General features: G+C 42.1%; 3 protein-coding genes across 7 annotated transcripts in view; 1 reads left to right on the top strand and 2 right to left on the bottom strand.

The window, feature by feature from the left end:
* The window catches only part of URI1 (URI1 prefoldin like chaperone), an 89,418-nt gene extending 58,081 nt beyond the window's left edge, over window positions 1-31,337 (bottom strand). The window contains exons 1-3 of one of the 2 annotated variants that reach the window (XM_065567114.1): window positions 30,874-31,337; window positions 15,239-15,306; window positions 8,658-8,780 (exon numbers count right to left, since the gene is read on the bottom strand). In XM_065567114.1, the coding sequence (XP_065423186.1) occupies window positions 8,658-8,702 (45 nt within the window). In that variant the 5' untranslated portion in view covers window positions 8,703-8,780; window positions 15,239-15,306; window positions 30,874-31,337. Of the gene's footprint in view, window positions 1-8,657; window positions 8,786-15,238; window positions 15,307-30,873 lie in introns of both variants that reach the window. The other variant, XM_065567113.1, reaches the window with a different exon arrangement.
* Window positions 31,338-75,568: 44,231 nt separating this feature from the next.
* CCNE1 (cyclin E1) lies at window positions 75,569-90,128 on the bottom strand. The gene is made up of 12 exons (XM_005289870.4): window positions 89,988-90,128; window positions 89,640-89,690; window positions 89,420-89,510; window positions 89,026-89,094; window positions 81,677-81,819; window positions 81,456-81,591; window positions 79,873-80,019; window positions 78,452-78,547; window positions 77,950-78,084; window positions 77,753-77,864; window positions 77,514-77,671; window positions 75,569-76,234 (listed from the first exon to the last, which is right to left on the bottom strand). Exons 2-12 carry the CDS (start codon window positions 89,651-89,653, stop codon window positions 76,112-76,114), a joined length of 1,224 nt encoding a protein of 407 aa, XP_005289927.2. The 5' UTR covers window positions 89,654-89,690; window positions 89,988-90,128; the 3' UTR covers window positions 75,569-76,111.
* Window positions 90,129-90,301: 173 nt separating this feature from the next.
* Window positions 90,302-136,102, top strand: LOC101940532 (uncharacterized protein F13E9.13, mitochondrial). Of its 4 annotated transcripts, XM_065567109.1 has the most exons (9): window positions 90,399-90,496; window positions 90,812-90,887; window positions 92,606-92,688; window positions 97,305-97,380; window positions 105,969-106,149; window positions 120,606-120,756; window positions 122,986-123,113; window positions 131,370-131,543; window positions 136,015-136,102. In XM_065567109.1, exons 3-9 carry the CDS (start codon window positions 92,657-92,659, stop codon window positions 136,095-136,097), a joined length of 825 nt encoding a protein of 274 aa, XP_065423181.1. In that variant the 5' UTR covers window positions 90,399-90,496; window positions 90,812-90,887; window positions 92,606-92,656; the 3' UTR covers window positions 136,098-136,102. The 4 variants fall into 4 exon arrangements, with proteins under 4 accessions (XP_065423179.1, XP_065423178.1, XP_065423180.1 ...); XM_065567107.1 differs by lacking the exon at window positions 97,305-97,380 and having other exon boundaries at window positions 90,302-90,433; XM_065567106.1 differs by lacking the exon at window positions 97,305-97,380 and having other exon boundaries at window positions 90,366-90,496.
* Window positions 136,103-144,179: the final 8,077 nt, after the last annotated feature.

The raw sequence follows: 144,179 nt of genomic DNA, 5'->3' as shown, positions 1-144,179 counted from the left end.
TCTTAACCTGGGGCTTGCAATCACCTTCTCTCTTTTTTTTTTTTTTTTTTTTTTAATGTCTAGATGAGAGGAGGGTCCAAAACTTGTTTTTGTTGTTACATTCGGTACGGAAAAGGTTGAGAACCAATGTAGTAGGAACATTCCAAACACAGAGGAAGACACAGTTCCTGCCCAAAGAACATACAATTTAAAAACAGATTATTCCTAAGAATATGGATCAACATTTTCCTGTTCTAGATATGCAGAATTTAAAATAATTATTCAGGAGGAAGACCTCAATTTTTATCCAGGAAGACCTCAATTTATTTTTTGGCCTCCAGTATTCCAAGTGCAATCAGATAGTTAGAATTCTAAAAGGGTTGAGCTCACAATATTGAAGGCCCCTTGAAATTTAGGCTGGAACCTACATATATTTTAGCAGCTATGGATGGATTCTTGGAGCCCCTTGAATGACCATGATGCTTACATACATATTCTTCAGAAAGCAGCTCACTAGCAAAAGGATCTGTCCTTTCTAGTTTTAAATACTTTATGTAAATCTTGTATCCTTTCTAAATGCTCATACTAAATAGCTTCCTTTTAATCTGCTTAGTACCTCTCTTGAACTTTATTAGAAATATTCCAATTAAGTAATCAACATTCTCATCAGAGGCTCACTGATACACAACACAAAAAAACTATGGATATGGACAATTTTTAAATTCCTAAGAAAGATCCCTTTTTATTTCACAACTTAAGGCAAACCAGAGCATTAAAACATTTTTAAAATATAACGTTTCAATCTTTCTTCAGTCATAATAGAGAACAAAAGCAGCATGAAGTAAGCAGAGGAGCCACAGAATGGGAAATGTATGTCACCAAACACCATTTTACATCTGTTAAATACAGTGAAAAAGCATGCAAACAGCTCCATGTGTGCCAATTATGCAGACTTTTTACTAGTAGGTGTGCCATTAATCCATTGTTTAGAGTCCTCAAAATGTATTGCATTGAATGGTTTTGGCAACTGGGCCAATTAAAAGGGCATGTCACTTGTCAGAGTAGTAACGACATAGATTCTATTGTATTAACTGAAATGTGGGATGCTTTGCTGGACCCTTTTGCATTTCATATGCCAAAGAAAAATGTTTTAATAGTGACAAACAGATGGTATGCATCATTTGCCAAAGAGGAACAAGAAACATGTCTCTGGGCCAAACTCTGTGTGGATTTATAAGCTGTGCAAAACCACTGTCATCAGTGGGACTGCATGGGGTATAATATAAGCACTCTAATTGCAGAATCTCTGTTACTGATGACTCCGGTCAAGTCTTTTGGTGGTTGCCTTCACTGCATTGTTAGCGCAAGCAATAACTCATGTGTTGCTCCAAACCCAACTCCCGTCCACACACCAAAATGTCTATCTCGAGTTAAGTGGTGATTTAGACTCAATCTAGCCGGTCCATTTATGGGGTAGGTTAAAGTTTGAATGCTGCTGGTGCTAACGCCAGTAATGCACTTGGAATGTAGCAAGTTACAAACACTCATCAACTGCTAAACCAATCCCTCTGTGTTACTAATCCAGGCATTGTGTAACTGGAGTGCTGTTCCACATCAAATTGAAATGAATATGTCTGAACATTGTGCTGCAAGATCCCAAACACAAGAGCTTACATGCTCACAATGGCTTCTATCAAATTAAGCAAGAGATTTCTACATGCCTCTCTTCACACAATTAGGCCCCAATCTCACAAAGATTTATGTGTATGATCAATTTTACATGCTATGAGCAGTGTGAGTCGTACTCAGTAAAGTTAATATAGAATATAGAAGTCAGAATAATGCTGTTCCTTAGGTCCAGCTCTGAATTCTGCAAAAGTGCCTTCTGATTCATGTTTCTTTAAACATTACCACTGCCACATATTCCATTTCTATCTAGGTAAGAGATATTATGTTGCTGACTGCAGTAGCCTAACTTTGCACTGATTTTAAGTGGAATGAAGAACCAGCACCTAAAGGATTACAGCTGTCTCACGATTGAGATTGGTCATCAGACTCACTCTGACCCAGCATCTTAATCGTATTCTGGTGTTAGCTCTTCTAATGAGGCCTCTTTTTGACCTCTTAAGGAGATTCTCTTGGTGGTTTTACTACTTAAAAAAAAAATCTTCCTAGTTGCTGTTACATGCTAGAAGAGTCAGTGAACTGGTAAACTTTGTAAAAATAACTGCCTTAGCTTTGCTAACAGATGCAGGATTTCTCCCCAGCCCTCTCAGTTTCATTTTGAAAAATATGATTCTCTCTTCTTTCTGTCCTTCTGAGAATCCTAAGGGTCTCAAATGACACAACTTGGATGTGAGATCAATCTTAAAGGGCCACCATGAAGTTTGTTAATTCTAAAAATTTGGCCTACCTTGGGAGTGGCCATATAGTGAATGTTCCTACTATTAGGATTCCAGGAATGTGCTTTCTCTATTCCACTTCCACCAGGACTACTTATGTGTGTGAAGTTACTCATGCATGCTTGAGTGTTTTCAGGATTGGGGCCTAGATTTGTATCTCCTTCAACCTTTTCTTATTATAGCTGTCAATATTTTTGCCATGTTTGTGGGATGAGACATAGAACAGTGGGACTACTCGGGAAACTTCCATTGACCAGGAGTCTCTAGGCTACAAATGATCAAGTGGAAGAAAAGGGAACTGAAGCATCAAGACATAATGCTGTCATTGGCATGTTCAGTGCTGCCCTTTAAAGCCCCTTGTGCTCCTTCTCTCCCACGTCTCTGTCACTAAAGGAAGATATGAGACTTCAGAGGCAACACCAACACGCTGATTCTTCTTCAGTTTAAACACCATAATTACTATTGAAATGTTCAGTTATAGAGAGTGACAAGTTATTTGCTCAGTGTTACCTTATCTATCTGTCCCACGTTTGTTACCATGATATCTAAGCACCATCAAAATGATCAATCCTTAGGATCAGTGCTTTAGTATGAACACTTATTAAGATAATTCCGTTTTTATTTGTTTCTCTCAAGCAGGGGAAACAATGGGCCTGATTCTCACTTAAACTACGGCTCCTTTTCGCAGCTCTGGCAATGTAAAGGGGCCTTAAAGTGGATGTAAGTGTAATTTGTGGCCCATTTGCACCCACCAGGATGGTGTAAAAGAGTTTGAATCTGACTGAGAATCAGGCTCGCAGTCAGGCTATGGGAGAAAACAGAAAAATTAAAAACTAATTTTTTGACCAGCTATTTAAAAAGAATTGGCTAGATTACACGCTTTTCTAGGGAAAGGCACCTCTAAGATTTCTATATTCTTTTCCAACAAGCATCTGTAGAAGAATATCTGAAAGTGAAGCTAGCCCACTGTTAATATATATTATATTTTAATCGTATTATACGTTTCCTAATAATACATTAATATAATTTATTTTTATGGCACTGGTATATGATAATGCTCTAGGAACCTCACAAAAAACATAGTTGCCTATATCTTAGTTCTTACACTATGTATGCTGTCCTGCTTGGTTTAGTACATGAAATCTGGATGGTTTATTTGTATGCTTTGTAGGTTCTTCTGCCACCTTTGATTTGTGTCGCCTGGAAATGCCAGATTTTCTGCATGTAGTCACACCCAAGAGGAAAGCCTGATTCAAAAAAGATTAGCTTCCCTTTGCTTTTTTCCTTATCTTTTCTCTGTAAAGGAGGAGAACTTTCTGATCATGTCAGTAGATTAGCAAAGATAGTCCAGATAGCTGAATATCTTAAGGGCCTGAATCTCCTCTCACTTCTTCCAACTTTAATGCTGGTATAACTTCATTGACTTCAGTGGTGATTTATACCTGTATAAGCGAGAGAAGAATCAGACCTAAGGCTTTTACTAGGGATAATACTATGTTTGTGCTACTTTTTAGCACCTGACTCACTCTAATATGTTTCCATTAAAGTCAAGAAAGTTACATCAGGGATGAATTTGGCCCACATAGTTACTGTATTCATTTGCTGAGGTAATTATGAAGACGCCTGTGATAGTGTTAATGGTGAAATTATACAGACACATGGCACTAGTTTTTTAAGAGTCCTCTAAAACTTCTCTTGCAATTTTGCAAATGAACTTTTTAACATTAGCACACACAAGCTGCTTGTGTGCACGCAGCCTAAGTAGACATCTAACCATCTAATTTAATCTAAACATAAAGGCAGTTTCCATGTTCAAATCAAAGTACTGGTGGATGTAAAACGTGTGTGAAAAACTGCATTTTGAATTTTACAAGCCCAATTGAGGCCCTTTGGGAGTTTGACCCATTAGGTATATGGAATCATGTAGTTAGGGTGTCATATTTAGTAACCTCTGTTGCTTCAGTGAAGTTGAAGTGCTCAGCTCTCTGATGATAGACTTATAGCCAGAAAGGGCTCTGAGTTGAAAGTGGAATTGTTGGGTGCTCAGTAACTTGGAAAATGTTTCTGCTAATTATTGACCAAGTGTAGGTTTGCTTTGTGTTATTTTTGCTATACCTGAGCCAGGTTGACACTGTTAGGCTTGTACAAAACTCCCCCTTTGTTTTTCACTTTAAATGCTCCTTCGCTTAATGGCCATTAAGGAGGCGAGCCTGCTACTTTGTATTTCACATGCTCTTGTTTCAAAATTATAAAAGTGACGTGTTTTGCATAAGTAGTACCATTCTCTTCATACATTATGATGATCCAATCCTCTGAATCACCTTAATCTACCATAGCCTTAAATGTACTTACCTGAGTTTCTGGAGCTGATATTTCCCTCGGTGTTTAATTCACCAAGATTGGTGGGCTTTTAGCACTTCAATATTAATTTCAAAAACTCTTCCTATTCTTTTACTTGCAAATTTTCCATCTCTTCAGACAATTAAGTAAACCTATTGTATACACATTTATTGTTTCACTTTACTAATACATTAATCTGAAAACTGCATGTTTTTCCTGCTAAAATTATGCATATTTCCCTATCTACCACTTCTTTTCGTTCATTCACCTTTTTTCATTTCTTGCCATTTATTCTGCTCTAACATACTCTACTCTGTTGCCCAAGGCATTGTCTATTTACCAACTCCCTACCAGTTTTGTTTAATTCCTCTCAGTCAAATTCCAAATACTATGGAGTGTTACATTAATCTTTATTAAAAGGAAAAACTGTGGTAAGGCTATGGAAAAAAAAAAACAACCCCTGAGAGAAGCCAGAAAATGTGTCCTTAATTTGTGCTACTGCAGAAACAAAGCCAATGTTAGGGCTCAATCCTGCAGACCCTAACTCAGACAAGTAATCCTGTTTATGTGAAGAGTCCTATTGATTGATGTCAGTGGAATGATTAAGGACTTCTCATGCAAGTAAAGATTGCAAGATTGGGCTGTAGATAAAAGTATCATCTCTTGGGGAACTAGCTGACTTAGGAGAGTTGGAGCAAGATGCACTTTAAGTCACCAGTTCAAATCTGGCCAGGTCAATAAAGACAGATCATCTGAGTCCTAATCAGTGGCGTATGTAAAAGGGGTTGAGTGGTCTCAGTATAATTTTTGATGATGAAGACTCCATCTCAGGTAAACCAGCATCACAGTTGACACTTAGAATGAATGTCTCCAGTCCCAGAATGTAAATCCAGAAACCTCCACTGATATTAAATTCACCGAAACTTTAAAAAAAAAAAATCTAATCCACCAACAGAATATCATAACTTTATATTTTGTGGGTGTGGTGGATTTGTGTTAAACCTTATCATTATTTAAACATAAAATTGAATTTTATAAAAACAAATAATTTTCATGGAATGTTATAAAATATGCATAATTCAGCAAAGATGACTCAAGGCATTTAGCTAGGCTTCCATTGGACCCAAGAGATTAGAATGGCTCCAAAGATGCCATTTTGATCCCACGGGCAAACATATAAAAAATAGATTTTTATAAAATAAATCAGTTCTGCTTAGACTATTTCCAGGCAGAAGTATAAGAAGGTATTTTTACATGTTTTAACATGTTAAGCATTATTGATCTAGAGCTCTGGTCAAGTGAAAAAATTCTTTTAGTTTGGAAGACATTCTAATCATTCTTATCAATCTGCCTTGAGGACTTAATCAGTTTACAGAATAGATCATTAAAGTGTAAACACAGACATATTTATTGGCTTACAGTGCAAAAAACATACTGCCTGCACATGTTGTTAAGTAGGCCACTTTTATTTTTACAGTAGTATGAAGGCCTAGTCCATATTGCCACAGCTGTGATCAGCAGAGGTGCTTGAACTGGAGTCCCCATGGCATAAAACCTGTCTGTAGATCATTAACTACAAGGGACCCTAAACTTTGGAATTGACATCACTATTCCTTGATCCAAAATAGCCTGAAAGTATTGACCATCAGGACAAGCCCATCTATTAAACCACATCTGGGGGAAGGAAAAGACAGAATAAGGCACCACTGTTTGTGTTTAAGGGGATGCTGATTAATATAGTTTAGGAATTATATTAATGTGATTGGTTGATTTTCCGCATTGGGGGTGAGAAGCAGATGCTGCTTTTTTTATTTGATTATATTTTGAAGTTTTGGTAAAAACATCTTGAGTTTAGGATATATATATGAATCAAAATAAATAAATATGACAGAGTGAGGACTTGAACATCTTCAGTATTAAATATCTGACCATTTTAAGTCATAGGAGCACACACAAGAAAGTATAAGGCCTCAATCCAGATACGCTTAACTTTAAAACCCACTGATATCATACTTTACTGATCAGAGCACAATAATGGTAAGTTTCTAGGGCTAAAACCTGAATTGAATTCTACAAATGCAGATGTCTTCAAAAGGGAACAATGTGTGTATGTAGAAAGCATGCCTCCAGACATGCATCCCTGATAACTTGTATTCATGTTCACAAACTCAGTCAAGGCATGAATATTGGTTACTGCACAAAACAGAAATATGGTCTCTGCCTGAAAGAACTTGCAATCTATTTTTAGACAAGACGTGATGATTGGGGGAAAACAAGTGGGGAAGGTATTGGGTAGGGAAGGCTGAGAATTGCAGTAATAAGCTCTCAGTTAATGTAGACTTGTGCACTTTGTGGTTAAAAGTTAACTTTTACCTCAATTAAAAGTTCTAAGTTTAGAAAAGTACTTTTTGTGGCAATAATCATCATCACAAAGAGAACAAGAATCCTAATGGGCAACACTCCACAAACCACACTGAAGAGCTCCAGTGAATTCCCGGCCCCACTGAAGCCAATGTTTTCCTATTGACTTCAGTGGGGCCAAGATTTCACGGTGAGCTTCTCCATTCCCACCTGTGTGTCCCAGAAAGAGAGTAGACGTGAACGTTCTTTCTTTGGACCCTGTATTGACATTTATACATTTGCACCATGAGTGTAAACATCCAATCAGAATTCTCCACACACACTGGCCAGTGTAAATGACTACTCAGCATGCAAGGCAGTTAGGCCCCTGTTTTGCCTGTGGTCTGTGTGCTCTCTCTAACGCTTTTCCCCTGCTTAGTTTCTAAGGGTACGTCTATACTTACCTCCGGGTCCGGTGGTAAGCAATCGATCTTCTGGGATCGATCCCGGAAGTGCTCGCCGTCAACGCCGGTACTCCTGCTCGGCGAGAGGAGTACGCGGAGTCGACGGGGGAGCCTGCCTGCTGCGTGTGGACCCGCGGTAAGTTCGAACTAAGATAGTTCGACTTCAGCTACGTGAATAACGTAGCTGAAGTTGCATATCTTAGTTCGAAGTGGGGGGTTAGTGTGGACCAGCCCTAAGAAGCCCATTTACCCATGCTAAAATCTGGAAGCAGAGCAAGGGACGGTGCTACAAAGAATAGCTCCTTCCCTTCTTCACTGTCCCCAAAATCTGTAGCAATCTCTCTAGGCAGAACCCAAACAGAAGGGCATCCATGCAAAGCCAGCATGTGGAAATGTTGCCATGGAGGTGGCACTCTTCCTCCATGCAGAAAATAGAGAACTGTCTCTTGGCAGACAGCCCTCTCTGCAAACAAACCAATGGGAATCAATGTAAACTATTGTGACCAACTCTCACTGACCATCTTCCTCTCCAGAAAGAATTCATTGTGTGTGCTCCTGCCTCTCAATAATGAGAAGAAACGTGTTTGAAAACTGTGGGGTAGTGGCTCTGATCTGAAACAGCAAAGAGCAAGCTTTGAGGAAGTCAGGGTCTGATTATTCTTTCTGGATAAACGACCAGTGAAATACATCATGGAACAAAGGATGAGATGCAGCAGTCTTTCAAAGAAGCCCTGATTCTCTTACGCAATCTGCGACTGTGACCCAGCACTGTGCTGAGTATTCTGCAGCATTGGGTGAGGACTTTAATTCCTTCTTTAATAACAAAATTCAGAAGATTTGAGCTTGTTTGTTCCTCTGGTACTTTGGAGCTGCTCCAGGGAAAACTGGAATAATGCAATAGTGAACTGTCTGTTGATGCACTAGATATTGATAGAGCAATAGATAAGATTACACTATGTTCATGTTTCTGTAATACCGTGGATCTTGTGCTCTCCATAAATATGCAGGATTCCCACCACCATCAATTTGCACGGATAGCAGAATGTCTGAAAGCAGGATAATGGAGTCAAGATCTATCATGCGAATCTGAACATAGGATGTTCCTCTAAACTGCAGAAATTTAACAACTTACTGCAAAGTGATAGCAGATAAGGATAAACCCCCTTCCAATCTCCATCCCTTATGACCACCTGAAGCTGTAGTTGAAGATGGAGTAAGGCATTGGTGAATGAGCCTTATGGTGTCCACGTATTATCTACTCTGTCAAAAAAAATTACAGAAAGATTATTCCAACAGTTAAATATTAGTAGTGCTGGACAGATCATCATTTTCAAATACATGGTTGACTCAGACTCCATAGTTCATCCCACACCGCGGTCCCCAAAGAGTATATTAGAAACCCCCTGCCTACCAAGAAGGAAGATGTTAAACCTCGAAAAGGTGCATGATGGTTTTAATTTAGGCTCTGATCCTGCATTGAGCTCCAAGTGGGCAAGCCCCTGTGACCAACACAGAACCCCATTGACTTCCCACGTAGAGCTCAGTGCAGGAGCTTGACCTTATTTTCATTACCATCTCCAGGTTATTTCGATACAGAGTTTTTATTTAAATTTATTTAAAAGTGTTGATATTCTGCTGAAATCCTGTGATCAACTCAAATCCAGTGTATGTATGTTTGCCACTGGAGTTGAGCCTGCTCTGAAGAATATAACCAGAAGGTGAAAGCACAGCTCACCCACATCAGCACCATGTGGATTTCATAGAATAGTACAGGAGCTCTTCATTTTCAATAGCCTTGCAGTGGACTCTGACCTAGCCTCTGCTGATAAACTTGAATTAGTTGGCCATGACCCACATTATTTCTAGTACAACCCTATAGCAAACTTGGATTAAATTTGTTTTTCTCAAAGGGTTACTGTGTATGTAGGATCTGATTTGTTCACTGTTAGTGATGGTCAGATTTAAAAAAAATTTAGGCATACAACTGTGCCTGCAAAACCTGAATGCCGTTGTGTGCTTAATTTGCCATACTCTTATTATTAATTTTAAAATGCAGCCAGAAGCATTAAGTTCCTCTTGGAATGAGCTCTATGCCATATGAAAAAGAAGTATGGGCCAGTTTTCAAAGGGCACTCAACCTCTTCAATCTCTTTTTGTGGTCACAAATAATAGAATTTATTATTAATTACCTGATTATGTTCTGCATCTGCAGATCAAATAGATGTCTCAATGTGATCATTTGTTTCCTCAGATGATGGTGGGCACATAATAACTTCAAACACAAAATATGAGGCTGTATTTATATGCTTAGTATGCTTCAGGTACATTGAAATTAGTGCTAGTTCTTGATAGGGCAGTTCTTCTTTCAAAGGTACTTCCCTTTCCAAGAGCAAGATCATGGTTGGTACTTATGCAGGCAGGAAAGAGCATTTGGAAAGTCTCTTGCCACTTGCACATTAGAGCTTGTCATAGTCCTTGTGCTCATGGGATCATAGGGACTGCTTCCTCCTAGTACCCCCAAGAGTGCATGGACAATGCCCTTGAATGAGTTATCTGTGGGGGCTGAACCTGGGAATCTCTAGATTAAAAAAAAAAATCAGACTCATCGCTTGAGCTAGAAGACCAGGTCCATTTGCTTGCAGACAGAAGCAGACTCAAAGCTGTGGTCTATCTGAGCCGCTAGCCTCACTGAGTTAGCATGGACACACACTCCCCTGTGGCTAGGGAATCTTGTCCCGAGTGTCAGCAGTCCACAGCAGTTCAAACCCTGTACAGGCCACTAGCTGCAGTGACATCCCTGACATGGCTTCTGCAGGAACTGACCTCTGTGTCTAAAAACCTAAACCTCTTCTGTTTGAGCTAAAGAACCAGCCCAGTTGGACTGGAGGCAATAGTGCACTCTTAAACCTCTACACATGGTCTTGCATCTAGAGAGGGACAGATAACTGTCAATAGAAGGCCATCCACAATATCAATACATAATTGAACCTGTTTTGGTTTCCATCAAGTTCAGCTTAAAGTTAATCACATGCTTAAGTCTTTACAGGATCAGGGCCAATATAAATTTGTACATGCAAATACCCAGCTTGTGCATACAATCATGATAATCACTTGCACAAATTAGGCATGCAATTCTATATTCATTTTTGCATTCCCATATTTGAAAGCCAGGGCCTATCTACCTTTCTATCCTACTAATTATGTGCCCATCACCATAAAATCTGTGCACTGTTTATATGTTCAGATATCAGGAATGCCAATTCTAATACGATGGGACAAGTTCCTTTGTCTTCTAGCATAGCTCATTTTCTCTGAAATGACTTGTCTTAGATTTTCAGATTAAAAATAACGAGTATATAATTCATAAATACCACATAAATTTTATATTAAAATTTTAAAAACCATACCTACAGTATTTTAGTACCTGACTTGTATATTTATGTGACTATTGTTAGAAGTGACTAATTGGGTTTGATTAGCTTCATCATTAATATTCTGTCCATAATTTAACATGCTTCAATAAAATACCCTAAAGCAGTATAATGATTAGATTTCAGGAATATGTGTTTTGCAATTAAGTTGCTCTTGATTTTGATATGCAGATTAAGAAATGGTGGTCTCATTTAAAAAAAAAGCTGCCCTTATTAACTCAGCAGTATACTCTGAAGATTAGGTAAGAAATCCAAGATTTTTTCTTTGTATATGCTAGTTAAAATGTATTTCAATCAAGCATATGTGGGCAAATCAGATTTGATTAGTTTAAGTTCACAGTCATTCTATCTAAATGAATAATGTGTCACCTAACATTGCAGAAATTTGATTAATAGTTTATCAGTTAATTAAAAATGGGGTTTAATTTTTCTTTTTTTAGGAAAATGCAAGGTAGATGTTCCTTGTATTCATCATAAATGCAAATTATTTCAGCTTGAATCTATTGTTCCTTGTTCGCTTCTTAGCCAACTGGCAAGAAAATAAAGCTTTTAGAATGATCTCTTTTAGAAAGAAGTAGTAAAACTTTGCTTGCTTACACATATGGCTGCCAGTTGTCTAACTTCACGTGGGAGAGCTGAGGATTTTTATTTTCTGCATGCATCCCACAAAGCCTCTAATTCTCCCCCACCTTCTGTATATGGACTTTTTTGAAAAGGCCTCTAACCATTACATTATTCTATTTCACACCTCTACAGAGATAACAACCCTGTGTTAACCAGAACATACTTTACTAGTAAAAGCTAGAAATTAGTCCATGGATGGCCTGCTAGGGAACTAATGAGGTATATATATAGAAGGACTTGTGGCTATTTCCATAGATTAAACAAAACACAGGACAGAAAAGGATCTGCAGTCATGGCCAATCCTTTGTTTGCTGAGCAAAACAGCCGTGTATGATATTTGTAACCCCCAGTCTTTTAACTCAGGATTTAGCTAAGGTCTGAAGTATTCTCTCTCTCTCTCTCTCTCTCTCTCATATAAATTATAGGCTATGTAGGTTGCAACACCTATAGTTAAGACTGCCAGGCACTTTCCATTATGAGACCCTATTTTCAGTTGCTTATAACTTTCCCAACTTTAACCATTTAGTCTGAAATTTTCCATGCTGGTTGTCTGCTCAGGTTGATTTTTTTTTAATTTTTTTTTTATTTCAGTAAAAACAGCTCAGCTGTTTCTCAATGAGAAAGAGGTTGTTTTGCTCATGTTAATTTAAAAAAAAAACATTTTGTGGAGAAGCTCTAGAAGTCGCATGCTTTGGAGCAGGAACTTGAAATTTGGCGGGGGGATCAGGCTGGTGTTAAGGATGTGTCTTTTGTTGTCCTTATGAAAAATCTGCCCAAATTTGACCAAGATATGAGCCTCTGAAAATCTCAGTTTGTACACCTTCAATAGAGATTTGTTAGACTTTGGCATACTTCAAAGATTCCATTTGTACTGAACACACGGAGGTTGAGAAGGACTTTCCCTGCAATTGCTCCTCCTGGCGGTCACTGGCCACTGTGGTACCAGGCACCAGAACTGACAGCAGGAAGACTGTCTTTCCTGTACTCTCAATGCTTCCCACTTCTGGTGCCCTGTCAGCAAGGAGAAGGAGGTGGAAACAGCCTGACTAACATATAGAGGGGTGAGGAACTGAGCCTGGGGGCTGATGAAGGAGGAGACTGAGATAGTGGGTCAAATGGTGGGGGATGGGGATAAGGAGCCAATAGGGGGATTGGAACTGGGGACTAGGATGAGGAGACAAGTTATGTTCCAGGTGAGGGATTGGGAAGTGGAGCAGAGGGGTGGGGACTAGAGCATAGAGCTGATGGAAGGGAAAGGGACGCTGGGATGAGGAGCTAAGGGAGGATTAGGGAGGAGAGTGGGACAAGGCCAGATTGGAGGGCCCAAAAGCAGAAAAGATCAGATGGGCAGAAGTGTCTGTAACCACAAGAGGACACGCCACTCAAAACCTCAGGAATGATTCCTAACTCTCAATATTCCTCTGCTGTCAGCAAACAGCTGTGAAACCCTCTTGCACGTGCGCCTCATTTCCCTCATGACCCACACAGAGGATGACAACCTACTTCTGCTGTCAGCTACTCTGTCAGCTCAAGTGGCTGAGATCTTTGCAGTGGATCTATAGGTTCTAACTCTGCTGAGTCAATATGGTTCTACAAGATGGAATTTCTGTTTTTGCAGTTTCCTTTTTTAGTAATTTACGGAATTATACACCAGAAACTCTATTAAAGGAACATGAAGGTTGCAAAGTCAAGCACTCAGATTTAGAAATTGAGGTTGCCTGTGCTACCTTAGTTCAGCCCCCTTGTGTGTGTGCATTATGATATAGTCTTTAATTGCATTATCACACTAGTTTTTCTACAAGAGCCCTGCTTCAGTCAGTGCACAAGATGAACAGTGCTCACTGAATGAGCAGCTATTCAATATTTACATATATAAATGCATGCAATTTAAGAATTGTGAAACTTGATGAAGATGCTTTCTTTAAAGATGCCTTGACTGACCATCATTCGATATTCAGGGTTATCTGATAGCCTATGAAAAATGAATTGGTGGTTTTAGCATGGTACCTGTGGACCGATGTTCACATAATAGAAAATACCCCCACAAATGGTGCTCCTGTTGGCATTCTCAGAGTCGGTCAAATGTTGAATGAGCATGGAGAGTGACCTATTCTCTCACCCCTAGGTATGGTCCATTCAGTGGAAGTCTGGATGGGACTTCAGGGATGATAGGGTGGAGGTTTCTACTGCCACAGCTCATGCTGTTCTGTAGCTATTTGGAGGACTTCAGTTTCCCTTGTCCAGACAATATCTCTGAGTTACTTTGTCTGTTTTGTACATGTTCATTATAATAGTTTAAAAAATAATCCCAAATGCACAGTAATCTATTCCTTTTGTAATATGTACAGGCTGGTATTAGTGATATGCTCATGATGGTTCCCCCTCTCCACTTTTCCCATTCTCTGTCACTATAGACATCACACCATTCACCTTGGTGCTCAGGCCTGTAATGTGGGCTCCTTAATCTCAAATGCATATCCAGGCTGTGCCCACATTTCTAAGAGCTGTCATTCAGCATATCTATTCTGCAATTAGACATGCGCAGCTGGCCCATGCCAGCTGACTCAGGTTCGGGGGGCTCAGGCTAAGGGGCTGTTTAATTGCCTTGTAGACATTTGGATTTGGGGTTCCACCTTGAAGGGGCCTAGACCGCGGGCTCCAGACCCCACCTGAATTTCTACACTGCAATTAAACAGCCCCTTAGCTCCAGTCCTCTGAGCCCAAAACAGCTGGCACGGGCCAGCCACAGGTTTTTAATTGCAATGTAGACATACCCATTTTGTCTCCATCCACAAATTCAAAACTCTCATCCAGGCCTTCCTCATCTACCATTTTGTCAATTTCTTACACAAATCTCTCCACACTTCCTTCTGTGTTATCCCTTGTGTACGGATCACCCTCCCTGAACTGATCTGGAAGGCCACTACCCTCTCTGTGCCTTCAAATCTTTCCTCAGAAAGACCCACTATTGCCACAATGTCTGCCAGAAATCAGTTGGTTAATGACAGCTTGTGGGGCAGATAGGGATAGCTGGCACTTAACCTATTTATAATAATCATTTAAAAATTGCAAATGTATATATGTCTGTAAATACATGTGTTTAGTTATACCCCTCTCTCCTCCCACTTTGAATGTCACTTTTTTTATGGCCTGATTTTTCAGAAGTGCTAAGCACGCACAGTTCCAGCCAAAGTAAATGGGAACAAGAGGGCACTTAGTATCTCTGAAAATCAGGCTGTTGGATTGTAAATTCTTTGCATGTGTTTGTACAACACCTGCCACCTACCAAATCCTGACATCAGCCTTTGGGCACAACAACAATATAGATATTAATAGTAATAATAGCAAAGCTATAAATATATTGGGCTAAATTCTGTTCTTAGTTGATTTCAATAGGGCTGTGGACATATGACAAATTTCTCCCATGCAATTTTATTTCTGTGCTAGTCTCCCATATTTTAACTAATAATCTGGTGGTGGGGGTGGGAGCAGAGGAAAGAGGAAAATAGACCATATTTGCATGTGAAAACCATTGCATATAACATATCTTGATTTTTGCATAATACTACCACTTGCAAGAAATATAGAAATAACATATAAATATTAATGAAAAGCTGCAAAAGTTGGACATGCAGAGACACAGGGAATCCTGAAATACCATGCTTTCCTGACATCAGTGGTTCCTTTTGGCTTTATAGACCATCCTATGGTTGCTTGATTGGGGAACTGAAAAGAGAAATAAAAGTATTATTTAATTATTCATTGGATAAGAATAAAAAGCAGCTAGTAATTAAACATAAAACATCCAAGTACATAGTAGAAATATACAATTATAGTTACATGCTCAAAGATTATATTACAGAGAGAGCTACGGATAACCCTGAATAATGGATCCATCAGAAAATACTATTGGCTTCAACTGGAGCTGAGAGTACTCAGATTTCTAATGACTAAAACCTAGCTAGTAGTATCCCTAAGATAGAAACTAATTGTTCATGGATAATAATGTACCATACTTGCTCTCCAATATTAATACATAACTATATTAATATATCATAGCATGGTAACATGGTATGACTAAGATCTATGTCAAATGATTATGTCAGTGGCCCATTAAGCAAATAGTATATTAAACCAGAAGACCAGCATATCATATTTGCTCCATATAACAGTAGGTTTAGATCTTAACTAGACTCTCCAGTGAATAGAACTATACACTAGCTGCAGATTAGCAACAAACTTGTGTTATTTAATTGATTTCTACGTAGAAGCAGACATGGTGATTGTTGCTATCTCAAGGTTTTTAAGGGAGCCTACTAATATAAAATATTCATTCTATAACAAACTATACAAAAGCATTCCAATCTTTCACCTCAAGCAGGAACGTTCTATTAATATTACTGTGAAAACTGGTCAATATTTTTTCATCAGAATATTTTCTCAACAACAAATAGCTTTTCAACTAATAATAATAATAAAATACAAAATCTTTGCAGAAAAATTCAGTTTGTTTGAAATGTTGTGGTTTTTCATTGAAAAAACATTTTGGGGGTGGAAAGTTTTCACTTTCCAGTTAAAAAATATAGGTTTTGGTCAAAAGGTTTAGTTTAGATTTTTGAGAACCAAAAGTTTGTGCTGAAAACCAAAATTTTTACCAAAAACATTTTCAGAAACGTATGTTCCTGTTTTTAGCTTCCGTTTTTCACAGAAAAAAAATATTTTCATGGAAAATTCTGAATTTATTATCTTAAAATTGGCATATGTCAACCAGATCTAATGACTATTAACTAGAAAGTGAGCACAGATTTGCTTGAATTTTGTCCTAGTACAGATATTAATTCTGCTCTCAAACATGAGTATTGCCTCTAATAACTGTATATTCAAACTGTTGGAATGGGAGACTTCTGACTGATGATCAAATTATGTTTTGCTTTATTAGAAATGGATCTTTCCTTCCGGCATGGTCTATGTGAAACTAATGTCATGACAAAATCAGTTACAATATTGGCATGGAAACAAGAGTTGACAGAGAACCATCACATGACACAGATAATTGAGACAATTCCAAAATGGTTGATACCCTACATAAAGGTGCTTCATCCATAATCATTGTTATTATTTTGATAGCACTTAAAGAGCCCAGCTGAGACGTTAGCTAATTTATCAAATGAAGATATCAAACCTCTTGCTAAAGTTGATCAACATATTGTGACCCAGGGATATCTTGGTGCCAACGGGCAGAGAATACAAGGGGGGTACATAAAGTTTTACAGGGATCCCTTGGGTCAGATACCTGCATAATAATTCACTAAAGGATGGTGAGTAAGGTCTCTACCGAGAGCCACTAGCCCACTGGTCATCATAATCATGGATAATATTTAAGGACTTATGTGTCTATACTAAAAAATTATGTTCTTAAGGCAGATAACCAGGAAGTAACATGTCGCAGACAGGTTGCTTTCAAGAAGGAGGTAACCAATGCCTCTCTCTCTGCCTAGTAATGTGTGTATTTGGCACTGTATGTTTCACAATGGATGCCTGTTTGTGTACTGAGCCATATGCTAATTAAGAGATTGTGAAATCTTCAAGAGAAGAAATTTACATGAAGAAATAAACAGAAGAAGGAAATCCTGTTTACAAGTAAAGACAATGGATTGTTGGGGTATATGTGGGGGTGCAGAATACCCTAAGTTTTTACTGAGGAAGCAAGCTGACAGCATGACTTGTCTCATAAATGGAAGATCACAGCCAAGCCTGGATGTATAACACTGGTGAGGAATACTTTATGTATGAGAGTATCTTGTTACTTAAGTCTAGGCTCTAGAATATATGTTAGGATTTTATTTTACAGGTCACCATTTGTTTCCAATATTTTCTATTTGCTATCACTTGAATCTCTATAAACCTATCAAAGGGCTTGTCTACACTTACAGTGCTGCAGCGGCACCACTGTAGCACTTAGTAAAGACTCGTCAGTGTAAGTGCCCCACCTCAATGGGAGAAGCCCTCCTGTCAACATAGCGCTGTCTACACTGGGAGTTCAGTCAATATAACTCCGTCGCTTAGGAGTGTGGATTTTCCACACCCCTCAGGGAAAAAGTTATAGTGACATACGTTCGTACTGTAGACGAGGCACTGTCAAGGGCATCACCACAGGGAGAGAACATGGGCAATACTAAAACATGGACAAGCTGCTGCTGTTCAGCTTCTCATTTGTACTAAAAAAGTACATACAAATCACTTCTATCCACATATATGTCCACTAGTTCCCAATTCACTTATGTAAAGGTTCACTAAAAGATTGTCCTCCTTGTTTTCAAAACTATTCATGAACTTGCTCCAAACTACATCACAGACCTGGGGCCTGATTCTCCACTTCATGTAGTCATTTCATCTCTGCAAAGTGGGTGTAAAATGCTATTATCCTGATTTAGTAGTGTTTCACATACTCTTTGCATTGACTTTGCCCAGGTGTAAATTACTAAACAAGATGCAAGGTAGTGAAAAATAAGCTCCAGGTCTTTTCCCCTCATTCATGTCTGCCAATATCTTTTAAAAAAATACAAAATAGAAAATTTTGCATAAATTTAGGCAAAAACATCAGAAGCCTGTACCTAACTAATTTAGCAAAATCCCTGTGAGGGTAGCTAATTGCATTTATGGGATGGCTAAAGACTATATACTACACTATATATATATTCCATGCAATTAGTTATGCACAGAAATACCATAAACATAATAATAAATAAGTTATCTTGCATATCAATATTATTTTACTTCATGGCAACAAGTTCTAAGGAGAGGGTGGGGAGAGGGAATGAAAGCCAAGCCATTTACAGCACCTCTGTACTGATGTATTTAGAAGAATTAGTAACACTTTCATATTTTTACATCAAAAAATAAGGCTCCAAAAACATATTTCCATTTTTATACAAAAGTGTTAATTCCTTTACCTCAGGGAACAACCTATAAGTTTTCTAAGTAACCCTGAGAATATCTGATAGCAAATTTTAAACCCAAACAGTAATAAGTGAGAATTCTGGCAAATGTGTGTATTAAAAAAATAGAGAAAGGTAGAAATATTTGCTTAGAAGTTTATCTTGTGAAAGAGTCTGAGGTAGCTCGATTTGTATAATCTAGAGTATGAGAGAAATCAAGGAAACAGAAGATGACTTTGAAACATTTTAGTGCAAGTTATATGTTAACAGCACAAATCACTCTGATTTCATATGAAACCCTCCTGTACACAGCACTGAGCCAATCACCAGAAAAAACAGCAGATTGTTCAAGTTTCCCTACAGACCTATAGAAAAGCAGTGGGAAAACAGTAAGACTTGTCAAGTCTACTCACTGACTCCATCTCTTTTCAAATCTCATCTTAAAAGACACATCTTTTCTCCCTTGCGTCTGCCTATAAATGTCCTTCTGCTCTCTGTTATTAGCCTTAAGAATTAATATCTTAATTTGCCATACAATAGTCCAGATTCAACCTGATGTAAATGGTGTATGCCACTGACTTTGACAGAGTTGTATTTGTTTAGACAAGATCTGAATTTGGCCCAAAATCTTTATATCACAGTTTTCTGTAATAATAACCCCACTACTACCACCTTGCACTTATATAATGCACTCCATTTGAAGACCACAGGGTCAAAAAGAGGCTTAAAAACACTAATGACAGCCTCAGAGAACCCCTCAGGGGGAAATTTTCAAAAGTGGTTTCTGATTTTGGGTGCTCAGTTTATGAGTGCCTACCTGAGACACCTACAGTCCTATTTTCAGAGATGCTGAGACCCCACCACTCCAAGATAAAATAATGGAAACTGAGGGGGATCAATACCTCAGAAAACTAGGACACAGCTGTCTAATGTTGGGCCTTAAAAACGGAAGCACCCAGAATTAGAGGTTACTTTTGCAAATTTGGCCTCTGTTGCTAAAGTCACACAAGAAGTTTTTGGATTTCCTGGCTCCCAATTCTGTGCCTCAACAAGAAATCTATTCTCTTTACCCTACCACATAACTTTTGGCTACTCTAAGCCACCAGACTTGTGTTTGGAGCAACCCCAAACTTCCTTATAGCAATGGCTGGTGCATTGAGGACAGGAAGATGTTGGCAGCACAATTCCAGAGAAAGCCATGAGGGCAGGTGACACGAGGAGGCTTGGAAAGTAATACAGGTGGGACACCCCTCTTATCCCCTCTGCACTTTCCTTAGTCCCTTGGAACTCAGAACATCTGTGGGGATAGAGGGTTGTACCCACACCATAGTGAGCCCCTCACATCTCCCTCTAGCTGCTTGATACCATAGAAATTCTGAGCAGAAATGTGATTTTTCTGAGTATCTTTAGCTCTGCTGTGGGTTCTTCTGCCAGAGGACATGCTTGGCCCTTGGCTAGCTACAATACCTTTAAATTGCAGCATTTGCCCACAGACAACTAATTACCAAGCAGTAAACTTTGACAACTAGTAAATTTTAAAAGGAGAGAAATATATTGCTGCTTAGAGACTTAAAAACAAAAATACAAGAATAAAAAGGAACAAAGTAAAATAAATAACCACTTTTCTGCAATGTCTGTAAAAGATATAAATAGCATTGAGAGAATGAAGTCAGCAGTTGGCCAGAATATAAATAACAGAAACTACCACAAATAGAATAGGTCATAAAAAAGTTATAGATAAACTAAAGAGGAGCAGTACACTAGAAAAATATGATTTCAAATCAAGTTCATAGAAGCTTCTTTCTAATGTTCTATAACTCAGAGCTTAGAATATTTTTCCCACTGTAAGAATTTATACAAAAGTGACAAAGAGGGAAAAATATATAAAAAGCCAAGAAATAATGACTTTTTAATCTTTGATGATATCTACTCAAAGGGTAACTATCTGGGAGGACTGCAAAATTTAACCTATCATTTTCATAGTGACAACAGAATTTATAGTTTAAAGATTTATAGATTTTAAACATTTGGAACTGAACCATCTGGCTCTGAGATAGCCAGTCCCAGCCTCAGTGCTTCAATAGCTAGATCTTTTCTAAGTGAACAAAAGCCAAACCTCAAGTCATCAGCAGCATCTGGCTCCGATAAAGCCTTTATCCAACATACAGTATTCAGAAATATACTACTAAATTAGCAGGATGTGTCTGAGAAATAGAGCTACATAAATGAACAGACGGAACCTCACTGTGTTTCCTTTGAGAAAGTTTGAACAAGGTATTGAATCTGTGTGTCTCTCTCTAGATCATGAAGTGACTGATTAAAACTGGATACATGTAAATTAAATGTTTAAAAATCTTTTCAAATAACATTAAAGGGTCAATTCCAACCCTGACTGGTGTTGTGAAGGGAAACACTGAGAGTTGTGTCCTATTGGCCAGGAAAAGATTTCCAGAAGTGGCCTGAGGGATAGGTGGTGCAATGTCCTTTGCTGCTGCTCTAAACGGGAGCAGCATGTGCCCCCACCTAGTATAGGGAGGGAGGCCTGACTGTCATGGGTCTTTTACAGGAGTGGGTGGGTGAGGTTCTGTGGCCTGCAATGTGCAGGTCAGACTAGATGATCATGATGGTCCCTTCTGGCCTTATAGTCTATGAGATGGTAGTGTGCCATTGAACAGGCTGGAAATGGTTTCTGCCCATCAGAATACACCCATGCCTTCCCTTCCAGCATTAGGGAGAGATCCTGCCCTGCTGCCCTTGCAGGTGAGGAAGAGGCACCCGACACTCAGCGAACTGGAGCCGACGAGGGAAGGTTCTAGCACTATGGGACAAATCACCTACATCTCCTAGACGGGAATTCAAGATTCCAAAAGCAGTGGAACCACTGTGGTTCTGCTATGTGAGGAACCAGTAGGAGGCTGTAGATAAACCACGCTGCAGCATGGTGGGAGAGAGACACTGGGTGGTCAGCAGAAGCACAAGCTATGAGGATCTACTAGCCAAGACCTCTGAATATGACGCATGCCACAGGTTGCCATCAACTGCTGAATCCAAAAAAAAGTCCACTTATCCAGGCTTTGGAAGCAAGAATTTAGCCTTAAGTGTTTAACAAAATCAATCTATTCACCGTACCCCAACTTGCTGTGCCTCAGTATAGTAGGAGTTTCAGAATAGTGGGTGATCTCGCATCTTATAAAAACATAGGCATAATTGGGTGAATTAAGGATGGAGCTATATTTTCAGTTCTGAATGTTCTTGTTTTAGTGAATTTAGGCTTCACCCTTAGGCATGGGCAGCCGGTGACCCGGCCGTTTGGGGAAGCTAGCACCCAGCTCCTCCCTTGTGCCCGAGGCCCCACCCCTCCCCTTCCTTTTCTGCCCCCCACTGCTCCCACAGGAGCCCATAGAACCCCCACCATGGCCCCTGGCCACCAGGTGGCCGGGTAGCACGGTTGCAGCGCCCCCAGCCCTGGTGCACCAGGCAGCCAGGCAGCACAGCACTCCCAGCCTCAGAGCGCCAGGCGGGCAGCGCGGCCCCAGTGCCAGCCACCCTGAGTCCTCACGGCAGGCCGGCCAATCCCAGCCCCAGCCAGCGTGGGCCAGGGCAGAGCGCTAGGACTGCAGCAGGAGGGGACATGAGGGCAGAGCGTGGGCGGGGCCACACCAGGCTGTTTGGGAAGGCACAGACTCCGCCAGTCTATGATACCTGCCGCCCATGCCCTTAGGGCTCAGTCCTTCACCCTAGTACAAAGTGGGCCATGGCCTTAGGTCATGTCCCCAGTGCACTGGAAGGCAGGCTTGAGATAGTTATTTTGGCTATTTTGGAATTGTTTGTTTTTCAATTGCAATATAGAAATAAAACTCTTAAAACAAAGTTTTCCTTGACATATGATAACTGCATTTGCACTGACAAGTGCAGGAGACACATTTATTGACATTGTAACAACTCCTTCAGGACAACACTTTTTTTAAAAAGTGAAAGACTAAAGATAAACCTTCCATAGATATTATAATGAATCTTTCAGTGAAACCATAACAGCTCTGATTAAATTCTTGTATAGGGAACAGCTCATTAAAAAAAAAGGCAGCTGAGTGTGGCCCTGCCTGTGTGTGTGTTATTGGAGGTTTTAAGAGCCTGGCTCAGCAAGACAGGTTAAAGGGGGCCCAGGCTGGCAGAACAGGTAGACTCCGTGGTATCTCAGCACATCAGGTGACTTCCCAAGGGGTCCAACCCGTCACAGGTCTATTGCATGAAAACACCACATAGTCCTTCGTGGTTGGAAGTCTCAGCTCAAATGGGCCAGGATTATACTGACAAGGTTACGATGGAGACATATTGACTGAACTATGTGAGAGCCTTCATAACAATTGTCTGTCCTATGCCTGTGGCTCTAGCCATTGTTTTCATAAGCACCAAATTCACATACAGTATTTTTTTTTTTTAATAAAGAAAGGCATCAGATCTTCAAACCTGTAGACTTAAAGTTCTTTGGAAAAATCAGAAAGATAAAAGCCTAATATTAAGGGGAGAAAAACAGAGAAATATAGGCCTGAAACAACTAATAACGTTTTGTGTCAACCAAGCCATAAGTTGGTAGAGATTTGCTGGGATTTTGTAATAACTGAAGTAGCAAGAGTTTCCTTATAATATGCTCTTAAGGAAAACTCCAGAGTTCAATGTATCTGAACAGCATGCTTTAGGTTCAGTTTACTGAAGTCTTGTGTGCCATTTATGGACCATTTCTGCACGTAAAGCAGGAAATTAGTGCACTAAAAATGACTGATGCACCAAATTAGTCTGTTTTCATACTCACAAAATCCCAAAGCAGCTGTATTTAACTTTGACCCAAGCATTCACCTCAGGGGTGAATTACCTAGAGAAGCTGGAATCAGATGGAAAAGTACTCACAGATCTAGGACGTATATTTTGTATATTCACCAATAACTTTTTTTCTTCCAAAAACATAGGTCCCACATGTCCTGTGTAAGGACCCTATGTGGCCATAACAATCACTAGAGCATTGAATCCCTACAGTACTGATCCACCTCAATACCTGGTCATTTTTATTCTTTCCATCACTGAGGTGTATCTTAGAAATTCATTCCAGCTAGTTCTTTCAGTAAAAAAATTATGCTATTTAAAAAAATATTTTGCTTTGTCCTCCTATCTGGCTTAGTGCATTTCAATCAAATTAAAGCAGTGACCATAATTTTTCTCAAAACCATCCCTATTAATAACCACTACATATCTGTATCTCTGCTTTTACCTTACCTGAAGCATTTGAGTGTTAGGATCCTGGGTGAAGGTACGCAGGACTAGTGGCAGGAGCTTGGGAGCCATGAACTGAAGCCAGGGGTCAGAGCCAGTATCATGCTCGAAGCGTCTGCCAGAAGTTCAAGCTGGAGTCAGAGTCAGGAATGAGGCTGAGGTATCAGGGGCCATGTGGGGATCCCAGGATCAATCAGGAGTCAAAATCCAAGGCAGAAGAAAGGTCAATACCAAGAAATGAGAAGCAGGATAATCATAGTAGCTAACCAAGTCATGCATCCAACAAAGTGGGTATTCACCCATGAAAGCTCCTGCTCCTATATGTCTGTTAGTCTATAAGGTGCCACAGGACTCTTTGCTGCTTTTACAGATCCAGACTAACATGGCTACCCCTTTGATACAGGACCTGCATTGTTTCCTGGACAGTTACTGGTATGCCCCATGGGCTTATATAAGATCAAGGAGCCAATAAGCAATTGCTAAGACCATTGTCTGTTAGATCTCTTGAGGCAGAACTTCCTGTGGCATGCAATCTCTGTGGCTTGTGGGTCACAGGGAGCAGCCAGGTTACAGCTGCTGTGGGGTGATAGTGCAGGAGTGTTGGTTACCTTGCAGGCTGAGTTCAAATCCTGCTGAACCTTAAAACCAATAAAATAGGGTTGAATTGTGTTGAAGTCCCTACTCAAAGATTAGGGGAACCCTTCATGTCCACTAATTGTACAGTTAGGCCTTGTCTACACTATAGGGTTTTATCAACACAAGTTATGCTGACACACAGCCAGCACTGTAATTAAACCGCTATTGCATGTCCACACTATGCTCCTTGTGTTGGTGGAGTGCACCCACAATAGCAGCTCTTGCATCAACAAAGAGAGCAGTGCACTATGCGTATCCCACTGTGCAACTGGCCATAAGGTGCTTTGGGAAGGGTTTGCAATGCCTCCTGGGGGCAGGTACAGCATCACATGATGAAGGTTTCTCATGGGCATCCTACTAGATTGCCAGCCGCTTTTCAACTGCCCTGGTAACCTGCAACCCAGCGATCTCTGGAAGCCTGGATCCCGCACTGCTGTTCAGTATTGTGCCGTGTGTTATGAACATAAGACTATAAGAGGAGCCAAACAAGGGGCTATTCACCTGGGGGAGGCCTTGAAGGAGCATATTAACACTGAGCCACAGTAATGTGTGTTGCTGGAGTGTGCTGAGCCTAGTATTATTTTATTGTTCTGTGCTATGAACCTTGTAATGATTGCTGTGTGTGCCCGAAAAGTAACACATCTTAAATCACTTTTTTAAAGTAGCACTTGGTACAGACATTGCTGCACACTAACAAAAGAAGCCCACAGAAGTAAGTGTGTGTGTGTGTGTGTGTGTGTGTGTGTGTGTGTGTGTGAGTGAGTGAGAGAGAGAGAGGGGGAGGGGTTGCCAACCCTCCAGGATTGGCCTGGAGTCTCCCAGAATCGGCATCGACCTCACGGTGACTACTGAAAGCAATCTGGGAGATTTTAATAGGATATTTTAAGAAAATTACATTATGTCATGTTGGAGGGGAAAATCTCCTGGAATAGCTTCAGTCAGAATTGGCAACCCTAGAGACAGATTGTGTTGGGGGAGAGTGAGTGTGTCGGCATGCTGTCCCTTTAAGTTCAGACAGCAGCTGGAAGCAACCAGTCCTGTGGCAGAAGTTGGTTCACGGACAGCTGGTGTCCCTCAGTCCCTCCACCCAGCTCAGCAGAGACTGGTACACGGGCACAAGGAGGGGGACACCCTGACATCAGCCCCCCACCTCAGTCCCCAGCTCTGCACAACACAGCAGTCTCCCCCACCCCCACCTCAATAGCCCCACCCCCACCCCGCAACAGCAGCCTGCCCTGCCTGCCTGCCTGCTGCTGTGGTCCTAGTGCCGGGAAGAGCAGGATTCCATGTTAATGTTTCAATTCCATGATTCCCTCCCAGTTCTCCCAAAGCCTCCTCTCCCCACAGACCAAGGAGATCCACCCCCTCCCCTGTAGTCCAGGCAGGAGTGCATTCGTCAGCTGGGCAGTAGCTATGTGAGCTCTCCACGCTGAGCAGTTTCAAAATTTCTTGTGGCGTTGAAAGGGGAGGGGCCTGTAGCTGGATGCAGGGAAGCGGAGTTCTAAGCAGTGAACAGAGCAGTCATGATGGGCATTGTGGGATACTTGGAGGCCAATTACGGCAACATAAGGAACGCAGTGTCTACACTGACGCTTTGTCGAACTAACTTTGCTGCAAAAAGTTCTACACCTCTTGTTGAGGTGGTTTTATTCTGTCAGCAAAGCAGGACAGTTTTGTCGTCAGAAGGAGCATCGTAGTGTACACAGCTCCACTGTTTTGTCGACAAAAGCTGTCTTTTGCCGACAAAACTGGGTAGCGTAGACAAGGCCTAAATGTGGGAAAGAAATAGAATCTTGCTTGTTTGCACTGTAGACATTGCTCGGCCTCATTATGGAATCACTTCTTAACTCTCCTAATTACTACACGGCTCTCCTCAACTTTTTTTGTTTATCGAAGTTGGACTCACAGGGCCTGATTCTCCTTTTCACTAAAGCCCTTTGACACTGCTCTAGCAGTGTAATCAATTATATTGACATCTACTTTAAGGCCCATTTACACCTCCAATGCAATGAAAGAGGGCCTTCGTGTAAATAAGAATCACACATTTTTTGTGGAATAAAATATACACCCTGTAATCGTGGAGGAGAAAATACTGGATACTGCCACTCTTACTCTGTTTGTGTCAGTTTCGGGTAAATGGAATTCTTGTAAAAAAAGATTATGTGTTCCCGTGTTTGCTTTATTTTCCTCCAAATGAATCTTTTTTTTAAGTTTAAGATTATTTAGCCCTCTTCCATTCCAAGTCACCAATTTTAATAGTTTAGTCCTAACTGGTGGTAAATTGTATATAGACTGAAGGACGTCCTTCTATGGACTTAAGAAGGACAGACTAAGCATACAAAGATAATAAGCTGGGTGCCATGTACATCACTGCCTAGTCAAAATCCACATCAAGCTCCCAATCCAGTTCTCAGCACAGAAGCCCACAGAGATGAGGATATAGGATCAACGCATCCACTGCACATGGCTATACGGTTCAGTTTTCCAGTCCTTAGTACCAGCTGAAATAGGAACAAATGATGAAAGGGGAAGAACGGGGGGAAGTATTCTGCACCCTGCCATTCCACATTCATAGGCCTGCAAAGGTGACTGAGGTGGGTAAGCTGAAGAGAAGAGAGAAATCACAGTGAAGAACACAAGTCCAAGTTGAGCAGGGTTCTCTTAAAGTTATCAGGGAGTTAGCTGATAGTCAGAGAAGTGTGACTGGCAGAATCTGCCTGCATCAGAGTCACACTGCTATCCTCAACAAAGAAAGACAGGCCTCTAGGAAAGGGGGACAAATCACTGTTCTTTACACAGAAGAAATTCATGAGTCATTTACATTTCTCTAAGTTAAGAGTTTCCCCTTGTAATGGAAACTTTCATATGATATAATGAGGTGCCGCATCTAGCCATAGATGAGGTCCACAAACACAGACTAGTTCCCTTAGGGCAGGTCTACACTTAAAATACTGCATCGTAGCACTTAAGTGAATATGCTCCTATACTGACGGGAGAGCTTCTCCCATTGGCGTAGTTAATCCACCTTCCAGAGAGGCAGTAGCTTTGTCGATGGGAGAAGCTCTCCCATCAACATAGCACTGTCTACACAGGGGGTCATCATAGAATCATAAAAGATTAGGGTTGGAAGAGACCTCAGGAGGTCATCTAGTCCAACCTCCTGCTCAAAGCAGGACCAATCCCCAACTAAATCATCCCAGCCAGGGCTTTGTCAAGCCAGGCCTTAAAAACCTCTAAGGATGGAGATTCCATCACCTCCCTAGGTAACCCATTCCAGTGCTTCACCATCCTCCTAGTGAAAAGTTTTTCCTAATATCTAACCTAAAGTGCCCCCCCACCCACTGCAACTTGAGACCATTACTCCTTGTTCTGTCATCTGCTACCACTGAGAACAGTCTAGAGCCATCCTCTTTGGAACCCCCTTTCAGGTAGTTGAAAGCAGCTATCAAATCCCCCCTCATTTTTCTCTTCTTCAGACTAAACAATCCCAGTTCCTTCAGCCTCTCCTCATAAGTCATGTGCTCCAGCCTCCTAATAATTTTGTTGCCCTCCACTGGACTCTCTCCAATTTGTCCACATCGTTTCTGTAGTGGGGGGCCCAAAACTGGACACAATACTCTAGATGTGGCCTCAGCAGTGCTGAATAGAGGGGAATAATCACTTCCCTCGATCTGCTGGCAATGCTCCTACTAATATTCCGTTAGCCTTCTTGGCATCAAGGACACACTGTTGACTCATATCCAGCTTCTTGTCCACTGTAATCCCCAGGTCCTTATCTGCAGAACTGCTGCTTAGCCAGTCGGTTCCCAGCCTGTAGCAATGCGTGGGATTCTTCCATTCTAAGTGCAGGACCCTGCACTTGTCCTTGTTAAACATCATCAGATTGCTTTTAGCCCAATCCTCCAATTTGTCTAGGTCACTCTGGACCCCATCCCTACCCTCCAGCGTATCTACCTCTCCCCACAGCTTAGTGTCATCAGCGAGCTTGCTAAGGGTGCAATCCATCCCAGGTGATAGGGAACAGCCAGCATGGATTTGTGAAGAACAAATCATGTCAAACCAATCTGATAGCTTTCTTTGATAGAATAACGAGCCTTGTGGATAAGGGTGAAGCGGTGGATGTGGTATACCTAGACTTTAGTAAGGCATTTGATACGGTCTCGCACGATATTCTTATCGATAAACTAGGCAAATACAAATTAGATGGGGCTACTATAAGGTGGGTGCATAACTGGCTGGATAACCGGACTCAGAGAGTTGTTATTAATGGTTCCCAATCCTGCTGGAAAGGCGTAACGAGTGGGGTTCCGCAGGGGTCTGTTTTGGGACCGGCTCTGTTCAATATCTTCATCAACGACTTAGATATTGGCATAGAAAGTACGCTTATTAAGTTTGCGGATGATACCAAACTGGGAGGGATTGCAACTACTTTGGAGGACAGGGTCATAATTCAAAATGATCTGGACAAATTGGAGAAATGGTCTGAGTTAAACAGGATGAAGTTTAACAAAGACAAATGCAAAGTGCTCCACTTAGGAAGGAGAAATCAATTTCACACATACAGAATGGGAAAAGACTGTCTATGAAGGAGTACGGCAGAAAGGGATCTAGGGGTTATAGTGGACCACAAGCTAAATATGAGTCAACAGTGTGATGCTGTTGCAAAAAAAGCAAACATGATTCTGGGATGCATTAACAGGTGTGTTGCGAGCAAGACACGAGAAGTCATTCTTCCGCTCTACTCTGCTCTGGTTAGGCCTCAGCTGGAGTATTGTGTCCAGTTCTGGGCGCCGCATTTTAAAAAAGATGTGGAGAAATTGGAAAGGGTCCAAAGAAGAGCAACAAGAATGATTAAAGGTCTTGAGAACATGACCTATGAAGGAAGGCTGAAAGAACTGGGTTTGTTTAGTTTGGAGAAGAGAAGACTGAGAGGGGACATGATAGCAGTTTACAGGTATCTAAAAGGGTGTCATGAGGAGGAGGGAGAGAACTTGTTCACCTTAGCCTCTAAGGATAGAACCAGAAACAATGGGTTTAAACTGCAGCAAGGGAGGTCTAGGTTGGACATTAGGAAAAAGTTCCTAACTCTCAGGGTGGTTAAACACTGGAATAAATTGCCTAGGGAGGTTGTGGAATCTCCGTCTCTGGAGATATTTAAGAGTAGGTTAGATAAATGTCTATCAGGGATGGTCTAGACAGTATTTGGTCCTGCCATGCGGGCAGGGGACTGGACTCGATGACCTCTCGAGGTCCCTTCCAGTCCTATAATCTATGATTCTATGATTCTATGATTCTATAATCCAGATCATTAATGAAGATGTTGAACAAAACCGGCCCCAGGAATGACCCCTGGGGAACTCTGCTTGATACCGGCTGCAAACTAGACATCAAGCTGATGATCGTTACCCGTTGAGCCCGACGATCTAGCCAGCTTTCGATCCACCTTATAGTCCATTCATCCAATCCATACTTTTTTAATTTGCTGGCAAGAATACTGTGGGAGACTGTATCAAAAGCTTTGCTAAAGTCATGATATATCACATCCACTGCTTTCCCAATACCCACAGAGCCAGTTATCTCATCATACAAGGCAATCAGGTTGGTCAGGCATCACTTGCCCTTGGTGAATCCATGTTGACTGTTCCTGATCATCTTCCTCTCCTCCAAGTGCTTCAAAATGGATTCCTTGAGGACCTGCTGATGATTTTTCCAGGCACTGAGGTGAGGCTGACCGGTCTGTAGTTCCCCAGTTTCTCCTTCTTCTCTTTTTTAGGTTGGTTCTGATAGAGTTAGGTTAATATAACTACGTTACTCGGGGGGTGGATTTTTTACACCCCAGCGTGATGTAGTTATACCAATATAGGTCTGTAGTGTAGACCTGGCCTGAGTCAGATCCTTATACTATCATGCTGACAAGCCAATTTAAGGAATGGAAAAAGAAGAAAAAAAACCCATAATTTGGAGAATAAACCTAATTTTGTTAAACCAAGAATTTTCCAAATCCTTTAAAATTAGATCCACTATAGCACAGTAAAACCTCTAGACATAAGGGAGAGAAGATGTTCTACATTTCTATAAATGGGGCTCCCAGGAAGAGGCCATGCCTCACTGTGAGGCTGCCATGTCATCATAATTCTTTACTGTTTGAATGAACTGAAATATGTAGAGAGCTGGATAAGAAACCCAAGGAATAGAGCACAGGAGTCCCAGTTCCTAATTACTATCCTTTAATGCAAAGTGACCATAATAGGCAAACAGATCAGGCAAATTCTGCTCTCTGTTATACCAAAGGGGGCTTCCATGGGTGAATACCAGACCTTCATTTTTAAAAGCTCAGTTTTTCTTTTACTTATTCACATCGGGGAACAATGAAAGACAGGAGAGATCACTGAGCAGTCTGATTTTTAAAAGATTATACTAAAAGATGAATTTATGTACAATACCATTTGCTTACATTTTAGCAGGTTTTGCAAGTCATTGAGCAGATATCCACAAGCCTGTGTGTCAGAGATGGACCAAAACAGAGTCTTCAGTTGAGCCCCTTTGAATTTCTGGGTCATTTGGAAATGGATCCCTAGATCCTAGATACAATCCAACACTGAACAGGCCTATCTGTCCGGTTTCAGTTTAGAAAGTCAAAATCTCAAGGGAACAGCTTGCAAAAATTTCAGCACCATCAAATCCAGACCTCAAGTTCTATCCCCAGTTCTTCCTCAATACCAAACCATGAATCTAAACTGGAGCCAAATGTCATTTCCTCAGCCCAGCTGTATTTAGCATGAATGAAAATTACAAAATGCGCAGAGAATATTAACATGTCTCTTATATCTCCGAGAAAACGTTCAGTTACTGATCTCTGAAAAGAGCAGAGCTCTCAAAACCCTCCCATTCCTGCCACACAGTGGATCATGTGCCCTCGGCATTAAAGGGGGTAAACACTCCTTAATATGTAGTGAAATCCATCCTCCCCTATTGTCATTAACCGAGTAATAAAATTCACACAGCTAAGTGAGAGATTGGTGTTAATTATTTTATACGGTCATTCCCAGTTCATTCTCTCTTGTGCAACACTGAGGTCGGTTAAGTGCCAAAGCTTGCTCAATACTTCACCCACAAAATCATGCACGTGCAGAGCAGAGAAGGACAGACCGAGAGGTGGATTTCTTCAGGCCACACCAAGCAGGGCACGTTTGCCAATTGATTACTAAACCTAGCAGAGATCAGACAGCTGAGATTGAGGAGAACGAGATATTGTAGCATGCAGCAAGTACTGAGGCTAATTCCAGACCAAAGGGGAAGTAGGATAAGAGGAAATTTATGAGTAAGCTCTTGAAGTAATGAAACGAAAGTAATGTTGATTGGCCTCATTTACAGCAGTTCAAAAGCAGATTGTCACCACTGCAGTAGTGAAGGATCAACTGACAATCATTTATACTACAGAGAAACAGGAGTTACCTTAAACAGGTTGAGAGATAAGCTCTTCTGAGGCCCTCTGGCGACAGCATGTCTAGCAGTGTGAGCACATGACTAGAAGGCATTTAGTCCTGGCTCTGTGACTGGCCCTGGGCACGTCATTTAGCAGAGCTTAGCACACAGAGGCCAAAGTTATGGGTCCCTTACAATGCTAAATAATAACAGTGACACTAATAAGCTCACTGCCTCACTTTCTCCCTCTGTAGTATGAGACGAGTAACAGCCACAGGAGTGGTGAGAGGAATAGCTGGTTAGTATATGGAAAGTTCATCTGAAGATAAAAAGCAGACTATAAGCGCTAAGTGTTGTTATTATCACGGTTATTTAAACTAAGTCAAATGTTTGCGGAGGCAACTATTGTTTCTCCCTTTAGAAATGTAAACAGAGAGATCTGTCACATCACACAAAGTGAATTATTTAAATTAGTGCCTCTCAACTGCATGTGGCCAGCTAGGGCCCAACGCTGCTCCCACTCCCACAGCTGGGCACCCACCACGCAGAACCATGTACACCAACACTAGTGTCCTTCCCCACAAACCCATCCACCCACCACTTAATGGAGATCATGCCTATTCCACCTCTTCTGGGCACCCTCTAAATGCACCCCTTTTCTGGACTCTCAGGGGTCCTCAGGCTTCTGGATCTTTCGTATACCTTCATGACTCCCACCTGAGTATCTCAGCCCCTGGGTCCCCAACCGCCACATTCTGGGTCCCTCAGCCTCCCCATCCCCATTCCCTGCCCCAGATCTCTCAGAATCCCTCTTGGCCCCTTGTGGCCCAATCCCCTCTTTCTGGATCTCTCAGGGGGACCCTCAGTTATCCCTTGTGGGTTCCCCCCCATGTCCCCATCTAACTCTTTCAAGCCCCCACTCCACTCACTCTGTCTCTCTTCTTGAGGTGGCTGCAGGGGGAGAAGTAGAGTTGGGGACCTGGCCTGGAGGGCCTCTCTGATCTGCCTCCCCTGTTCACAGAGCCCCCCAACAGGGCAGGCAGAGACTGCAGCAATTCCTCCTCCTGTCCCCTTCAGCCTGTGCTAGCACCACGGGGGCTGGGACTTGGCAGAAACTTTGGTGGCTGGCGCAGGGGATGGGGCCAGAGAGTGAGGGGGGGAGAAGAGGTGGGAGGAAGTTAGGGGGATGAACAGCATGAGCCACAACTAAAGGGCTGGAGCGCTGCAGGAGGAGAGGAATGGAGGGCTGGCTCTAGGCACCAGCAAACCAAGCACATGCTTGGGGTGGCACAATTTCAGGGGTTGCATTCCGGACACCTTTTTTTTTTTTTTTTTTGCTTCAACAGTTGCTCTCCCGGAGGTTTTTTGTTTTTTGTTTTGGCTTGGGGCGGCAAAAAACCTAGAGTTGGCCCTGCGCATATGACATGTGATGTCTCATGAAAGTGCTCAGACATTGTGGCAAGGGTGGCCCTAGGCTTTTTGCCAGCCAAGGTGGAAAACATTTGTGACCCCCCCCACACACACACACACACAAGAAAAGCCACAAAACCCAGAACAAAGTAAAACCAACAAATAGCTTATCAGCACACAGTGGTATGGCACCTCCCCTGGACACTGGCCCCCACTGTGACTGCCCTGCTCTCCTGCCCCTAGAACTGGTCCTGGTGAAGAGCATGGTATAAGAATCTGAACAGACTGGAATAGGCCTTTATTTGCACTGGCAGCAGGTTGGCCGAGTGGGCACTCGCCTATGAAGCCACCCTTAATATCCACCCAAGCTTCCCTGAAGTCTAGTTAGGCACAAGGATGCACTGTAGACATTGAGAAATGAACATGGCCAATTGACTTTAATGGGAGCAGGACTGGGCCCATAACTTTCAAACCGTCTCAAAGTTGTGAGCTTCACTGAGTCTTAACTCCAACTTCGAGTAACAGACAGATCCTGCAGCTGGTTCATCTTCTCCCAAGCACAGCATACCTGAGCTGCTAACACAAACCTTTTGATGCTGACCTCTGATGCAAGGCTGGTGTTACACTTTAGCAGAATCACATGACCAAGACCACATGATCACAATTCTTCTATTCCAGTCTGAGTAAGAAAGACCATTCTAAATTACAGCAGCTGATAAAACCAACAAATCAAAATAAAACCTAGTGCATCACCTTTATTCTGTCAGTGGTTCTCAAACTTTTGTATTGGTGACCCCTTTTACACAGCAAGCCTCTGAATGTGACCCCCTCCCTTATAAATTAATACATATTTTTTATATTTAATACTATTATAAATGCTGGAGGTGAAGCGGGGTTTGGGGGTGGAGGCTGACAGCTCGCGACCCCCCCATGTAATAACCTCACAACCCCCTGAGGGGTCCCGACCCCCAGTTTGAGAACCCCTGTTCTAGATCCTATTTTTAGAATGTAGAACAATTGTCTCCCAGATACTGTGTAATACTCTAATCCAGAAGCAAGACAGAGAGAAATAATGCCACTAGGTCGAATTGATCACTATTGTAATTCCAGTGAAGCCACCGAATTTGCCCTATTATGTTTATACATTTGAATGTCATTATGTTCAACTATTTGGAAAACATTTGATACTTTTGAGTTTGAACATAGCCATCAAACCGTAGTTTGCCCAGAAACGTCCATAGCCAAATACCAGATAGTACTCAGTTCTGTGAAATCTTTTGTCTCTTTCAGGCTGATGTATCATGTTGTGACTAATTTTGCAGGTTACACTGCATTATGTCCTGAACTGTAATCAAAGTAGCATGCCTGATAAAATCACATAGGATACCATGCAGCACAATACACAAGATCTGAAATTATGGATGGGGAAATGGCAATTTCCACATAAATACTGATTTAATTAAGAATGCAACAAAAATTCACTCTATGTAAACACTTGTTGTTCAAGAATGCAGTATTGTAGCTGAATTCCTACACCTGAAAACGTAGGTTTATTTCTTTAAGGTTTAAATTTTAAAATTAAAAACAGATTTTTTAAATTAATCCTAATCTACACATTATGACACAATCAGTTTATAATAATAATATAGCCAGGCTTAAGGAAATTAGTGATTTCCTGTGTAGATCCCCATCAGTAAGCAAAATGAAGGCTAGAGCTAAGCAATACTTGGCGATTTTACTTTGCTGACCATTGTTTTGTTCAGTTCATGTGGGTTCGTTCCTTTGGTGTTTCACTTTGAGTTTCAGGTTCTAGCAAACCACAAAACTCAAAATGAAATCCAGCTGAAATGACCAAGATTTGCCTGTGCTCATGTCAAAACCATCCCAAGCCAAAAGGAGTCAATCGCCTCAAAGGTGGCTCTCAAAGTTTTGCAGGATTGGACCCTTAGATTGTAAATTCTTTAAGGTAGAAACCGGTCATTTTTATTTGTCTGCAAAGCACCATACACATATATGGTGCCATATATATAATACCTAATAAGAATATTCAGAACACGGATGATGTTCTTCTCCAATCTGTTATATTTGCATAAGTATATACTTATCCACAAGATGGCAGTAGAATCTTTGAAATATCCTAGCTAGGTGATCAATACCTACATGCATTTTTAAATAAATGAAAGTGCAACTGTTTGGTCTCGAATTATAACATTTAATACTGTTAGGTGAAAGTAGATTTATTCTGAAACAAGCACAGTAAAGCTAAACATGTTTGGAATATTCTTTCACCCACTTCTTTTAATGAACAAAGAACAAATCTATAATGTCATGGGCTGGTTATAAATCTCAATCGATTAATCAGAGCTTTTCATTCCCAAATTCCCAAACACTCCCCTCTTGATAATTGTCATCCCACCCAGCACATCCACACATGCTCCCTCTTTCCCTAATGTAGGTTTAGAAACCAGGCACATGGGATTGATACTACATGCAGATCGTTTTTTTTTTTTAAATGAAATAAAAATAATTAAAGAGCAACAGTAAAGCTGTAAAGTGGTCTTCGAATTCCACTGCTCCTGTAGAAGTGTTTGCTAGTTCATTGCATATAACATAATAACTAAATTACCCAGAGATAACGTTCTCTTCTCCTTCACTGTACTGATGCTAGAGACTGGTCCAAATCAAAACCCAGCACCTCCTAACTATAGGAAAGTTTCAAAATTGATCTAGAACTGGGTCTTAGCTTTGTGACTCAGATCCACCTCTGAGGGATGCTAGGACCTTGGGATAGTACTGTTCACTCAATAATACCCTTACCTTATATATTCACACTGAAGGTAAAAGTCCAGAGATTGCCTGTGTAATGAATCTCCCTCAGTGGGATTTTATATTGAAGTAGGATATCCCTTTTTATCATCTCTCTGGAGGGGATTATAGAACGCAATGAAAGCATCTCTAGAAGGTAGCTTAGTTCAGCCTGACTCCCTTGGTTTAGACCTGATAGGCGAGAGACCAGGAGAAAGCAGAATCATTATAACCGCTATCTTTATAACAAAATCCCTTTCTTCACCTTATCAGGCTCTAACAGTCTCGCCATATTAAGTGCAGCTTGTTGTGACTCCAGCTTACAAAGGCTGGAGACTTGAATACTTGAAATGTTGTTACCATAATAAAAGGAGAACCCTTTTTCTTAAATATTTTTACAAAACGGCATAAGCCCCCATCCAATCACAGAGGAAATGCAATAAATCACTTGTAAGCGAGTAATATTCCTGGAGTACCAGGGCACAAAAGTTTTTAGGGACCCTTCCCCATCAAACATGCTAGACATTAGGTTTGGGGAGAAGTTTCTTCCCTCCCCAGGCTTTGGAAAATCATGTCACTTATTAAGGTGCCTAAATATGGACTCAGGGGCCTAACTTTAGAAACCCACTTTTGAAACACTGAATGAGACTTGAGCCCTCCGTGATTTTATAATCAAAAGCTGAGTCAGTCTGGACAGGCCTTGACTTGCAATGAATGGGCCAGGGCTGCTGCTGCCAGCACAACGGGCCGGCCAGGCATGACATGAGGCACTAGACAAGCCAGCCAGTGGTTAGATGTAATCACAAGGCATAATCACTGACCTACTTTCAAATATGATACCATAAAAATTCAACCTAAGGTAAATAAATCTTGGAGGGTTAAGGGGTTTTTCCATCTTAAGGTTGAGAATATTAACACAGAAGCTCTGTTCACACTGTGATTTTTTTCCAGACAGACTAATAGAAGCTGCTCTACATCTCCTCAATTAAGCAGTCAAGACATTCTGAATAATAAATGAGTACAGGAAGGACACAGTGATGCAACTAGAACCCAAATCCCCCGGTTACCCTTGCAAGTGCTCTGCTAGTTGAGTTAGTGGAACAGTTCTGCAAGCTCAAGATAGCAGAAAATACTCCAGCTTTACAGTGCCTTTCGGTACTCACCTCATCTGGGCAAGCGAAACATTTTAGGATGAGGGCTTTTTAGACATCACCATGCGGCCTTTCACTTGCTCTACCCTCCCAGCTACTGCACAGCCCAAATGGGGCTGATGATTAAAGGACGCAGTTCAGTAAGAACTGAGACACGTTCATATAAACATCCAAACCCCCACTCTTGGCTGCCTCTCTTCCTTCTGCTCACAACAGCAGTCAGTTCCTTGCCATCTCTGCAGCTGAGGGAACAGTCTTTAGGATGGCTGGTAGCGTGTGCTTGGGGCGGCACCTGGAGGGGGGCGGCGTGGCGCGGCTCTCCGGCCCGAGAGCGGGGCCGCGACTGGGCTCACCACCCTCCCCCCGGCGCTCTGGCCAGTTGGGGAGAGCGGGCCCGCGGCCGGGCTCGGCGCCCTTCCCAGCCACGCTCCCTGCGGGGTGGCGGCGGGAGGCTTTTTTCCTGGGGTGGCAAAAAAGCCAGAGCCGGCCCTGCCTGGTAGAAAAGCACTGAAAACAGATCCCTGAAAAGTCAGCAAGGACAGTCAGCAAGAATAAGGTGAATGTGGCAAGTTTAATAACCTCCTCCTGTGCTCCCTTTGTAATGTAACAATCCTCTTCATTTTAACAGCGAAATATGGGGGAAGAAATAAAAAAGGAAAGAGAATCAACTTAGAATCATAGAATATCAGGGTTGGAAGGGACCTCAGGAGGTCATCTAGTCCAACCCCCTGCTCAAAGCAGGACCAATTCCCAACTAAATCAACCCAGCCTGGGCTTTGTCAAGCCTGATCTTAAAAACCTCTAGGGAAGGAGATTCCACCACCTCCCTAGGTAACCCAATCCAGTGACTTAGTTAATGCATCTGTAAAGGACAGGGATAGCTCAGTGGTTTGAGCATTGGGCTGCTAAACCCAGGGTTGTGAGCCCAATCCTTGAGGGGGCCACTTAGGGATCTGGGGCAAAATCAGTACTTGGTCCTGCTAGTGAAGGCAGGGGGCTGGACTCGATGACCTTTCAAGGTCCCTTCCAGTTCTAGGAGATAGGATATCTCCATATATTATTATCTTATGTGCCTGCATGCAGCATGTCATCATATGCACCATGTGAACCTGACCAGGGCCTTTGGACACTGCTATACTACTAATTAACTTCCAGCTCGATCTGTGCAAAACAAGCTGTGCTTTTTGCTAGAGAGATTGTCAGAGAACAGCTATCAGAAAGAAAGTCTGTTTAACTTTCATTTTTTATTGAGTAGCAAAAACCAGATAGACTACTGCCTATTGTACATGCACCTTAGGGCAAAGGGTGAGATAACTATGCAGTTTACATATTAACCTTATTAATTAAGCTATAACCTGATACAGCCTATTAGTGTGCATTTGATACATAAATAAGGCTAACGTAAATGTCAGCAAGGACAACCCATGAACATCAAACAAGATCAATTTTTTGTTTACAAGAAATTATGGGTCTCCCCCATTTGGGATGTCTTCTCATCATTTACCCCTGCAAAGTGGATGTAATGGTATAATTTTACACTTGTTTAAAAGACTACACAATGTGCAGCACAGTGGAGACCCAGGCCCAATGACTACATATATTTAGAATAGTGTTATCAAACAGTTCATTGTTTGGGTGGGTAGAGGGACAATAAGCAAATCCAAAACATTGGCTCCCAGGAGCCTGTAGAAGTAGCTAAACCCAGCAGCTAGTCAACTAACTGTTTGATGATAAATGCAAATGTACTTAAAGTAAAACATCACTGTACCTTGGAGGGGGGAAGGAGTTTATGATGATGGAACGCACATTTTGCTATGTGAAACCAATATCAACTTTTGCATTGTTTATACTGAGTGTCCTTCTGAGATAAAAGGTCAAATTTTCTGCCTGTTTAAAACTCCATTGAAGCCAATGGAACTGCCTCACTAAAATATAATTGAACTGCAGTGAATGAGAGGATTATGTAAATTAATACAAAGAACCCTGTTTTTTTATCCCCTTCTCATAGAATAATGGAAGATCTCTGATCACAGGTGTTACACGTCTTTAATGACTTATCCCACTTGCAATGCTAGAAGCTGTATTCTGCACTAGCTGAAGGTCCCAGGTGGGAATACTACAACATGGCTCTCTTACAGCCTGGGGAGTGCAGTGAAACAGGACACAGCAGCTACATGCGCAGAACAGAGGCTGGAACGAAGTAGTAAGTGTTCAAATTAGCCATTCAACCCCACAATGCGTCTACCTGTTGGGAGCCCACTTTCAAAATTCAAGTTTGGTACCTACATTTAATAGTTTCATTTCATTAATTAAGTGCTAAATACAGGTATCTACTCGTGGTGCCTAAATTAAGAATTTTGGTGACTCTGATGTAGGTGCCTAACATTAAGCATCCAAATGTGAAAGTTTCATCTGGGTAATTTAGAAAGAGGAAAGTTTAGAATGTTTGCAAATAATTCTTCTATCCAGTGTGAACTCTGCATGCCACAGGTAGCACAGGGACCATGTGATGTGGGAGCTTCTCATTTTTTGCTTCAGTAGACTCATTTTTTATTGAATAGCAGAGTAAATATTTAAGTAAAACTAGTGTAAACTGTTGGCAGGTATGCCATGCTAAGTAGCAGTCATTTACTTTTAAATAATTAAAAGTCAATATACAAGCACAGCATTCTTGTTTCAGTGCAGAATTCAGCACTGCAGCTCTGTCTACTCTATGTGCTCTTTCAGAGCCTGATTTACGAGCAAAACATTTAGCCCCGTTACAAAAAAGAAGTTTTTAAAATTAGCCTACTTTATGGAATGATTTTAAGTGTTTTGGCTGAATAGACCCATTATTTCTATGTAATGCTAAATTTACGCTACTTGATAAAAAGGGCCCTGATTTCCTCTGCATTATGCATAGTGGAGGTGTCAGGATGACTTTGACGGTATTTAATTAAATATTTGGCAGTGTTTAATTAATTAAATATTTAAACATTAAATACTAAATATGATGTGATATCTGCTTGGTGGACATTATGTCTCAATAGCCATTAGTCATTTAATAGAACTCAAATTGGCCCTACAAGGCTTCCCCCAGCTAAGTGAGGCCTTAAGTATAGGCACTTTTGGATCCTCATTAATAAGTAACTGAGGCTGGATTCACACTAAGTAGCCACATAGATATCCCTATTAACTGAAATGTTAATGTCTCTAGCTGAGAGGAGGCTCTCCAGTCCAGACAGCTGAGGATGTACTGAGAATAAACTAATGAGATACGCTGCTTTTTAACGTGATTTAGACACAGCAAAGTTCCCCCCCCTCCCACTCGCGCTGCATTGTTTAAAATAGTAACACAAATGCTAGTCTACATCACACATTTGTGGCACTCCTTGCTAACCCAGCATCAGCAGGGACCTGCTGGACACCAGATGCACAATGGAAACCATCTGCATGATTCACAAGGAAAAAGGTCCTTGTTACAAGCTCTTCAGTGCCACCTGCTGGCCTCTAGCTGAAAGAGCCATGGTTGGAGGACTCTTGCCCTTCACATGAAAGAGTGGGAGCTCGTGAGCAGAGAACAAAGGTGTAAAGTTGTGTAGATGCCTGTGGTCTCCCAGCACATACAAATAAAATATCCTGCCTATTTTTAGGTTAGCTTCAGGGAATTGTACCCCAGTTACATGGTTTAGAATTCACGTACATTTACCCCCACTACCAGAGCCATGCAAAGTGGCTACTGTATAAATGAGAATCTGGCTCTCTATTCCCACCACCTGCCATATTCTCCATAACCATTCATTATGGCTTTAATTTATCAAAACACTGATGCATGGGCCTAGCTTTAAGCATAGGAGTGGTCCCATAGAAGTCAACAGAACTGCTCAAGTACTTAAAGTTAAGCAGGTGCCCAAACGCCCTGCTGAATCAAGGCATATCAAAAGAGACAGACTCAGGCTTTCAAACTCTTATGATGTTTCCCTGCTAGAAATAATATTTTAAAGGCTTCTGTGGTCTTGCATTTCCTATTCCATTATTGTCTATTCCTAAGACAACCACCTGTGGTGAGGATTTAATATTTTTTCATCCCAGTGATATTTGTGGTACCATGTATTATTTTTTGCCACTAAATCTGCATATTGGGCAACAATATCAAATTATATATTTTCTGTTTCCTTCCTCGTTGCAATTTCATCAACACTGCTTGCGTGGCAATAATTTCATGAACGACTCATCTGGCATGGGGGAATCCCATCTCTATACCACCCCCGCCTTCTGACCGTAGCATAAAGAATGTGTTGGGCCAAGTGTGTAGCCCCTGCCCACTGTGCTCCAGCAATCCCAGGCCAGTATAATGGCCTTTGGGGGATCCACTATAAACTAGTGTAATTTAGAACATCCCAGAGACAGTTCAGAGTTACACTGCCCCCCAAACCTATTCCCAGCAACACCAGGAATTGGGGAGGTGAGAGCACAGAGGTGGCTTAAAGTCACCTTTGCCCCCATCCCCTTCAGCAGCTTTTTAAGGTGTATTCTGGTCCTGTGCCTAGGCCTTATGAAGGTCCTTTGTATAGGAGCAAATTAAACTCTTAAGGAGTGAGCCATATACCAAGAATTTCGCTCTTGGAGGCACTCACCTGTGTTCTAAACTTGGGACCAAATCCATATTGTTGTCTTCCAGTAGGGAATCCTGTCTGGTCTCTGTGTAGCAATTGTCTGATTATAGTCTCCTCTTTGCTGCCAGCATTTAGCATAAGTGTTAATTTCTACATTTTAAAAGGAAATTGATTTGTAGGATCCACAATTATCCCTGGCTTCACCCTCCTTGGAATCAGTGCAATTAACAGTTGCTTGTTGCATGCTTTCCAGGAAACTACTCTTTTCTAAAATTTCAGCAAAGACTCAACTTAATAAGGGCATAAGTTCTTGCCTAAAAGTTGTTAAGAACTTGGCTCCCTAGACGTCCAGCCTTGGGTTTCTCCCAGACTTTGCTGTTTATAGTCCTTTCACTCTCCACCAACATATGTGCTCCTCTAATCTAATTGCATCTTTCTCTCCTAGAACTAGCAGTTTTCATTTGTTTTAAATACTGTTGTGTCTGCTCCTGGGATTTGCACATTGTGATGTACATCAATTTGTATAGAAATCAGATCCAGGTCTTCTATTGCAAAGATCTCCTTGATGGAGTTATTTATGAAAGAAAGGGTATCTCCTCCTCCCTCTCCTGCTGTAAGACTCACAAACCTCAAATTCAATTTTCTTTCTTCAGCCCCTGGCTCCTGGCAATCTCAGTTTGATTTTTACTGATCAAAGCTTGGGCTGCAGACCCTCTGCTGTCCATGCTCCCAGTCTAGTCTCCGTTCCTGAGAGTCTCTCTTGGAATCCTCCTCCAGACTGTGTTTAATATCATTTACTGTTTTCTGCATAGAAATCATTTGGCCAGTAAGGAGAATATAATTCTAGAATATTTTTATTTGTGGCTTCAGGGTTTCCAACACCTGATGTCCTGCCCTAGGTCTGGGTCTAGAGGGTCTGATTCTAGATCAGAGTCAGCTGGTGAATCAGTCATTTTACCTTTGTATTTCATCCCTGCCAGCTTCCTGGGGTTCTTAGACGCTGCCATCTCATTACTTTGGCAGGGGGTAAATCAATCCTGGTGGTAGAACAACCCTTTGCCATCTTGGTGACCTCTAGTTGCATCTATTTACATTTCAAGAAATTGAAACAGTGCCTGGAGCCATTGGGTTAGGCCCTTTAAAGTAATCTAAAGAATATAAACCGTCAAACATTAAGCAGCACATTCACTTTCCAAATTACTAGCTAGCTGAGCAGTGTAGATTTACTTTTCAATTTTAGTGCATCTTGTTTTGCAATGTCAAGCTGTCAGAAGACACAGTCTAAAGAAAACAAATAGAAGTGCCACACTTACTAATCATTCAAGCAACTAGCTCCTCCGTCCCATATTATCTGCACAGCCCACAGTGGGGTGAGTGGGTCTGAATTGCTCACAATCTGGTCTGCGCCCCTGGATTACTGCTATCCCAGTTCTTTCTTGTAGTAGTTTTGTATGCTTGTTGCTTGCTGTTAAAGGGCTTTTCATTTTTTGACAAATTATAAATATGTATTGGAACTGAAGGATGCGGGTGAAACAACTGCTGTTTCTTTTTTAAAAGAAAATTAAACATGCCAAACTTAGTTATTCATGCAAACCATCAGCCTGTTATCTCTGATTATGCAGGTGAATATGAGTGAATGAGTGCATTCATCAAAGTAAACTGTCAGAGGCAGGAACACAGTTTTAACCTACCCTTACCTACTTTCTTTTGTACTTATATTTCATTATCTTCAACCGGCAGTTTAGTTGCCTAATACTGAGAGTACCTATTTCTCTTTATTTTAAGGGGCTTAATCAACCTTGAGAAACTGGTGGAGAAAATCTGCACTTACCTATCTATTGCTTTAAAGCATCACTTCATCAAGCTATTTTAAGCACACAGTCTGGAACATATGGTATTTCAAGAACAGAAGCTGAAAGCACAGTACATATGTATTCCTTCACACATGTATTCCTTCACGCAGAGAGCATTCAGAGAGTTTAAGTATTTTGGTAAGCCTCTATATGTGTACATATATATGTATGTGTGGAAGAAATAAGCAGAAATAAACTTCACACAGAGAAATAAATGACACAGATTTATTTTCATCTCTGCTCCAACCTGCCCCATAGCAACAGTGAAAGCTTGGGATATGTAAACTTGAGAAAACAAGAAATATTTTATCAAATCATCTGAATTTATGGAAAGTGCCAAAGTTTACTCTCATTTTTTAATTAAGAAAATCCATTCCAGCTGGTAGTAAGGCATGGATTTAGCTCAGGATGATGACCTGTTCCAGTTTTTGGCATTAATGCAACTCTCATTTCAACAGGAGGCAGCTATAGGCCATGAGACATGGCGTAGGGCATTTTGGCAGTGGCTTGTCACCCTGAGAAGGAGGAGGAAGCAGACGTTGGTTAGAAGATCTTGCAGGCTTCATGCAGACATGATGGAGAGGATACAGCTAATGCAGGTTTTAATAGCTGCAGAATACCCTGTGCTGATTGGTTCTAGAGCAGGGCCGTAAGCACAGAGTGGTGCGATCATATTGTCCTATAGACCTGGGATGACCAGCAGTGGCTCCAGAACTTCCATATGAAAGACACCTTCACAGAGCTGTGTGAGGAGCTTGCCCTGACCCTTCAGCACCAGTACACACAGATGAGAGGCCATACCCATCCAGAAGTGGGTTGCTATTGCCATCTGGAAGCTGCCTCAGCTCAGTGGCTAATCAATTTGGAGTTGAAAAGTCAACTGTGGGGTTGGAGATTTTTGGGATAATTACTGCTGTAGTTTAGCCACAAATGGTGAAAATTCCTAAGATCCACAAAGTATTAGCTGGCTTTAAGAGAATAGGGTTCCCAATTTGTGCTGGGGCTATGGTTGGCACACATCTGCCCATTGTTTACTCACCTTCAAGATACCCATAAGTATGTCAGAGAAAGGACACTATCTCGTTTGTTATGCAGAGCTTGATTGACCACAGAAGGAGGTTCAGAAACACTAATGTCAGATGCACCTGCAGTGCATGACACTAGCATGGTCAGAGGATCAGGCTTTTAACTTTTTTGGACTAGAAGGGACTTTATTCACTCCTGATAAAATGGATATCAACAGGTGTCTGTGCTCACTGGGGACCATGCCTATCCTCTACTGCCCTGGCTAATGGAGCTGTATCCTGATTTCAGAGCACCTGGGCAGAAGGAGGTTTAATTACACACTGAGTAGTTGCAGCATGGTGATAGAATGTGTATTTGGCTGACTGAAGGCAAGATGGTACTGCCTACAAATTGCTCGGATGCAAGTGTGTATAATGCCATTCATGTTGCTGGTACCTGCTATGGTAAACTACACCAGTGGTTCTCAACCAGAGGTACATGTACCCCTGGGAGTATGCAGAGGTCTTCCAGGGGTTACATCAACTCATCTAGATATTTGCCTACTTTTACAACAGACTACATAAAAAGCACTAGCAAAGTCAGTACAACTTAAAATTTCATAGACAATGATTTGTTTATACTGCTGTATATCCTATACACTGAAATGTAAGTACAATATTTATATTCCAATTGATTTATTTTATAATTTTATGGTAAAAATGAGAAATTCAGCAATTTTTCAGTAATAGTGTGCTGGGACACTTTTGTATTTTTATGTCTGATTTTGTAAGTTTTTAAGTGAGGTGAAACTTGGTGGTACACAAGACAAATCAGACTCTTGAAAGGGATACAGTAGCCTGGAAAGGTTGAGAGCCTCTGAACTACACAACATATGTGACCATAAAGGAGAGAATTTGAACAAGGAAAGGGTGCATGTCTGTCTTGTTTATGGGCCCAGTACAGGTAAGCAGGAAGAGCACCTTTGTTCACTGAAGCTGGATCCAGTAGACTGAGGGAAGAAAAGAATTACTTGTATGCTCACATCCTTGCTTTACAGGGGGCATGCATGGGGAAATGTGGTGATGTGGGATAGTGTCATTCACCCATACTACACATATCAATTTACCTAGTGTTGTTATGAGCTATTAAAAGCTTTGGTTTAATCTTCCTGCCTCTTTATTGTTTCCCAAGCACTCACGCGCCAATGGATTGTGTACCCAAATACTTACATAAAAACAAAACAGGCGGCCTAGCTGCCACTCCACAGACAGTGCAAATGTTAATAGGAGTGGAAATTGCAAAGTAAACCAACAATACATTCGAACAATAAAGCAACATCGCTGGTAATGGAACTGCACATCAACACTGCACTTGTTCTCCTTCCCCCACCGTTGCATGGGAGTCGAGTGAACAGGAAACATCTGCCCACGCACACTGACATACTTCCATTCCAGGAGTGCATGGACTGGCTCATTGCCCACCCACAATTATCCAGTGGCTGCAGGATGTAGTAATGCTGCACCAGAGCAGTGAGGATGCAGAGGCAGGTACTGGAATCTGCTGCCTTCTGGCCATCAGGCTAAGCAGCCTCTCGAACAGTTCCCTCTGCTGTTGTTGGTCCTGCTCCTTCATCATCCTGTCATTTTCAGTGTATTTCACCTCATTCTCTCCTCCCTCTCCAGCATTTCTCTCTGCACTTCTATGTGATACTCTGATCTGTGGCCAAAGTCCTTCTGCATGTCCTGCAGCCAGTCATCCCTGAGCCTTTTCCAAGAGATATTTCACTGCCTGATGACTCATCAGCAAATTACTGGAGAGTAGAACTGGCCAAAACTTGTGATTTTTGGTTCATGAGAAATTTTGTTTTTTGGAATTTGGGTTCATTCCACATCAAAACTAAAGCAAATTTGCCCAAAGTCTCTGAGAATCAAACATTTTGTTTAGGAAACACTGAAACATTGCCTTTCCAAAATGAAATGTGGAACTGACATTCCTGAGTCTGTGGCTTGTTCCCAAAGCTGCCTGACTCTAGTAAAAGCCTGCCTGTGGCTTGATAAAAGTCTTGTCAAATCTGTAATAGATTTGGTGAAACATTTTGCTTCAGTGAATCGCCATTTTCTGATGAAATTCAGAACTTCAACCAGCTCTAGCAGAGATGTCTAGTAAGCTAGATAGGGGGTAATGGAAAGTTTGCCCTGCCTTGTAATCTCAGACTATCTTGATGCTTGAGAGCTTTTTGTAGAAGAGAAATTCATCAACCAGGGATGGACTAAAATTTGGAGGAACAATAAACAGGATGCTGAACTAAGATGCAAACACTTCATTACAACAGATGTGGCTTTTCAAATCACCCTGCATGGAGAGCAGACTGGCAGTTACCAGGAGAATTTAAACTGCTCTGCACTTAAGACAGCTGCAGGTCATACAGTGGGACATACAGTGTAGGCTATTTTAGACAATACTTTAATGCTAGTGTCACTATGAGAATAAACAGATTGCAGTATGTATATGAATATGCATATATGCTTATGCTGCATGTGTCCCTGCATCTGCCGGCATTGCTCAGTTTAAAATCCCAGCTTTACACACATGTAATAGAATAAATCAGTAGTTGCATGTTTACATTTCTTTTCTCTGCTTGGATTCCATCTTGGATCATGTGTCCAGGAGGAAAGGAGAGGAAAGGGGGCCAGGAAATGACCTCATTTCCACCTCAACTGAAGCAAAGGCCATCCCACAGCGTAATATCCTCCGTGGCAATAATTACATTGGTCATAAACCAGCAAACCCCTCCCACTTATGTGGTAATTTCTCCCCACACAATAACAAAGATGGCAGCGGTGACGTAACCAGCTTCAGTTGTGATGGTGCATCCTCCCTGCTCCGTTCCCAAGCCCCTTTCCCAACAGATCATGGACTCCAGGCCATCATCATTCTCCAGTCCCCCGGCACATGGGGGTCTCCAGATCCTCTGCCACTATGGTCTCTTCTGGCCCCTCTGGTCCTCCTGGCCCCTTTCCAAAAATTAGCTCATTCAATGTCCAAAGCTCATCCAGCACAACTGTGGGCTCCATACGCAGCTCAGAGCTGAGCACCCAGTCAAATTCCTTGTAGTCGGGTCAGGTTGAGGGGGACTTTCCTAACTTGCCTTTGGTGTTTTCTTCTTGCTGTATGAAGTCTTCAGGTTTTTTCATAGGGTTACCATTCGTCCGGATTTACCCGGACATGTCCTCCTTTTTGTGCTAAAAATAGCGTCCGGGGGGAATTTGTAAAGCACTCACAATGTCCGGGATTTCCCCCCTCCCCCGGCAGAGCAGAGCGAGCGGCTGGGAGGGCTGCAGGGAAGTCCCGGGCTGGACTCCGGAGCAGCTGTAGAGGAGCCGGATCCGCCCTGCATTCTGAGCAAGTGTATCAGCACAAAGTGCAGCCCTCCCCTTTTGCAACTGGGAGCGGTTTCTGCCATGCAGCGTAGCAAAATGGGAGCGAGAGCACTTTGTGCTGATACAAGAGCAGCTCTCCCCTGCAGCCCGGTCCGGGCCAGGGACCGGGTTTTGTTGTGCTGGGGAGCTCAGCCACGTGTCCGGCTGCACAGAGCCCAACACCCTGTTCTGAGCAGCAGGGTAAGGGGGCCAGGGGGCAGGAAGGTTCTGGAGGTGGCAGTCAAGAAATGGGGGGGGGGCTTTTTGGGGGGAGTGGAGAAAGTTTTGGGCAGTCAGGGTACAGGTAGGGGGTAGGGTCCTGGGGGGCAGTTGGGGGGGGTTAGGAGGGGGCAGTTAGGGGACAAGGAACAGGGAGTCTTAGGCAGGGGGTGGGGTTCTAGAGGGCAGTTAGGAGCAGGGGTCCCAGGAGGGGGCAGTCAGGGGACAAGGAGTGGGGGGGGGGTGTTTGGGAGTTCTGGGGGGGGCTGTCAGGGGGCAGGAGTGGGGAGAGGGATCGGAGCAGTCAGGGGACAGGGAGCAGAGGGGTTTAGATGGGTTGGGAGTTCTGGGGCGGGCTGTCAGGGGGTGGGGAGTGGTTGGATGGGGCGTGGGAGTCCCAGGGGTCTGTCTGGGGGTGGGGTTGTGGATAAGGGTTGGGGCAGTCAGGGGACAAGAGGCAGGGAGGCTTAGATAGGGAGTGGAGTCCTGGGGGGCAGTTAGGGGCAGGGGTCCCAGGAGGGGGCAGTCAGGGGACAAGGAACGGGGGGAGGGTTGGGGGTTCTGGGGGGGCGGGAAGTGGGAGGGGCAGGGGCGGGGCTAGGGCGGGGCTCCTCCCGTACTCTTTTTTGCTTGCTGAAATATGGTAACCCTATTTTTCATCTCTCCCTGCATTGAATTGCCATCCACTTAATCCCTTCCTCTGCCAGCCTCTGGGTGCTTCTATCGCCCCGGTGATGATTTCAGGGTACATCTCCCCAAACTGACCTCACACTAGATATCCCTCAGAACCTTGGTGGGAGCTCTGGCCAGCGAGAAGCGTGTTGGGAGGAGGTCCAAAGGTCCATCTAGCCCAGTATCCTGTCTTCCAACAGCGGCTCATGCCAGGTGCCCCAGAGGGAATGAACAGAACAAGTAATCATCAAGTGATCCATCCCCTGTTGCCCATTCCAAGCTTCTGGCAAACAGAGGCTAGGGACACCATCCCTGCCCATCCTAGCTAATAGCCATTGATGGACCTATCCTCCATGAACCTATCTAGTTTTTTTTTTTAGCCCTGTTATAGTCTTGGCCTTCACAAGACTTGGCTTACCCCCAGTTGGATAAGATAGTCTGGTTTCAAAGGACATATTAATCCAGGTAAAAGGTTTGTTGTGTGCGTGGACAGTACAGGGGAGGAGGGGAGAGCGGTTAAAGCTAAAACACTGGTAAGAGCCTGAGTTAACTCTGAAGTGAAGACACACCCTGTATGGAGGAGGTGCTCTTATCTCAATCTTTGTCCTAGGGGGCATCTGGAAAAGATGATCCCCTCCCCTTTCAGATGTTTTGCAAATACATGCTAGTGACCAGGGCTGGTCCTAGCAGGGGTCTAATTGTCACTGCTCTGCATTTGGAGAGGCCCCAAGCACTGAGAGCCCTCCTGTGAGCTCCTGTCCATGACTTGATGATCTCCTCCCACACAGGAACCCAGGGATCCGAATCCAGAGGGACCCAGGGACCCTCAGACTGTTAAAATTAGAATTGCCCAGCCCATTTTGAGTAACAGCATTTGGAAAGAGGGGTGTTAGTCTGAGCCCAACAGGAGGGGAAAGCAGGAGGCAGAACATAACTAAGTAATATCTGTCACAGTGTCAGGGTAACCTCACCTGCACTCCCCCCCAACCCCATGGTCCATTCCAGGAGTGCCTAGTCAGGTATCCTAGCATCACCTGTCTCTGGGCAGGGACCCTTGTCCCACTCCCTTCTGACCAGGGGTTTTAAGGCTGCACAGCTCCCTGCCTTACACTGTGATATCCCCAGCATCTGTGTTGCTTTCTCTCCAAGGGCAACGAACAATGTTTTGCCCACAGCTACAAGTTACCACACCGCTCTTTCTAAGCAAGCACATTTATTTTAAAGTATACAGAGACATTATTTTTAAATGTTCCTATGCAAATGTTCTCATGCAAAAAGCTTACCAGCCATCACCCATCAGCCTCATGGGGCCATAGTAGGTCAAAGTCTTTCCAATCCTCCTGCAAAGGTTGGGACCCCCTTGGACAGAAGGTCCTGTCCATTTGCTGGATCAAAAAGGTGGCCCTGGATCAGTACAAATGCAGCCTTTTTATACTCAAACCCCTTTCTTTGTTTCCTACTCTCTGGAAACCCAGCTTGAATCAGTATATGCAAACCACTCCAGGAGCTGGTACTTCTCTAGAGTTGTTTAGTCTCAGTGACTCGCCTTAATCATCCTCCACTGTTTTTAGTTCCGGTAGGATCTGTGATAACCCTTCTCCATGAAGTAAAACACTGTCAGTCATTCACAAACCATTCATACATTTAATAAAAAACCATGGGGTTGCCATGTCTGTCACGGTACCCTCCACATTACTTTTCACAGGGCCTTTTGACAGCTGGGACTGACCCTGTTGCAGGGAAAGGGGGATTGATGGCCTAGGTAATGCAGGAGAAAATAGGCCCTATGGGCTACCCTCTTACCCTTGGTCCCTCCAAGTCAGAGTGGAATCAGATTGACTGTGCAGCCTGTGGGGAGGGTATAGTGCTTCTGTCTGTGCCCTACTTTTTCTGTGGAGAGCTCTGAAGAGAATTACAGTCTCCAAGGTCCTGCCCCAGAACCACAGAAAGACAGACAGATTTTCTATTCTTATGCATTAACCTTGTGTCATGTACATTTTATATTTCAGCTCCTTTATAAAAAAAGTCAATCAATCTGCCCCTGAAAGACCTTCGACCTCTCCCTAAACACCCCAAAGTTACACATGTGAGTCAATGAAAACAGATAGCCTGGCCTCCATTTCATTTCTTATTTGTGTTCTATCCATTTTTAACTGAATCCGAGGCTAGCACAGTCACCGTTTTTTATTGTGCATCGCACCCTCTGGCTGGTTTCATCAATGTCCACGTTAAAGGAGACTCAGCACAGGATAGAATTATTTCAAGCACACTTGTTTTCAATAACTGACAAGGCAAAAATAACATTTAGGCAAAAAGTCAATGTACCATAATGCCTAACTGGCAAGAACGTAACTGATTTGCCCAGCAGTTTCTGCCTGAACTGTAACAGCTTGCAACAGAAACCAAGCTAGAGTATATGATCATAATAAGAGGCCTGTACCACCCTGGCTGTGAGCGTGTAACTCCCATTAATGTTTTTTAATACCTTTGTCTTTATCTCAGGGTGCACAGACACACTGGGAAGGGCTGATTACTGTTTAATGTGACACACTTGGATCATCTGTGCAAAATTTGCAAGTTAATTAATTGGTTACAAATCTCTTTTTTTTAAGAACATTAACGTTGTATTGAAAAGTACTTCCTGCTTGGGTAATGTCAGGAGGCTGTCGACGCCTTCCTGCCTCCCACTGTCTCCTGCCTTGCGGGCATCGCTTTCACCATTGATTCAGCTCATTTTGGTGGAAGCGGAAGAGTAGAATTTTAAATCTTCAGTGGCACTCACAGTAAGCCACTGTCCCTGCTGTGCTGTTGAAGGCATGCGATGCATGAGGAGTGTAATTGGCCAGGCACTTTCAGGGTGGAGTGGAAGGAGGACTGTTTGCAATAGAAAAACCTCACTGTAATACAATATGACTTTTTGGCATTGGAAAAAATCCCCATCATTATACCATCCATGATTTACACACTGGCGGAGGCAGTTTGACAGTGAGATTATTTAATGTTACCCTCCTCCCCCATTGTTGCGATGATTTGAACACTGCATATGTATTCACAGTTTCCTCTTTCTGACCTTCTTCTCTGACTCATTTCCAAGGTGCCCGCTGACCTTCATGATAATTTATGATTACTAATAGATAAGGATGATGTGACTTCTGAACTGTACTTTTGTATGCACTGTACTACTTGATTGGCATATTCTGCATTTCTTGACTGGACTGAGATCATTTGAAATTGAAGCAGATCCTGGTAGACAACTTTCAAAGCTTTCAAAGTGCCAATGAGTGTTTAGAATTGCACTTTAAACATGGCAACGTTCTGTGAACGAAGCAGACTGAAAAACACACGTCACCCCTTTTTACCACAGACATATGCTACACGTCTCTTATCAGCTATTATGGTTAGCCTTAATAGTATCACAGTGTACTTAAGCATACTGTTGATACAGTAATTCTTTACATATTGCATTGCATACAAGGACCTCACAGCATTTTACAGACATCCACTAATTAACCCACACAACCCCTGTAGCATATGTTTGTGGTGAAAGGGAGTTCTATTTTGAGCTAGGCCCCAGACTCTCTGGATAGTTTTTGAAAAGTCACTTTAAATCTTTGTGACTCAGTTTACCCATGGTGGGTAACATAAATCTGGTAATCTGAGTCACTAAGAATTAAAATGAGTTTTTAAAAGCTAGCCAGACTCAGGGGCATAATTCAGAATACAACTCAGGAGTTCCAGTCCTCATTCACCTGCTATAACTATCAGAAAATACTACCTCTCCATGATTCAGTAATAATGAACACCATATTACATACACAAATGGATTATTATTGGAATCTCATAGATAAAGCCATTCATCTTGTAAGGCCCTTGGGAATTTGAGTAGTTGACACATATCAAGACACAGAGCGAGAGACAATAGCAAACATCCAACACAAAGACATGGTGAGCAGAGTCATATATAGAAACGTCAAGAGGGAGAGAGGCTAAATGGAGAAGTAACTCTTTACCGGATACACAGTTCTTTATCATTCAGAAGATGTGTGTACCACAACATGTTCTAATCCAGTTTTTCAAATACCTTAAGAACACAGGGTGAGATTTTCAAAAGTACGTTAGCAAGTTAAATAGCTAACTCCCATTAATTTTCAATTGCTTTGGAAAATCCCAACAATAGACAGTGTCCACTTTGGTTATTTGCATGCATAATTATCTGATTTGCATGCACAATGGCAACAATATTATTTGTAAATTAGGCACACAATTGCACAAGGATTTTGGACACACAGTTGCATACCTAAATTATTTGAACATCTGGCCCTATAGTCTTTTGCAATGATTGAAGGGAAGAACAATATTCTTTAGGCCTCGTATCTAGTAAGTACTCTGGTACCATCATGATGGGTACAATATGAGGACCAGATTAGGATATAATAGAAAATCAATAATGAAATAAATAAAGTGGGGTCCCACATCTTACTGTACGCACACTCCTTTTACAAGTGTTCTGTAGTGGGTTGCTGTATGAAGGTTGTGTGAGGCTCACTGCTGGACAGAATACAAAGCACCCTGTGAACTTTCCTCGGGTTATACAGAAATTGGCAACAGGCAGTGGTAGCTGGTTATTCCTTTCATTCTGAACAGATCATTCACTCCACCATCTTATTTAGTCACTGGTTCTTTTCCCAGAGTGACAGATAATATAACTGGCATCAGTCAGGCAATCATTGTACAGACCTTGGCACAATTACAGTTTCCATGTCATTAGATTGGAAAATACCAATAAAAGTGACCAGAGGTTTTTCAAAGTGTAGTTGGAAATACTGACTGCATGTATATGGAGAGTTTAGGTGTTTCCACGCACACACAAAAAGGAGGGGGGGGATGCAGTCGGAACACACGGCCAGCACGCACTCAAAAAAAGTTTCAGAGTATGAATATGCATCTTATTCATAGCAAAATAAGACAATCTTTGGCAGTGATGCCAAACATGCAGATTAATGATAATACTTCTGTGAAAATGGCCTTGCTGAGTCAGAACACGTTATGAGATGCCAGATTTTGTAAGTAAGCAAAAATGTTGAGCTGTCTGTTTGCTTTAAACAATTATGTCAGCTCTGCAAGTAAAATATATTCCCTCAATTGACCTCTCCACAACAGCTAGGTGGAGCAGCCTCTCACTGTCTCTTGGACTATGTCTACACTACAGCTTATGTCGGCAGAATTTATGTTGCTCAGGGGTGTGAATAAACTACTGAGTGACATAAGTTACATTGACTTAAGCGCCGGTGTGGACAGCGCTATGTCAGCGGGAGAGCTTCTCCCACCGACATACTTCTGCCGCTCACAGAGGTGGTTTTATTATGCTGATTGGAGAGCTCTCTCTCATTGACATAGAGCATCTTCACCATTGATGCAGCTGCCCTGCTGCAGTGCTGTATGTGTAGGCAAGCCCTTAGTTTAACACAGATACCCTGGGGCGGCTGGAGATTTCCAGCAGGGAAGGAAGGGAGAGTGCAGCAGTACAGGGGTGTAGGATATGGATCCACCTGGGATGCTACTGGATTATTGCAGTAAAGAAGAAAGCCTACAAGGCATGTTATTCATTTGTATTACACTGGCACCCAAGGTCTCAAGAAAGACCAGGGCCCGTTTGTGTTAGGCACTACACATAACACACAGTAAGAGACACTCTCTGCCCAGAACAGCTTGCACTGAAAGGCCAGATTTTCAGATGTGTTCAGCATTTAGCAGTTCCCATTGTTCCCAATAGAATCTTCAGCACTTTTGAAAATCTGGCATCTTTATAAAGACCCTGATTACAATAGGAAAATTCACATTGGTGTAATTACCTCAGTATAGTTACATGGAAGTTTCTCTGATGTAGACAGGGTCTTTGGAGCCCAAAAGAGAGCTGAGCTATTTTGAAACTGTGGCCACTTACACAGGTGCCTAAATGGGAGCTGAGGTCTTTTGAAAATTTAGTCCTAAATAGACAATACAAAGGTTGGGTGAAAGAAGGTCATTACTATCCACACTTTATAGATAGGGTTCTGAAAGAGATTAAATTAACTATCCACAGTCTAAACGGAAGTTTGTAGCAGAGCTAAAAATTGAACCAACATCCAGAGGGTTGCAGTCCAGTACATTAAGCACAAACCCAACTTTCTACTCCATGGAAGAAAATTAAAAGGTAGGAGAAATAGTCTGAGACATTGAAGCAGACTATCAACATTTGTTAGAACTTGTCAACTTGCATCACCATGCTGCTGTTTAAAGAAATGTCTACTGTCAATCACAGCAGCAAGTTTATATTTATATAAATATATAATATATAAAGTTTATATCGGGAATGGCGTACTGCGGCCACGGGGAACTGCTGGGGGCCGTGCCTGCGGACGGTCAATGTAAACAAAATATCTCACACAGCCTGCCAGCAGATTACCCTGATGGGCTACATGCCGAACGTTGCCGACCCCTGTAAAGTATCTTTTACCTTGAGCTAATTGAATCAATCATTTGTAGTTTACCTCTGTGACGGGTTGGATCACAGAAACCCCCTTGGGAGCTGCCACCCGATGTGCAAAGACTACCCCTGCTTCTGTTTTCCCTGCCAGCTCAGGACTCCAGCACCCTGTCTTGCTGAGCCAGACACTCCTGTTTGGCTCCACACACAGATCCAGGGTCTGAATCTCCTGTCCCAAAGCTGCAAGTTTACCTGAAGACAGCTCGCAGTAGTGCGCTTGTCTTTAGCACTCAGATGCCCAACTCCCAATGGGGTCTAAACCCAAATAAATCCGTTTTACCCTGTATAAAGCTTATGCAGGGCAAACTCATAAATTGTTCGCCCTCTATAACGCTGATAGAGAGATATGCACAGTTGTTTGCTTCCCCAGGTATTAATACATACTCTGAGTAAATTACTAAATAAAAAGTGATTTTATTAAATACAGACAGTAGGATTTAAGTGGTTCAAAGTAGTAACAGACAGAACAAAGTAAGTCACCAAGCAAAATAAAATAAAATGCGCAAATCTATGCCTAATCAAACTAAATACAGATAATCTCACCCTCAGAGATGTTTCAGTAAGTTTTTCCTCAGACTGGACACCTTCCAGGCCTGGGCACAATTCTTTCCCCTGGTACAGCTCTTGTTGCAGCTCAGGTGGTAGCTAGGGGATTCTTCATGATGGCTTCTTCCCTTCTCTGTTCTCTTCCCCCCCCTTATATATCTTTTGCATAAGGCTGGAACTCTTTGTCTCTCTGGGTTTCCACCCCCCCTCACTGGAAAAGCACCAGGTTAAAGATGGATTCCAGTTCAGGTGACAAGATCACATGTCACTGCAAGACTTCATTACTCACTTGCCAGCACACACATATACAGGAAGACTCACAGGTAAATACAGCCATCTGCAGACAATGGGAGTCATCAAGATTCCAAACCATCATTAATGGTCCACACTTTACACAATTACAATAGGCCCTCAGAGTTACATTTTATATTTCTAGTTTTAGATACAAGAGTGGTACATTTATACAAATCAGATGATCACACTCAGTAGATTATAAGCTTTGTAATGATACCTTACAAGAGACCTTTTGCATGAAGCATATCCCAGTTACGTTACATTCACTTATTACCGTATTTTCTCTAAAACCATCTCAGTTACATTATATTGACTTATTATCAAGTTTTTATAAAACCATATAGACTGCACAATGTCACAACCTCTTAGGCTGATCCTTGATCCCTAGGCTAAACCATAACATTTCTAACCTGGGACAAATCTTTGGGGCATGTTCAAACAAGCCTTTAGAAACGTGGTAACTACATTGAGTGAGCTGGTAAAACTAGAGGGAAACTTTAGCATAGACATACCTCAAATATTCCATTGTCATTATGTTCACAGCCATTTAAACAATATGGTTGCATGTGGCAGATCACGCTGGGTGCAAAATGACTAGAATGCCAGAAGCCTCATGCCAAAAGGACTGATTATGGCATAAAACCTTTATGAAAGTAGTGGAGAAAGGTTTCTTCATTTCCATCATACCACAGCATCTGCGAAGTTCTGATGAGGAGGCAAAATTTATGACTAACCTAGGGAGTCAAGGCTGTTTGTATCTGCTGACAGAAATAAGTATTTCTCATTGTGAGTTTTCAAGTTTCTTTGCAGATCTCAGCCTCAGACTAAGCGGTCTACATCATGGTAGTAGAGCCATGTAGGTCGTGTGGAGAAACTAAATATAATGTATTGGACAGGGAAAGTTTAGAGTTTTAGCTTTTTATGACAACACCTTGCAGCACGCTAGTAAAGGTCTTTCTGATGGGGTGCTCTACTTCACCGCTAGAATGGCACCTCCTCTTGGTCACTCTAGGGAATAACTCCTGAGGTTGACACCCCTTCCCACAGTTGCACGCCATCCTCTGCCTCTCTCTCTCAGTCTGCAGTCCCTCTCTTGCTCCAGGCGCTGCTATGGTCTCTTCGTGACACAGCTCTCTGGCCAGGTGGCTCTACATTTTTTCTCATTCTGGGATACCAAAGTCTCCTTCAACAATCCCAGGCAGTCTTCCTGTTCACTGCCTCATAGTGCCACGCTCGCACTGGCTGGCAGCGGAATCCAGGCCCACCCTGTACTCCGGGTTCTGGCTCAGGACCCCTCTAGCAGTCAAGGTCTGTTCCCTTGTAGATCTTACTGCCTTCCCCTGAGCCCTGTCCTACCTTCCTGGCTTCCCTTCCTCCTCCCCGGATTTGCCAGCATAAACACACCTCCCTTCCCTCAGGGAGTGACTGCAGACTTTCCCAGCCACCCTTTCTGTTTTCATTTTCCTGTCATTTATAGAAGCCCTGCCTGTCTCTCACAGGTGAGCTTTTCTCTAACTAGCTGCCTCCAGCCTAAAGCTCCCCTGTTTGCAGTCTAACTAGCTGATTGGACCCATCTGGTCCAACTCAGCTCTTGCAGGGCCATAGTTTATTTTGCAAAAGTACTGAGGTCTTAGTAACTGCACCATTCTGCTAACCATCATAGAATGAGCTTCTCATACTGCAACTGTACATAAAGCCAATAATCATTTAAGTTCAACCCAGAAAAAGAAAATGTGCATACATGGATATACAGGGATTACTTAGAACATTTCCAGTGCTATGTTCAGGTGAAGAGAGAACACCAAGAAAATTACATAACAAACACCAAAATTTTGATAATCCTTTAACTTCTGGTATTTCAACCTCCCAACTATCATCAGGTGAGAGGGAAATATAGTTTGCCATTGCCAATCTTGAGTGAGTAATATAGTTTAGTAGCATCCAAAAATGGTTCATAATCATCGTAGTCCAGGAAATACATCTAATTTGCTCAAAAATAATTTGGCAATTCACTTGGTAGAAAATTGCTATTTCTGCTGCAACATTGAAGAATTCAATTTTTTAATTATTGAAATTTCTACTATGTGCAATAATAATATTCTTCATATTATCTCTCCTTCTTGGTTCAAACATACGATCAGCTTTTTCCTCTGGTGTAATGCATTGAGCAGACATAGGTCACTCTTGTTGCTCAGAGTCAGTCATTCTTAACTTCGGAACCAACTCCTGAGTATGACAGAGGATGAAGGTTTGTATATATTCCAGGACAAGTTGTTACCGAAATCAATAGTAGCAAGAAATTCTCACTCTAAATCTTGTTCTAATGTGCTCATCAACTGGTTATACTGTAATAATTAAAAGATAATTCTCATCTCCAGCATATATGGATCAAGAACATGTTTTAATATGGTTAAATGTAAATTTATATATCTAGGAACAAAGAATGTTGGCCATACTTACAGGAAGGGGGACTCTATCCTGGGAAGCAGTGACTCTGAAAAAGATTTGGGAGTCATGGTGGATAATGAACTGAACATGAGCTCCCAGTGTGACACAGTGGCCAAAAGAGCTAATGCAATCCTGGGAATCTAAAGTAGGAGTAAAGAGGTTATTTTGCCTCTCATATTTGGCAGTAGTGGAATTCTGCTGGAATTCTTTGTCTAGTTCTGGTGCCCTGTTGCGGTGCGCGACTCACCGCTGCGGCGCCTCCTGCTGGTCATCTCAGGGAATTAGCGTTTCCAGCCTCCGGAGTGCCTTCTTCAGGCCGGTGTCCCACTGCCGCTGGCCCCCGTGTCCCTCCCAGGACCCGGTGCCCCTTGTCTCTGGAGTGCTGCCCCCTGGCAATACCCCCGCAGTCTCAGGGTCTCCCCACCCCTTCTCTGCCACAGCCCTCTCCCCGGGCTGTTTTAAGCCTTTTAAGGTAGGAGCAGGTGACCACCCCAGTACACACCACCCACCTCAAGATCCCCTCCACCAGGGGACAGGGGGAATTGTTCCTATCTCCCCAGTTTCCCTCTCAGCTGGGCCTGCAGGAGGTCCCTCTCCTGCTGCAGGTTTTCTATCAAGAGAAGCCACCTGCTTCCCACTTCTGCAGTCTGGGTCCCCATCATAGCCGATCCCATTCCTGCATGGATTCCCCTGTCCATCTGGGTACCCACCGTAGGCCGTCCCGCTCCTGCGTGGGTTCCACTTTTTATCTGGGGCCTTTCTGCCCCAGACGATCCCCTTTCTAGGGCCCTGGTCCTAACCACCCCCTCCTTCAGGGTAGTTCCAGACCCAGCCCGATCCTCCGGCCTCCCCCACCTTCTCTGGGGGCAAGGCCATCTTTCACATCCACCCTTGTGGCACAGGAAGCACAGCTAGTGCCTTCCTTTGGCCACCTCCGGGGTAGACCTGACCCTGTGAGTCCTGTGATGGCACTCCCTCTTCTTGTGTCCCGGCTCCCCACAGGCCCAACAAGTTGGGAGTCCCCCTGTTAACTTCACAGGGGGGCACTCGAATCTCTCCACCATGTCCCAGGTGGGGCCTCTTTGTTCCATCCCCATAGGGGCACTCCCCTTTCAAGTGTCCTTGTCGCCCACAGGCGAAACAGTCTTTAGGCCCCGGCACTGGCCTCCAGCCCAAGGTGCCTGGCCCCCATTGAGGTCCATGTGCCCTCCTCCGCAGCAGCTGAAGCAGCCCTGCTTGCTGCTCGGTGAGCTGGGCCACACAAGCTCTCCAATAATAGTCCCTCATTCCGTCCTGCATCTCCACCTTCAGTTCCTTCACTCAGATCTGGGCAACTGTCCCACAGTCCTTGCCTTGGCCCCTTGGGCTGCACGTGCTCGCATTCTCCACCACGTGTCGCGGTGTGCGACTCACCGCTGCGGCGCCTCCTGCTGGTCATCTCAGGGAATTAGCGTTTCCAGCCTCCGGAGCACCCTCTGCAGGCCGGTGTCCCACTACTGCTGGCCCCCGTGTTCCTCCCAGGAACCTTGTCTTTGGGATGCCCCTTGTCTTTGGGATGCTGCCCCCTGGCAATACCGCCGCAGTCTCAGGGTCTCCCCACCCCAGGGAACCCCCAACCCTCTATCCCCACCTTGCCTCAGTCATGGGCTATTGCCAGTCACCATCTGGCCCCTGCTCACTGGGGCAGACTGCAGTGTAAAAGCCACTCATCATAGGCAAGGGGGGGGGGGTGGACCTGCTGCCTCTGCCTACCTGTGGGCTGCCCCCTGCAACCCCAGTACCTAATTGGCCTTCCACTAGGCCGCAGCCTGGGGGGGTTCCAGGTCGGAGCTCCCCAGCTCCCTTGGCCTTCCCCCAGCCCTGCTCCACTCCAGGTACCTTCTCTCAGCTCCCTGCAGCCAAGTCCCTCCCTCTCAAAGCTAGAAAGGGTCTGTCTCTGGTTTCTGGCCCCAGCCCTCTTATAAGGGCCAGCTGGGCCCTCATTAAGCCAGCCTTGGCTTGATTGGGGCATGGACCCCAGCTGAGGCTGCTTTCCCCAATCAGCCCCGCTTTTCCTTTCCCTGCCACAGCCCTCTCCCCGGGCTGTTTTAAGCCTTTTAAGGCAGGAGCGGGTGATCACCCTGCTACATGCCCACAATTCAAGGATGTTGATATATTGGATGAGGGTTAAGAGAAGAACCACAAGAATAATTACAGGATTAGAAAACATGCCTGATAGTGTTAAGTGAAATAAATTGAGCTCTTTTAGAGTCTAACAAAGAGAAGGTTAAGGTAAGGGGTGACTTGTTTACAGTCTGTAAGTATCTACATGGGGATTAAATATTTAATAATGGGCTCTTTAATCTAGCAGGGAAAGGTACAACATTATCCAATGGTTGGAAGCTGACGCTACACAAATTCAGACTGGTAATAAGGCGTACATTTTTAACAATGAGGGTAATCAAGCATTAGAACAATGTACCAAGGTTCATAATGGATTCATCATCACTGACAATTTTTAAATCAAGATTGGATGTTTTTCTAAAAGATCTGCTCTAGGAATTATTTTCAGAAAGTTCTACAGCCAATATACCACTGGAGCTCAGTTAGACGATCACGTTGGTCCCTTCTGGCCCTGGACTCTGAATGTAGAATTTATTGTGAAAACAAAGCAAATTGAGCATCCAATCCGAAGAAGTGGGCTGTAGTCCACGAAAGCTTATGCTCTAATAAATTTGTTAGTCTCTAAGGTGCCACAAGTACTCCAATTCCACAGAGTCACTAACCTGGCATTCCACTAAAGAGAATGGTATGTGACACAGGTACCGGGGTCCATGCTAGTGAATACGTTTGCAAATTCAGAATCCTAGACAATAATGGAAGAGTGTCTTGACTCATAGATTAGTAAAGCAAAGGCATCCTTATGCAGTGAGTAGAATTCATCAGCTCAGAGCATTGACTCATTTAATAAAGGATAACAAACTACTCTCCAAGGGCAACAATTTGCTATGTCTGGCTCAAATCAGTCCCGGTTAGAAACAGCTGAGAAGCAAATACACACATACTGGTTGGGCGCTACATACCAAGGATTATCAATGCATTTTTTAAAGATATACAAGGATGATAAATTAGCTGCTTTATACAGATTGTCTCCAGAAGTTTAGTGTCTCCTTTTTCAGTTCCTACTGGAATGTAATACCTTCACTGATCTGGATCAATAACCTTAATAGGTAGTTTATAGTTACATGCAAGGTGTATCAACACTGATGAAAACTGGGTGCATAATTCTCCACTGGCGCAGCTCCATCAATGCAAACCAGAGTGGGAGCTGTAATCCAGACAAGGCCCACCCCACCACCTGTGGGCAGAAGGGGGCACTTCGGCTGTCCCAGTGTGGGCAGGAGGGGGAGGATACACTGATTGGTCCTCTGCGCATGTCTGGAAGAGAAAGGACACAGTGGGTTGGCCCACAGCTAATGTGTGTGGGCACAGAGGGCATGTGGGCTAACCACCCGTGTGAGTGTGCGGGGAGCCATGTGCATGTGGGTGAGGGATCTATAAGAATCAGCTGTGTGTGTATGTGTGTGTGGGGTGGAATATGAGGATATGGAAAAGTGATGGACTCCTCTCTCCCAAATATAAATCTCAGAGCCTGCTTTATGGTTTTAAATTCATAGAATAGATTTTCCACTCCTGCAAGAAAAGACCTTATTCATTACATTGGCCCAATACAAAATAAAGCTAATACCTCAAGGAACTATCTTGCAGACACATGGAGACATTCTGAAAACAAGGACAAGTGGCAACCCCACAATGATCTAACTATCTGAAACACTTCATTACTTTATATCGTAACATTATAATCCACAAGAGCAAGCTTCAAGCTAAAGCCCAGCACCCTTCTTCTCTTGAGCAGAGCTTTCTTGGCTTTTAAAATTGTCAGACACATAGAAGAACATAAATTGTTGGACAAAAGTTAACATGGTTTCTGTAAAGGAAAATCGTGTCTTACTAATCTATTAGAGTTCTCTGAAGGGGTCAACAAACATGTGGACAAGGGGGATCCACTGGATAAAGTATACTTAGATTTCCAGAAAGCCTTTGACAAGGTCCCTCACCAAAGGCTCTTATGTAAATTAAGTTGTCATGGGATAAAAGGGAAGGTCCTTTCATGGACTGAGAACTGGTTAAAAGACAGGGAACAAAGGGTAGGAATAAATGGTAAATTCTCAGAATGGAGACGGGTAACTAGTGGTGTTCCCCAAGGGTCAGTCCTAGGACCAATCCTATTCAACTTATTCATAAATGATCTGGAGAAAGGGGTAAAAAGTGAGGTGGCAAAGTTTGCAGACGATACTAAACTGCTCAAGATAGTTAAGACCAAAGCAGACTGTGAAGACTTCAAAAAGATCTCACAAAACTAAGTGATTGGGCAACAAAATGGCAAATGAAATTTAATGTGGATAAATGTAAAGTAATGCACATTGGAAAAAAAAACCAACTATACATACAATATGATGGGGACTAATTTAGCTACGACGAATCAGGAAAAAGATCTTGGAGTCATAGTGGATAGTTCTCTGAAGACGTCCACGCAGTATGCAGAGGCAGTCAAAAAAGCAAACAGGATGTTAGGAATCATTAAAAAGGGGATAGAGAATAAGATGGAGAATATATTATTGCCCTTATATAAATCGATGGTACGCCCACATCTTGAATACTGCGTACAGATGTGGTCTCCTCATCTCAAAAAAGATATACTGGCACTAGAAAAGGTTCAGAGAAGGGCAACTAAAATGATTAGGGGTTTGGAAGGGTCCCATATGAGGAGAGATTAAAGAGACTAGGACTCTTCAGCTTGGAAAAGAGGAGACTAAGGGGAGATATGATAGAGGTATATAAAATCATGAGTGATGTGGAGAAAGTAGATAGGGAAAAGTTATCTACTTATTCCCATAATACAAGAACTAGGGGCCACCAAATGAAATTAATGGGCAGCAGGTTTAAAACAAATACAAGGAAGTTCTTCTTCACACAGAGCACAGTCAACTTGTGGAACTCCTTGCCTGAGGAGGTTGTGAAGGCTAGGACTATAACAGCATTTAAAAGAGAACTGGATAAATTCATGGAGGTTAAGTCCATTAATGGCTATTAGCCAGGATGGGTAAGGAATGGTGTCCCTAGCCTCTGTTTGTCAGATGGTGGAGATGGATGGCAGGAGAGAGATCACTTGATCATTACTTGTTAGGTTCACTCCCTTTGGGGCACCTGGCATTGGCCACTGTCAGTAGACAGGATACTGGGCTAGATGGACCTTTGGTCTGACCCAGTACGGCCGTTCTTATGTTCTAATGCAGACCTTTTCAAACCAATTCCTTCAAGCCCAGACCTTCCTCTCCTTTATTTATGATCCCTGTCTGTCCACATTCAAAACTAGTGCTGCTCTCCCCAGCCAGGATCTTTGCTGCAGTGACAGCCATTCCATCTACTAAAGACCCGCTCTGGCATCTGCTCTGACAATGTTCCACTGATAGTGAATAAAAGATCACATTTAAATCAAACAAAACAATATCCCCCAATTAAGCTCTTTCAATATAAATCACGATTTAAAGCAGCCCCCACATGTGAGCACACTGGAAACCCTTGTTAGCCAGCATTTGAAGCCTCCAGCCTGTCCACATTTCCCTTTGAAGCATGCCTGCTGGCTGCTCACTTGCAATTACAACTCTTTTCAATTTCTCTCTCTCTTTATTTTTTTTTTCATTTAAAAAGATTGAGAGGAATTTAAAAAAAACCCTCATCCATCAGATTTATCAAATACAATTTCAGAGGTAAAGTCAGCTGCAGCTACACACTATGAGACAACACAGACAGCTGCAGCTATGAAAGGAACTGTTGTAATTCACAGCTGAGGTGCTCTGTCCTAAGTTTATACGCTCAATCCTACAATGAAGTCAATGGGGCTGCTCATATGCTTAAACTTAAGCGCAAGCTTAAGTGCTTCGCTGGATCAGAGCCAGAGTACTCGGCACCTCACAGGATCAAACCCTAATTGCACAGGTCTTGATCACTGGATTTGGGGGTGAGTCCGTGCTGGATTTGTTATTTGTGTGTGCATACGTTTCTCACACTTCTTTAAATTAACCTGACATTATCATTGTTATTTATTATTTGTATTATTGTAACAGACTTGTTAACTTTGTGTGAGGCTTGAATCTGACAGATTTTCTGCCCTTCCCCTTGGATAAGTTGGTAACTAAATAGCTAATAATAGAATAATATAAAACAAAAGATTGAAATTATTTTTCCAAGGGAGGGGGGAATCCAGACGGAAAATAATAATAAATAATAATAATGACATTTGTGTGAGAAGCCAATGTGTGTATGAGCAGCATGGGTACATCATTCTTCTGAGATAACAGTCATATGTCATTCAAGTTGTACAAAAGCTAGGATGAGAGAAAAGGACATAGGGTGAAATTCTGGTCCCACTGAAGTCAATGGCAAAACTCCCGTTAACTTCAATAGGATCAAGATTTCATCCACTATGTCAATTTTTCCCCATAGTGAAAATTTCAACTACACAGCAGTTCTCTACTGTGGGTCGGGACCCCATTTTAATGGGGTTGCCAGGGCTGGCTTAGGTTTGCTGGGGCCTGGGGCTGAAGCCCGAACCCCACTGCTCAGGGCCAAAGCCAAAGCTCGAGGGCTTCAGCCCTGGGCAGCGGGGCTCAGGTTACAGGTCCCCTGCCTGGGGATGAAACCCTTGGGCTTCAGCTTTGACACCCACACCTCCCTCCCCCAATCCAGAGCAGCGGGGCTCAGGATTTGGCCCCCCCACCCGGGGCAGTGGGGCTCGGATGAGCTCAGGCTTTGGTCCCCCCCTCCTGGGGTCGTGTAGTAATTTTTGTTATCAGAAAGGGATCATTTATGAATATGTTGAATAGGACTGGTCCCAGTACAGAACCCTGGGGGACACAAATATGTACCTTTCTGTATTCTGAAAAGTGACCATTTATTCCTACTCTTTGTTTCCTATCTTTTAACCTGATACTGATCCATGACAGCTTACTTTGCTTAAGAGCCTTTGGTGAGGGACCTTGTCAAAGGCTTTCAGCTGTGTAAAGCTTTCCATGTTGCTCCCGCCAGGGCACTTCTACTGTGACCTCTAGAGATCATCTTTTGTGAGAGTGGAGCACCTGCCTATTCACTTCTTCCTGCTCAGACCTCCAACAAGAGTGCCAATTGCGATATGGACATGTCTCCACAAGAAACTGAACTGTGTTGACCAACTTGTTTTGTATAGTATCAGAGGGGTAGCTGTGTTAGTCTGGATCTGTAAAAAGTGACAAAGAGTCCTGTGGCACCTTATAGACTAACAGACATATTGGAGCATAAGCTTTTGTGGGTGAATATTTACTTTGTCAGATGCATGTAGTGGAAATTTCCTGAGGCAGGTATAAATATGCAGGCAAGAACCAGTCTAGAGATAATGAGGTTAGTTTAATCAGGGAGGATGAGACCCTCTTCTAGCAGTTGTGGTGTGAACACCAAGGAAGGAGAACTGCTTTTGTAGTTGGCTAGACATTCACAGTCTTTGTTTAATCCTGAGCTGATGGTGTCAAATTTGCAAATGAACTGAAGCTCAGCAGTTTCTCTTTCAAGTCTGGTCCTGAAGTTTTTTTGCTGCAGGATGGCTACCTTTAAATCTGCTATTGTGTGTCCAGGGAGGTTGAAGTGTTCTCCTCAAGGCCGGTTCCAGCATTTCTGCCGCCCCAAGCAAAAAAAAAAAAAAAAAGCTGCGATTGGGGGCAGCAGTTCAGCGGCAGGTCCTTTGCTCCTAGAAGGAGTGAGGGACCTGCCGCCCCCAAATTGCCGCAGATGCCGCCCCTCTCCCTTGGCCGCCCCAAGCACCAGCTTGTTAAGCTGGTGCCTGGAGCCGGCCCTGGTTCTCCTACAGGTTTTTGTATATTGCCATTCCTAATATCTGACTTGTGTCCATTTATCCTTTTACGTAGGAACTGTCCAGTTTGGGCAATGTACATAGTTTTGTTTTGTTTTGTATAAGCTATCAAAGCTCTGTCAAATGGTAAAGATTTCCAGTCATCACTCACCAGAGTGAAGTCCGAAATAGCAAGCTAGAGCCAGAAAATAGTTTAGGCTATTTGACAGTCCCCTGAGACATCCAACACTCTTAATCTGCTGCTTTTGGTATGAACAACCTCTGCAAATACAAAGTGTATTGGAATTAAACAATACTTCCTTATCTTTTGCCTCTCTCTGAAAATTTGTGCAATTCTGAAGAAAATTCAATTGTATTTAAATTCAGATTTATAATTATTTTTCATGCTTTAGCTACCACAAAGAGATCTTATAGGATTTATAGAGATAATAACATACTTAAATAGTCAATTTGCTGAAAATTTAACCATAACAGTGGATTAATGTTCAATCTATTAATATTCAAATATATTACGTTACTTAACATCTGGGTTTTGGACCCTTCATGGTATATTCTCTTCATAATGCATTAACAGAATATACTCTTTAAAGTTGATATTTCCGACATTATCTTATTTGCTTTTCCTTTCATTATAAGCAAAAATGATGTTTGGCCACTGAGCCTTTTCCAGGACAAATGTCATAATTCATGCTTGCAGAGGCAATGAAAAATTAAAGGAAATGATGTTAGATGCCAACATTAAATGTCAAAAAATGATTTTAAGTGATTACTAATATGCTGGTGTGTATGCAGTTTATACAGAAAATCCCTTTTAAGCATATCCATCTGGGAATATTCAACTTTATTATGTAGAACAATATGGCATTAACATGCTAGCTCCTATTTAATGCTTTGGTTCATAGCAACAAAGATACCAATGGGAAATCATTAAACCAATATGTGATTTTTGCAGTATAATAGGTCCATGTTTGGAACTATTGGAAAAACTCACTGAGCTCAAACTGACAGAAAAATTGCAATGATCAGGCAAAGTACAGCAACATTATAACAGATTTCAGAAAGTGATTTTATGTTAATTCAAATGTTAATGTTGTTCACAGCAGTTGAAAGGAATGCAAGTCTGCGAGACGAGATAGATAGTGTAGTCAATAAGAAAGCAAAGGGCACAAAAGGCTAGCTTTTTGGTGCATGATGGTGAGTTTTATTAATTATATTTCCTTTAGAAATGTAACAATAACATGTCAGTAATCTACACAGAATGTATTTAATTGATGTAAATGATTTCACTGTTCCATTGTTTTTGCTGGTGGAATCTCTCCATGCCCACTCCGGCCAAAATTTGGCTAGATGGGTCCTGAAAATCCTTGCCTTTTAACACTCTTCTCTCTTAGGTCCTTATCATGCTCCCAGTTAAGTCACTGAGAATTTTGCCATCAAGCCTATAATACTCATATCATCTCCATACTCCCCTCTTTCATCCAAGTCTTCCCACAGCTATCTCCTCCAACCTGCTTTCTGAATCTGTTAAAATCACTCACTAACCCTTCAGCAGAGGCCACAAAGGATTGATGGGTTTGCCTTTTCTCCCTCTTCTCCAACCCAAAGGACTAAGCACACAGCCCCTGCAGACTTGGGAAGGGAAATAAAGGCAATAATCAAATCTGTCTTCTAGTTTAGAGTGAAAAATGCTACTAAGGCCTCAGGGCAAGCCTGGACTTTATTGTCTGAAATACATATAACAGACTGATGGGTGCAAATGCACACACATACACCTGAACACCAAAATGTTTGCGCTCCAACATCCAAGATTTTTTATGTATAAATCCAAAGTAGGATGAGCTCAGTAAGTATAAAGGGCCAACTCACCCTGTGACAAAAACAAATCTGAAGGCTAGATGGAGGCGTAAGTGCTAGAACTCTGGGAGTGGGGGGTGCTGCAGCACCCCCTGACTTGAAGTGTTTTTCATTATATACAGGATTCAGAGTTTGGTTCAATGGCTCTCAGCATCCCCACTATACAAATTGTTCCAGGACCCCTGGCTTGAAATCCCTTAGAAAATATGACCCTTAGAGTACTTGTCCCTTTAAGCCTTGCCAGTCTCTCCACTCCATTCACAGAACACCAGGAAGTAATACATGTTACTCTGAGTAGTAATACATACTGTATGCACACTCATTTCATATTATCCAGGGTGCAGCCACTCCAACACCTCAAACCCAAGTAACCTGGCTTTAAGAAAATGATCTGTAGGGATGTTATGAGACAAAATCTCATATTTGCAATATGAGGCCTGGACACAGAGCTGTAGCACAACCATATACACGCTATAGTAGCAGCCACTACATCACTTGCATGAGCTCTCAGGACACTGTGTGGCTCTAAACAGCCCTGTGGATGCATGCTCCTATGTAGTTTGACTATTTAGTATGGTCCTAGAGTGCATACAGCTTGTAAAAAGCAACAGAGTCCTGTGGCACCTTAAAGACTAACATGTATTGGAGCATAAGCTTTCGTGGGTGAATGCCCACTTCATCAGACGCATTGCTTCGTATCTGACGAACAGGACTCTTTGTTGCTTTTTACAGATCCAGACTAACACGACTACCCCTCTGATACTTGACACCATACAGCTTGTGGTGCTCACAAGGATAATGTGTTTTAGCTGCATAAACTAGGTGGCTTCTTTCTGTCATTTAACAAATAGATCTTTCATGCCTTCCTAGTGTAATTTGAAACATAGGATAGCAAATGATATGTAGAAAATAAACCTCTTCTTTGGTACCTATCTTGTCTTCTTGTCATAAAGAATTCACGGATAATCCAGTAGGATCCTTTGATGGCCTGAATGTTGTACCATTTCCCTGTAGAACAGAGGTGGCCCAGGCAGCAAAACATTTAATAAATTATTCTGTTGTCGCTGGTGAGGGGAAAATATGTTTAAGTATAACAAAATGAATATTGAGAATTCTCAGGGGTATTTTGTTATGTTAATAACTGTTTCCAACTGTCCGCTTTATGTTAACGGCTTGACTCATGTTCAGTTTGGGTCAGAAGACAATTTGCTTTTACCTTGCAGTCCTTTTGCACTCACCCAAACTACTCATGTGAAAATACTTTAATATGAAAAAAACATTGTCTAGAGCAATTATTAATCTACAGTTTGAAGCACAGAATACTAATAAAACAACTAAGGATAAACCAACCATTTCTCATTCTGCAAGATTTGGACCAAAATTAATACCTGTCTCTCTGATTTGCCACTTCACAAACTATGATTTAAAACAGAAGTTTTTATTTTTCCCTTCACTTTGCTAAAAACTATGTTTCAGTATGTGTGTAACTGGGGTTGTGGGAGATATCCCTAAAAATGTTAAACATTGAAAAAATAGAAAATGCACATTTTGCAGAGCTGGTTGAGAGGACAAAGGGACTTGCCTCCTTTGAGTGGCCTCAAAAGGATGTCTCACAACTGGTCCTTACTGGGAGCTCAAAAATATTACTTAGACAACTGATAAGTACTTGGAAGGTTAATGTTATATGAAAGAACTATTGCCTATTGCCAAATACTAGACAGTATTTGGTCCTGCCATGCGGGCTGGGGACTGGACTCGATGACCTCTCGAGGTCCCTTCCAGTCCTAGAATCTATGAATCTATTAATTGAACTCATCACTCCGAATAATTATTAGCGTACACAAATGTTGACTGGAGGAACGCCCGTTTGCAGCAACTATAGCCTCTACATCTTTGTAAAGTATCCAATTAAAAAAGCAACAGCTGAGTATGAGGGTTATTAAAATACTGTACTGCAGTGGTACTCAACCTTTCCAGATGACTGTACCCCTTTCAGGAGGCTGATTTTTCTTGTGTACCCCAAATTTCACCTCACTAAAAAACTACTTGCTTACAAAATCAGACAATACAAAAGTGTCATAGTACACTGTTACTGAAAAAATGCTTCCTTTCTCATTTTCATCATATAATTATAAAATAAATCAATTGGAATATAAATAGTGTACTTACATTTCATTGTATAGTATATAGTGTGGTATAAACAAGTCACTGTCTGTATGAAATTCTAATTTATACTGACTTCGTTAGTGCTTTTATTGTAGCCTCTTGTAAAACTAGCCAAATATCTAGACAAGTTGATGTACCCCCTGGAAGATCTCTGTATACCCCTGGTTGAGAACCACTGCTGTACTATATTACTCATTTTGCCTTTCTTTTTGATGATGTAACTCTAGGACTCGGGTGAGAAATACTTTTTTCATACTAGTCATTCTAGTTACCTGATCAGTATGTATTAAGTGCACACAAGTGAATCAGACCACAATAATTGTAGACCTGGCAAGGCACAGCTGTTACTGCTTCTCAATTTTATAAATACATGGAAAAAAAGAAAAATACTTCCTGCAGTTTTACTGGTCCTATATGGTCATTGCAGTGGATGCTTAACTTCCAGCCAACTTCCTGTATTTTTGGTTCATTAGTCTCCTTGCATGCACATTAGAAAGTTACTGGCTCAGATTCAGAGGTCAACTGATTTGCTCTAGAAGGGGTTGCAAAAACTTAAACTTGTGCAAGTAACTCATTTATTCCAGCTAATATGTTGCAGTTGCAGATTCGCAATTTCAATTTTTCAGCTTTCATTTCCTTGCACTACCACGGGGAGTCAGTTGGCTAATGAAGGTTCTTACGTGTGAAAGAAGGTAATTTTGTGGGAGGGAAGGGAGACAAGTCTTGGAATATCTAAGTTTTTCTTCTATTTACACAGAAACTAAAAGAATCAGTTTCTAGTATAGAGAAATGCATGAGATGTCCTGCTAGTGAAGGCAGGGGGCTGGACTCGATGACCTTTCAGGGTCCCTTCCAGGTCTATGAGATAATATAATATATGGAGATATACCTATGTTGAATAGTGTGTACATGGTCTTTGCTTTTCGTACTGGGAGTCTAATTTCTGTGATGATGCCACTTTCCTGGAATACTTTCATTTTTTGGGATGAATAAAACATTTCATATGGTTAGGTAAGGGTTTCTTTCTATGTTAGTAAAACAGACTCAAGGCTGCAAGCATAATTTACTTCTTAACCAAGATGTGGCATAGCTTCAGTGTCAAGGTTGTCTTTTTAATCTCAATTTGTACAAATACTCAGGCCATTTTACTATACTTTTGAAGTTCAAGAGACAACTCAGTTTTGGCCCACCATTTAGGTGTTTTATAAAAAGTCTTTTTTTTTTAAGCTAAGATCCCTTGAACTTTGTTTTTTTTAAATTGCAGTGGAAGTTATTTTAAAAATTCAACATTCCCCTACTGTATGTGAAATAACAGGCACCAAAACAAAAGAAGTATTGCGGATTGCAATTACAAACCTCAGTTCTTTTGTGAGCCCTATAGCCACACTTGAACAATCTTACCCAATCAAGCTTGAAATATATGGGAAGGGAAAGTCCTGAGCAAAAGTCATTGTGGATAGTTCTCTGAAAACATCCACTCAATGTGCAGTGGCAGTCAAAACAGCGAACAGAATGCTGGGAATCATTAAGAAAGGGATAGATAATAGGACAGAAAATATCGTGTTGCCTCTCTATAAATCCATGATAGGCCCACATCTTGAATACTCTGTGCAGGTGAGGTCACCCCATCTCAAAAAAGATATATTGGAATTGGAAGAGGTTCAGAAAAGGGCAACAAAAATGATTAGAGCAGGGGTCGGCAACGTTCGGCATGTGGCTCGCCAGGGTAAGCACCCTGGCTGGCCGAGCCAGTTTTATTTACCTGCTGACGCGGCAGGTTTGGCCAATCACGGCCCCCACTGGCCACAGTTCGCTGTCCCGGGCCAATGGGGGCGGCAAGAAGCGGCGCGGGTGAGCGATGTGCTGGCTGCAGCTTCTTGCCGCCCCCATTGGCCCGGGTGAGCGATGTGCTGGCTGCAGCTTCTTGCCGCCCCCATTGGCCCGGGACGGCGAACCGCAGCCAGTGGGGGCCGCAAGCGGCCGAACCTGCCGTGTCAGCAGGTAAATAAAACTGGCCCGGCCCACTAGGGTGCTTACTCTGGCGAGCTGCATGCCGAACGTTGCCGACCCCTGGATTAGAGTATGGAACGGCTTCCGTATGAGGAAAGTTCAATAAGACTGGGACTTTTCAGCTTGGAAAAGAGACCGCTAATGGGAGATATGATCGAGGTCTATAAAATTATGAGTGGTGTAGAGAAAGTGGATAAGGAAATGTTGTTTACTACTACTTATAACAAAAGAACTAGGGGTCACCAAATGAAAATAATAGACAGCATATTTAAACCAAATAAAAGGAAGTATTTCTTCACACAAAGCAGTCAACCTGTGGAATTTCTTGCCAGAGGATGTTGTGAAGGCCAAAACCATAACAGGATTCAAAAAAGAACTAAATAAATTCGTGGAGGATAGGTCCATCAATAGCTATTAGCCAGGATGGGCAGGAATGGTGTCCAAGCTGGGAATGAGCGACAGGGGATGGAACACATGATGATTACCTGTTCATTCCCTCTAGGGCACCTGGCACTAGCCCCTGTCAGGAGACAGGTTACTGGGCTAGATGGACCTTTGGTCTGACCCAGTAGGGCCTTCCTTATGTAACGTTTACTGTTTTGTGCTTGACAAAAAGTTCTTTGAGAATTAAATGGATATTTCAAGAGATTGACAGCTGACATTTAAAAATGGTGCAGGTTCTGTCAGAGACAGATGTTAATTTAAAACCTGAAAGGAGCAATTATATGCAAAGTGAAACAAATATTTAATTCAGACTGTTTGCTGATGAATTCCAGATAGTATGGTGAATGATCTAGTCACCAAAGGTTGAAATTCCACAGGTTGACTGCTTTGTGTAAAGAAATACTTCCTTTTATTTGGTTTAAATATGCTGTCTATTATTTTCATTGATTATGCAAGAACCTAAAAGAGTTAAAGGTTAAAAGTGCGTTTTTATGGGCACTTTACATAGTATAAAAGTTCAACAACTTTTAGAAAACTCAAGTGAAAGGATTCCTCAATCACACTCACTCCATCCAGCCTACTCCTCCCTCCCAGACAATGTTGCACTTTGAAATTTGAAGGAAAAAAATGAAAGATATATTTCCATTTCCTATTCAAGCAATCAATTTCTAGAAATCTACTGTTATTTTAACATGTTATTCAGAGAGCTTTCCATTCTGAGACAATGTAACATAGCTCATTACCACTCACTACACTGACTCCCATCTTCTACCCCTCTCTACATATAATCCATGCCCAAGTCAAATGAATTCAAAACACATTCCAAAAAATTTAAACTCTGCTTTGTTTAACTCATGAAAACAGCTGTGTATTATCGTGGCCTAGGCTGTAGCGGCAGATAATTAGAAGGGTTTGGGGAGAGTTATGATTAAGTGTACTCTGAACACAAGTCTCCTTTCCTCAGAAATAAGGCATTTTAAACTTTTTTCAAAGTTACCATCATTTATAGTTAGAACCTAAAGTAGGATCAGTATATAAGTCAGGCTTCATTTTGGCAAGAGAACTGCTCATAGAAATTGAGTTCCATGAGGTACAACTTACTTCTATCCACGTATCTTTCCACAGGGGTATGGAAAACATGCATTTATTTTCAAACATTAGGATGTCAAACCAGAAAGATCTTTTTTTCTAATTGAAACTGAAAATTAGTGGGCTTGTCACATTTGCTGTGTTTGCTACGGTCTTCAATTTTTCACAATTGGAGAGGACATACTTTTAATTTAGGACCTTAATAGTAACATCCCATTACAAGCAGTCAATGGGGGTTTGGTATGTGGTGCTCATTATTTAATACTGAAACTTTTATAGAAAGCATTAGAAATAATGACAGGAAGGTTTGCATTAAAAACTGATTTCTCATCAATTACAAAGTATGCCTAGACTACTCTTTAATGAAACAATTCTGAAGTACTTTTGCTCAGGTTTTAAATGAGTGTGAGGATATTTAAGAGTAGTACTAAGCTACATGCATTTTCACCACTCTTGAGCATTTCTAACATTCCTTTCAATAGGGTCCATGTCTCACTGTTAAGTCATAGCTGCTGCCAGAAGTAAGAACTTCAAGTTGGTAGTTGCCAACTTGTTCAGCAGACATTTACACTTGTTCCTTTAACGTCCAATTTACAACCTTTCAGAAGAGGATCTTTCAAGAGACTGAACAGCATCACTAAGATAAAAGTGAATTGTTTAACCATTAGCAGCATTATCTAACACTTGATCAAGTTTATGCTTTTTTCAATGTATTGGGGCTTTAGACTTTGTCAGATTTCCCCCCCACTCCATGCACTAAATTACTTCCAAACACTATAGTTACCAGCAAGCTTTAGTTTGAACACCAGAAATTTAATGAAAAACACAAAGCAACTTGTATTCCATTCCTCAGTTTCATGCTGCTAATGCTTAGTTTATGGGAAACTAGCATGAGTAATGCTGAAAGCCTCCCAGAATTTTCAGCATTGCATTTGCAGTAGAAACTGCTCACTGACATTTTGAAAAACATGTGCAACGACAAACTGAAAAGCTGTTTTACATCTCTTCCTCTCTGCAATACGTGGAGGGGGAATATCAGTTTCCAGAAGTAGTCATTCAAAATATTTGGGAAAAAACACAATATGAATAGTCCCTGTTTTCAGTTGCATTAACAGCTTCATTCTCTGGATGTTCACATTTCTGTATCCAAGAAGAGACTTAGTTCGCAGGGAAGCAGTTTGTGGTAACAGAAGATATCCTTACTTTCTTAACTCCCCCACAGCCCCGTGTTTTCTGCTTTGAAACAGCTATCGTTACCACACTGATACAACAAATACACATAAAACCAGCTGTCTGGGACAGCATTTTTATTTAAAAATTGATATACAGAGACATAGCAGCATTTACGTAAAGGGTTTTTAAAAAGTCATCAAGTTGTAAGCCAACAGCTTGTAAAGAGGCTCTAAAATGTAGTCTTCCACAGCATTCTCAAGCCTATTTGCCCCCACAAGGTGAAATGACCCTGGGATATCCAAAGACAGACAGACAGACGCACACACACAGTTGCAGTTTTTAACTTCAAGCCTTTTTTTTGAACAGTTGGTCACATCAAGTATCACCTTCCTTAGCAGCATTTGGAGCACTCTTCGGTGTTCTTTTAAGTGGCTGGTGTACTTGATCCATTTATTTAAAATATCAATAGTTAATAAAAACTTTTTCATATAGAAGATTCTTCTGTCACAAAAAAATGCAAGTTTCCTTTTTAGAATCCATAAAAGCTTATAAACTTCACTGGCAGCATTTCCATAATGGAGCAGGATTCAGAACCAGCAAGAACAGGCACTTCAGCTAAATTGTCTCTGATGTAGACAGTTTGCAGTCATATCAGCTTCAGCCCAGTGGACTGTTTCTTACTACTCTGTGGTGGTGTGAGGACACCACTGGGTAAAGGAGAAGTCCTATTTTGCTCAGCCAACATGGCCTGTTTTGCTTGAGCTTTGTCCTGAACAAGTAAAAAAGGTAATGTATAAGTTAGTGTGTTACAAAATCAACTTTGATATTCCAGCCATGCATATTAATAAAAGATGCAAAAGACTTGAGGTATTACTTAAATGCCCATTATGTTTCCAAAGCTATCATTTACATATTTAAACCTCTCTAGTTTGTTTTCACCAACCTATTATCCCTGACACCATACCACTGAAATTTCTTCAAAGCTAAGACTGCCTCTGAACAACCAGCTGATAGCAGAGTAAGTCTGAAAGTAACGCAGCAGTGCTAATTCTTCAATTTAGGTTATTTTCAAGTGTGCAGCTTTGCCTTAAAAGTATTACCAATGTGAGTCCAGAGTGCAATATCTACATTCTACTTGAATTCTATTTTTGACCTACCAAACAACTTTACTGTAATAAGATGCATGTATTATATCGCTAGTCAGACACTGTAAATCATGATAGATCAAAGTTAGCAGCACTTTGAATTCCCTTCATCAGTATTAGATATAGACCTTACGAGTGTATAAGAAAGCGGAATTTCAGTTGCTACTAAGCTTTAGAGGTGTTTTTATAATCTACTACATTTTAAATCAAAATCATTTTAATATAAAAGAATTAGTGAATAAAAATTAACTCCAGTTTATGATACATGGAGCTGTAATTGCATCAAGCAAATATATTCTGACCCTTAAAACATTATTGCTTATTGATCTTACTGGCCTATAGTGAGAATTTAGTCACTGGCGGAGGAAAAAAGCATTTAAAAATAAACCAAAAGCAGTCACCCAAATTGGGGACACATTTTTTCCCCTAAAATTAGACTACTCTATCTTTCCAAACATAATGAGGAAACTCCATGCTCTATAATCCTTGTGAAGCATCCCAAAGTTGATACCAAGTTAGGGGAAAATCAAGCTTTGACAAGTATCTGCAAGATGGTAGTATGTTTCTGACATAATCTATACAAATAAGTATCAAGTGCTCAGTGTATTATGCCATCACCAAGAGCCCACAATCTAAAGAGTGGCCCTTTTGTGCTAGGCATGGCACAACAGAGGAGTCTCTGCCCAAAAGAACTTGCAACTTAAGCTCTAGTTTGTCATCAGCAGCACTCTTAAGTAGAAGTCCTTAAATATATATTGTGTATCACTTCTTAAAGGAATTTAGTTTCTGAATTTGCTCTATCAGGTCACAAATTTAAAAAAAGCCTTGAAATTCCTACACTCTACAAGAGAATATAGTTTTTGCCTCTAGAGATTACAAAGTGAAGATTTAAAAAAAGCATACCAGCAAATCCAAGCTGTTTATATGTGTTTGTATATTGTGCAAATCTTCAAAAGCTATGCCTCTGAAGTGTTTGAGTTTGGAGCTTCCTGCTTCCCTGATAGCGATAGCAAATGGAACCATCCATTTTACACACTCTTCTATGTCATACCATTCATAACCTGGAAGGTAAAGATACTTTGGTGAGCCTCAGGTTAACCTACTTGTCAGACAAACATTTGCAACTAGAAAGCGTTAATTACCCGAAACCTTCTGCATCAGTTCAGATGAGGAGAAGTGGTACAAAGCAGAAGCGGCAAGTATTCCATATGTATATTCCAAGCAGCCAATATCGAGCACACAGAGATCCAAAAGCTACACAGGGAGAAGACAATCTCATATTACAAATGACAAGTCTTAGCATGAGATGCATGGTGTTTGGGGATGAAATCATCCTTACCTCTGCTATCTGTACAAAGATTTGCTGGGGATATTGTGGCAGCAACACCTCATAAAGCTCATTTAGATATGCAACTTGCATGTAAATATTTAGCCATGATACAACTGTCAGTGGATTTAAGTTCCAATTAAGAGCCTAAAAAAGATACGTATAAAGTTGACAAAAATGTTAACGAAAATGTTAATATATGTAGCTTACTCTTTACATCATTACCTAGTGTTGGTGGGAGACTGCATTCCCATCTATGGTAGCAGTGCAAAGAAAACAATGTTCTTTTTCCTAGTGAAACTGAACTTTCCCCATGTAAAAAACCTAACCAAACCATCTTATTTGTAACATTTGAGAAGTATGCATTTACTCCATCTTATAGGGCACTAGTTTTAACTACAGGAAAATATTACTCTACCAGAATATTACAACACTAATTGTAGCTCTCTGCTGTAGTCCACCACACAACGTTTTCATCCTTACAGAAATGTAAACAATACTATTTTATTACTACCTTCATAATGATCAATTCCATGCTGAGGATTTCATCTTCTGCACAAGCTCCATCTGTAACATAAGCAAACTGGTGCAACTTTGGTGGATAGATTTCCTGAAAGATAAAAGATCAAAAATATAATTCAAGTAGTTATTCCACCACCTCACAAATTCCACGTGTAAAAAAACTGAACATTTCAAGTTGTTTAAAACTAAAATCTCATGGGAGCCCAAGTGTTCGTTGACTCTCATGAATCATGGTAGTGATAAAAAATAGCTTTGCAAATAGCAAATTTCTTGTTCATAGTCTTCATTTTCCATAATCAGTACAAGCGCAAAATAGAATTTGGCTGCAAGGGATACAATACATGCTCTTATAGTTCATAAGAAGATCTTCATGTCAGTTATTCCACCACCTCAAATTCACCTCTGCATACTCCTACTGCATACATGGAGAGATAACACCTGTATATCCCAAAAAATGTTTTATTAAAAGCTGAATATTGTGCCTCCACATTTTCTAGGGGCCAGGTTCCAATCTTAGCCTGGGGGGGGCGGGGGGGTGTCTATTTTTGTGTCACATTACAAGAGGATTAGCCCTCTAAAAGAAATATCATTATTAGGAACAACATGGCCAATGAGCTATTCTAATTTCCGAAATGTAGGATTATAAACCTGGTGTCCAATGCAGATGTGGTATGAGGATGTACCTCTAGAGGTTATAGTATATATCTAACCTAAATCTGGCTTGCTAAAAGAGGCAGTGGGGAGAGGAAGAAACAGACATTAGCCCCAGTTTAGCTCAACAATTTAAATGCTCTTTTAACATACGTTTTTTCAGACAAGTTGGCTTCCCCAACCCTTCCACTCAATTGAGCTTTACCTTACTCGCACTTAAAAAAAAAAAAAAAAAAAAAAAAATCTGATGAGGCCTTATGATTTAGAAACAGAGCAAGGATGTGTGCCAAAGAATACCTTAAAGAATCAAACACATTCCAAAGATTTCTATTCATCTTCACCTTTAAGAGTTAAAACCAGGGAAAGACATTTATTTTAATAGTCGAGTTATTCAAACAATTGAGGGATAACTCCTGAGTTAGGTCATCTAGTTCCAATGTCAGTTATGCTCTTTATTGGTAGAGTACTTAGAAGTGGTCTCTGGAAATAGAGGCCAACCTTAAAATCCAAGGTAACTAACTTGACCTCAGTTTCTGTATTTCCTACGAGTACAAATGAATGGCAGATTCTGATGTAACCTTATATAGAGTAAAATGGGTTAGAGGGGGAATTGTAGCAAGAGTTGAGTCTTCTTTCTTCCCACAAACCCCTCCAAAAATTATTTTCCCCTTAATGACTGCCATAAAGCAAAGATGTGCCCAGCACACAACAGAAGCAAGCATTTCCTTGCCACTCATGTTTAGGCAGAAGCTAAAGACTTACCTCAAGCTTTGCAGCTATGAATAAAGATGAGATGCCAATAAGCTGCAACAGTGTTTTTACAACATTTTGTTGTGTTGCCATAAACCGATCAAAGAAATCTTGTGCCAAGTAAAAAGTCTCTCTGTGAAGTTTGTAGACCTCACAAACCTGCAAGAGATAAACGGTAATGCATATTCATAAGGAAAACACACAGTACATAGAAGTCCTTTTAGGTATCAAAACAATTCATGTACCTGCAATGGGGGTTCTGTCTCAAACAGTGTATAACATTTAATAAGACAAATCTAGGGATATTTTTCATACAGTAGCTTTTAATATATAAAGAGAGCTGAAATCAAATATGGGGTAAGAAGAGTGGTGGCATGTCCACACTACAGCCCTAAGATGACCTATGGTAGGTCAACTTGCAGCCGCCGCAGTGATGTCTTTCCATGGGACATCTGTGACCCTTCAATTCTAGTAATTACTGCAGTGACTGATGCCAACTTAAGAGGAGCAGCATGAGGGGCTTAGAGACAGGGCTCTCAGCTCCACACAGCTCTCTCTGGGAGCCCAGCTGCGCCCCAGGCTTTTGCCTCCCTGCTCCCAGTCAGGAGTGGAGGAGCAGTTACCTGGGCTTTTCAGCTCCCTAAGCAGGGAGCCTCTGGGCAGTAGCCCAACTGGGAGTGGGGAGACAGAGGCAGCTGGGCTCTAACTGCCTGGTTTTCTTGTCAATTTTCACACGTCTGCACAGACGCTGCATTATCCTAACTACACTGACATAAGCCCAATAGAAGTGCTCTTATGGAAGCGGAGTTATGTCAGTGTAGAACGGCACTTACATTAGTGGGACAAGGCTGTAGTGTATAAAACAAAAAACCCACACATGTGGGAAAGTATGTATGTTACAAGACCAGAGCACCAGGTCTTCATTTTCAAAAATATATAGCTTCCCCACAGTTCATAACAGAAAAAAAAATTCTCACAAGTTGGTTGTGACTGAGACAGAACTCTTCAGTCTTCTAAGCCAGTAGGTGGCCAACAGGAAGATACTGTGCAACAAGAATGTTTAAAAATAGCATCTTTTCAATTCTAAGATTATCATGTTAGAAACAGTTGTATATCATGTAGTATACGCTGAAACTATTACAATTATGAAACATTAGGTGTCACATCAGGGTTCCCAACTTCTCTACACACACCGTCACTTCCCCTCCACCATAATTTCATCTTCATTTGTTTTGCTTTAGTCTAGAACACAAAATGCTGCAATAAAACATTTCATGCAAGTTCCAGGCAGAATCTTTCACATTCATAGAGTTCAAGTTTGATAATTTCATATCTAATATAACGATAGTTTATCAATTGCACACTTGAAACTTGGAACCATTAAGTTCTACTTATTTGGTGCCAACACTCTGGTAAAATTTCTTGGATGTGCACTGAGTAAACAAGTTCCACTAATATTCTGGTGCTTTATGCATAATGTAAAGTTCATGAAAATGCAGATCATACTAGGTATTTAGAAAAATCCATGTTATTCAAGACATCTCTATACCTACCTATAGCATGCTTAAAGTGTTAGCAAGAACAGCAAAGCTCACCTCCATTAGCCAGTCTAGAAGAATTGTTCGCATTTTAGGTTGCAAGAGAGGGTGCTTTTGCATATAATGTTGATCTCTCACATATGTCTGTTCTTTGTTTAGCATGTTTTTCCATACATCATCTCTATTTGCCCAGCTAAGGAAAAAATATAAACATGTTAAGTATCAACTGTTAAGTGGTGAATGGGACAGACAAAGAAGGGGGAATGAAATACAATTACCCCAGAATTGGTAGCGGTGAAGTTCTAGCTGGACTAAGTCTGAGGTGTACAAAATGAGAGAAGCCAATATTAACTGGCTCATCTTTATCTGGTGTGGGAATCAGCATATGGGGACTTTTCTGGACATCCTTATTCCAAGATGGCTATTAAAGGAAAGAAAAAAATGTTGCACTATAACTGTTTTTTTTTTTTTAGTTTCTAGGGCTATTAATGCACACAGACTCCACACAAGACACATTACATCAGAGAGGTGATCACTCCTGTAGGCAGCTAAAATTCAGAACAAGTTTAAAGGTGTATTTTCACACTAAGAAAGACTTTCAATTGCTGATATTAAACAAGTCATTTACCTTCCATGTTTTGGGATTGAAGGGTCGCAGATGTCCCATAGAAAGACAAGTATTCTATAAAGAGAGTTCTGTCGCTATGTTTCAGATGGAAGGAGATTTTGCATGAAAGTAGGATTTTTGTCTGGGAGTTGCATCTGCTTATTCCTCACCTGAAGTTCTAATCCCTTGGTTTATGGCATCACAATCCCAGCCAGCGTCCCTGGCCTAGGCCAGGCACTAATGATCCAAAACCAGCGGACCAAATTCAGTGATGAATGCTGGTCACATGCCACATGAGTAGGGTTACCATATTTTGAGCCTCCAAAAAGGAGGACACTCCACAGGGCTCCAGCCCCGCCCCCAGAGTCCCCGCCCCTTCCCCAGAGTCCCCGCCCCAACTCCGCCCTTCCCCTGCTTTCCGCGAATATTTGATTCGCGGGAAGCCTGAAGCAGGTAAGGGGGGTGTGAGGGGAGGAGGCGCGGCCCAGTCTGGCCCCCCCGGCGTCTCCAGCCTGGGTCGGCTCGGGCCCTGGGGTGCCGGCCCCGGGCCCGGCCCCCGGCCGAGCACCCCCAGCCCGCCCAGCACCCCCCGGCCGAGCACCCCCCTGCCCCCCCCCCGGCCGAGCACCCCCGGCCCGCTCAGCGCCCCCCGGGCCCGCTCAGCACCCCCCGGGCCCGCTCAGCCCAGCATGTCCCGATTTTCCCGGACATGTCCGGCTTTTTGGGATTTCCCCCCGGACAGGGATTTGGAGCCCAAAAAGCCGGACATGTCCGGGAAAATCCGGACGTATGGTAACCCTACACATGAGGGATGTTGTACATATGCTAAAAAGACAATCAAGGATTAGGACTCAGGTGAGGAATAGGCAAATGGGATTCCCAGACAAAGAGCCTGCTTTTGTGCAAAATGTCCTTGGTAATAAACAGAGGAGGAATGCTGATTTTGTTTTGTCTTTCAAGATTTAGAGGTTATTGACCGCTCATCTTGTGAAGATGGTTAAGCACAAAGCTAACACTTTGCTATCACTTCAGATATATGAAAATGACTTTGTATACATTTTATTTGCCCAAGGATGTTCCCTCTTAGAAAAGAACGAACAAACTCATAACTAGCCCATTCATACACAGAATAGATACTAACAAATCTGCAAATGTTAGACACCTGGCATTCCAGCTATTATAACTTGTTATTTATGTATTTGGGACAGGACACAGACCTAACGCTACTTCCCTTTAAAGAAGGCTTATCTTGGCAAACTAGAGTTTAAAAAAAGCAAGACATTGGTATAAAGTTATCACCTCAGTTCCTAAAGAAAGACAGAACCCATTTTGCTTAGCCCAATGTTCTGAAAGTTCACAAAGTAATAAAATCCTATCACTATGAATAAGCGCATTTATTTTTAACTAAAACTTGGCATTTGAGCCTAGTACTGGAGGCAGCCATCTTACTAAAAAGGGATGTAATTTCTATCAGTGGCAGGGTCAAAAAGCTTCAGCAAGTCCCCAACCTACTTTAAATAGAATTCACTTGTTTTACAAGTTAAAAATAAAGACTTATGAATCAGTTTCCAAACCTGGGTTTTTCGTCTGCCTTTGTCACAACTGACAACACTTTCCAGCACTAGATTCAGAATGCTCATAACCACATTTTGGTTTATTTATAGTGAAAATTGCTTTGTACTATTTGAGCCACTGCCTGAAAAAGCTAGGCAGTTTTCCTCTTTAAAAAGAGGTCTCAAAATTGTGCATGCAAATCTATCACAGCCATGTGCACAGCTGTGTCCAAGATCCCAATGCTGTTTGTGTTACTATTCAACTGGGGGGGAAGATGTATCATTCTGATTAAGATGACAGTAGATTCCCTATGAACTGAAAGTTTGAAGTGTCACAGTGGCACTTAAGTTAATTTTTGTCCTTCCTCTAAGTTAGATTTTAGTCACACCTTGTTCTCCAATTACATGGCAGGCATGGATGACAGTCCTTTGAGTGCAGTTAATCAAACAGACCGTGTTAGATAAGAGCTGTAAGGAAGGATAATTATATTATTTCTGTATAATGTGGCACATGCTCAGCACCTCAGAAAGACAAGGTCCCTGCCCCAAAGAGCTCATAATCTAAACAATCTAGGCAAAACGAGGGCAAAGGGGAACAACAAAAGGCAATGCAATTAATCAGTGCACTGAAGTAAAGTGGGTGTTTTTAAATAAAAAAAGTAAACAAACCTCAACAGGATTGGAATGAGAGGACATGCTAGGGTTTAAGAGCAAAATGCTGTTTAAGAGTGAAATGACAGGTGAGGGGCTAAGTGTGGTCAGAGCAGCAAGAAAGGTAGATTCTCTTTAGAGGCAGCATTTTAGATAGGCTAAAGAGAAGCAAGATGGCTATCCAGCAAGCTAGTGAGGAGGAAGAGGCTATAGTCATTGAAGTAAGGGATTATTATTGCTTAGATAAGGGTTTTTGCAGGGGAAATGGAGTCGGCTACAGATTTTGTGACAGCACCAATTTCAGATGAGGAAATGTATCAAAAGAGTTGTATTACATCAACTGAGAGGATTGTCAAGTTGCCATTTGTGAAAAAATGGGTAAAGGCTTAGGTGGAAAAACTAGTTCAATTTTTGCCAAGCTTAGTTTAGGTTTGCATAAAGTTAACTAGTCCCCAAATCCTGGAGCTTCAATCAGCTCCTCTGCAGGGACCCGCATATTCAGGATGGCAGGTGCAGCTGAAAATCTTGGTAGCGTAGCAAAGGAAATTCTATGGTTCATGGGCTCCTCCAAAGTCACTCCGCAATGCTGGAGCAGGAGCTGAAGTGGGATGTAAGCCAAGACCATGATTCAGCAAGAAAGGGAAGCCAAAGAATCTAGTGTGGAAGAGGAGCGGTTTTATATGTGAGGTCCATGAAGTTCTTTGGCAAGGCTCAGATACTGCTATGATGGCTGCGGTAAAAAACCTGTATTATATTTATATGCTACCTATATCAAGAGAAAGGAGGAGTTGGAGAATTCAAGAAAGTTAATGGCTTGGCGGTCATAGGACAAAAAAGAAAAAAAAAGCAAAGGCAGAAGGCAGATGAAGAAATCTATCCATGAGTGAACAATCAGCAATGCACAGCTCCAAATAAAGTCTAGACCAGGCTATACGTAGGAGGTTGACTCAGAACTACTGAGGGAAAGAGGAAATAATAAGAAGAAGATTGGATGGACTGTCAGCATGGAAGCTGAAGTTACCAAACATGAAGGTGGGATCAGAAGAGAAAGAGGGATATATACTTAGCCCTTCCCCCCACCAAACCCAGCAAGTGCTAGAAACTAGTGCCTGAAGCCAAGTGTTAGGAATAATGCTGTTCTCCTGCAATTTGCCTACAGAAAGTGACACGTAATGTAATTCTAATTAGTTTCATTCACTGAAGGCACTAGGTTCTCAACCAGCAGGCCCGTTGACCGCTTGCAACCCAATCAGCATACAGCTGCGACCCATGTGACATCCTCAGAGCCATACAGGCAGTAGCTGTGGCCCACAATGATAAGTAGGTTGAGAACCACTGCACTAGAGTCAAGTATTATGGCACAGGAAAGATATACAAGGCAGTTCTACCAGCCAGCTTCAAAAAGTGAAGAGAAATGTTAAAGAAGTCAGACAAGGGAAGGAATCATTGTGATTAACGCTTCAATTCCCAACCCTAAATTTGATAATCCACATAATTTATAAATCAAAGACTACATTGGCTACTAAACTCACCATCCAGGTCTCCCTTTGGTATGTTATGTGAAAAAATAATCCCAGTTTAAAGGTCTTTTGTTTCACAAGACATCCTGCTAATGTATCAACACTCAAGTTAGGTATGACCAAAATTAGACTGAAAATGGTGAACAGTGCCTGTTATCTTACTTCAAAACCAAATACAGAACTTCTGCAGTACTCTGCTTCCATCAGCCGAATAGAACCACCCTTTCATCACATAAAGGGTAACTGCATCCTAATTAAAAGCTCAGGCCTTATGTTCAACAGAAACACTAATGAATTGGGTATTAACATGCCACAAGTGGGATGTGACAGTGCTACTTTATACACGGAGCAAAATGGAGCTTCAACTAGTATACAATAATTTATTTAATGCAAAAAGCCACGTGGTGTATGTTGCACAGGATTTACGGCTACTTGAACATTGAAGTTTGCTATGCTATTATTGTGCACCATCTTGCTTTCTCAGTAGAAAACCTACTAGCTTGCTCTACTCCTGGTGGAACTGCACACAGTATCATTAGTGGCCTATGGCAATTTAGATCAGAGAATAGGTTGTGTCACACCACAGACCTAAGAGCTGCTGCTGGGCAACCAAATGTTAGCTTCATGGATTTGTCAAAGGATAACTTTTATAACAAAGTATCCACAGAATCTTCTCAATGTACAGACTGATACTCAGGTACCTCTTTTATTTATGAACTACAGAGTTGCAGGGCCTTATCAGTGACAAGTGGCTTTACAGTCTTTAATTTACACTTCAGGAATTGGTGCTTTAACTGCATTTCAATATAATAATCATTCATGAAGGAACTATCCCAGAATCTATTAAAAAAAAAAATCTGATTTTCAGGTTAAGACAGGACTGTAATTCCATTTCTAGTTCTGGAATAAGAGTTACAGTAAGAGCATTTTATGCTAAACATTTCAACTTTATTTCTACTGCCATTTTGAGGAGAGGGGATAAATACCTGGGTACATGTTATTAGAGTTTATTTTAGTAAGTAGCTACTGTGTAATATTAAAAAAAAAAAAAACACCTCAAATTGAGGGATGCTTTTTGGGAGGAGGGATAAAAGGAATTGTAATGAAGGACAGACAGCTCCCCCTTGTCAAAAGTGAGAAATTAGTTTAATATACTGCATAAAAGGAAGACAGACGGGAAGGAGAGATCCCCTCATTAAATGCTCACCATTTGAGCCCTGCTTAATATGTTCAGCGATAACTAGTATATGCGGTTGCAACAAGCAGAGACCATTCCAAACAATGATGTCCATCTGTTATGTAGCACTTCAGTCTTCAAATTTGCAGTTGCCACTTCTGGTTAGATGTACCACATTATGCATAAGTAGGACCCTACCAAATTCACGGTCCATTTTGGTCAATTTCACAGTCATAGGATTTTAAAAATAATAAATTTCATGATTTCAGCTATTTAAATCTGAAATTTCATGGTGTTGTAAGTGTAGGGGTCCTGACCCAAAAAGGGGTGTGTGGGGGGGGGGGGGAGGGGAGGGGGGGGCAGCTTGCAAGGTTATTATAAGGAGGATTGCACTACTTCTACCTTTACTTCTGCACTGCTGCTGGAAGCGGTGCTGCCTTCAGAGGTTGGCAGCTGGAGAGAGGCAGTTGCTGGCCTGGAGCCTAGCTCTGAAGGCAGAGCCGCTGCCAGCACTAGCGCAGGAGTAAGGATGGCATGGGATGGTATTGCCACCCTTACTTCTGCACTGCTGCCTGCAGACCTAGGGCCTCATTCAGCAGTCACCGCTGTCCGGCCACCCAGCTCTGAAGGCAGTAGCTCAGAAGTAAATGATGGCATGGTATGGGATTGCCACCCTTACTTCTGTGCTGCTGCTGGCAGGGTGCTGCCTTCAGAGCTGGGTGCACGACTAACAGCCACCGCTCTCCGGCCGCCCTGCTCTGAAAAGCACAGAAGTAAGGGTGGCAATTCCGCAACCCCCCTAAAATAGCCTTGTGACACTCCCCCCAACTCCCTTTTGTGTCGTAACCCCCAATTTGAGAAACGCTGGTTTCCCCAGTGAAATCTGTATAGTATAGGGTAAAAGCACATAAAAGACCAGATTTCTCAGTCTGTGACGTGTTTTTCATGGCCGTGAATTTGGTAGGGCCCTATGCATAAGTAACCCTATTACTGAATGAACAGGGTACTGTATTCCCCACCTATGACTTTTGTAGCTTAAATATCCTCCTACATGTGCATTAATTAGCTGAAGTCCTAACAAGGAAGAGCATGTATGTATATTCTATTTCTTCATGCCTCAGCCAAATTTAATCTGCACATACCTTAAAGGTGTACAGTAAGTGCAACCTCACAAACTCAGTACACATCTCATATTGTGTATGAAAGTATGGGGCAATAACTGATAGCATACCCAAGTTTGTGGAACAAAGGAAGAATAGAAGTGGAATGCAAGAATGGAACAAACAAATGAAGTTTAGAATACTACTGTTTCAAAATCAAAATTAAGTTCTCTTAATATTATCACAGGGAGATTTAGAAAGCTAGCACTGCCTGCTAAGGACATTGTTTCTCCTCCCCATCTCGACTCCTCCTAGGCCAGTTAGTGCAGTCTAGCTGAACAACCCCTAGTGCCTTTATAGCAATGACTATGCCTTACCTAGAAGCTTCAGTCCCAGCAATGCCACTGAAGTGTACATCCCCTAATATAGAACTTAAAATTTCCAAATCCTAACTGTGCACCTTTTGATTTTTTGGCACTCAGACAACATTCAGTGTTACAGCAACAACAAATCATTTATGGGCAGGAGGAGGAATACAGATGTCCTCTTTTCCACATTCATATTTAAAGTAGGGCAACAGCTGCAAGAGGGTCCAAACTGTCAATTATATGAAAGTGGATAGGACATGTGTCCTAGGCTTCAGTCCTGCAGTGTACAACTCTCTAATGAAGTAAATGGGGTTCTGTGCAGCTATCTACTCATGAAAAAGTAAGGCCTTAATACATGAAGCCCATGCAAACCCAGGACATTTAGTCATGCTAGAGTAATACCACAAGAATTCAGACTGACCTCATCTGTTTTACGACGATGTTAAAGATCCCATGTTACCTTGCGTAAATTGAGGGGGGTTCTCTTAGTGTTCCTGGCCAAAAGTCTCCCCTCCCCCCCATTACCATGCAGCAAGCTAGTGGTGATGTAGGTATAGAGTTGGTGAAATGCTCTAAGTTCCAAGAAAACTATACAAATTAAAAATACTACAGTAATATCAGTAACTATGTATCCACAGCCAAATCAATTACCTGGCTTTCATATTGCTTTTTCTTATTCATTTCCATTTTAGCAATTTCTTCATCAGGATCCTGTAAGAACTACAGAGGGGAGAAAAGAAAAGAGAGCCATGTGCTAACAAGAATACAGACTCCAGGCCAAACTCTGCCGCTCTGAGTCACACTGGTGTAAATCCAGTTGTTACTCCAGGCACATAGAATCATAGAATATCAGAACGCCCGTGTGACAGAGCACAGCACTTGACCCAGTTACTGTACACTCAAAATGCCACATGGACATTCACAATCCAGCAAGGGCACAAGAGGCCATGGTCCAAATATTTCAGCAGAGAAAATCCACATTTACACTGGAATGACAGAGCAGGGCTTGGCCCCAGAGGATCAAAGTGAGCCATTTTGTACTTACAGTGGCCACATCAGCTTTCCTCTTTCGGGCTCGCATGGCAAGATCAGCAGCACCCTCACCCTTGGAGGGAACCTTCTCATCCACGTAGTCACTGCCAAGAAACAGAGATACAGGGCCATAAACCCCTCAGGGAGTCTCCTCTGGGATCTGCCTAATGGAGACCGTGGCCTACCCCACTTCTACCCCCACACGCCCTGCAGAGGGCTGGGGAGAGACTCACCTCTCCCTGCGCATGGTGCCGGGATGGGACGGGGTGAGGCTGGCTCCGACCCTAGGAGGAGAGAAAGGCAGAGGGTTAGGGGGGCAGGTCACCGCCTCACAAAGGCGAAGGCGGCAGCAGCTGCAGCTCCCCAGACCCACAAAGGGCTCCAGACGCGCGGGGGGGGGGGGCCTCATCGCCGGGTGGGGGGATCTGAGCGGAGTCCGCCGGGGTCGGATGCGGGGTGTGTTGGGGCCGGGGGCATCGGATGGGGCCGGGACCTCCCCCTCCCCGGGGCACCTCCAGGAAATGGCCGAGGGGGAGCCCCGGGCACAAGCACCCGATCCTCACCGCCCACCCCCGCCTTACCCCGGGGAGAGGGCGCCCGGGACGCGCGAGCCCTGTGCGGCTGCGGACGGGGCGCGGGGCAGGGCAAGGCGGGCGGGGAGTGAGGCGCGGGCGGGCTCCGCTGGGCGCCTCCTGCCTCACAGCGCGGTCGCTCCCGTCCCTGCGCAGAGAGCGGCCCCGGCCGAGCGGGACATTTAAATTAGAGGGCGCGGGGCCTCCTCCCTTGCCCGGCCCGCACACGTGGCCCCGCGCGGGGCACCGCCGGGACCCGGCCGGGGCGGGGTCTGCGCGGGGAGGCGGCGGGGCGCAGGGGGCTGGGCCCGGGGGCAGGAGGAGAGGCGCGGGGTTCAGGCTGCGCGGCCACCCGGCTCGGCGGGCAGCCGGCTCGGGCGGGGCCTGCGGGCGCAGGGGAGGAGCCGGCGGCCCAGACGCGGAAGCGGGAGGAAGCAGCGTGGCTTCCCCTGGATGTAAACAAGGCGGCCGGGCCGAGGGGGTCTCACCGCGGGGCTTCTCCGAGAGGCCCTGCCCTGGTAACGGCGAGCGGCCGGGGGAGGGCTGAGGGCCGGACGCTTCCCGCGTTGGGAGGGGAAGAGCCCGGCGGGAACTGACTGGGGCAGGCGGCCCGGCCGAGCTTCATAGCGCCTGCCTGGGTGGGCTGTTCGCCTGCCCTAGGTCAGCACATCCCGACTTTCCACTTCGGGAAGCTCCTGGGCTTTAACTCGCACCTCTTCCCTTCCCATGGATTGCTGCAGTCACACTGGGCTGTACCTCTCAGTAACGAACCACATGAGTGTTCAGAGCTTGCCCCTCGAGACTGACTGACACCCCTGTCTGTTTTTCCATAGGTCATGACGTTTCTGAAGCTCTTTGGGCGATTAAAATCAGTTGTCATTGGGATGGTGCATGTGGGGGCATTGCCAGGTAAAAATAAAAGAATTTTTATATTGATTGCAGCTCAGATAAACCTGTGTCCAGTGAGTCTGATTTAAGAAATACCTCACTGACCTATGTTTGCTATTTCTCAACATCCAAGAAGGCACAGAAGAGAAGTGGGCCGGAGCTAGCATATCAACATTCTTCCACACTCTCCACCTTGCTGCCTCTTGCCTACCTCCATATGTCTATAATCTAGCAAGGTAGAAATGCACTATGCACCATATGATCACAACATAGCAGGTGCTGTTATGTGTAACCAGAGCCAGTCTTTGCGTAGGAGTGCGCTCCCTGGACTTTACTTAAGTTGCACAAGTTTGTTGGCTGGATTTGCTCTGCTGTCCAGAACGTTAGAGTAGGTGACATTTTATGAGATCCCCATCCGGCCCTGGCCGAGCCGGACTTTTAAGCTGCCACACCCTGAGCCCTAGGGAAGGGAGCCAGAAGAACCGCAGTCCCTGTTGTTGTTGTGTGGGGGTTTTTTGTTTGTTTGTTTTGTTGTTGTTTTTAGGGAATATTGGAAGTTAACCTTGTTGCTGAGCTCACCATTCCCATGGAGGGAAGATGACCGAGAGTGACTGGGGGGAACTGAGAATTTATGGGAGGGAGTGGGAGACAAAAGATCAGGGTTTCTTGTCAGGATACAGTGACCATGACTTAGCTGGAAGCCCAATAGCTGAGATGAGCATGCAAGTTTTTCACTGGGACATTTGCCCTTGACTTCACAATGGAGCATCTGTAATATTAGCTAGTCAGTGTCAGGTAAATTCTTCAGGCCCTGCCCAGAGAGATCTTATGGCTGTGGCAGACAAATTGAAGGTGAGCACTCAGTAGGCTCAGTATTTTTAGAGTGCCTTCTGAGTTTGGTTGCCCAATTTCTGACACCTACAGCCTGATTTTCAGAGATGCCGAATGCCTCTTCTGTTGGAATTGTGAGTGTTCAGCACCTCTGAAAATAAAGCCTAAAGTTAGGCACGAAAATGTCAGAGGACACGTGAAAGTTTTTGGACTCTATCTTACCTTTAAGGAGAACAGACAGAAAAACAACAGACTTCACTGCTTTTTGTCTGTTACTCATCAAAGAGTTATTTTATCTCCGTGTCTTGGCTACAGTCCTGTGTACTGAGAACCTTCCTTTTAGCACTAATGCAGTCTTTACATTTTCTCCTGTGCATAATTCCTGTTTGTGTGCCTCTGGGAAAATTGGCATGCAAGACTTAACCTCCACTTTTCATGAATCATTGGAGAATCCCTACCAAGGATCCCTTCCTGTCAATTCCTTTGGTGGTCTTCGTATTAATTTCCCATCACCGGTGCAGAGTAGTTGTCTGTGACATTGCCACAGATTGAAATACATGCATTGTCACTGGTAAAGAATGAGGTGTGATCACAATTACAGGCAAGAATGACAAGCTAGGTGCTGATCTGCTTCAGTGTAAGGTTACGTTTGATATTCCTGAAGTATAAGGGCTTTTAAACCAGTTTTAGGAACTCAGTAGTAAAAGCATGTCAATCAAGTTCTACTAGGGACAAGATACCATTAAGGTATGAGACATTATGCAATAGCCTACTACTCACATTATTTACTCTGGCAGTTTGTGCCTACTTTGGCATTTCTGTCAATGCTTGCAATAATCTTAATCTAACTCTGACTTTGTTTTGATTTCTGCTTGTATCATGGCGTATAACATTATTGTTCTTTGCAGGGACGCCACGGAGCAGTTTGCCATTGACCCAGATCACTGATAAAGCCTGTCATGAGGCTGAGATTTACAAAGATGCTGGAGTTGTAAGTTTCATTTTTCATCCTTCTATTTTAATTTTTGAATAAAGATATTGCTATGTCAGAATACAACAGATCTTGGTTCTGTGGAGCTAATATTTTCAAGATCACATTTATATTAGAATTCTTGCCAAAACCTGGATCCAGACTGACATGCAGATTGTTAGAAGGTGTTTGAAATTGAATCCTAGATCCACATTTTGCAGATGGCCTCAATTTCTATAATAGTCTAGATCTCAGTATTTCTGAGCTTTGGAAGAATCTGGATCAGCACTTTGCAGCTCAGGGCCAATCACATAAGCATATCTACAATCAACTCCTAGAAGAATCAGACCAGTTAAGGAAGTTAGATTGTCATCTCTTGTTTTGTGTTTGTACAGTGCCTACCACATGGTTTCCTGTTCCACAAATAGGTCTCTTAGGCACTATGATAACACAAATATTAATTAATATGATTAAGAAAAGTTGGTTATTGCCAAAAATCTAGTCAACTCTGTTCTTTGATAAAATTGCTCAACCGGTCTGACAAAGTGGTATATTTGTTTGCCCTACATATTGTATTTTAATATAATTAAAGTGCTCTGTTTTGTGGACTCACTGGAGAATGGAGTATGCCCAGGTAGCAGATCAAGCACCTCCACTTCCCCTCTAAGCAGATTCAACCTGTTCTGGTTGTGCTGGCCCCTTTGTAGTATATATTATGCAGGGTACAAAAAGCACCTGTGTCTGTTTCTGCTAAGTATAACCCTTCCATGACATACCTCTGGCAGCAAGTGCTCTTCTACTTTGCATATCTAGAAGAGAAGATCTGAAAGGCCAGTCTCAGCCAAAGGCAACAAAATGCAGGTTCTAGTGACTGAATTTCTATGGACCTCAGGTGGTGTTGTAATTTCCATAGTTCAGCAGATTTTTAACAGGGTGCATGTCCTTTTAAAAGGTCAGGGTATGTTTTAAACATTTCATTGTGCTCTGTATCCATGTGTTGCTGCACTTTTTGCTTTGACTTGACTGGAGTGCAAGTTTCTAGCATGGCAATGATGCAGGGTCTCAGTGATTGGACTTTAAACAGGGCTTAACTGGATAAATAGTCACTCCGTGAACTACTTTTATTTTCTGCATAATATTTTGAATATGTTTATTTTTATATAGTATCATAAATTCACATGGTACTTTACAGTCAGAGTAAGATTGAATCTAAGAGCATAATCTTAAATTACAGAAAGCTAGAAATGAGATGTAGAACAGCATTTAATGTAAAGAAGAATGTGCAGAGTATTGGATGGGTAAACTAGAAGGAGTCATGGTAAAAGTGGGGAAGGAGAGCAGGGTGCATGAAAGTGAAAGAAAGAGATGAAAGGGAGTATTAAGAAGAAATCTGCGAGAAGTAGAAGACATGTCAGTTGTAAGGGGGCACAAGGTTATGTGTGGCCTTGAAGGCAGAGACCAAAGTAGAATTTGAGATGTTAAAAACTTACGCCCAAACCATGTGAACTGCTCCATGGAGGTAATCTCTGTGCCTACAAAGAGGGCCATTGGCTTCACAGAGTTTACCCATGCAGAGTTTTCTGGACTGATGCCTCAGACTATAAGATAGTTGAGGCGGGATCGATGGGTTTTTGGGGTTTTTTCCATCTTCTGCAGCAAGGGTTCTGAACCTTTTTCTTTCTGAGCCCCCCCCCCCCCCAACATGCTATAAAAACTCCACAGCCCACCTGTATCACAACTGTTTTTCTGTATATCTAGTAGATTCAAAGATGTATTAAATTGATAGTTATACAGTTAAACACACACATATATAATATAAAAAAAGGATAAAATAGGCACAAAAATAAAAAAACTGAACATTATTTTTGTTGTATTTACTTAGAGTAAATCTGGCAGGGTGCGGGCTTCGTCTTGAGGCCCAAGTGGCGGGACGCGGGCTTTGGCTCCTTAGTCTCTGCCCTGCACCCCAGTGAGTCTAGCGCCGGCCCTGAAACTGCTTGCGGACTCCCAGTTGAGATCTGCCATTCTATAGCACAAACCACTCTGAGCACTTACTGAAAATATGACAGGAAATAAGTGACAGAATTAAGGCAACTAGAGTGTTATGTGGTTAGAATGGCAGGAGAGGAAAAAGACTAGCAGTAGGGCTTTGTGTAGAATGGCTGGGGTAGAGAAGCTACAGATTAACATTGTGGTAGAGGGTTTGGGTACAAAAGTAATCTGTAGTTCTCTTAAAGCCGCTGTCACACATTCCATTATTTGACTATACTACTGGAGCTTAAACGAACATTTAGCAGGGAGAATTTTGTTTCCCTTATGTAAGGAGTTATACATTGAAGCCTTTAGGGACAAAACTGAAACAGCATCAAAAATACATTTTAAAAAATCTGATGAAGAAAATATATACACTTAAATATAACTCCCTTCGTTGGCCTCAGTTTTAGAACACCTTCAGCAATTTTAGATAAGTCACTAGTATTAATATATGAGTTTGTTAAAAAAAAATTTTTAGTTTTTGCCTTTCTTTGCTGGATCCTCAATTCCCCTTCTTCAATTAATGTAACAAATCCTGGACTGACTGGGCTGCCATAATTTGCAGTATCAAAATTGCTAAACTCTTCACTTGCAAACTTTAAAACTCGCTCTGTAGATAGATGAAAGGTTAATGCAGTAATTTTTCTGCATATTAAATCTCATATGCACTCCTAAGTAGAAGTAAGAGCACAAACATTCCATGTAGCATTCACAAGTGCAGTAATTCCAAAGTTGAACATTTGAAATAGGCTTTACAGTTGAAACACCTTATTACATTGTGATTGCAACACCAAACACATGAGAACTCTGAAAAACAACGAAAACCACACACCTGCTCTTTTGATAACGAGGGTCAGAAATAGCTGTGACTATCAATAAGGAGGTTGTTATAAAATTGTGCTGAGAACCCTGATAATGCTTTCCTTCTGCTACCCTATATCACTTGCACCATTTTCTTTAGCACTTCGAGTGGTATACTGGTTCTCATGATACTTCAAAGGATTCCTGGTTTCTGGATATTGAGAGAGCACTCAACTCCTCCAAGCTCAGCTTCCTCTGGGGAGGCAAGGAATCTATTGTCTCTCTCCCCCATGGGGACTTGGGGTGAATGGTTAGACTGCCTCTTCACTTCTCTTGAAGGGTCCTGATGGTTCTCCTCTCCCACTAGAAGATGGATATTCTTTAGTGCCTCAGACACTGGGAGTGTTGCTCAAATCTACCCAACTGCTGTCTGGCAACTACCTGTTGATAATTACTTGTTTACATAGGCAAGAGTGCCCTGTGTACCCAAGCCAATCAAGAATTTAGTATCTATGGGATAGAATCAGAAGTCCTGAACAATAGCTATGGGTCTTCATAAAAGGCCTTCCCCCTTTGATCCCCTACATCATTTGCATATAATTATTTCCTCCATGCTAAGAATCATCACAATATTGTAACATTTCTCTGGCTAAGTTAATTGGACATAACTGCTTTTGAGATAGCTGATCTTGAAGCAGCACCATCTATCATAGGCATTCCTAACATGCCCATTACCATGGTAGGAAATTGACAAGATCAGCTGGCAAACTTTACCACTGAAGCGACTCTTCCTCTTTTGGAAGAGGCGCTTACACAGCAACAATGCCAGGCCCAATCAAGCCTACTGCAGAAGTTGGATTTTAAGATTCATACTTTGGTCACCCACTAGGAAACACAGGATGTTACCACTATCGCTTATGAACTCTATCTACAATAGACCTTTTAGCAAGCATTTCTCACTAGGGCTATCACCACTCCCATTGTAGATAAGGCTTTCGTGACTTCAAGGCTGGGAATTGTTAAAATTGCTTAGTGTAGACAAAGCTACAGACAGTTTTAAATTTTCAAAGCATTCTATATACACATCATTGATTAAAAGAAGTCCTGCATCTTTAGAAGGTGACTTGCCCAGTCCATTAGCAGTTTTTTAACATAATAAATATGAAGGATTTATAATGTTGGAGCACAATAATGAAGACAAGTGAGTGCTCAGATAGGAGGCCATCTGTGCTGAAAAATATCAAATACCATGTTCTTGTATTGCCAAATAACCAGGTTGTCTACACAAGATTTTATAAGTGACAGCTTCTGAGACTTTAAGGTCTCTGCAATTTTTCCAGTGTTCTGCTTTCATTTTAAGAAAGTGTTTATAGCAAAAATACAGGGTTCACAATGTAAATCACTGGACTTATGTTAACTCAGCCTCACAGAAAGCTTCAACATTGAAACAACAAAGGTTCAAGTTTTCCTTCTTCACATCATTTACTTTCATTAACAGTTACTTTCATCACCTAGTTGAGACTATTTAAATACTAAAATGAAGTACAGGCAATTTAAAAATACAGCAAAATACTCAGCATGAGGACATTGCTAAAGAAACATTGACTATGTTGTTGTCATGCTTTTTACCCATATAGTTTCCCAAACAAGTCTTTCTTGTCGCACTGGCTCCTTGTAAAGAATTTGGGGTTCTTCCTACCTCCTTTGTACTTGGAAAGTTTTACATCTATATGCCTAATTTGTATTAGTTTTTTGGCAGTGAAAAATGAGCACCTAACCATATTTTTAACTGCTGTTAAAAGCTTCTGCATGGATATGGCAAGGAATGATGGTTGGAGTCTTAGTGGAACCTGCACTTTAGCACGGAGAGAAATCTTTGTGAGTATCCTTTACTCCTGAGGGAATTCTGAGCCCCTGCACACAGAGAATTCATGTCCCTCGCAGATTCCCCTTCCTACCTGGTAGAAAATAGATTTTGCCGGGGAAGTGCTGCAATTACTCCTTTCGCCCACCAGAGACTGCTGTGGCATGAAAAGAAAGGGCAGATGACTCTGGGCCAAGCAACCAGCCATGGAGAGGGAGGCAGCAATGGCTGCCTTCCTCAGAGCACCCTGCCTGCAGGGCCAGGTGAGGAGGCACAGGACATGGGGGGGAGGAAGGAGACAGACTGAGGCACATGGTGCTGCTAGGGGGTCACCTAGACTGGGGTTCAGAAGGGCTAGCGGAGGCCACAGGAGCTATTTGGGTGACACCATTGGGCCAGGGGCTGAACGGGAGTGGAGGTTCAGGGACACATGGAGATGGGGGAGGAGGGGTGGCTGAGTGGGAGTTCGGGGACACATGAGGATGTGGGCAGCCGGGTGGCTGAGTGGGGGTGCAGGGACGTTACCGCTGACACCCCCAAGCCTTTGCACTACTTCTGAGGGCTGTGGGGAATACATTTCTGTATTGTAATTTAAATGAATTATTACTCAGAAGTCTATATTAATATGCCTAGTAAGAAATCTATTTGTCAAAAAACCATTTTCTGAATATTTTTTGTTGTCTGTATTGTTACAGATATACTTGCTGACAGGTATTTTGAAATAAATTGTCAAAATAATTGAAACTGGCATGATTATATTGTGTTATTTTGACAAATAAAATATGCAGAATTTTAAAATATTGTGCACAAAATTTTTAGGCACAGAATTTTTATTTCCCCCAGGAATAATCCTTGCACTGGCCAGTTTCTTAAGTCCCATCCACACTACAGTGTGGTGGAATCTTGCACAATTATTATCTGATATATCTTGATTTAGTTACAGAGTAGTACACAAAAGACCCCTTACTTACCTTAGATAAAGAAGAAATCTTTTTGTTCAAGTAGAGCTTTTGAAGGAAAGCTGGCCTTGTGTTTAGGGTAGATTATTCCTACAAACAGAAAGTAGTTCTTGTAGGACAGTGGTCTCCAACTTTTTTACACACAATCACTTTTTGAATTTAAGTTCAACCCAGGATCTGCCCTACCCCTTCCCCAAGGCCCCGCTCCGCTCACTCCACACCCCCCCCTCGCTCGCTCTCCCCCACCCTCACTCACTTTCACCTGGCTAGGGGCGGAGGTTGGGGTGCGGGCTCTGGACTGGGTCCGAGGGGTTCGGCGTGTGGGAGGGGGTTCCGGGCTGAGTCTGGGGCAGGAAAGTGCTGCAATTACTCCTTTCACCCACTGGGGCAGAGGTTGGGATGCAGGAGGGGTGCAAGTTCTGGGAGGAAGTTTGGGTGGAGGAGGGGGCTCTGGGCTGGGTCAGAGTGCTGGGGTGCAGGAGGGTGTACAGGGTGCTGGCTCTGGGAGGGGGCTCAGGGCTAGGGCAGGGGGTTGGGGTGCAGGAGGGTGTACGGGATGCTGGCTCCATGAGAGGGTTCAGGGCTGGGGATGCGGGAGTGGTGCGGGCTCCCATCGGGCGGCATTTACCTCGGTCGGCTCCCTGTTGGCGGCACAGCAGGGCAAAGGCAGGCTCCCTCCTGCCCCGGCCCCACACCGCTCCCAGAAGCGGCCAGCACGCCCCTGCGGCCCCTGGCGGGGGCACGTAGCTCCACACATTGCCCCTCTTTGCAGGCACCACCCCTGCAGCTCCCGTTGACCTCAGTTCCCCGTTCCTGGCCAGTGGGAGCGGTGCTTGCAGGCAGGAGCAGTGCGCAGAGACTCCGGCCCCCCCCCCAGCGTGCTGGCTGCTTCCGGGAATGGCGTGGGGCCTATCTTAGCCCTGCTGCACCACCAGACTTTTAGTGGCTGGAGATTGTGATCGACTGGCAGAGGCTCCAGGATCAACCAGTTGATCGCGATCTACCGGTTGGTGACCATTGTTGTAGGATAATGTGCCAACTGATTTCCTGTTTATAGGGGAGCGGCTGAGGCAGAGCTAGAGGCATTGATTTGTCCAGAACACACCTGAGTACTGGAAAAGGAGATATAACTGATGATTCCTAAGTGAAAGTTAGTTTTCTTCTAGACTGTTGTTTGTGTAACTATATCAACATTAAGGAAAATGGTAGACTCCCCCTGTAGTCAGAAGGGTATTTTTTTTTTTTTTTTTAAGAACAAATATCCAATAGCTAATTGTAACAAAAGGAGAGCTTTTTGTTGTTGTACTATTTTGCACGTAACAGCTTTTAGACACGCTTACACATCACTCAGTATGAAAGGGATTACAGGCAATATTTTACATGAGAAGGGAGGCAATTGTCTGAATAAGTAAGACATAAATAATTTTTGAGACTAACAGAAGTATTGGGAGCATAAGCTTTCGTGGGTAAGAACCTCACTTCTTCAGATGCAAGCATCTGAAGAAGTGAGGTTCTTACCCACGAAAGCTTATGCTCCCAATACTTCTGTTAGTCTCAAAGGTGCCACAGGACCCTCTGTTGCTTTTTACAGATTCAGACTAACACGGCTACCCCTCTGATACATAAATAATTTTAATATTCAACTAAAAAGAAATGCTAGAGAAATAATTACAAGAGTTTTATCTGTTCCTATCCAAATAAATTCTGTTTTGGAAGATGTAATACAGTAACTGTTGCCATAGATTTCTGCTCTATAAGCTTAAGTTCCAAGAACTTTAATGCAGCATAACTGTTTTCACGCCACCATTTTAATTAGCTGTCTGATAATAATGAAATCTGTTTTATATACATATGAATTCATATAAAAACACAAAAATCTGTGATAAGTATTATAGTTTTGACACAAAAATAAGAAAGAAAGCTTGGAGTTAATGTATCTGTAATTCAGCTCACTGTATTGCAGAACATATGTTCTCTTTTTTTAATTAAACAAAACACGATGTGCAAAAGAACACAGTCCTATCTGATGGTACCCAAACAATAACATGTTATTAAAGTAATACCCAGAGCCTGTGGCATTGCCCAGGGCTTAGGGGCACTCTGGCAGAGGAACAGATCTATTGAAGTGTCTGGCTATAGGTGGGTTAATGGGAAAGGTCAATTTTTGTGCATAACGGCATGTACGCTTTTGATTGGAGCGAATGTGTTTTCGTATCTTGTGGCGGGAACTGTTACAATAATAAAATGCAAAGTCCTACTGATTTTGGTAATGCCTCCATAAATAGTATACACATATGGTCAGGCTCATCAGAACGGTAATAGGAGAGGCTTTCATTTTTAGATTTTAATGAATAAATGGCATACTGTGTATTTTTAATGCTCATAGAAGAAGTTTTCATAAATAATTTTAGCGATGATTTTCTATCTGGACTGTTATCAATATAAAAATATTTGTATTCTCTGGATCACCTACTGTGCTGTATATCTACAAACCACACAATCAAAAATTACCACTTGAGCCATTCAGTGGTTCCCCCCCCCCCCCCCCCATCATGAAGCACAGTGTGGACAGCATTAATTTGAGACCTAGACATAGCCCTCTGTGACTTCCCTCTCAAACTGTGGGTCAGCACATCGTCTGCTTCCTCTCTTCTCAGAAGCTGCTGTGAAATGCCAGCTGTTACACAATCCAGTCCCTCAAGTCTGCTTTCTTCATAGGAACAGCCATAGACACTGTTCTTCCTGATTGTTTTATGGTTCATGAGAATGATCTTTTGGGGTGGATTGAGCTTGGTCAGTGCATACACAAAGCAGTGCATCTTCCCAGGCTGTATGTTGGTGGCGGGTATATTGGTGAGACTGGCTAACAGGGTGGAATTGAGAGAGGGATAGGAAACACTGATGTTGGGCTCATTGAACTAATGCTTCTCTTCTTACTCCATAGCATTGATCAGGACTTGGGAACCCTTCCTACCACAATAGCAATATGAGAGTGCGGGCTTCTCACCCTGGGAGGACAGGAGTTCTAGCCCTTCTCCTGTAACTCTGCAGTGAAGAAGAGACTTTTCTGTAACTCTGGGATGAAGAAGAGCATTCCCATCTCATGAGTTTGAACTATCTATAGTATTTTTTAATTATAAACAAAACCCCCCACAAACAACACAATAAATTATTACTATTACAGTTCTAGGGCTCTACTAGCTTCTACATCCTGTACGACAGTATAAACTCTTAACATAATTGGGGGTTGGTTTTTGCCTTTGAGTTGTAGGGTGTTCTGTATTAGTTATTCTTAAAACTGTGAGGACTTTTGCCCTCTTGCTGCTCAGGCAAATAAAAATCGAATATAGCATAATTTCTCCCTCCATGGTGATCGTTTTTGTTGTGCTCAAGGTTCTGGCAGGTGACTTGAATCTTGCAGTGGGCAGCCACCTCATTGCCTGTGATCCAGGAAAAGGCCTTCTGTGAGATTGGAGGGTTTGGAAACTGCTTGCCCAAGGTGACTGACTGCCTCACCATTTTGGAGGGAGATATGATGCTGCCAGTGGGAGCAAGGAATCCTTCTATAGTCTATCTGTTGGCCACCTTCTGGTTCCTCCTGGTGGCTGTTATCTGCTTGGTGATGGATCAGAGTTTAGTGCAAGGCTGCATTTCATGTTTGCAGATGATGCAGCTCTTGTGGCTCACAGTGCTGATACCCTACATCAGTGCTTCTCAAAGCCGGTCTGCCGCATGTTGAGGGAAAGCCACTGGTGGTCCGGGCTGGTTTGTTTACTTGCCGCATCCGCAGGTTCGGCCGATCACGGCTCCCAGTGGCCGCGGTTCGCTGCTCCAGGCCAACAGGGGCCGTGGGAAGCGGCGGCCAGCACATCCCTCGGCCTGCACTGCTTCCCGCAGCCCCCATTGGCCTGGAGCAGTGAATTGCGGCCAGTGGGAGCCGCAATCGGCTGAACCTGCGGACGCTGCAGGTAAACAAACCGGCCCGGACCGCCAGGGGCTTTCCCTGAACAAGCGGCGGACCGGCTTTGAGAAGCACTGCCTACATCTTATTACTAAGTTCTCTGTTTCATGTAAAATCTTTGGGCTAGCAATAAGCTTGAAGAAGACCTATCATGCACCAAGGGTCTTCAGAACCAATTCCAGATATCACCTTAAATGGTATTCATCTGGATGTTGTTGCTCAATTTTGCTACGTTGGCTCTACTGTTACCAGCAACGTAGATCTTGATGCTGAGCTGACTAGAAAAATCGGCAAAGCAGCCAGGAACTTTGGTCTTTTGCAAGACAGAGCCTGGTACAATAACAAATTCTCAACTAAAGTGAAAATCTGTATTTATGAGATGTGCTTTATTCACTCTTCTATATTGCTCAGAAACATGGACAACTTACGTCAAATATATCAAAGGACTAAACAGCTTTCATATCAGATGCTTGTGTAAAATTCTTCGAATAATATCACAACAGACTGATAAATATGGAAGTGTTAAATTGTGCTGGTATGTTATTCATGGCAATGTTGATTAGTAAAAAAAGACTAAGGTAGTTTGGACATGTCAACCGAATGCCAGATAACAGGATCCCAAAGAGTGTGCTGTACTTTGAAGATTGCAAAGGGTCTAAAAAGAGAGGCAGACTGCTGTATAGATTTCAGGGCGCTTGCCAGGATGATTTAGTATCCTTTGGAATCTCTGTGGATGATTGGGAAATGCTGTTCTGGTTGTCGGAGTCAGCTTGTAGATGGAGTGAGGCATTGTGAGGCGGACTGGATTGAGCTTTGTGATGACCGACATCAGAGGGGGAAAGAATCTGCTGCTCTGATTCAGAGCATTGCTAATGCGTAGATGTGCCCTACCTGAGGATGGGACTGTCACTTTCGCATTGGACTGAGCAGCCATCAAAGAACTCAACAGCATATACACCATGCTAAGCAAAGAGAGACCGTGCCAGTAGCATTTCAGTACAAGAAGTTTTTGTTTTATGCACAAGAACATTTCTGCCATGGGCAGACTATTTAAAAATAAAATAAAATAAAATAAACTGACCCACAGAGCTGGTCAGAAGTTCTCCGATGGAACATTTTCAGTCAGGCAATTGCTAGTCTATCATAATTTTGAAAAACTTTTTACAGAGACTTTGACAAATTTTCAATGGAAATATTTCTGGTTTCCTACCAGCTCATCCACCCGGTTCTGCAGCAGCGCAGGCTCCTAGTTTTTTCAGCAGCCGAGAGCCTGCAAGCATTGGGAGCCCCAGCTCCTAAACTCCCAGGCTCCTGGGTCCTTCCATAGCTTGCCTGGCAGAGTACCATGGAACGGGTCTTCTTAGGGTTTTCAACTCCCAACTTATGAGGTTCCTGGCTCAGCCAGGGTCCCAGAGCTTTCAGGGTCCACAGCTCTGGGGTAACCCACTGAGAGGACTGCCCAGAGTTGGGACTCCAGTCTGTTTTGAAGAGAGTTGTGAAATTTGAATAAAACCAAATTTTGAAATATCTTAAATCCTCTGCAAAATGGAATTGCACAGGTCTACAAATCAGGAACTTTGGGACCAGGAAGAAATTCTGTCTTTTAAAGTAGATTGACATTAGAGTGTGAGTGTGTGTGAGAGAAGGGTGAGGGATTTACCTTTCCTTTGACGTCAGCTGGGTTCAGCAGGCTTTCTTGAATGAGTAGACTAGAGAACATTTGATCAAGTTGGAATTTCTGGAACAATGATTTGCTGCATCCCAGAGATTTTTATGGAATGTTTTTAATTGTGTAATTCTGAGACTCCCATATGTTGATTAATGGTTAGTCAGTCATCTTTATCACAAAGTATGAGCACAGGATGAGAAGTGAAGGTGTTAAACTGTTAAGTGGTGCAGCTGAATTGGACATGATTAAGAACAGATTTGAGGTTTCTTTATCAATACCCGTACTATTTCTCATGGGAGATTAGGTGGTTGGAGGATCCTTGACTTGCAAAGCTGAGTCCTCCCAGTGAAGAAACATCAGACAGTGAATGGCTCCATTAATTGGTTTGAGCTTTAGGACTAGATCCATTGCTGAATAACCATTTGTTAGCCAACTAATAAAACTGACCTGTTGCCTTTAAGGAGATGCGTCTCCTATTTATCTAGGTATTTAACTGTCAGTCACTTCGGGACATCAGCAGTATCCTATTATGTTATTTTATATCATATTTATTTTAGTATGGTTCATGTATTTGGTTTTATCACACTGTTTCAAGAGACTGTTCAAATTTGTTTTCCCATTCCTTCATTTTAGGTGTCTGTTTGTGATGTCAGATGTTTAGTCTTTAACTCAGCCATCACATGCTGGCTGCACATTTATGATATTGTATCTTTTGTTTACAGAAATAGCTTCTGCATTAAAAAATACCGTGAAAATGAAAAAAATGTACAAATATGTTTCCTTAAAATATTTGTCTTTCTTCCTGGTTCTACATTCTTAAGTTACCATTAGTCGCATCATCATTGATTGTTATTTCTCCTGTTATCGTCCCTGTGGTAAAATTCTCTTTGTTGAAATGCTGTCTCTGGTGCCTTCCAAACACGTTTAGTTCAGTTAGGACACCCTTGATAGGCTAAGTCCTCTTGGAACAATCTCCCTTTCCCCTAATTATGGAGTTGTAAAGAAAATAGGAGTTATGTATTTTTTTCAAATTATTTCCTTCTGTACTTTTAGATTTAAGTGAAGATAGGTTAGGAAGTTCCAAAGTCTTTTAAGAATCCTTATGTGAATGCAAAACATTAGATTTGAATTGATCTTTCAAGGATATATTTTTAAACTTACTAGTCCTGGACATAATTATATATGATTTTCAACTATTGACAATTTTCTCATGTATACCACACTGATAATTAAAAAAACAACCAACGTCCCATATAATGTACAAAGATGTTTAATAAATCACACAGGTTGAATCAGCAGAATAGTTTATAGCCACTCCATTGTTTACCAAATATGTGTTTCTACCAAATGAGACATAATAGTAGACAATAAATGGCAACATCTTCTGTTAAGCAATCTTGAATCCAAAATATGAGCAGTGTTGAAGCTTAATAACAAAGTTATAGGCATCTTAAAAATAATGTAGATAGATATTTAACTCCTCCTTTTCTCCCTCAAATTTTAGTATTTGAAAACATTTTCACTGATACAGTTTAAAAAACAACAACCTTTTTTATCCAAAATAAGTGTAGTCTCTTGATATTAATTAATTTGAAAATGTCCTTGATTATCTAAAAATGCAATTGTCCAAACTTACCCAGTATACCCTATTCCATCTGAATAATTGAGGTTTGACTCTACAGTATATATTTTAAATTAGATTTATGATTTAACCTGTTCCTCTATAGCTCGCATTGTAGCACAGATTCAAAGGAAATCTAATTGACAAAATGTGTAATTGAAATCACATTTATTTCATTTTGTGATTACAGATATCATGATGTTGATTAAAGCATTTTTGCAAGTGGGTATTTGCATCAACAATTTACTGTAGATAATCCCTTCTTTGAAGAAAAACCTTTAAATATAGTGTTTCTTTTTAATACAGGTCTTTGTCTAATATCAAAATAGCTATGATTTTTTTTAAATAGCCCTTCTCGGTTTAATCAGATTTCTCTATAATAATCTCCACAGGATGGCTTGATAGTGGAAAATATGCACGACCTTCCTTACACCGTTTATGTTGGGCCAGAAATAACTGCAGCAATGGCAGTCATTAGTGCTGCAGTGAAACACACCTGCCCACGTCTCCCATTGGGCATCCAGATTCTGTGTTCTGCAAATCAACAGGCTGTAGCTGTTGCTCTTGCTGCAGGTAATAGAAATTACTCCTAATGTGGTACTGGTAATTAATGTAATATTTCCTCTCTGAAACTTCTGTGCTAACATAGACACCCTCAAGAAGGAGACAGGAAGGGCACAGATCCTTCAGTACTCTCTCTCGCCTGAAAAGGCAGGAAGAGGGTTGTACAAAAGATGCCAACTTTATATTAAGAGATGATCCCTATTCATTGCTCCAGTGAGAGGCAAATAAAGATGAATTTAATCCACAATGGTTAAACATCTGATTTCAGTTATATCTTAGGATACTCTTGTTAGCTACTGTAACTGTCATTTCATTTTCCGAAATGAATGAAATTAATGTTTTGATGAGGTAATTAATAAGAAGACAATCACTCAAAGAAGACTGCTCATGTCCATTCAACTTAGGTGTGTGTACTCGCCACATGCACTGGTGCCAGAAGTTTTTCCCTCAGCAGTATCTGTAGGGGACCGGCTCTGGCGCCCCCTGGCATGGCGCACATATGCTGCAACATTTAGGGCACCGCCAGTCCCCTCCACCCTCAGTTCCTTCTTGCCGCCAGTGACGTTTCATGGAACTGGTGCTGCTTCAGCTAGAGCTGTTGCTTTTTGTTCATTCGAACTCTTTTGCCTCTTGCAAATATTACTGTATGTAGTTTCCCTCCAGTTTAGCTCAACCTATTTCTTAAGTTAGAGACTTAGTAGGTCCCTAAAGGGACTTCGCCTCGGAATGGGGCATGCCCCAGTCCCCAGGATTTAAACCCTGCGATCGCTGTAAAAGGCCCATGCCCATTAGCACTCCACCTAATAGTTGTTTACGGTGCTTGGGCGAAGGTCACATTAGTGATAAGTGCAAAATCTGCAAATCCTTCAAGCCCAGGACAAAGAAGGAGCGTGACATTTGCTTGAAGGTGCTCCTGATGGAGTCTACCCTTACCCCGATGCTAGAGCAGCACTCCGATTCAGTGCCAAGCACCATGACCTCGATGTGCAGTGCCCCGCCAGTACTGCCTACGAGCCTGCACTGGCCTCCTTCCATGGCTCCAGCCAAGAAGCCCAGGAAGATGGAGCAAGGAAGGTCTCCAGCTTCCCGCAAGGGAAAGGACAAGTCTGGTGTAGACCAAGGCCCTGTCTTGGGTGCCTTTTCACCCCCTTCGGGATCCTGGGCCCCAGCTCAGGTCGAGTGGTGTAGCCCAGCCCGCAGCGGTGGAGGTCCTCGTCCGTTCCAGGTGCCATCCACACCGGAGGCCCTCCAGGCGGTGCAAAACATTATGTCCCTCCCGGTGCCACCTACTCCGGCCTCTGCGAGGTCCCGGGGTAAACCCGTGTTGGGACCACCACAGTCTCCACCTTTCTGGCAGCGCTCACCATTGCGGGAGACATTCTGCCAGCGGTCGCCCTCTCACAGCTGACACACTTTTGACCGTGATAGGCAGAAGCTTCTTAGCCCCATCCAGTCTCTGGACCTAGGACAAGGGCAGAGAGGCTCGAGGTGCAGCTCTCCGTTAACCGGGTGCAGACCTCTGGAGGCACGCGCCTCCCGGCAGGAGTTTCTCGGCGCCCAGAATTTCCGTCGCACTGGTACCACTCCAGGGACAGGTCAAGGGACCAACGGTACCGTTCCCCGGACTGTCGCTGATCCCTCAGGGCAGCGTCACCGCATGCGGCTGCATCTAGTTCCCGATCCCGCTCCACATCCTGGTGCTGCTCTTTAAGTGTGAGGCATAGATCGCCAGCCAGGGGCCACCGCGGATCCACCGAGCACTGCCGGGCGCCAAGGCCCCTATCCAGATGCTCGTCAAGGTCAGCCACATCCAACTTTGGGAGGGGTGACTGGTACCGATCGGGACAGAGCCACCAATCAGCCCCATCTTGGTCGCAGGGGAGCGACCACTCGGGCTTGGGCTCAATATTCCCTAGTCATGGGAGCAAGGTTCCCTAGCGGCGGGACAGGCTCTGGCACCATTCCTGCCGCTAGAGAGATTCAGGGTACTGACGGACCTCATCGTGGAAGTCTCCACATTTCCCCTGACCATGGCCAGGGTTTGCCTCCACATACTAGGTCACATGGCGACGTGTGCATATGTGGTGCACCACACCAGACTCCAGATGCGACTCCTGCAGCAATGGCTAGCGACCGTCTACTCCCAGTCCAGGGACAACCTGGAGAAGGTTGTCAGCATCCCCGCGACAGTGCTTACTTTGCTGCGATGGCAGACTGACCCCGGGAAAATCCCGGAAGAAGTTCTCTTTGTCAGCACTCCTCACTCAATCAAGTTGGTTTCGGACGCCTTGGACCTCAGATGGGGGTGCACCTACACGTAAACATCAAAGAGCTCAGGGCGGTGCGCAGAGCATACACAGTCTTCCTACCTTACCTGTCGGGCAGAGTGGTCAGAGTCCTCACGGACAACATGGCCTCGATGGTCTACATCAACAGGCAAAGGGAAGCGCTATCCTCGGCCCTTTGCCAAGAGACACTCCGTCTCTGGGACTTCTGCATTGATCACGGAATCCATCTAGAAGCTTGCCACCTTCCAGGGGCCGGGAACATGCTAGCAGATCACCTAAGGAGGGACTTCTCCACTCACCACGAGTGGGTGCTTCTCCCGGAGGTAGCCAGCATGATCTTCCAGAGGTGGGGAACTCCCCAAGTGGATTTGTTTGCCACCAGGAGGTGCCACAGGTTTTGCTCCAGATGGGGCCTGGGCAAGGGCTCCCTCTCCGATGCCTTCCTCCTGCCATGGGCAGGAAGCCTGATGTATGCGTTTCCTCCAATTCCGCTCATCAGCAAGGTCCTAGTGAAAATCAAGAGGGACAAGGCGCAGCTTGTCATGATTGCCCTGCCGTGGCCTCACCAGCACTGGTTTGGGACGCTATCAAGCTTGTCAGCAATCCCTCCCTGGCCGATGCTGAACTGACCGGACCTGTTGTCGCAGGATCATGGCCAACTCTTGCACCCCAACCTCACGTCCCTCTGCCTCATGGCATGGATGTTGCATGGCTGAACCCAGATGAACGGGCCTGTTCGGACGGGGTTCAGAAGGTCCTCCTCGAGAGTAGAAAGCCCTGGACTAGGCAGACCTACCTGGCATAGTGGATGAGGTTCTCCCGCTGAGCGGCTGAGCGGGGCATCTCCCTTTCGCATTCTTCGGTGCAGTCGATCTTGGACTACCTGCTTCATTTAAGGAACCAGGGCTTGGCCCACTCCTCTATCAGGGTGCACCTGGTGGCCATTTCGCCCTTTCCTCTGTCAATCTAGGGGCAGACTGTGTTCTCCCATGACATGATGGTCAGGTTCCTTAGAGGCCTTGAGAGGCTCTTTCCTCAAGTCCGGTCCCCGGCCCCGCAGTGGGATCTCAACTTGGTTCTGTCCAGGCTCATGGGCCCGCCCTTTGAGTCTTTGGCCTCATGCTCTCTCTCTCACTTATCATGGAAGGTAGCTTTCCCGGTGGTGGTGATGTCAGGGAGGCGAGTCTCCAAGTTGCGAGCCCTGACCTCAGAACCAGTGTACACGGTCTTCTGTAAGGACAAGGTCCAGTTCCAGCCCCACCCGACTTTCCTTCCCAAAGTGGTGTCTACTCTCTACATGAGCCAGGACATGTTTCTTCTGGTCTTCTGCCCTAAGTCCCATGAGACTTCCTCATGAAGAGGAAGAGAGGCGCCTTCATGCTTTGGACGTAAGAAGGGCTCTGGCTTTCTACTAGATTGGACAAAGCCTTTCTGTAAATCGACTTAGCTTTTCATCTCTACAGCTGATTGGATGAAGGGCCTCCCAGTGTTCACCCAAAGGATCTCTAACTGGATCACCTCTTGCATTTGGACCTGCTACAAGTTAGCAGGAGTCCCTCCGCCACTGATTTTCAGAGCCCACTCGACTAGAGCACAGGCATCCTCAGTGGCCTTCCTGGCACACTTCCCAATCCAGGACATCTGTTGGGCCGCAACATCGTCCTCGGTACACACGCAGCAGGCCAGGGACGATGCTGGGTTCGGCAGAGCTGTATTGCAATCTACATGTCCTTGAACTCCTTACCTGCCTCCATGGCTAGTGCTGGGAGTCACCTAAGATGAATGGACATGAGCAATCACTCGAAGAAGAAAAGACAGTTACCTTTTCCCGTAACCGGTGTTCTTTGAGATGTGTTGCTCATGTCTGTTCCACAACCCGCCCTTCTTCCCCACGATCGGAGTTTCCGGCAAGAAGGAACTGAGGGTGGAGGGGGCTGGCAGTGCCCTATATGCCGTGGCATACGCATGCCACTCTAGGGGGCACCAGAGCCGGTCCTCTACAGATACTGCTAAGGGAAAAACTTCCAGCACCGGTGCATGTGGCAAGCATACCACACCTAAGTTGAATGGACATGAGTAACACATCTTGAAGAACACCAGTTACAGGAAAATGTAACTGTCTTTACTCTTAACCAAAATATTTAACTATTTAAATTGTGCTTAGAAAAGTTAAATATAAATTCAACTTCCCTTGCTACATGAATCGTATAAGAAACAGCAAGGCTAGCAAAGATCGTATTGTCTCCTCCTCCCTGCTGAAAGTTTGGTTAAAACAATTTGTGTTCCCCATGTTTGTTTCTTGGTTTAAAGCTAATGGCTGAATTAACACTGAAAGTTTGCATTTCCTATCATTACCTTTAAGTAGTGACAAACAAATTTCAGGTTATATCGGCATGCTCTTTTCTAGCTTGCAAGTATCTTTTCCACGATCTATTTTATCTTCTTGCATTGTTGTAGTGCCTTTTTCTTCCATGCTTCACAATCCACATTGTTGCAGGTAAGTTCTCAGGCTCCTTTGAACCACTGTAGTCTTTTAGCTACAGAGTCATCGTGAGTGGAGAGCAGATGCATCTTCTTATAATATCATACCATTTAAATGGTTGTTTTTACCAGCTTTTGTTTCTAATGCTTTTGTAATATTTTAGAAACTTTCCCCTAATGATTTGATCCTTTTTGTTGAGAAAACACTTTTCTTTTCTCCCTGTATTTTGAATGGAGTTCATCTGAATATCATTGTTTTAATTTTAATACAAATGACAGTAACTTTGATTACTAAGATTCTTGTCATATCAGAATATTTTTGTTGGTGATTGAGCTTCTCTCTTTTTTTTTTAAGCTCAACTCTGGAAATAATGTCTACTGCTCCAGAGCCAGGCAGGCAGCATGTACCATTCCATGTCAATGAATTTTGTGCATGCAAAAATATGTGCACACACTTTCTTTGATGCATTTAAAATCACAGGACACACATGTAAAGGACCATTTAAACTGCTCAGACTGAGTTTGCATGTGCATTTACCCAGATTGCCCATGCAATAGCAGTATATTCACATATTTTTGCATGTATAGTTCCAAAAACCTGGCACTTTCTTTTGTAAGACCCACAAAATTAAAAGATGTTTATTTTAACTTTGTGTTTTAAAAAAATTAAAAACACCATTCAAAAAATGTAGACTTGTCTATTAGAGTGACAGCTGTAATTTGGTTGAATTTCTCTCTGAAAATCTTAATAGTCTCCTTTTTTAAGGGAGTTTTTATTAATTAATTAATAGTGTTTTTGAACTGTGATTTCTTTTCAACATTTTAAAAAGTGGAAACTGCATTTTTGCTGTTGATCTGGTTGGTAAACTAGCAAGCTTAATCCATTTTCATTGCTGCCCTAAAGCCTATAGAAAAAGCTATGGCTGCAATAAAAAAACTAACAAAATCCCGTTCTCTTTTAATTTTAAGGTACAGTTTCCATGTAAGGATACTTGATGTGCTTAAGTGCTTGCAAAAACATCAATTTATTGTATTTCAAAAAACCTGAACCGAATGCTTTAAGTGAACTAGGGTTCATTTAGGGACATGTTGCAATACCAAAAGGAGAATATATTGAAGGAACAATATATTTCTACGACTTCTTAGTCATTATTAATGAGGGAGAGAATTCCTGAAGGTACTGTTAGAGTTTTGCACATCTCTGCTACTGTTCTGCACTACTTGCTCTGTAACTGGGGGACTGGAGCTCTGAAAGACCTGTGTTTAATGCATTTCATTCAGCTACTGCAAAAATGATTGTCTCAAGCTCAGTGAACAGGAAAGGAAGAAGAAAGAGGGAATCACTGTAATCTGAAGAGCCCCTTTCAACAACTCTTAATTAAAGTGAATGTTGCTTTGTAGATACCACATCTTTGATAAGTATTTCTGTAGATGCAGTAGTGACTTGATTGTGTAATGCTGAAGTTTTAATGGTCAATAGAGGTGACTATTAATAAACAGAGCACTGCACATTTTTAGTCTTTGTTACAAAAATACTTAAAGGTGTGGTACTTGAAAAAGCAGATGCAGCAGTAGCAACATCTCCTGCTATTATGCAGCCATTTCATTCCCTTTGGGGAATGTGTCCGTCTACTCTCTGTCAGTAATAATACCTTTGAAAGAATTGTGCTGGAAACCAGCAATTGGCTTCTTGGTACATACAATGGCATTACTCCCCCCACCCCATCCCAATTTTTTTTTTTTTTTTTTGAGAAAGTGGAGGGAAATCAGAAGAAGTACCAGCACTTTGTCACTCACACAAACATTTTGTATGTAGGTGAGGAATGAAGTGGAGAGATGAACATCTCAATTTCCCCCCAATATTTTAACTCAAAGGAATTCTCAGATAAATCTGACATTGGCAGTCATATGGTGCTACGTTTAAGAAAGTTAAAGGAAGGCACCTTCTCCTCTTTTTTTTTTATTGTGTAAGAGTAATGGTCACGGAAAGGAACATGGACTAAAGGAAAAGAGCCTATCATAAATACACCCACTTGGTGGAACTTGGTTTCTTTACAGACCTATATATTTATTAATTCTACAGCTCTGTAAAAGAGAGATCAAGGTGCATGACAACATGCATTGTTTTCAAGCAACCTCAAGAAAATGCAATGTCGTCTGCTGATTATGCAGAAAACAATAATGGTTAGATAAACAACTGTGGACATCAGACATACCAAACCCATGGAAAAAATGCAGAAATTGGGCTTGGTTTTGGCTTAATTGACTTGTGAGTTGCTTGTTGGCTAGTTTTTGGCTTGTAGCTTGTTGCTTCTTTTTTTTTTTTTATCGGCTTCCGGCAAAGGAGGGCAAGCAGGGACCAGTGGGGGGGTGGGGAATGGGAGCGAGGAAGAGAGTCAGTGATGCACAGTGGGCCCACCACAGTCCCAAACTGTACACCAGGGGGATCTAGTCACATTGTTGGTGTTCTTAGGGATTGGCTTGTTTTGGTCTTGTTTTGAAATGGGATTAGCTTGATTTTGGACTTATTGTGGAAGTCGAGGTGCTTATTTACCATGTGAAAGTTGGCAATTGTGGTTTCAGGCTGAATTGTTTTGGAAAGTTTCAGCAAAAATGATTGAGCTATTTCCAAGAATGAGATTAGAAAAATACATTTTTGCCATATTAACAAATTAGTTTTAAGAGTGTCTTTTTAGATGTTCTAGCATCTATGCTTTGGAGCAGGGACTAACTTGTTAGGAGGGGTCGCCATTGTGTCAGTCCTGTGAAAAACTGTCCTAATTAGACCAAGTTATTAGCCTCTTTTAAAAAAAATCGCAGTTTGCACATGCTCGGTAGAGAGTTGTTAGTTTCACTGCTAAATTCTCCGAAGATTATGTCTGTAGTGAGCATGCTCCAACCCTTCACAAGAGTTTGTGATCAGAGTGCATGTGTGCCATCTAGGGTGACCAGATAGCAAGTGTAAAAAATTGGGATGGGGGTAATAGGTGCCTATTTAAGAAAAAGCCCCAAAATTGGGACTGTCCCTATAAAATTGGGACATCTGGTCACCCTCATGCCATCCTCAGAGAGTGACTAAGCATGGGGCTAGAGGGACTGAAGGATTTTCCCCACATTTGCTCTTCCGGACCACTCTGGCACTGAGCACCAAAACTGAAAGCAAGTAAACTGTCTTTCCTGTGCGCTCAGTGCCTCCCTGCTGGTGCCCAGGAGAAGGATGAAGAGTGAAGAATTAGCTATGGCTTGTAGGAGTTAACAGATGGGGAGAAGCAGAGGGCAGGGACAGTTGCTGGAAAGTAGTGATGGGGAGCACTGAGTGATAGGAGTTGGGGAGAGCAGAAGGGGATAAGGAGGAGTTGGATAAAAGCAGAGTGGTGAAAAGATAGGAGCAGAGGCAGATGCGGTAGAAGGGTCTATGACAGTAGAGAACTCTCTTCCAGAATCTGGAATTGAACTTTGGAGCCCTGAGTCGCTACGTTCCTCTTATCTCAGGAAATAGCTGTGAAATCCACTGGCAACATGTGTGTTTCATCCTCGAGTACCTGATCCAGACCCAGCCTGCTATGTCTATCAGTTATTCTGTTAGCTCAGGTCTTGAGGTCTGTGCTGTGGATCTAAAGGTCCAAACTCTGCTGTTCACCCAACTTGAGGGTCAGTCAGTATGAATCTATGTGATGGAATATCTGAGGATTTTTTTCATTAGGAAATTATATTTTAAAAAAAACTATGTAAAAACATTTTTTCCTGTTTAAAAAAAGTATTCGATCATGTAAATAAAGGCTAACATAATCCATACATATGAGGGGGCCAAATTAAGATTGCTTGTGCAACCTTACTTTTGGCATTTCCTAACTTGATCGCTTGACTTCTTCACTTTGTTTTAACATAGAATTTTTTTAAAATGTAAAATAGTAATATCTGTAAACAAACAACATAGACCATAATACTTGGAGATAATACAATGTTGTGTAGTTCTCCATTCATTTTTTGTTTGGAGGATATCTTTATATCCAATGCATTTTCACATTATTAAAACACAACCATATAAGAGTTGATTTTAATACCCTCTTCAGAACACCATGTCATCTTCATTCTATTCTGTTTTTATTAAACTTAAAATGCTCTTTGTGGAGAAGCAAAGAACTTCTGTGTCTGAATTTGTTTGCTACAGTTAGTTCTCAATTGGTTCATTATTAGCAGGTGAACCATGTATTCTTACCATGTTTTCCTGTTTGTAGATCCTGATTTAATTACCGTATTTTCCGGCGTATAAGACGACTGGGCGTATAAGACGACCCCCAACTTTTCCAGTTAAAATATAGAGTTTGGGATATACTCGCCGTATAAGACTACCCCTTTTCCAACGCACACCAAAAAAAAAATTAAAAAAAATCAGATTTGATTTCAATATGGTAATTTTAATTCAAATGCTTATGACATGCAGGTTCTTAGCAGGAAAACTGTCACTTATAAACATAAGGCTGTTTGTCATCAAACATGTAAACATAAAACAGTGCAAGTGGATTAAACTTTTCCTAATTCACTCTAAAGCTGAAAGGAAAGATAAGACAATAAACCCATGGGAGCTGCCATGCTGTTTGTTTTCTAAGCTGTCAACCAAACTGGAACTGATGATGATAGGAGGAAGATAACAAACAAGAGAGAGAGAGCAAGTGCCGGGCAAGTCCCTGGCGAGTTAGCAACGCCCATCATAACTGCAAGCTACGGTATTTTTACAGGTTTTGCTGGCGTGACAGTTTCCCTTTAAAAGCCTTCAAAATCCTCCTGTTCGTCATCTGATATCATAAGTACATCAATGACATCTTGTGATACATTTGTAAGGCAGTCATCGTATGGATCGAATTCCGTATCAGATGGTGTGGTCTCAGCTTCGGCTTCCTCTTCATCTTGCCACAAGTAGTCGTCCTCCATACCATCTAATGAATTTGATATGCCACACTTCTTGAAAGACTTGATTACTGTTTCTGCATCAATATCATTCCAGGCTTTTATGACAAACTTGCACAAAACATCCAACTGTGGAGCACGCATGTTTCCTCCTTTTGTGAATGACTTTTCGCCGCTAACCGTCCATTCATTCCACTGTTCTTGAATGCGATCTTTAAATGGCTTGTTTAGGCACACATCCAGTGGCTGTACCAACGATGTCAATCCTGCAGGAATAACTGCCGCATCTGTGTTTAGTCTTGCAAGCATTTGCTTGGTGCTGGGAGTTAAATGAGCTCTGAACATATCCCACACCAGTAGACTACATTTTTGAATAAGTCCACCTGGTCGCCTGCTCCATACATTATCAAGCCATAGCTTTACCCCTTCTTCATCCATCCAGCCTTTTTCATTCACATGTACAAAACAACCAACAGGGAACTTGAATTTCGGCATTGTTTTTCTTTTAAAAATAATCATTGGTCTCAGTTTGGCGCCATCAGCTGTGCATCCTAGTACCACTGTAAAACTGGACTTCTCATGTCCTGTTGTTTTAATTAAAATTGTTTTTTCACCTTTTTGATGGACAGTTTTATTTCCAACCATATCAAAATTCATTGGAGTTTCATCCATATTTCCAATACTACTTAACACATAGCCATGTTTAGTGCGCTGTTGTATTACGTATCGATGGAAACTATTTACTTTGCTATCAAGATCTGCAGGTAATTTTGGGGCAATTTTCATCTTTTGCCTCAGTACCATATTATGCCTTCCCATGAATCTAGTACACCAGGATACAGTGGCCTTAAATCTGTTGCTGTGATCTGGGTTAGATTTGGCCCACTGAAGTGCAAACAAATGTATTTTATTTCGTGTCACTACATAACCGTTTTGGCGATGCTCATTCACCATGTCTGCTACATGTTTTTCGAGTTCTGGCCTATGTGGAGTGCCTCTTCTTAATGCACACTTACCCCTTGGCATACTCTTTAATGCTTTTTCATTTGCTTTCCAGTCCCGAACCATCTTTTCTGTTACTCCATATTGTCTTGCAGCAGCGCAGTTATTATGTTCCATGGCAAAGTTTACAACTTTAAGTTTGAAACTGGCTTCATATTTCTTTCTTCTTGCTGGTGGAGCCATGATGGGGTTTTGACTGTTGGACATTTGTATACTGTACTGTATGTACTAGTGCTATACTGTATGAACAGGTACAGATACTGGTGCTGTACTGTATGTGGTACCCAGTATACAACAACCAGCCAATCACGGCAAGCGATGTACCTTACCGGCGATTGGCTGGTTGTTGTATACAAAGCCTGCTTGGATTGGTCAGCTCTCCCTGCCTGCCCAGCCCTCCCTGTCTCCAAGACTATCAGAGCGGTAGCGCAAACACGCCTCTTTCACCCATCTGGCCCGCCCTTGTATCCTATTACCTCCTTCTCTGCCTCTCAGATCTTGCACATGCGCGCCTGCGCCGCTTCACTGCAGTCCTCAGGAGCGAGATCTGAGAGGCAGAGAAGGAGGTACGGTAATAGGATACAAGGGCGTGCCAGACGGGTGAAAGAGGCGTGTTTTTCTGGGCACAGCGCCGCTCTCTCTCTTTTTTCCATACCCCGGGCGTCCCGGACGCCTGCCGCTTGCTCCGCCCTTCACTTACACCTTCCCGGTGAGGCGCCCCCTCACCTCGTCATCGGGCGGGGATGCGGCCGCGGCCGTTTTTGAGCTCCCTCCACCATATGCGGCGACCGCAGATTCTCCAGTCTGGCTCGGAAGTTTCAGCACCCGCCCTATAAGACGACACCCGGCGTATAAGACGACCCCCGACTTTTGAGAAGATTTTCCTGGGTTAAAAAGTAGTCTTATACGCCAGAAAATACAGTAACTACATCTGTTTGAGGCTTACATAGAATGATGCATATAACCAGCTCTCAGGAACATTTGTGGAGGAGACAAAAATACATGTATTATTGCCTCTGCTGATCAGCAAGCATCTTTTTGTATGTGCTCAGGAATGTTCAGTACATGTTCAGATCAGCATGCTGTCAGCCTTTTCTAGATGGGCAGTGTGCCTGGTTTCTTAAAGTTAACCATTGCACATGTACCAATATCTGCTAGATTCCATAAGCCAGTGCTGTTATTTGTTGTTGTGCTTTTCCTCATAGCGTGGTTCGTAACTAGGGTTTTCTTTGCAAATTAACCAAAGAAACACCAAACACTTTTTTAAAAAATCGAGCAGTAACCATATCAGAGAGGAGGCCAGGCTCTTACTGTTAGCTAGAGGAATGATCAAAGGTATAGCCAGCAATCTGAATTCACAACACACTTGTTATCTTTTTTTTATTGGGCTGGTGAAATATACTCCTCTCCTCTAATATTAATCAAGATTTTAGCCTTTGTGAAAGAGATGCTTGGTCAGTATGCTGACAACACTAAACTGTTAAACAAACTGAGTCATCACTGTTACCAGATGGCAGTGCTTAGAAGAAATAAATGTGGATTAAAAACAGCTGACTCATGATTAATCCAGGGAAGATTAAATTAATGCTGCAAAGGTTGAAGGAAGCAGTTTGAGAAGCTGCTGGAATATTGACATTGTCCTCTGCCGAGAGTATCTGCCACTCATCATCCAGGAAGTGTAGAGTCTTATTTTAGACTCTTCACTGTTTAAAACATGCAGTTTGCAAAAGGGATTGTCCTCTTTCACCTTCATCTAGCCAGGAAACTGCCCTTTCCCATCTGATGAGCATGGTGCCACTGAAGTTTGTGCAGTCATCACTGCAGAGATAGACAACAGCAACTCATTCGACTTGAGGTGAAATTCACACAGAAATGTCAATTTGCATAACACGCAACTCGTAGTTTATTAAGCAGACCAATCATTGACTGATACCCAGACACTTCCAGTGTCCATTCCAAGGCCTAGTCCTTATCTACATGGCCTTTAATAGGCTAGGGCCTCACTGTCTTTAAGACAGTCTTTTCCGCCGCAACTCAACATGACTGCTTACTGCACAAGGATGATGCAGTTGATAGAACCCAGGGTGAATCTCTAAGGGGCTGGAGACAACATTCTCGGTGTCAGATCCCTTCTGTGGAACTCCTGACCACAAGAGATGAGATTGAACCTGACAGTTTTCAGAAGACAAAACAGAAAGCAATGTCATTTAGCTGTTTTGTGCCTCAGTTCCCTATTTGTAAAATGGGGATGGGACAAAGTGCTCTACCAACCACTGGATAGCACCACCTCCTGGCCGTTCTGGGGATTAGCTTGGTCAGTCCAACACCCCTTCCAGCCGTTATACCCAGTTAGCTTCTCCTCTGCAGCTCCTCTCTTGCTCTCAGGAGCCACAGCTCTCGTCCTGACTCCGCCCTCCAGCCAGGTCACTATCCTGTTTTCCCTTTCAGGTGGATGAATCAAGGGTCCTGCTCTCCAGCAGTCTTCTGTCTCACTTCCACTCAGTGCCACTACTGCAGTAGCTGGCAAAGGAACCCAGGCCTACCCTCTAGTCCAGGATTGGCTCAGGTTCCCTCTACACAGCAGTTGAAGTCCAGTCCCTGTATCTTGCTGCCTTTCCCTGAGCTGCTTCTAGATCTCCTGGCCTTCCCCACTTCTCTGGGTTTGCCAGTCTCCTCACTCCCTCCTCCCAGGGAATAACTAGGCAACTTGCTTCTGTAGCCCCTCAAATACTTCTCCTTGCTACCCCTTGTGTTTCCATTTTCTTGTCTTTTATAGAAGCCCTGCCTGTCTCTCGCAGGTGAACTCTCTAATTAACTATCCCCAGCCTAAAGCTCCCCTGTTTGCAGCCTAGTTAGGTGATTTGTTCCACCTGGTCCAACTCAGCTCTTGCAGGGCCAGTGTGGAGTGCACACCCCATCACAGGAGATAATAGCACTTTCCTACTTTACAGGATAGATAAGCTAAAGATAGGAAGGTTCTCAGATACTACAGTACTGGGAGCCATATAACTACCTTAGATTCATCTTGTTCCTTTATTACTACCTATTGTTGCTTCTTCATAGAATCAAACACTATAGTTGATGCAAGGCAGATGTGAGTTTGGTATACTGGGAGGGGAGAGAATTTGGGGGAAAGGGAAAAATGAAAGTCATTGTCTTAAATAGTGCCCCACAGTGTGCAAAAGTTTGAGAACTGCCATTTTACTGGGTTAACCAGTAATGTTCTAAATTCACAACTGAAAATCATTTTTAATTGGGCCCGATTCTGCACTCAAGCAAAACTCCCTTTCACTTTTAATAGTCATTCAACCTCTGTAAGGATTGCAGGTCCAGATCTCTAAATTTGACCAATTAAATAAAAACTGCAGAAAGTTTTAGAAATTGATTTTTAAAATTTGAAATTTGTACATCGAAATCCAAAGATTGTACCTTAGCTGCAATTAAGAGATATCTCTCACCATCCAGCTTACGGATTTTTCCTTGTAGTGGGCCTGGGAGGTACAAAGCGTGTGGTGGTCCGTTTGTGGAAATTCAGTTTGTGTTGCTCTTGATGTATGCCCTGCACCCAGAGGCCACAGTGATGGGTTGCACTAAAATTATTAACATGTTTTAACTAGGCTTGACAAACTGCTTATCAGAAGAGACTTGCTTTTTGTGCCAGTGTCTGAGAACCTCTCAGTACTGCATCAGAATAGACAAAAATGTAATTACAGGATGAAATTTAGGAGAAATGTAATTTCTCTTTGTAGTTCAATTTCATCTTCAGATTTCAAATTTCTTTTCTAGGTCTTGATTTTATCCGAGTTGAAGGGTTTGTTTTTTCTCATGTAGCTGATGAAGGGATGATAAATGCCTGTGCAGGTGATCTGCTAAGATACCGAAAACAAATTGGAGCACAGCATGTTCAAATTTTTGCCGATATTAAAAAGAAACACAGGTAAATATGAGCACTGTTTACGTATGTGTTAATGTAAAAATGATCTGATGTTCATTTTACATTCATCTTATTAATTGCTCAGAAAGTGAATATTGGGAGAACTTTACTGCTCACACGGTTTTGCAAAACTATTAAACTTGCACCTATAAACTGCAGCTTTCTGCGTCTGTGGAATTTGCAGTTGTTTAACTTTCAGAATTTGTAAATGTCTTATGTGTGACATAAGGTGATGCTTTATATCAGTTAGATGTATCTCCTTATTATGTTTACAAATAAATCATGTTTCATGAAGTTAAGCATCTAAAATGGCTATTTCAAGTTATATGGGTGGCTACCAAATGTGACACATACGAATCATGAGATTTTTGCCACATTAAAAGCCCTTCCCCTCCCTCTAATATTGGTTTCTTCAATTTTAAATCAATGCTGTATGTGGATATGGAATATGTTTTATGATTATCAGACAGCAGCATCTTATGACAGCTATGTGAATTCCAGCTGACATTTCATCACAATTGTCACACAGTCCTTTCCGTTATTAGATGTTTCTTTGAATTTTATTTCAGAAAAAGAGAGAACCAAAAAGCTGCGAATTGCACGTATCAAGTAACTTGAATTCAAGAAAGATGTTTGTCTAGAGTGTGGGAAAAGTCATGGAAATAGCTAGGTTTTGGACATATTTAATATCTGATTTTTAAAAAAGAAACATTTCATTATAGCTTCATTTCTGCATATTCTGAACATCCACGCAGTGATGTTTCTTCTTCTCCTGAGAAGTCCCAGAACGTGGTACTTTGTGCACATATTCTCATCTTTGTCATATGAGATACTGATATTTAGAATGTACACTGAGCTGCTCATCGGCTGATGCAATGTGGTGTTTGTTATTTGCTTAGTTAATAGTGGAAAGGAGAATGTCATCTAACCAGTTTATGGGAAACAAATATTCACAGGATTATTGAACTAAAGGGCAGGGGTTAAAGGGCTGTGGTGTTTTCCTTAACAACAACAACAACAACAACAAAATGCCTGGCACCAAGAATTAGCAGTATCCAATGCTCTAACTTGACAAACTGTTTCCCAGGTTATCTTCTGTTTCTAGCTTCAGGGATTTCAGTTTCCTTTCACTCTGTTTTTTCACTCCATATTTTTATATATGCACAATCTCATCAAGGCCCTGCCATCACAATGACTTTCTTCTGGGTGCAAAAAATAGATTGATATTCTTTTTTTAGCACAGTCACACTACTGGAGAGGGTCATGGCAGAGTGAATATGCCAGAAGAGGCACTGCCTCTCAATATTAGTGAAGCAAGTTCCATCTGTTCCATTCCCAGATCTGGTTGGCCCAAAAAGAAAGACACTAGTCCCAGGACTACTGGTCTTTTGTGGTTAGTACCCTGTTATGGTAGTACAGAGCATCAGTTTACTGTATAATACTGTCTTTCGTAACTATCATATTTCCTGATTCTATTGTAAAAAAGATAAGGGGAAATTATAAATGTAAAAGTTGATGTTTTAAAGGCTAAAACTTTCTCAAATTTTTGAAGCTGTCTAAAGCTGAAGTTGCTGTAGATAGATGTAGGTTTTGGAAAAAGAGGCTAGCTTACACATCATACCGACAGTTACTGCTTAAATTTGAATGGCACATCTTTGGATGCATGAAGCAAATACCGTTTGAAGATGATAGCTGCTCTCATTTTTTCTCCAAAGACAAATATCCAGGATATAGTGCTTGCTAATGACTGAAAGTTAGTACTTTTTGTTGGCCTTTATGAAATGAGATGATGCTCTTAGTCCAGTTCCTAGAGGACAAGGACCTGATTTACAGAAGAGCCGAGCACCTACAACTCCACTTGAAATCAGGAGAGTTCAGCATCTATGAAAATTAGGCGCTCAGTACAAAAGCTGCCAGCTCAGTTGGTACTCCGGGGTGACAGTCTACCACATTTAGCAGTCACCGTGTAGACAGGGTGAGACTCAGACAAAGAGACAAGTGGGTTATGGGGTCTAGGATGGCCAACCTTTTTTTTTCTTCCTCACATTGTGTTTTTAATTTCAACTGTAAAAAAGGGCACTTAACACTCAAAAAGCCAATCTTCAATTGTTCTGACAATAGGGAACTGAAATACATTCATGAGTTGTAAGAAAAGCAGTCTAACATTAAACAAGGTGGATAGCAAGTATGTATGCTGAAAGTAACAGCAGGTTATGTTTCTGCTCTTTACAGCGCTCACGCTCTGACAGCAGATGTCAGTATATCAGAGACTGCTAAGGCTGCTGAGTTCTTCCTTGCTGATGGGATTGTATTGACTGGAACAGCTACTGGAATGCAGGCAGATCCTAAAGAATTGAAAGGTGAGAGCTGTCACACGAAGGTCGGGCAACAACCAGTGAATCATTTTCTGGATTAATATAGAGAGAAATCTATACGTTCTCTGTTCTAAAAACAGAGAAGCTTTCTTTCACTGTAGAGTTTGATTTGGTCTAGCACAAACCATAGTGATTTGGGTTCTGGTTGGATGTACAGAAGCATGTTTATAAAAACAATTTTTAAAGCGTAAAAGTTAAAATTATTGTAAGTATTGGGAAAATATGCTTGGTAAAATTAAGTGTTACTCATATTGGTATCTTGTAAGAAAAGGAAGGCTCAATTACTACATGATTTTAATTTAAGAATGAGATTCTCCATAGCCTTTTTTTTAAAAAAAGGCTAATGATTAGGCTAACTAAAAATACTTAACTATTAACATGGAAAGAATATTTATAATTGGATTTCTCATTGTGAAACTGATATTCCAGCAGGAAGACAGGAATCTGCTGAGATTAAGGGCTTGGCTACACTTGCAAGTTACAGCGCATTAAAGGAGCCCTGGTTGCACTAGCTCACTATCCGTTCACACTGGCAAGGCACGTAGAGCACTCTGACTCCACGGCTAGAGCGCTCCTGGTACTCCACCTCGGCGACTAGAATAATGTTTGATGCGCCCCCGCTGGACCGCCCCAGCATCAGTGTGAGCAAGGTGTTGCATTACTGTGCTCTGATCAGCCTCCGGAAACATCTCATAATCCCCTTAAGTCAAGTTTTGGATATGCCCTTTGAAAGCTCCATTTGACAGCTGGCATGCTTATCTGCTCCGAGACAAAGTAACCATTACTGTGGAATGCTGTATGTGACAGAGAGAGGCTGGGGGGAGGGGGAGGTCTGCTGCTGTTTGAACTTACAAGACAGCATGCTGACATGCTCTCATCCCCCCCAAAACCCACTCTCTCCCCCCCCCCCACATACACACAACACACTCCCTGTCACACTCCACCCCCCGCCCCATTTGAAAAGCATGTTGCAGCCACTTGCATGCTGGGATAGCTACCACAATTTACTGCTCTTTGTGGCAGTTGCAAGAGCTGCTAATGTGGCCACACCAGTGCGCTGGCAGCTGTCAGTGTGGACAGACTACAGCACTTTCCCTATTGCGCTCTATGAAGACTGGTTTAACTCAAAGCGCTCTACATCTGCAAGTGTAGCCATGCCCTTAGACATTTCAGTGCAGTAATACTAGGGGAAGTGTAGCCTTTAAGATTTGAAAAAGAATTCTCTTTCACTGATAAATGGAAAAGTATGTGACATTTAAATAATTTTTAAATGGCGTATTTGTTTCTAAGGGAGAGCAACTTGACCCATGAATTCTGACCTGTGTAGATATCCTATATGGTGCCTAATGTTACTGTATTAGCACAGGCTGGAATTGTCTTCAACAAATTGGATTGCTCCTTTGTTGCAGTTGATTCTGCAAAGGACTGATATTCATGTAGATGAATGGCTTGAATCTGAGAAATGCTGAGCACCCGCAACTTTCATTTGAAGTCAGCTCCCATCGACATGGCTGGTGTTCATAACCTCCCAGGATCAGGCTCTAAAAGTAATCATCATATGCTCAACCAAGACAGGGAACATTTTTAGCACCTTTTTAGCAAAAATTATTTGAAGAAACAAGAAGGCTGCTTTTATGGGTTCCATTCTTCCTGCTTTAAACATGGCTCTTTCTGGTCTAAAGACAGCCAGTCATTCATCCTTCCTTATTACAATTCTAAAGAAGAAAAGGCCGGTGAAAAACATACTACATGTTTTACATATTTAGCAGAGACCTGTGCATCAGACCACATTCAGAATGTTACATAGTTATTGGAAATTTCCAGTATTTATCCATATAATACAGGTTCAACACTATGTTGTTACAAGGCATATTAAACTGGGCAAAATAGGTTTTCATGTGTATATACAGAATTAAAACAAAGCCCTTGCCAAAGAATAGATGATAAATGACTACATTTTAGCCCACGATTAGGTAAACTGCAGTGGAAAGTTGGCCTTCTATGGAGATAGGCCTCTTAAAGTAATAGATTTTCTCAGTATTAAACAAAAATTGTTTCATGAAACAGAACCTTCTGAAAACAATGTGAATATAAAGCTTGACAGACCTAGCCTTTGTATCATCCACACCCTTAAATTAGTTTTTTGTTTCCCCCTTCTTCAATGGAAAAATCAAATGAGTCTCAAAAAGTCATAAAAACCAGACGGCAAAATTCTGTTCTCTGATGTGTGCACATAGCTTCCCTTGACTTTGGTGGGTGCCAGTTCACGCATCAGAAAGCAGATTTTGTCCTGTAGTTTTTACAGTGGGATACCAACCAAGCCAAACTATGGATTCTAGGATTTGTGTATATGTGCCAGTTTTATTCTCTTTCTGGGTCCAAAGAACAGAGACAAGAGAAATGACACAAAGTATACTCATTTGTGTGGCTTTCACTTTTTTGTCATGAATACAACAAACCTATTATCCTGGGTTTGTTTTGGTTGGATCACGCAGCTAAGTGCTGAGATTTTGTGACAGTGTGGCAATCCCTCATTTAAGAGGGTGGTAGTTTTGAATTGTTAATTGGGGAGGGACCTCTTGAAAAATCAGCATTCTAGGGTAGGAAATGACAGTTTAAGCACATTAGTGTTGGTAATCTCTCTAAAGGAATCAGACCTACAGTACACAAAGTTGAGTGTTGGTGTGAGTGAAGTTTTGCATTTCACAAGTTTCTGTGTTGTTAGAAGTACTGTGTTACAATGAAGACTTTAAGTGTAGACAAAATTGGACACCTTTCATCATGTTACAAAATGTATAATTTAAAACATTTTATGCCAATTTAAGCTTTGATCTGATCAGCTGTCTCTTGAAAGCAGAATTGAAAAGGGAGTTGAGATTTTGCCATATCCTTTTTCAGATTTGTTATGCAACAATACAGAAATGCGAGTGCCTTTCTCTGATGTATTGAATTGACTGTGATTTGAGGTAGGAAAGAAGCGTTTCTGTCAAACAAGGAAACTGTGTATAGGGGCTAGAATTTTGTTTTTAGTTTGTGTTGATACCTTAATTTAAGCCGCCTAATGTGGTGATACTTTGCCATGACCAGCCCTGACCAAAAGTCCTTTCACATGATATCCTGAGGATCTCTCATGTATTAATCTCTGTAAATCTTTTATAGAGGACTACACATATGTTGCTTTTCCTCTGTTTATGAGTGCAGGCAAGCAGGCTCCTCTGAGGCAACTACCAGTCCATTCCACACAGCAGCTGGTAGGCATTGCTTGTACAGCCAGTGACTATTGGCCTCTCTGTAGTACCCAGCTACTTGGGTTCTACAAAGTACTTAAGCAGTACTGGTCTAGGAAGTGAGGGACCCAGAGTCCCCTGTGCTCTTGCACTCTGTCCCTGCCAGGCCATTAAGAAGCCTAGAATGCTGAGCATTTTATGTTGCACTTAATTTCTTAGCAGACTGTTTCCATTTGAGAATGTGTTTAACTTTCGGATAGGCAAAATTATATTATAAAAATGTCTATGGTGGGAGATTTGTCCAAGTCTAAATAGCTCAAGGTTTGCTTTTGGAGGATAGGTGCTTTCATCTTTAGATATCCAGTCCATATCCAGTCCAGTTTGGAAGTGACTAAAAAGTTTTTACTATCTGATGACTGTTTGATGAACTGTGGGAAAATGAGTTAGTGGTCGTAGTCCAGTAACCTCTGGACAAGTGCCCATGTCACAAAAACCACCAGCATAGATAGTAATAATTTGTACTTTTGTTGGCATTGTTCACACTAGGGACATGGAGACCAATTTACCTTTCTGCACATAGGTGGTTCACTTATGTTGGGGTAGGGGCACATTGCTGCTGCCCGTGCTGTACCTGTTCTATAGATAAAGAGAGGACTTCTGTCACTAATCTGCACCTTTTACAAGCACTAAGCATAATGATGAAAAAAAGCCCTTTGAATTCAAAAACTAAAATGTGTTACAGTGCAGCATATACCATAAACACAGTGGTGTGTATGGTACAATGATTATTGCATATGAAAAAAATGTTAAAGAAAAGTATTTGATCAAGTTATTGGGGCATTGTTTAGTTTTACACTGTTTGCCTTTATTTTAAAGCTGTGAATTTTTGGCCTTTATTTCATGCAACTTGTGCATATCCTAGTTCAAAAGCTTTCATTATGCTTTGCAACTAAATGCTATTTCATCTGATTTTTATTAGACATGTATGCAGATATACTGTCCCAAGAAAGAGCACAGTGCCCTCTAATTATAGTATATTGAAGCAGAGGAATGTCTAAGTATAACTGTATAAACTTTGAGATCTTGTCACATAGAATACATAGTCACAAAATTATCTGAAAAAGTACAGTAGCCTGAGAAGAGTTGGCTTGAGAGTTACAAACAAGGTTTGAGTTTAGAGACAATTAACAAACATAATAATTAATGTTTAATTCTGCTACGGAGAAACATCATACCGTACTGATTCCCGTAATGCTGTTGCCTATTTAAAAAATAAAAAGTTAGAATTTGGGCAGTGGTATAGCACGAGTCTTATTAAACAACACCAAAATGTAAACCATTTGATATGGATCAACATGATGTCTTACACTGTGTGAAAGTATCTGTTTAAAATAATTTGAGTGACTTTACACTCAATTTGGTAACCAAATGTAATGCCAAAGTGGGCAGTAGGGATGATGTATGTTTCCTATCCTGGCACTTTCTGGCTGGCTCCACCTTCTGCACCGGAAGGGACAGATCTGTGTGTGGAGGGTCTGTTTCACACACAGATTACAGCAGGATGCTTGGATCCTTTGTTATTTAAGGAAGCCTTTGAAATAGCACATTTCAGTTTTCATTGTCTTAGTCTTTGCTTCTTAGGGCTTCTCTCAGGCCCATATGTCAGCTTAGATATTCTACTCTTCCTGCATGATCAGTTTACTTATTGACGTAGTATAATTATATAGTGCCTGCAATGTGTCCTGTGCACTTTTGATAAAAACAAATACAGACTTGTGACCAAATTCTCCTGGGAGAGCAGTTGAATACTGCAACGCATATCTGTGAAAAGAATGTCATGTTAAATCTGTATTTGACCCTAAGTAAAGCTGATATGGTACTCTTAATAGATAGGGCATTTTATAAATAAAATTCTGATTTTGTTTTTGTTTGGTAATATAGTAGAAAACTAATGAATCTATTATTGTGAGCAGGACTCCTGTCAGGATATAAAATAGGCATGAAAAGGGCTATAGCCGGACTAATCTGATGTGTCTAATTCAGGGCAAGGCTTTGCTTAAAATTGTCTTCTGCTGTAGGATGGTCTTATTCTTCTGTGTTTACATTATGTGACAGATGGTGTTTGTTTTAGATGGAAGAATGCTAGCACATCTGATCTAGAGAAAGCTTCAGTAGCATTTGTATAGGTAGTTCTTCTCTTGGTGAAGCAGAATGGCAGTAAATAATTAGTCTTTCCTATAGCATCATTAACAAGTTACACTTCTTATGAAACTTTTAAGTAAACAGCATTTTCTTGCAGAGTTTTATACTTTACGTGTGTATCCTTTCCCTTAGCTCCCTGATGCTTTAACCACCTATGCCAGCTTGTTATCACCAAGTAAAGCAATTTTTATATGCCTGTAAAGGTCAGAAATAATGCTCAACACCATTTTCTTTGAGGAAGCAAATAGAGCATCCAGTCCTGCAAGGCACCGAGTCATTTTTGTGAGAATCAATTTGAAGTGAATGGTCATGAGGAAGTTCAGCACCTATTAAAATTGGGCCTTTATTTTTTCATAGCTAGATACTGACTTGTGCCTTTCAGAGACTCCTGTTAATCATCTGTCCTTTCTCCATAAAAGAAACTGAACATAATAATAAATTTGTGATCTGAACAACAAACTACTTTCTCTGGGCCTTGTATCGATTTCTGTCATATTAAAAAAACAACAACAACAAAACCCCAAAACCTCAGAATGCTTCAATCTCACAGTGAACACAGTCACTTGAATAAATCTGAGGGAAATTCACCCTTGTGCACAGGGACTGCACAAGGGCTGAAGAGGGACTTCAGTATTGCATAAGCCTTGTCTTCTGCCCAGGGGTGAATTTCACCATATGCAACCTGGTGAAGGTTCGACTTGTTAAGTGACGTGTTATTTCTAGATAAAATAATGTGCTGCTTTTATGTCCCACTGCCCTTTTAAAACAAAAACAATCTTTACTAGCACTGCCTTTGGCCTGCAAATAAAGTAGATGGAGTTTCCAAATAGTCCTCATGACCACTGTTTGCTTCTCTACTTCCCTTTCCCTAAATTAGAAGATCAACCAGAGAGCCTGTTCAGTTTTCCTTTCATGGGGAATAACACTGGTTTGTTGCCTCTTCCCTGAAGATCTTGTTTTAGCCGTCTGTATAGCATAAATTCAGCAAAGAGACGTGGTAGAAATATACACTGCTCTAACTACCATTATTGTGATTTAAACTGATAACTAAAGAATTGTAATGAACACAGCACTATTGAATAGTTCTGCCATTTTAATAATCTCACTGCCTCCACCCAAAAAACCCCCATCTGTGCTGACATAAATGGAAACAAGAATAATGTCGTCTTCTTGTTGCTGTTACACTTTAATTACCATATAGAAAGATTTGTTTTTATTCTTTTCCTTTTGGAATGAAAGAGAAATTGATAACACAGTTAAGAATCCTTATTTTGATATTTAAGTAACTCCCATCGGAATAAATTCTGTCCCCACGACACTGGGTTCTGACTTGAGTGATCTGGGTTCTATTCTAGGTGTTACTGCAATATAAATGACTGCCTCTTTCTATGTGTTTGTACAGCACCTAGCAAAATGAGGCTCTGATCTCATTTGGATGCTAGGTACTGCTGTAAAAATATTAGTAACAAGGGAATCCAAGATGCAGAAGAATCATTATACTTCTGCTGTGCAAGGCAGCTCCCTCAAAAGCTCAGTTCAGCAGAGACTTCTTGGTAGGGTTGCCAACTGCCTAATCACACAAACCCAAACACCTTTGCCTTGTCCCCCATCTTGCCCCTTCCCCGAGGCCATGCCCCTGTCCTGCCTCTTCTCTGAGGTCCTGCTCCACTCACTCCATCTCCCCTTCCTTTCTCTCCCCCACTTACTTTCACCAGGCTGGGGCAGGGGTTTGGGATGCGGGGTGTGGGCTGGGATAGGGGATTGGGGTGTGGGAGGGGGTGCAGGGTGCAGTCTCTGGGAGGGAGTTTGGGTTCAGGAGGGAGTGCGGGCTCTGGGAGGGAGTTTGGATGTGGGCTGGGGCAGGAGGTTGGGGTGCTGGAAGGGGTGAGGGGGATGGCGCTTACCTCGGGTGGTTCCTGAAAGCAACCAGCATATCCCACTGCAGCGGCTCCTAGGCAGGGGCAGCGTGCGGAGACACACACCCCCCCGAGCTCCCCCCAGGAGCCAGAGGGATGTGCCGGCTGCTTCCAGGAGCGGTGTGGAGCCAAGGCAGGTAGGGAGCCTGCCTTAGCCCAGCTGCGCCGCCAGACTGTCAACGCTTAAAATCTCCCAGTTTGGCTGCAGTAGCCTCCGGGAGACAGAGTGTGATTTCAGTAGACTCCCGGCAAAACCCGGAGGGTTGGCAACCTTACTTCTTGGGCATCTTTGTGCAGCCTGGTTTGTGCGGGCAGGAGAAGAAAGGGCTTGCGCAAGTGAGGCCAGTGGATTCACTCATTGCCCCATGTGGAGTGGGGGGTCACAAGAGTGGCCATTAATTATTTCAGTCCCAGGCTTTGCCTCTTCCTCAGCACTGAAGCTGCCGTGTGATGCATGGCCATGTGACCCCAACTCTGTTTCCTTTGCTTGAATAGTGCTGTACAAAACAAATGCAGTTGTGTTAGTATGCAGTTTTGTTGTAGCCATGTTGGTCCCAGAATATTTGAGAGACAAGGTGGGTGAGGTAATAGCTTTTATTTATTCTCAGTTGGTGAGAGAGACAAGCTCAAAAGCTTACACAGAGCTCTTCTTCTTTTGTTAGCAGTCATTGCAAGTGGTTTCAATAGACAAGCCATGTAATTCTTTACCAGAGAAACCAAGACCATGTGTTGCGGATAGTCTGTATCATTTTTTAGCAAAGTATCAATTGGAAATTGGATAAGTCAAGGCTGGTTAATTTTGTCTCTATAATTTTAAGGGTGGGAGAAGGGAGAATGATTCTAGAGCAGGCTTAATCCTAATGTTGGATTTACATGCGTGGCTTTCTTCACCTTAGAAGTTGAACATGCTGTGAAGATTCCAGTGCTGATCGGGTCTGGAGTGACGCTGGAGAATGCAAGGAGCTACCTGGATGCAAATGCTTTAATAATTGGTTCATATTTCAAGAAAGAAGGTTACTGGGCAAATAGTGTTGATCCTGACCGAGTAAAGAAATTTATGGATCATATAGGTAAACTGAGAGAATGAATTTATCATCATATAGTATTGTGTTTGTGCAGAATAAAATCTGGCCACAGCAGAACTTCTGTGGGGTTACCGTACACATCCAATATGATATACAGTACCATGCACAAGTAACCTCCATTAGCATTCATGGGAGTTGCATGGGAATTGGAATTGGTTAATACAATATTAAATGGGGGGAGGGAGGGAATCTTCTCCATGGCTAGCAAATAAATCAGGGGGCATTTTAAAGAAAACAGTTGTTCTCAGTTTCATTTGTAGGCACATTTCTGCAGCTCTCTACTCCCATGTTCCAATACTAAATTACCTCTTAGAAATGTTCAGGAATATATTCTTTACGACAGGTAAAGAATTTGTTCAACTTAAGAATTATCTGAGTTTTGTTTTATGCGTGGAATATAATAGGACACCCTAAGATTGCAGCCACCAGAATTGTAAATTGGGCAGGTCAGTTAGCCTCTGTGTGCCTCAGTTTCTCCATCTGTAAAATCGGGATAATACCTATTTTAAAAAATGTTGTAGGACATAATGAATGAGTTTTTGTAAAGCAGTTTCATCTAATAAAATAATAATCAAACTGTCAAAAAATACAGTAAAAGTGCTATAAGTTAGTAAAGTCCATTTATTCATGTCTGAATACTGGTGACATCATAGCAGAATTTTTGGAAGTCTTGATCCATCACTAACTTCAGACACTCAGCAGCTGCCTCTCCCAGTTATGAGTGGCACCCCATCTATTTATCTCCTTGCTGGTTCTTTACTATGATGACCCATCATGAACTCCTTCCATGATAACTTTCTCAAGATTATTTCCATCTCTATGGCTAATGTGAGCAAACTACATAAGTTTGTGCCTGTTGATTTCCGAGAGCAGAGAGTCCTCTTTTCTCCAGTAATATTTCAAACATAAGAGTCTATGCCAGCACCCCATTTCAAAGGCTTCAGTTTTCTTCTAGTCATCCACATTAGTTCCCTAAGATTCACCTCCATAAGTCGCTATGGAAAAAAATTAAACTTTTCACCAGTTGAACCTTTGTATGTTTTGAGAGGCCATGATTTTTCCACACTTTTATAAAGGAGGCCATGGCTGAACAAGCCATCCCTAGTCTTCTTCCCATTTCTCTAGAATAGCCTTCTTGGTTGGAATATGTATGATCCCAGGTAATTAAATTAATCTACTACCTCTACAGCTTGACCATTAATCTTGATGTCCACTTGCATCCTGATGTTATTGATAGTGTCAAGATATATGCATTTTTATTTTTGCCCCTTTCAGGAGTAGTCCATATTTCTCTTTAACAGTTTTTAACAGACTCCAACATTTGTTGAATTCCATTGATGGTTGCAACAAAAACATTTCTGAGTTCCTTCCACTTTATCAAAACTTTCAGGGCTTGTCTCAGAATAAATTCTGCATACAAGTTAAAAAGAATTGGGGACAGAATGCTCCCTTGTCTCCCACGTGCCAGTGGAAAACCTACTGCTGTTTGCACCATGATCTGTTGACGGTGGAGACTTGTGATGAATTCAGTTAGATGCTTTGGAATCCCCATGTCTGCCAGTATCCTCCAGAGGGAATTATGATGGATGATATCAAATGCTTTGGTGTAGCCAGAGAAACGCCTAATCAGTGGATTGCTGGATATTCACAATTTGATCATATGTGCCTTGTCCCTCTCTGAAATCAACTTGTGGTGATGGTAGTTCTACTTCTGTCATTTGCTTCTGGCCATCCTGAATTATACAGAGGAACACTTTACTTGCATGCTATATCAGGGAGATGGTACGATAGTCACTGTGCTGTTCTATTTCCTTTCTTCGGTAAGAGCAGAAAAATTCCCTTTGTCCAATCATCCAGTCAATTTCTAGTCATTCATGCATTGTTGCAAATTTTCCACATGAGATCAATACCACCATCACTGATCACTTTTAGCAATTCTGCTGGCACATTATCTACCCCTGGTGCTTTCCCAGGCTTCATTTTCATAAAAGCACGCACCGCTTCCTCGCTCAGGATTGATGGCTCTGGGTCTGTACTCTCTTTTCTGTCATCCTGTATTGTAAGTGGCTCTGATGAGGCATAGAGGTTGGCACAGTAATCTCTCTGTGTTTGAAATCACCACCTTCAATAAAAAACACTGCCATCACAATCTTTTATTATGCTTGGTTGCAGGGAAAACTTCTTACTAAAATGTCTGACCACTGTGAACATACCTTTTGTTTTATTATTTTAATTCTCAAGTTCCTCACATTTTGCTCTAATGTATTTGCTCTTGTCTCCTCTAGTCTGCCTTTCAATCGGTCTGCTCAGTTCCTTACAGTGTATTTTCTATCCTGCATTCTTCAGTCTCCAAGCCACTCCCACTCTGCATAGTCATTTTGGCAGCTCAGTCACCATCTCTGTTAATTATGATGCGGTCCGACACTGGCTTTTTGGAATGTGTGCTTTGGCAGCTTCAAGCATGATAGTTTTCATTTTATCCCAAAATTCATTTGGGTTGTTCTTCTCTTTCACCTATGATAGTGACTCAGACCTGTTCTTTACATGTAGTTTTCGTTGATTTGGGACAAGTGCAGACACAGCAGACCTGCCAAACGTCTTATCTTTTTATATTTTAATTTTATATTTGAGGGTAACAGTTGATGGTCTGACCCACAGTCTGCACTCAGGGACGTCTTTGTCCCTTGGACACTTTATCTCCAGTGTCCCTGTATCATTACATAGTTGATCTGGTTCTTTGTCACACCGTCAGGTGACCTCCATATATGTAAACATATAGGATGTTGGGTGGAGCTAGTGTTCGTAATGACCAGATGATTACAGTAACAGACTTCAACTAAACCTCTTCCTCTCATATTGTAAACCCAGACCATTGTTTCCCTTTATTTCTTTAAGAGCTTACAGCTCCAACTTTCGTGTTCGGATCTCCAATTACAAGGGTGAGGTCTTCACTTGGTGTTTTAATAAGTGTCTCTTCAAATCATTCATAGAATGCCTTAAATTGTTCGCTTGTCAGCTGCATAGAGGCATAAACCTGTATGATCAACATTTTAACTGACTTTGCTTGAAGGCGAATTGTAATGATTGTATCGCTGATTGGATTATATCCAAGCGCACACTTTGGTGTCTCCTTAAATAAAATAAATGCAATCCCTTTTCTCTCATTTTCTCAGAACAGGAGTGTACACCACATACCCATCCATCATCACGAAATGACCTCTACCATTCCATCACAGCTCAAATTCCATATATATCTATCTTACAGCTTTGATCACAGTGGCAAAGTTCCCTTCATACATACTCCTCACAGTCCATCTTCCTGTTCTGATCATTCTTTTACGAAGGTTCAAGTTATTCTTTTCCTTGGTGCAAACATCAGGTACTGTACTTCCCAAAGGATTTGGTACAGCACCATCTTAACTGCAGCTGGTACTCTTGATGGCTGGAATCTCCTCCCCAGGATAATTTGATAAGCCTTTTGGCATGGGAGGTATCTCACCATCCAGTGCCACACATGGATCACGTTGCCTTTGTTCTGCCATGATTGGTCTCATGGGAGAAAATACAGGGGGTGGTTTCCTATTGCCTTCCCTTTGTGGTTGCCATTGCTTAATCATGATTTAATAACTCTTCTCCCTGTCGATGGCATTTCCTCCATTGGAGGTCCCAATATCTTCCCCAGGAGTTCATCTGTCTGAAGCCATTAGTACTTCCTGAGGTTTCAGGCAGTTGTAGGTGGTACGGTCTACTGCCATTACAGCATCAGGTTGAAAATGCTGTACCACCACCAAAATTTGAAAAAACAACAATTTTTGATTCACTTACTTAATGAAGAGTAAGTGTAAATATTTAATTATATTTTAAATAGAGCTTCTGGATTTTTTTTTTTTTTTTTTTAAATTTTGACAAAATATTTTAATAAAAAACATTTGAAAAGAAGATTTAATGCTGTTTCCAGACCAGTTAATACAGCTCTGCACTTCTCATGATTAGTATTAGTGGTGTTGTAGACTGCCAAGATCCTTCCTAATACACACAGGGGTAATTATGATGGAAGCCTTTCTTGTAGTATTGAGGGGTAAACACAGATTTTCATTTTTCACAAAGAATTCGTCATCATAGAAAACAATATTGGATAGATTCAACCATCTCTTAAAACTAAAATTATCACATATACAAATGATTTTCCTTAGCCAAAAAAAAATCTAGAAGTCATTGTGTGCTTATGTAAAATCAGAGAATGATTAGAAGTGCTAAAAGATTTTTAAAAAATCTTTTTTGTTATTTGGGTTCATAATGTGAAAATCTTGTGTGATGTTTTAGTGAGAATGGTGTGGACCCAGACATGTTCTACATGGATACATTTCAGAGAGGTGTTTTTATATGAGCACCCAAATGAAAGAGAAGAAATTCTGCACAATACTATGTTTATAATTATCTATATTGTATTTTGCAGATTCGTTGGGTTGGAAATGTTTTTACTTCATGAACTATCTTGTGAAAAAACAGTCAAATGTAAATAAAAATGACAAGTTCTGATTCTATTTCGAGAGATTTTACTTTCATTTTTGATCATTTGGCTCTAAACGGGATAAAACCCAGAATCTGAAGTGTCATGAATGTATGTGTGTTTTCATTCTTTGGGACTGTGAGTGAAATCTGTCCACTGGGATCTGTCTCTTGACATCTGTGTCATCTGTGCATAGCTTCCATTAATGCTAATGTAAATGATGTTGTGTATATCAAAGGATAAATGTGTAAACCCTTTGTAAGCTGGTGGAGTCTCCATCCATCTCCAAACAAAAGCAGCACACTCATTGTAGAGCAAAAACATCATCTCCCAGAGGTTTTGTTTTGTAAAGATACAGGTAATTCCAAAAAACACAGCGTGAAGCTCAACTTAAGCCTTCTTCCATGGTTCCTTCTCCCTGGACTTACCTGTCTGTCCCATGGTTCCACCAAAGGCTGTTGAGTCCTCTGACTTGCTGTGGTCTGTAGAAAGCACAGATGCTTCAGAAGCATGTGTGTATGGTTACAAATTTCTGTGTCTGCAGTAATTTGCACTCCTTCCCCTGCGATTTGGTGGGACTGGCTGGTCTATTCTCTCCAGAACTACAGAACATCTGCAGGGAAGAGTAGACAATGTCCTAAAGATGATACTCTTACCTTTTCATACATCCCCAGCCCCCAAACAGAGTCTGCATGCACAGGCTGTGTGCAGAAGTATTGGGAAGCATGGGGTCCTTCATATGTTAAATTATTTTTCATCCATTTACACTCTACATATTGTAACATATAAATCTATATGCTAGCCAGGATGTTCACTTTGTTTATTTTTGTAAGTCCTTAATACTAAATTATGAGACCCATATTATATAGTACTTGTCCTGTTTACAAAGGCACATGCTGTATAAAATTAAAAAGCAGTGTGTTTAGAATTCAGTAAAAACAACTGATTTCCATGTTTTAAAGTTAATAATGATTTTTTTCCCCACCTCTGTGTTTCTGGGGAGGTTTTAAGCAATTCACAACTTGAATATATTTCCATACCTGATTGCACAGTAGATGAAGTTCTTCTTGTAGTGTCACACATTTTCTAGTGGAATTATCACCAACTTTGAAATTCATTGTTAAGAAAATGATGCAATAGAAAGACTAGCATGTGAACAAAGAGCACCAGCTACTAATCAATCTAGTGTTGGAAACATTTTAAAGCAGTCAATCGGAAAGTGCAACAAATACATTGATAATGACTGTGCAGCGATGATTGTTTTTAAAGACACTGATTACAGTTGCTAAAAGTCACATTAATTACTGTGAAGGTGAAAATCTAATGTGTTACTGTAGTGTTACTAGAAACAAAGAAAAATAAAATTACTTGGCCTGATTTTCTATTCACTTATACCATGTTAGTCAAGAGTAACTCTAATGACATCAGTGAGTTACAAGATTAAAGAAAGGGGGTTAAGTGAGAGGAGAATCAGGCTCAATGTGTTTAATCCCATTGCTGTGAACTAAGTGAGGAACACAACATGCCCTAGTTCTGCAATAGCTATTCTAAGGAACCAAGGAATCTGCACGTTTTGGTAATGTCTATAAGGTCTAAAATGAAATAACATCAGGTACATCGTAACCTTGTAAGAGAGAAACCTTCTAGTGAGTTTGTGCAATGCTCCGAATATGCACTGAATGTCTCAGACAGAGAATTTCCACTCAATGATACTACAGCTCCACACCCCAGTGTACGGTTCTTAAAAGAGGACCAAGGCCATAATTTGGCCCTAAATTATTATATAAAAATGTAACTGCAGGATTTAGGGACCCTTGTCAAAGAAAAGCTGATTTTAAAGCCAGAGAGGGTGATTGATCGCCAATTCTTTATCATTCTTTCTGCTGAAAGTATTTGTCTAGCAGCATTAAGCATCTGCTTGTCTGTTGCACACAGATGCTGTAAATAGAATTTGACCTTTTTGTTTAGAAAATGCTTGAATATTTAATGTAAAAATATTAAGTTATCAGGAAGGCTGTGTCTTTTGGGAAGAATGCTCAATTTTACACAAGTTCGCAGAGTACTGCAGAGCATGAATAACTTTACTGTAGAACAAAGCAGCCAGTGTTATGTGTAGAAACTCTAGAAGTGAATAACAGCTGTTCAAGAAGACTTATATTAAATATGTATTAATTAATTTGAAGTGCATCACTTAAATATGTGAAGAGATTATCTTGTGTTAATTTACATTAAAACATTACAGTACTTGTTAGCTTCATTACAGTATCCTAAAGTACTACCTCAGCCTACACTGGAGCATTTTGTTGTGTGTTGATTGTTTTCGATTTGCCCTTTTAAAATGTCAGTGGCCTCTTTCTTGTTGGATTTGTTCTTGCATAGATACTGCACTTTCTTCTGAGAATAGAATGGACACAAATAATGAGCCAAACTGTTTGAAGAAACTTTAGACAAAGAGAACATGTGAAAATCTGGCTTCAACTATACACAGCCCTGTAATCACCTGGATTTCACACACAAATCTCACATTTGCTTGTGAGCAGATAATAGGTACACAATTACCTGTTTGTGCAGGTAAGGGCCCATGCATAGTAGTTCAATATCACCTATAATTTAGTATCAGAGGGGTAGCCGTGTTAGTCTGAATCTGTAAAAAGCAACAGAGGGTCCTGTGGCACCTTTGAGACTAACAGAAGTACTGGGAGCATAAGCTTTCGTGGGTAAGAACCTCACTTCTTCTACCTGGGAAAATTGGGCAACTAACACTACTCTACAGCCAAAATGCTTCTGAAATAAATGTAGTCAAACTTTACTAATTGTGGGTATCTGAGAACGAAAATGATGCTTAAAATTGTTGATTGGCTCTAGCTTTCAAGATATGCTATTGGGTCAGTATATACGACCCTTGACTTGAGAATGGCGGAGGATAAGTGAGTTATAAAGGGAAGGGATCTCAATTTAAACCAGAAATGACTAAAATACATCTTTGACTGGATCTATGAATAAATCTATGACTGGGTTTGGACAGTAGTTGCTTTTTAGGCAAAACAATGTATGCTGCAATCTGAAGCTGGTATTGCGTCATACATGATGTGAATTGCATCATGTTATTCCTAGAAGTCATGGATGATGCAATCATAACGAAGCTTACATCACTCTGCTGAAAAAATTGCCCTATATCAGCTCTAGAAATCATACAGTGTCATGCTCTCTTATTTGTCAGTGTTTGATTTTGCAAAGGGACACATTTCTGTTTAGCCAAAGTGAGCAGAGATGCCTCGTACTTGTGTGAACAGTGCAGATAACTTCTGCTAGGTTTGTGGTGAAGTGACTTTTGCATCACAAAAGCGCAGTATAACCACTATGGTTAAGAAAGCCTATCACCTTTATTTTGGCTGCAAAATTGGAGATCAGGACAAGAGGTAGGCCCCACACATATGCTGCAACACCTGTGCAACAAATCTTCGCCAGTGGTTGAACAGGAAAAGGAAATTTATGCCTTTTGCAGTGCCAATGATTTGGAGAGAGCCAACAGATCATACCAGCAATTGTTACTTCTGCATGGTGCCTCCAGTTGGGAAAGGTGTGTCAAAGAAGAAAAAGTGGACTGTGCATTATCCAAACATTCCATCAGCTATACGCCCAGTACCCCACGGAGAAGGACGGCCAGTTCCTGATGCACCAGAATCATTCTCACTTGAGTCAGACGAGGAAGAGGATGAAACTTCTGGTCCTGAACCATCAGTGTCACAGGACCCACATTTTCTCCCATCCTCCTCCTCTGAACCACACCTCATAACACAAGGTGAACTGAATGACCTTGTCAGGGATTTGGAACTACCCAAGAGTAAGGCAGAGCTGTTGGGCTCCAGACTACAGCAGTGGAATCTCCTGGCAGGTGATGTTAGGGTTTCCATGTTCCATGACCGTCAAAAGGAGCTTGTCCCATTCTTCTTCATGGACGGTGATCTTGTAGCCTGCAACAACATTGATGGTGTGATGGCAGCCCTCAACATCGTTCACGATTCAGATGAGTGGAGACTGAATTGATTCATCGAAGACGAGTCTTAAAGCTGTTTTACTGCATAATGTCAATGTTTTGCCATCAATTCCAGTTGATCATGCAGTCCATATGAAGGAAACCTATAACAACATGAAACAATTTTTGAGGTGCATAAACTATGACCAACATCAGTGGCAGCTTTGTGGCGATTTGAAGGTTGTTGCTCTCTTGCTTGGTCTGCAGACTGGATACACAAAGTACTGCTGTTTTTCTCTGCGAACGGGATAGTCATGCAAGAGATTCCCACTACATCAAGAAAGATTGGCCACTCCAACAGTCATTGGAGCCTGGGAGAAAAAGTGTTCAGCATCCACCACTTGTTGAATCAAGGAAGATTTTGTTACCACCCTTACACATCAAGCTGGGTCTGATGAAGAACTTTGTCAAGGCCATTGACAAAACACAAGCAGCTTTCAAGTACCTCCGTGGAAAATTTCCAAGCTTAAGTGAAGCTAACATAAAGGAAGGTGTCTTTGTTGGTCCTCAGATTCGTGAACTTCTTTGAGATGATGCATTTGACCATGCACTGCGTGGCAAGGAAAAGACGGCATGGAAAACCTTCCAGTTAGTGGCAATAAATTTTCTCGGAAACAACAAGGCAGACAACTACAGGTTGTTGGTGGAAAACCTCCTCAAGGCATACAAAAGCCTTGGTTGCAACATGTCACTAAAGATACATTGTTTGCACTCTCATCTAGATTTTTTTCCACCAAACTGCGGAGAAGTGAGCGACGAGCACAGCGAGCGATTTCACCAGGACACTGCAACAATGGAGAAACGCTATCAGGGCAAATGGAGCCCATCAATGCTTGCAGACTATTGCTGGACAGTGACAAGAGATGCTCCATTTAATGAATACAAGAGACAAGCCAAGAAGCGCCGAGTAGACACTGAATAGGACTAAACTATGTACATAATAGTTTTTGCCTTTTGTTTCATAATAAATTTTATTTATATAACCCTTTGCTGATTTTTAAAGTGTTACATAAACAGGACAGGTGAAATATTATCATGTAAAGCAACTATAAATACATGAAAAGACCTAGGTTTACAATTTATGATTAAAACTCTATCTACACAATATACATAGACATAAAATGTAAAAACTTAAATATCTTAGAAACAGTAGCCAATCAGTTGTCATATTTGAATTCAGCACATCAAAATACATAATAAATAGCACATTTGATCTCTGAAGCAGACGACTTCTCAAAAATTGTAGACCAGTGTAATGTAAATGGGGTTCAAGGACTTGATGTGACACTATAAGCATTGCAATTGTGAAACTTACAAAATTGGTTAATAGTACTTACTTTCTGTAGTTAAATCTATTGTGACAGACCCAGACCACTGGGGTACAGGAGTCTGGTCGAAGGCAAATATACTGGCCACGGGATGAACAATTTTCTGTTCCCTGAGTGACCAGAGCAGGGGCTGCCCTAGAGCAATCAGGAACCTGCTAGAACCAATTAAGACAGGCAAACTAATCAAGACACCTGGAGCCAATTAAGAACTTTCTAGAATCAATTATGGCAGGCAGGCTAATCAGGACACCTGGTTTTAAAAAGGATCTCCCATCAGTTATTAGGGGTGTGTGTGCAAGGAGCAGGGAGTGAGAAGGTGTGGTGCTGGAGAGTGAAGAGTTCAAGCGTGATCTGGCTTCAGGAGGAAAATCCTGCGGTGAGGATAAAGAAGGTGCTGGGGAAGGCCATGGGGAAGTAGCCCGGGGAGTTGTTGCTGTCACGCAGCTGATACAGGGGACATTGTAGACAGCTGCTATCCACAGGGCCCTGGGCTGGAACCCAGTGTAGAGGGTGGGCCCGGATTCCCCTCTATCCCCCCAACTCCTGATTGGACACAGGAGGAGTGACCTGGTCTGTGAGAAATGCCAGAAGGGAAGGTCTAAATTGGGAAGGGATCTGGCCTGTCCCCGACCCACTAGGTGAGACATAGAGACTGTGGGGATTGTTCTCCGTTTCCCCCATGCTGGCCAGTGATGAGGTTAGCTGAGTGGATGGCAGGTTTGAGCCACTAGCAAAAGTGGCCGAACTGAGGGCTACCGTGAATCTCTGAGGCAAGCAAATCTGCCTATAAGTGCAGGACCCACCAAGGCCAAGGAGGAACTTTGTCACACAATGTACAAACTTTGACTAATCCTCGTTAAATCTGTAGAGATAAGAACATAAGAACCGTCATACTGGGTCAGACCAAAGGTCCATCTAGCCCAGTATCCTGTCTTCTGAGAGTGGCCAATGCCAAGTGCCCCAGAGGGAATGAACAGGTAATCATCAAATGATCCATTCCCTGCAGCTCATGCCCAGCTTCTGGCAAGCAGAGACTAGGGACACCATCCCTGCCCATCCAGGCTAATAGCCATTGATGGACTATCCTCCATGAATTTATCTAGTTCTTTTTTGAACCCTGTTATAGTCTTGGCCTTCACAATATCCTCTGGCAAAGAGTTCCACAGGTTGACTCTTCGTTGCATGAAGAAATACTTCCTTTTGTTTTTTTTAAACCTGCTGCCTATTAATTTCATTTGGTGACACCTAGTTCTTGTTTTGAGGAGTAAATAACAGTTCCTTATTTACTTTCTCCACACCAGTCATGATTTTATAGACCTCAATCATATCCCCCCTTAGTCGTCTCATTTCCAAGCTGAAAAGTCCCAGTTTTATTAATCTGTTCTCATATGGCAGTCATTGCATACCCCAATCATTTTTGTTGCCCTTTTCTGACCTTTTCCAATTCCAATGTATCTTTTTTGAGATGGGGCGACCACATCTGCATGCAGTATTCAAGATGTGGGCCTACCATGGATTTATATAGAGGCAATATGATATTTTTTCATCTTATCTATCCCTTTCTTAATGTTTCCCAACATTCTGTTTGCTTTTTTGACTGCCGCTGCACACTGAGTGGATGTTTTGAGAGAATTATTCACAATGACTCCAAGATCTTTCTTGAGTGATAACAGCTAATTTAAACCCCATCGTATTATATGTATAGTTGGGATTATGTTTTCCAATGTGCATAACTTTGCATTTATCAACATTGAATTTCATCTGCCATTTTGTTGCCCAGTTACCCAGTTTTGAGAAATCCTTTTGTAGCTCTTCGCAGTCTGCCTGAGACTTAACTGTCTTAAGTAGTTTTGTATCGTCTGCAAATTTTGCCACCTCACTGTTTGCCCCTTTTTCCAGATCATTTATGAATATGTTGAATAGGACTGGTCCCAGTACAGACCCCTGGGGGATACCACTATTTACCTCTCCATTCTGAAAACTGACCATTTATTCCTACCCTTTGTTTCCTATCTTTTAACTAGTTACCAATCCATGAGAGGACTTTTCCTTTTATCCCATGACAGCTTACTTTGCTTAAGAGTCTTTGGTGAGGGACCTTGTCAAAAGCTTTCTGAAAATCTAAGTACACTATATCCACTAGATCCCCCTGGTTGGCTCCCTCAAAGAATTCTAGCAGATTGGTGAGGCATGATTTCCCGTTACAAAAAACATGTTGACTCTTCCCCAACAAATTATGTTCATCTATATCTCTGACAATTTTGTTCTTTACTGTTGTTTCAACCAGTTTGTCTGGTACTGAAGTCAGGTTTACTGGCCTGTAATTGCCAAGTTCACCTCTGGAGCCCTTTTTAAAAGTTGGCATCACATTAGCTATCCTCCAGTCATTTGGTACAGAAGCTGATTTAAATGATAGGTTACAGACTACAGTTAGTAGTTCTGCAATTATTATGCCTATTATATCAATATCCTCATTTAATACGAGGCACTCTAGTTCACCCATCTTATTATTTAGACTTCTAGCATTGGTATATAAGCATGTTAAAAACTTGTCACTTTTTAGCTGTCTGCCATTCCATGATGTAATTGAGTGGGACTTTTTTCATTTGACTCTTTCTCATCAGATCCTACCTGTATTTTATCATCTTCCATCCTCTCTTCCTTACTAGGACATAGGGAAGGATCTACTAATGGAGATTCTCTAAGGGATGTCTCTGCACACCTATTGGTTCCCCGCAACCCCTCGT

Source organism: Chrysemys picta, chromosome 14 (assembly GCF_011386835.1).
Source record: "Chrysemys picta bellii isolate R12L10 chromosome 14, ASM1138683v2, whole genome shotgun sequence".
In the NCBI taxonomy this organism is placed as follows: Eukaryota; Metazoa; Chordata; order Testudines; family Emydidae; genus Chrysemys; species Chrysemys picta.
The sequence above is the reverse complement of the archived record's forward strand: the minus strand, read 5'-3'. Positions and strand labels throughout refer to the sequence as shown.

Excerpts from the sequence above, each read along its gene's own strand:
- CCNE1 (XM_005289870.4), bottom strand. Across the intron at positions 89,095-89,419 it reads GGAAAGCTGATGTGGCCACT|TTCTTACAGGATCCTGATGA; the intron begins GTAAGTACAAAA and ends TCCCCTCTGTAG. Across the intron at positions 78,548-79,872 it reads TCATAGCTGCAAAGCTTGAG|GAAATCTATCCACCAAAGTT; the intron begins GTAAGTCTTTAG and ends TTTATCTTTCAG.
- LOC101940532 (XM_065567107.1), top strand. The coding sequence starts at position 90,815 with ATGACGTTTCTGAAGCTCTTTGGGCGATTAAAATCAGTTGTCATTGGG. Across the intron at positions 90,888-92,605 it reads GCATGTGGGGGCATTGCCAG|GGACGCCACGGAGCAGTTTG; the intron begins GTAAAAATAAAA and ends TGTTCTTTGCAG. Across the intron at positions 131,544-136,014 it reads GAAATTTATGGATCATATAG|ATTCGTTGGGTTGGAAATGT; the intron begins GTAAACTGAGAG and ends TGTATTTTGCAG.